The following is a 144,179-nucleotide window of genomic DNA, read 5'->3' on the forward strand; positions in this document are numbered from 1 at the left end:
TCCCTACATATATGCTTCATTCCCCAGGAAAAGTTTTATACATCCTGGAAAGACCAGTTTTTAAAAACTCCTCTGATTCCCTCTAAAAGATATCTCCCTGGGATAGCGCAGCACATGGTAATTTCTGCTTCAGATTTGTCAATGAGTGAGTGAGTTTTCTCAGACAAGCTCACATGAATGAATGCATCTTATCTGACTCTTAAACATAAAAGAAAATTTGGTCCTACTAGAGACTAAAAGAGACTTCATCTTAGTACTCAGGTTTATGTGGTAATACAGACTATATATTAGTTTAATGTCCTCTATGAAGGTGGTCTGGCTGTCCTCTGTCACCTGCAGTTGCTGAGTTGAACTGACGGCTCTGGCTAACTGAGCAAATATCTCTTTTATCCTGTCTAGCTCCATGTGTACACCCCTTAAAGCTCTTAATTCAGGCAAAGAGGCCAACCACCTAAGGCATAAAGCAGGACTTAAAGGATGACAAATGGGCTTTATTCTTGGGCCAACACTTTAATCAATTGGTAATGCCCTCCTAAAGTGCTAAGGAACATCCAGATTCTAAAACCGCATCCGGATTTAAAGAGTGGTGTGATTAATTAATTGAGGCTTCCATGGACCTGGAAAAATGAGTAACACTTACCAAGTACCCTTGATAATATTGCCGTCTTATCAAGGGTACCTCTATACCCTTGATAATATTGCCGTCTTATCAAGGGTACCTCTATACCCTTGATAAGATACTGTTGACCATTCAATAGTCACCAAATTAAGCTTTCATGGTTATACTTTCAATATGAAAATGAGTTTTTTGCCTAAAATTCTAGTGGTATTTACATGGTACTTTTGTTTATTAGAGATAGCTCTAATTAGAAAGTTTGAAGGAAAACAAGTTTTTGAGCATACAGTATTAGGCAAAGGAGCGTGACGTATAGTCTCTGCCTTCAAGGAAATCACTATCTGGATGGGAAGACAATCCACGAACTCATTAAAAGTTTTTTTTTTTTAATTATGTGGGTTAAAATAACATGAGTAATAATGCCAACTATATCATAGTCACTGCACGGTTAATTGCCAAATGAGTGCTTTGAATTAGGGTGGTGGAGATAGCATGAAGACATGACTTATGGCCTTAGTCATTTATGTCATTAGGGGAAAATGATGGGTGAGTTTGGATACTTTCTAGAAAACTTAAGATGTAAAATACATGGCACATATATGTGAGATGTAAACACATTACCTGTCAAGATTAGTAAGATAATAAGGAGATTTTAGTTTTAATAGATTACAATTTCCTGGTAGTGATGACTGATTTAGAAAAATCTTTTTCTAGTTCAGGATGGGAAACACATGTATACCTGTGGTGGATTCATTTTGATATATGGCAAAACCAATACAACATTGTAAAGTTAAAAAATAAAATTAAAAAAAATAATAAAATAAAGAGTTTCTGCTTGGTTACATCCTGGTAGACATTTGAAATATTTTGATTACCCAACATCACTATATTCCCCTCAATCTTCATACTGTGATATACACTGGGCTCCCCACTCCTTACTCCAGAGATAAACTTGTATCCTAGCACTGAGGCCTAAGTCAACTGCATTTAGTAGGCACAGAGTTTACTTTGAAATAGATATGTGACCCACACCAAATTAATCAAGTTTACTTGAAGTTCATTGAGGAACGTCACTTGTAAGACCAGGAAGAAAGAACCATTCACACTTCCCCCACCAGGCTTGAACTTGAAGGGCTGGACTTCCTTCAGCTCCCTTGTTATCACACAAAGCCTAAAAAGAAGACACTACACGAGACAGGGTCCTAAATCCAGCTGTGCCTAAAGCAAGTTCCAAATGTCGACTTTTTAGTACATACACCAATCAAATCCTTTTTCTTGATTAATATATTGTGAGTTGAGTTTCTATCATTTATAACCAAGAGTCTTTAGTGTTAGAGTCCTTAGCCTCCCTCCAATATAACATCTTGACTGTGACATCTAACATGCTTCACAAAGAACATTTCATACTATCCTCTTTTACTTGTTCTTCCTAAACCTGCCCATCCATTAACTTAGTCAATTCCTACTACAATTTTCTGAAGTAGAGTAGGGTAAGAATTATTGATCCCAGTAGACAGAAGCATTACTTTAACCCAAAGAAGCTGAATTACTGTCTCTCTCTATGGGAATCCCCAAATTAAAACAAAATCCCTGAACTAGAGCCCAGGCCATCTGATTCTTAGTTCAGATTCTTTTTTTAAATCTTCCCACAACTTTTCCCTCACATTTCATTTCTGCATCTGCCAGTTTTATCAGAGAAGGTAATAGCACCCCACTCCAGTACTCTTGCCTGGAAAATCCCATGGACGGAGGAGCCTGGTAGGCTGCATTCCATGAGGTCGCTAAGAGTTGGACACAACTGAGCGACTTCACTTTCACTTTTCACTTTCATGCATTGGAGAAGGAAATGGCAACCCACTCCAGTGTTCTTGCCTAGAGAATCCCAGGGACAGAGGAGCCTGGTAGGAGGCCATCTATGGGGTTGCACAGAGTCAGACACGACTGAAGCAACTTAGCAGCAGCAGCCAGTTTTATAGCACTGTTTTCAGAATTGTGATTTCCAGTTTGATTTTGGTGGCATAGAAGCACCTTCTTGGCTGACAAACATTTTGGAGGTTGTGGAAGGGCCAAGTAGATTTCATTGATTAGCAATTCTTCACCCAGAAAATTGCCCCTATTATGGGATAATTACAAACCTATCTGATGGGGTTTAATCTATAATGGTGATTGATGATAATGATAATGATGGTGGTGGTGGGTGATGATGATGATGATGATACAGTGTTGGAATGATAAACAATGCCAAATGTGTAGCAGACTCTAAAGAACCAAGATCCAAAGATTGACCACATGTGCAACTAGCAGTGACCACCACTAACAACTCTTTGCCCTTAGCAGCTTTCAGCCTTGGCAGTCACACTTTGTGCTAAATTAAGATGTTCTCAAGCTGAGTGATGGAGTGTAGCATCACTGGAAATCAGACCCCCAGGTGCTGGAAGCCACTGGAGCCTGGCACATAAGCAGAGCCACTTGGCAGTACAATGTCCCCCTCGGGAAGCATACTGGAAGCGAAATAAATGAACCTGACAGTGTGTGCTATTGCCAAGCATAAAAGTGTTTTCCATAAGCAATCACTTGCAAGACAGCAAGAGAATTCTGTCCTCTAGAGAAAAAGGTCCCCAATGAGATGGTTAGAACCTCCTGTGGATCTTTGGGTCTTCCCAAGTAGATCTTAGATGCCAGAATGTAGCATCCTTCACCTTCACCTTATTGACATCAGAGCTGACTCACCTCTAAGCCAATAGTAACCATCACATACCCCTTACCCCTGCATCATCCAAGCTTTTTCTTGGGGGTCTCCCACAGAGAGGTTAATCCAATTCCCTCTTCTGGCCCTCTTGAGAATTTTAATGCAGTACCTCTCATATCATTCAAGGACCTTCCACAGCTCTATCCATCCCAAATCTTCATGGAGTAGTATGTACTCCTCTAAAAAGACTGACATCCTATAATTCATAAAGGCAATCTAATTATTTGTAAGTCATTTTACCACAGTCAATTTCAAATTGGCTATGAACCCTCATTCATTTTTTCATCTTTTTAGCACAATTTATTCACTGTCTACCGTGCAGAGCTCCAACATGTCCGGAATTGAGAGTTCAAACTATATCAGGTTTACCAGCATAGCACACTACCAAATCCATGACGTGGCACACAGCAACATTCAACAAACACTTGCTGAATAGAGTAATAAGAGGGTTCAGAGAAATTTAGCATAAGACCTGTGCCTCCAGGAGCTTGCAAAAATTGTCCTGCTATGTAAAACTGTAGAAAGGGGTCACTCAGATCCCTCCCCACTCTAAACTTCTAGAATTCATAGCTCTAAGTCTTGGTTAGAAGTCAGGTAGGTAGGTAGGTAGATAGATGAGCCTATATATCAAAAAGATGACAGAGCAGATGTCATAAAGCATTCAATAATAAGGCCCATAGAAGAGATAAGGATTGAAAGTACTAGAAGTGACCAGAGGAGAGAGATCCTGATGGCCTGGGGAAGGAAGTTAGAGAAGGATTTAAGGAGGAGATGGAACTTGAATGAGACCTTGAGGCAAAAAAAAAAAGGCTAAAAGTAATCCAACTGTTCTATTTACTTATCACATATCTTTACAAACATTCAGCATTATTTATTGAGCACCTAGGCATCCCACTCCAGTACTCTGCCTGGAAAATCCCATGGATGGAGGAGCCTGGTAGGCTGCAGTCCATGGGGTCGCTAAGAGTCGGACACGACTGAGCGACTTCCCTTTCACTTTTCACTTTCATGCATTGGAGAAGGAAATGGCAATGCACTCCAGTGTTCTTGCTTGGAGAATCCCAGGGACAGGGGAGCCTGGTGGCTGCCGTCTGTGGGATCACACAGAGTTGGACACGACTGAAGTGACTTAGTAGTAGTAATATATCCCAGGCACTCTCTTCAGATGCTTGGGACACACAATAAATAAAATGGACAAACTCCATGTCCTCATGGAACTCCCACTCTTATGGGGAGAGCAGATAATGTACAAAGTATATTTAGTGGGCTGGATGGTGCCAAGTGCTATGGAAAAAAATAAAGCAGGGAGCAGGGATGGATGTTTAGAACAGAATAGAGGTGATTTTCTTAAATAAAGTGGTCAGGAGGGTCTTACTGAGAACACAATATTTGAGTAACTATCTGAAGAAAGTAAGGGAGTAAGACTTGCAGATGAAGAGCATTGCCAACAGAGAGAACAGTGAGTAAAAAGGCCTTGAGGTAGAATGTGCCTAGTATGTATGAGGGCCAGAAAAGAGGTCACTTGTCTGGAGCTGAGAAAGGGAAGGGGAGACTAGTCAAAGATAAGGTCCAAGTAGTAACATGGGCCAGATGAAGAGGGTCTTATAGTCTATCACGGAGACCCTTGAACCTCAGGATGACTCATTAGCTACCTGTTACCCATTCTCCTCTGCAAAGGAGAGAACTGAAGCTCAAGGAGCTGATGCAACCTGCCCAGGATTAAACAGAAACAGCTAGCAGAGCCTATCTCACCCCTTCTCCTTCAGCTGAGCCCACCGTTTCCTCTCTATGCGCCTGAATGTACATGATCTCACATGCCACATTCACAAACACACGCACACACAGAGTCACACCCACACCCACCCCACTGCTTTCAGTCCTCCAAAACACCAAGCTCTTCCCCACTCACAATTGCTGTTCCCTCTGAGAGGAATGCTCTTCTCCCTGCTCTGCATCTGACCAGTGCATCTCTAGGGCCTTGGTTCAAATGTAAGGACCTCAGAGAAGTCTTTCCTCACCCTCCAATGTAAATTGCCCCCATCCCATACCTTCTCTCTCAAAGCCCATAGTCCCACCTCCTTTTGTAATTGCATATTTATTTGTGGGTTGGTTTAAATTCTTCCCTTCTCCCAAGCTGAATTTCTACCCTTTGCCCAGCCCAGTGCCTGGTTCATAGGAGGTGCTCAATAAACATGTATTGAATCAATTAAAAGACCAAAAAGGTAAAGAAGACAAAGTAGGAAGAACCCAGAGAGGTTTCCAGGCATCTCTAGGGAAGAGAAACCAATGGCTTCAGTGAGAGAGGTTTGGGGATATCTCTGGACTGGATCCTTTCTCCTTGATTTTGGAGTGAAACACTACAGCCCTTCTCTGGCTGCTCCACAATCTAATACATTCATCACGTGACTTATCCCCCACCCCCCACCCCCCACCACCGCAGCAGCCTCTGGCATGAATGTTATTTGGAGTACTTAGAAAATGCTAAGGTTTATTTTTAAATGCGATTAGGACCTGTCTCTTGCTTTCTGGACAATCACATGAGCATCTCAGAGATACAAAATACAATCATTCAGCACTCTAAAACCAACTCTTTTTATCTTGTCTTTACAACAAACTTGCTAAGGTGATTTAGAGCAAATGATAACCATCCCTGCATGATTGATAGTAAAACTGAGACTTGGGGGTGATTAAATGCACCATCTGAGTCCCAATAGCTGTTTGGTTACAGAGTCAAGGGCTGATGCATTTAAACCATACAGCAGCTATGTCTACCCTACCATTCCACCTCCCACTATAAATTACAAATACCTCTCCCATGCAAATAATTCAGATAGTCCCCTAAACAGAAGACTATTCTAGAAAAAAGGAGCCACTGCTTTCTTGATCTAGTGTTTTATGTGGTAGCAGGGCAACCAATCGTTCTAACTAGGCCACAGGAAGCTTGTTTCTCTTTAAGAATCCATTAGCCAGCTGGCAAAATCTCATCCTATTACTATGTAAATAAAGAAGGATAAATTTCCCCACCTTAGCTTCCCAGGGTTGAACCGAAGCTCTCCCCCCTGCACATTTTTGATAACCTACTCATTCTGGAATACCTCACAATTAAAGACAGCATGCCCTGAAAGTCAATAATTCACCGAGGATGGAGAAAAAGGAATGAGATAATTAACATTCTCTGGCTGGCTTTGGCTGGGAAATAGCTTAGTAAGCACAAGGACATTTTTTGGGCTATTTCCATCACGAGGGTAGAATAAATAAGATGGATCCTTTTGCTCTCTGATCCTGAAGGATCCATGTCAGGCTGATTGGCCCCAGGGCTTGGTTGAGCTGGGTTCAGACTCTCCACCTATGGTAAAGGAAGATGACCAGCAAATGTAGCCCCAGGGGCAGGGGGTGGGGGTTATAGGAGGCAAGGAGGATGTTTGCAAGCTGATTTTCCTTAAGCCTCTAGTCCACACCCCAAGCTTCAACTTTTCAATGAACTGCTCTCTGATCTCCAATTTGTTTTTCTCCTCTGATCTCCTTTATCAAGTCTAGTCACTTCACAGAGCCTTCCTTAGTTTTCCCTTCTATGAAAGGGGTTGATAATGCATAGCAGACAGGGTTAATGAGAATTGAAACACCATTAGGAGCCCCTGGTGGCTCAGATGGTAAAGCGTCTGCCTGCAGTGCAGGAGACCTGGGTTCAATCCTTGGGTCAGGAAGATCCCCTGGAGAAGGAAATGGTAACCCACTCCAGTATTCTGGCCTGGAGAATCCCATGGATGGAGGAACCTGGCAGGTTACAGTCCATGGGGTCACAAAGAGTCGAACACAACTGAGCGACTTCACTTTATCTTTATCATTATCATCATCACTAACCTTTATGAATCATTTATAATGTGTCAGGTTTTATGATGTGCTAAATGTAGTTCATTTGCATTATTATATTTGATGCCATCCTTGAAACCCTAAGCAAAATAAGCTAGGAATAGATTTTTTTTTTTAAAGTTCTGTGTCACACAGTGGGAAATAAACTAATGAAACACATAACCCCCAGGGGGATGGTGCAGGCAGTTGGAGAGGGTTTGGGTGTATTTATGCATGACAGAGCCATAAATGGATGCTGGGATATACCTAACCTTTATGGTTGACGTCAGGACAGAAACGGTTTCTCTGTCTCTTAAACCAAGGTCAAGATCGAGTACATCACGACTGTGCCCTCTGGGTGCCATCCCATGGGACCTCTGTTGGCAGCAGAGTTTCAGTCTAAGTGGACCATGGGTCTGCCCCAGTATGGCAATTCCTATATTTTATGGTGTTATGACTCTTAAGATAAAAAAAAAAAATTTAGCCATTACTTTGGTTTCTATGATCCACTGACCACTAGCCCAGTCTGTTTGTTCCCTCTGAATTCTATTTTCTTGATCTGAGTAGTGGCATTTTGGTGGCAGTTCACTATAGCAAGTCAGAAAGGAATTGTCCTAAGATGTTGGCATGCTTTAACCAGCACATGGAAAACTGTCCCCTGTATGACCCTTACTTACATACCTTCACTCCCCTACCGCTGTCTTTGCCTCCTTCCCTGATGGAAGGATCATCCTCCTTCAATCTAAGGATAATCCCTCTGGCACTTTGGATCCCACACCCAGCACATACCTCCTGAGAGAACTGACTACTTCATAAACTCTCCCTCTGTCCTTCATCTTCAGCCACTCCCAGCTCCCTAGCTGGCTCCTTCCCAGAAGGAACTAAACTTACAGCTCTCTCTCACCTTAAAAAAAAATAAAGTCCTCTTTTGATCCCCCCTCCTTTTCTAGCTATTATCCTATCTCTTTCCCCATCAAAGCCAATGATCTAAGAAACCTGTCTCTGCTTATGTCTTCAATTCCTCACCCCCCACTATTTCTTCCTGCAGTCAGATGGGCTCCACTCCTGTTCTGCCTCTGAAACTGCTCTCACCAAGACTCTGCTCTTGATGATCGGATCTAGCAAGCTTGCTCTGTGATGATGCACAAGAAGGGTTTTCTTCCCGAAACTCTACTCTCAGGTTTCCCATCACTAGATTTCCTCACATTTCTCCAGGTCCTCTTTTTCACTTTCCTTCAAAGGCTTCCCCTGAATTGAGCTTTTTCCAGGCTGTCCTCACCTCTCACTCAATGCTGTCTTACTGGAAGATCCGATGCTATAGTCCAGTCCATTTGCCAGTGATTCTCCATTATGTTCAATTCCCCATCTCAGATTTTCTCTCCTCAGCTTCTATCCATTCCTATCTGGATATCCCACCAGCCTCTTGCATTGGTTTCCTATTGCTGCTGTAACAAATTTTCACAAACATAATAGTTTAAAGCACACAGGTTCACTATCAATATCTTAAAATTCTAGATGTCAGGAATCCAAAATCAGTCTCAGTGGGCTAAAATCAAGGTGTCTGCAGAGGTGTGTCCCTTCTGGAGGATCCAGGGGAGAATCTGTTTTCTTAGCTTTAATCTTCTATAGTGTCTGCACCTTGGCATATGACTCTGAATCACTTCAACTTCTGCTTCTCTGGTCATATCTCCTCCGACTCTGACCCTCCTGCCTTGCTCTTATAAGGACCTTGTGATTGCATTGAATCCACTCAGATATTCCAGGATAATCCATCTCAAAATCCTTAACTTACCAACTGACTGACCTGCAACTGATCACAAATTTGTTAAAATTTGTTTTTAATTGAAGGATAATTGCTTTACAATATCATGCTGGTGTCTACCACACAACATGAATCAACCACAAGTATACATACGTCTCCTCCCTCCTGAACCTCCCTCCAAACACAGATATTTGAACGAGCCCAATCAAGACCAGAAGAACCAACCAGCTAACTTCAAGACTCATAGGGTAAATGAATGCTTGTTGAAGCCACTGAGTTTGGGGTGATTTGTTATGCAGAATTATTTTGGTACTGACTAATACACCTAACCTCCAGATTAGGTTAGGTGCCTTTTCTCTGTGTTTACACATCAAACTTGCATACCCCATCATAGCTCAGCAGGTGTCCTACTCTATTGCAGTTGTCTGATGACTCTTTTTGCTGCTAGCACATATTGTCCATGAGATCAGGGTCTGTATCTAATTCATCCTCAACTTTGTATCTCAGTGCCTATCACAGTAGCTGGCACACAGAAGACCCTCCATAAATATCTGATAAAGAAATTGTAACAAAGCAACTATGACTATTTTTTTTTCATCTCACTATGGTTGAGTTGGCAGTTATAATTTACAAATGCTTTTATTTTTTATTCAGAATGAATAAGCCCTCCTCCCAACTCCTAACCCCCAAAGAGAAAGAGATCAAGGTGTTTAGTCTAGATGCAAGGAATAGTTTGTACAACAACAGGGGAAAGCATTCACAAAGATAAGAAGAGTTGGAGTGAGCCTGCCAGATAAATGTGTTTAACAAATACAGAGCTTCATGAGAATAGGCTGTTAGTACAACTGGGCTTTACTCCCAACTCAACTGCTTATTAGTGGATTTATCCTTGCAGGAATTAAATCACCTTTCCAAACCTCAGTTTCCTTCTCTTTAAAATGGAGAAAGTAGTACCAACTTTGTAAGGTTGTTGAATATATGGACATCCTGTAATGTTAGCCTGGCCAAGAAACAAGGAGGATAGGTAAAGAGGATGTAAGCAACAATTATAACAGTTTAACACATAAGCTCCCCTGATTCTGACAACCCTGGGGATTTTAATGATGAATTTTCAGGTAAAATGTTGACAGGGGTGGTGATGAATGAATACAGGGTAAATCCAATCGTCTGATGTCTTCGATTTGGACACAGGGATGATGGATCCCTAGTGTCCTCAAGGTCCCACAATGTGATCCTGCTTCAATTCTGGGTTCTAGATATATTCCTTTTTCTTTATTTGTTTAGGAGCACAGGCTCTAGGCACATGGGCTTCAGTAGTTGCAGCGATAGACTCAGCTTGTGGGCTCTAGAATGTAGGCTTAGTTGCTCCACGGCATGTGGAATCTTCCTAGACCAGGGATTGAACCCGTGTCTCCTGCACTGGCAGGTGGAATCTTAACCTCTGGACCATTAGGGAAGTCCCTCTAGCTGTCTTTCAATAAAAACTTATGAGGAAGTTGCCCCCATGGGCCTCAGTTTCCCTACATCAGTTTTATAAAAAATGAGGGTGCTTAATAGGAAGAGCCCTACTAGCTCTTCTAGTAAAATAACCCATAGTGAGTCCTGTAGATGGGCTCATTTGATGTCCTCTTCAACCTCACTCTAGTGTGCCAAAGCTGGAAAGCTAAAATTGATGCTTTTCAGACTCCCTTTTAGCTAAGATTCAGAGGTGTTTTAAGTTAGACCCATTAGATGTATGTGCATAATACTTTGATCTGGAAGTGAACGAAGGAGAGAGACAGAGTAAGAGATGTGCATTTTGCCAGTGATGGTAGCATACTTCCAGAGTCAGTGGCCGTGGTGGCAGTTCCTCATTTTGCAGCTCTGTTGGAGGCCCACTTCTATCCTATCGTTTGCAGAGCTGTGTTCTAGTCAGCCCACTCAATAATTATATGAACTATTTAATAATAATCCTCTAACAACAAGAATAGTAATAAACACTGTTGATCTATTTATTAATAAACCTCCTTCTATTTTTTTTAATTGGAGGATAATTGCTTTACAGTGTTGTGTTACTTTCTGCTATGAATCAGCATGAATCAGCTATGTGTATACACATATCGCCTCCTTCTTAAGCCTCCCTCCCACCACCCCATCCCACCCTCAACATCATTACAGGGCACTGAACTACTAAGCTCCTTGTGCTATACAGCAGCTAAACCTGCTTCTACTTAAACTTACTAGAGTGGGTTCTTTTGCCTACAACTAGGACCTCTCACCAGTATCAAGGAGGAGGAAGGGAAGAAACAGAAAGAGGAGGTGAGGAGGAAATTACCAAAAGAGGGACAGCAATCAAGAAGGCAGCTTATTTTTTTTTTTCTTTATAGATTTCCTAAAAGTATGGTAAACCATGGAAAGATGTCCATGGCAAATACTACATTTAAAAAAAATGTGTATAATATCCAATTTTTGCAAAGAAAAAATATATACACATACATCTGTGTATATGGATAGTAACCATTTTAAAGAACACAAGCCGAATGTTAGCATCTGTTATTTCTAGACAATATTAATAGAATGACAAGAGATTTTAAAAATTACTTTTAATTGTTCTATAATGAGCATGATAATAATAATAGATATGTCTCATTTCCTTTGGATCCCACTCTTATTCTATAATTCTGGCCAGTAACAAGTTTATCACACATATTAATACTTGCAAATGGGTACAAGGCTGAATATATACATTATCTCTGAAAATACTTTTACAGAAAACAAAACCAAGGCTGATTCAACTTAACTCCTTTTAATGTGTTCTTCTCCTGGGTAACAAATGCCAGTAAAGCAACTGGAAGTACTGGTTTCAGATCAGAGTTTGGTTTCCATGTCTGTTTGGTCATTTAACAGTTGTAGAGCTACAGACTCTTCTTCTGTGAGCTTCTGTTTCTTTCATCTGAAAATTGGATATAATAATTTTATAGTACCTACCTCCAGAGTTGGTACAAGGATCCAATGAGATACTACTTGTGAAGTTTAGAACATTGCTTGGCAAATTGTGCTCAATAAATATTCGCTACTATTATTTTATTACTATTAGCATCCTGCTGTAATAGGATTCTAGCACACATATTTCTTTAATTCTGAGAAAAATAAGGGCAAGGGTTTTTCTCCTGGGGCACCTCAAACCATGCTGATTCTGAATTCTGCAAGAGTTGAGATGCTAATTTGAATTAATGAGCAGGTAGATGGATGGAAAGAGGGACAGAGACAAATAAATGGGTGAGAGGTAAATAAATGAGTGCATTACTGGTGGTGAGTATGGAAAGGGAGGACCTTAGGTGATTAGCATGTCAAATGCCTAGGTGGGAAAGCAAATGGTTGAGTGGTGGAGCAGAAGGGTGGATAAGTGATGGAATGGGTGGATGGGTGGATGAATGAGTGGATGGATGGATGGATAGATGGGTGGGTAGGTAGGAGTAAGAGTCTTAGGTGACTAAGTGTGTAGGGAAGGCCCAGATGGATGGGAAGTGTGGTTGGGCCCATAACTGGACGGATGACTGACAGATGGACAGATGCACAGAAGGCTGCTTTTCTCCCCTTAGTCACTGTAGCCCATCCTTCCTCATTTCTGAGGCCTTGAAGTCCTACTAACCAACCCTGCCAAGGCACTCCCGAGGGGTGAGCATCCTTCATCAGTATCCCAGCTGCCCCGGAGCTTCAAGGACCCACGGGTAGGCTGTGCTGCTGTGACCTGCAGGGCAATGCAGAGTGGTGAGGGCTGGGGTCGCACCCCTACTCCCCGGCCCACCCCACACCCAGCGGCAGAGCACCTGCCCTTTGCCTACTCATCTACATTGACCTAGGCTGGGCAATGCAGCTGGCTCTCGGGGGTCCACGGTGAGTTATGATGCACATCCAGCGCCGCTTCTAAAGAAAAGGCCATGAGTCACCACAGAAACTTACATAGGCACCAGCGCAGGCTGTGCAGGGATGGGAGTGGAGGCCTGTGGCAGCACCCAGGGTGACAGGCTGCTGCGGCCAAAAGCACAGTGGCTAGGACCCCGGCAAGGGGTTGGGAGGGAGGGAGCCTGGAGTCCTCCGGGCCAGCAGCAACTCCTCTGCCTCAGTCTGGCTGCCCAGCCTGGGTTCCACCACTGTGAGCTCAGAGTCTGTCTTCATGAGATGAAGAACCACGTGTGGCAGGTTGCAAATGGCAGGTGGCTCACATTCCGCACTCCTGAGCACGCTCTTACTCTTAATTCACTTAATCCTTAAAACAGCCCTTAAAGGAGGTGACCTGATCATCTCTCCTTTGCAGATCAGGACACTAAGGCCAGAGAGAAAGGAACTTGCCAGATGTGACACCACTGGTACAACCAAGTCTCTCAGTTTGTTCAGTAAAACTGTAGTTTGACAGATACTGTGGAACCCCTGCTGTGTCCCCAGGCCTGTGCTGGTGACATTGAGATGGATAAGCATGGACCTTGCTGGGCAGACACACGAATGTTCTTTCTGTGCCATTTTGTGGGTGTTTACCTGGGGGAACTCAAATCCATCCCTTTCTATTCCATAGACATTTCTGAGCCCTACTCCACAGAGCACAGTGGCAGAGGGAACAGAATGAGGGTTACAGAGGTGACTATGGTAACTTAATTCCTTCACCAAGTAGTTATTAAGCACCCGCTCTGCTCCAGGTGAGCAAGGTAACCCTGACTGACTCCTGCCCTCGTGGAGCCCACACCACCTTGGGAAGATGGGTGAACAAAGTAGAAATGCCACGTCAAGTGCTCAAAGGACACAGCACTGAGAGGGAGCACCCAACCTGACCCAGGATCCCAGTGAAACGACCCTGATGCCAAGCTCTAGAGGGTAACTGGAAGTTAGGCAAATGGACAGGAGGTGGAAAAGAGTTTCAGTTGGAGAGCATGTGCCTAAGCCCAGAAACATGGGAGATCACCTGAGTTTGAAGAACTGACAAGCATTCAGTATACATATATGCAATGAGGACAAAGGAGCTACAGTGATGAGAAATAGGAAATAAGAGCCAGGGTGGGAAGGGAAACTTCCGAAGGACTTGGGACTCAGCCAGAGGATGGACAAACTAACAATCTGGCACACAGTCAGCTTCTTTTACAAAAAGCAGAGTGATATCAGTTCTCTTTGTGCCAAAGAGGGCAGAAAAAATGCCATGCTGATGCAAAAGGGACACCATGGAAGGCTTCATGGTGGAGAAGGCATTTAAGCTGTGCCTGGTTGATAGACTTTCTGTTGAAAGGGGAAGGGGAGAGAGAAAGAGGAACCATCTTGGAAAGAGGATGGATGATGTAGAACCTCATCCAGCTCTTTATAGACCCTCTGGAGAGGCCAGGGAAATATGCACAGGAGCAGGGCTAATGCAGCATGATCCTGCTAGGCTTAAATGTCTGTGCGAGGTCTAGGTTGTGAATGAAGTAGCCCACAATGACACCATGAAACCAGAAGCACAGACCTGTTCCTTAAAAGACTATCATTCATTGGTACCAGCAACTAGTAAACAAAATCATTTAAATCTTCAACAGTATGTATGGCATACCTACTATGTATGTGGCAGGTTCTGTATTAGGCACTAGAAATTCAGTGAGAACAAATAAGAATATGGGCTACCCTCATGGAGAGTAATTATGAAAGGGAAAATATTAATGCAACAAAAGAGACCTAAATAAATGAATTAGACCCATGAATGGGTATGTGGTACTATGAAAAGGCAGATTTCCCAGGTAGCATTAGTGGTAAAGAACCCACCTGTTAATGCAGGAGATGTAAGAGACATGAGTTCAATGCCTGTGTTGGGAAGATCCCTGGAAGAGGGCATGGCAACCCACTCCAGTATTCTTGCCTGGAGAATCCCCTGGACAGAGAAGCCTGGCGGGCTACAGTTCACAGGATTGCAAGAGTTGGACATGACTGAAGCGATTTATCACATGTGTACACACATACTATGAAAAAGAAGGAGAGAATTGCTGTCTCCTGGAGAGCCCAGGCAAAAATCTTAATGGTGTTACAATTGAGACAAGAGTCTGAAGGATAAATAGGTAACAAGACAGAGAAGGGAGGGAGAGTGTTCTAGGCAGAGGAACCAGTGTGTGCAAACCTCTCCAAGAGGAAGAAGATTAGGGTGACTGGGATGGAGAATCAGGGGAGCTTGAGACAAAATAAGAGGCTGGTCAGCAGGGTCTTATGAACCAACATAATGATGGTGGAGTGTATCCTAGCATCAGTGGAAGTCCTTGAAGTGTGTATAACATGGGCGAAATTGTAGCAACACACCCCAAGAGTTCTGGGTGTGCGGAGACCCAGAGAGGAAACAGAGACACACCACTCACTGACCTTGTTCTTTATTCACCTGACCTCATTTAACTTTGACAATGACTCTGAAAGTTTCTAGTCCAGTGTCTTGAAGAGAAACCTGAGGCTCAAAGAAGTTAAATGATTTGCCTGTGTCCAGAGGTTGTTAAGACAGTTGTTAAGACAGTCCAAATGACAGTCTCTATAATGGGAATGAGCGTAGTCTCCCAGAAGAATGGCCAGAAGTTAGTACAAAATAGGACATGGATAGCCAGAAGGGAAGTAAAAAGGCTCTGCCCTTGAGGGTAATCAGCAACATAGAAATGAAACTAAGAATGGCCTGAAAGAGAAGAAATGCAGGAACTTCCTGCATAGAATATAAAGGGGAAAAAAGACTAGAAGGAAATGTACAGAGTTTGCTCACAGAAGCTTACCTCTAAAGGTTATGGATAATTTCTATTGTTTAATTTTTGCTTGCTGTGTTTTCTTAATTTCCCATAATGAAAATTTGTTTCTTGCATAAACAGGGGAAGTACTAGCTGTTATATTTTCAGGGAATCATGTAAGTTCTCCCAGGAAGTTACTATATAATCTTTATTATTTCATCCTCCTATGGATGGAGGATGAAATACCTGGCACATAGTCAGTGCTCAATAGAATAAGTTAAAGGATAAAGTAGTGGAGATAGGATTAAGGATGGTAGAGGGCCAAGTCTGGTGTTTTGTTCTGAAACAATTTTCTGGTCCTCATGTCAAAAATCAATTAGCCTCGTAACAAACTGTTGATTTACCTGCAGTCAGGTAAATCTTCATAGCACAGACCGACCATACCATCAACATATGCCAGTCACAGCCAACAAATGCCTCAGCAAGTTTTAATTGAGCTCTTTCAATGTACCCAGCCCACATAGAGTCTATTGTAGAATAGATACAAGAGCCGTATAAACTGAGGCCGCTTGCCAGAGCAAATATTTTGGTGCTGAGTGATTTGGCTGCATCCAAGCAAGCGAGACCTAAGAACACTCGCTCACAAGGCTGTCTCTTCTAACCAAATGGCACCACGTACTATGATGGTATAATATTAGGTTCTTAATCATGGAAATGCTGGCACCTACTTCGGCGGAAGCTCCCTCCCAGATGGCGTGTCCCACTGTTTTTGTCGTCTGGAACAGTGTGAGGTTTCTTAAATGGTTTTAAGCTTCCAACTCATCTTCCACATAACGGCAGCCTGTTAATTAAGTGGTCCCTTTGTGATTGCATTTGATAAATATGAGATGAGAAGGGTTTATCAAGATGTGAAAAAGAAAGGAAGGCAAAGCAACAGGGAAGAGCTCTTGTGGGCAGAAAGGCCTTTGTGTGGGCATCTTCTGGTGGGCTTCAAGGGACTTGGGGATAGCTTAGGATATGCAGAAAGGAGAAGGTTGGGATTCATAAGCAGAGCTGTCGTCTCTACCCGGTGGACGTCCAGCCAGATGCAAATGGTGTGTGGGTTCATTGTGGCAGCCACACCAACCTGTCTCTTTCCACAGAGGCATGCAGGGAGGTGGAAGCTTTCCAGATCTTTGAGTCGAGTGATTCCAACCACTCGCCTGTGTGCAGTTGTCAGCTATGCTGCCAGGCGCCGTTTTGACTCTAGTTGTCAAGATTCGGGAAGTGCAGCTCCAAAAAAGGTATCTGCTTTGGAAGCAGTGTTCTGTATTCTTGGAGCAGCAGATGACTGGTGACAACACACAATTAAATATAAATGCTCGGCCCAAGAACTCAACTTGGAGAGTTCGTGAAGTTTCAGGTCTGACTTGTTCAACTTGGCCTATTCCAAAGACCGGGCAAGGTTCTCCAAAATCAGCAGTCCAGGGAATTGGGCCTAACGATAAGTGGAGGCTTCAGTTACACATAGATCTCCTTCAGCCACCCTCCTGCCTTCAGGCAGAAATACATCAGCTGCCAGCTAGAGAAAAGGATCTGTGATACCTAATGACTTCCTTGTCCTGTCTACTGGTTCAGTCTTAGTTCAGCTATTCATGCAGATTATCTATGAGGTGTCTTCTAGGAAGAAAACATATATCTGGGGATGTAATGACTGTGGGGCTGTGCTCCTGCCCTTAGCAACTTACAGTCAAGCAAGCTCATGATTCTGTGAGCACGTGAGGGCAGAGGCTTTCCCTATGTTTTTATACTCCCAACACCTACCCCTACCCTGCTTCCCTGGTGGCTCAGATAGTAAAGAATCTGCCTGCAGTGTGGGAAAACTGGGTCGGGAAGATCCCCTGGAGAAGGGGATGGGTACCCATTCCAGTGTTCTTGCCTGGAGAATCCCATGGATAGACGAGCCTGGCAGGGTACAGTCCCTGGGGTCACAAAGAGTCAGATATGACTGAGTTATTAACACTAACACCTACCCCAGTTCCCGTTGCATAGGAGGTGCTTAATAAGTGCTTGCTGAATGACTGCACAAATGAACACTATTTCCCACTCCCTCCTGTAGTTAATATTGTTTTATATCTTTCCTAACTTTCGCCTCCTGCATTCTGTAATACTTATTTTTTGGCTTTTGTGGTTACAGAGAACAGCTGTTTCTTAACTTCTGTACTGTAATGCCTGGAAATTGTTAATAACTCACCTTTTGGCCATCACCCCTCCAGTTCCCTCTGGTCTTTCCCTGGTGTCAGCATCTGCTCTTGGTCACCTGAAATAAGAAAAATAATTTGTTTTGGCATCTAGTGATCCTTTACAGTTTGCAAAGGTTTTCACTTGTTAAGTATGATTTCAAGAACTGTGAGAGAACCCCTAAAAAGCCCCAATATCCTGGCTGCACACACCCAAATACCACTCCTAACCCACCCCCCCTTAACCTTAAAGTCCAACATCAGCAGATTTAAACTCTCATTCCATGTTAAAATAAGATTTAGAGATTACCTCCCCTAAAACAAGCATCACATTGACAATCACATTTTTTTAGCACAGTAGTGTAAACTATACCAGATCCTGTGCTGAAGGTGGATTATAACACAGTGGAAAGAAAGCTAGAAAAGCACAGGCAAGTCCAGATAATTGACCCCATCCAGACCTGCCCAGCCACAAATCTCTGAACCATAGCAGAGATGTTCAGCAGTTACTGACATGTTTTTATTATTGCTATTATTATTACAGCAACAACTACTACTATTACCGTTAGTGTGTTTCTACTATCTAAACACGAGTCCAGTAAATTTCAGCTTCCTTGGTGACATATGAGCTCAACTGTCAATTATGTTTTTACAGCTTTTCACGACTGGGCTGCTCCTTTTGTTTTTATTCACTTTAAGTGTCAACAGATGTTCTCTTAAAATATTCACAAACTATCAAAGGGAAAGGTTTTGATGTCTAGTTAACTTAAATAGAACTGGAACTAAGGAGGAAGGATTTCTTTGCAGGTAATAAGCACAAGACAGAGTTGTGGTCTAAGAGAGACACTTATGTCTTTGTCTCTTAACCTGTCTCTTCTCCTTCCCAAGTTGTGGAGACCCTCCGTTCAGTGGCTGGTTTTGGAAGACTTTGTGATAACTGGTTACTCATTGTCACTTGTTCCAGTGGTGAGCCCATAACATCCTGCACTCTGAGCACTTCCCCCGCCTCCACAGGGAGATGCCTTACTTGTTCTTCAGTAAGAAGAACAGCCTCCACCACTCCCCTGGGTGGCCGTCTCCATTTCACACGGCTCCCCTGTAGAAAAAAGTTGATAAGAGGCTTTCCCACTGGTCAGCTGCTCTTGTCTCCTATCCATTACCCAATCTGTTTGCCTGGCTTCTGAGCTCCTGCCATCCAAATTCCATGTATTTCTTGACTCCTCATGTCTGGTCTGCTTGGATTTCTCTCTTCTTGATGTTCCTTTGATACATGCTACCCCTTTGCCTGATTCCCCCTAACTTCCCACCTAGTCTCTGTAAGCCATCATGACCATGTCTTCCCCAACAGAAGAAATACAGAGCTATACCTTCCCCAGCATCTCCTGGAAATGAGATGCTGGAGAAGATTCTTGAGAGTCCCTTGGACTGAAAGAAGATCAAACCAGTAATACTAAAGGAAATCAAACCTGAATATTCTTTGGAAGGACAGATGCTGAAGCTGATTTTCCAGTACTTTGGCCACCTGCTGCGAAGAGCCAACTCACTGGAAAAAACCATGATGCTGGAAAAGATTGAGGGCAGGAGAAGTGGGTGACAGAGGATGAGATGGTTGGATGGCATCTCCAGCTCAATAGGCATGAGTTTTAGCAAACTGTAGGAGATCGTGAAGGACAGGGAAGCCTGGCACACTGCAGTCCATGGACTTGCAAAGAGTCGGACACAACTTAGCAACTGAACAACAGCAACGACAACAAAGCAGTCTGGCTAAAACTGCTGGACAAGAAATAGGTCACAACTTTTCACAAACAGAGCCTTGTTCTTTCTTATTATCCAGTCCAGGGCCTAAGCCCTTCCTCACTGAGGCTTCTTTAGTCCTGACCAGACTTCCTGGTAAGATGGAAGACACTAAAAATGGCAAATCCATAGAAGAAGTGGAGTTTCGACTTCTCCCCTCTGCCTTTCTCAAAGGGACACAATTTTCTCCAGAAATATGAAAGAGAATTTTTTTTTAAAATAGACTTTGTTTTTAGAGCAGTTTTTGGTTCACAGCAAAGTTGAGCAGAAACACAGAGTTCCCATGTATACCCTACCCCAACACATGCACAGCCTCCTCAACTATATACATCCCACACTAGAGTGGAACATTTATTGCAGTTGATGAATTTGTATTAATACATCATTATCATCAAAGTCCATAGCCTACATTAGGGCTCATTCTTGGCGTTGTGCGTTCTATGAGTTTTAACAAATGTATACTAACACATCCTCCATTACTGTATCATGTGGAACAGTTTCATAGCCCTAAATATTCTCTATGCTTTACCTATTCATCCTTCCATCCCCTGGGACCCCTGGCAACCACTGATCCTTTCACCGTCTCTATTGTTTTCCCTTTTCCACCACATCATATAATTAGAACCATACAATAGGTAGCCTTTTCCTATTGGCCTCTTTCACTTAGTAACATGCATTTGAGTTACTCTGTGTATTTTCATGGATGGATAGTGATAGTCCATTGTCTGGATGTATCACAGTTTATTGATCCATTCACATGAAAGGCATCTTATTTCCACTTTTTGGCAAATATGAATAAAGTTGCTATAAACATTCATGGAGAATATTGTTTTTAATTGTATTTCTAATAGATGATTTTTAGATGAACGAGGATGAGTTACAACAAACATATGTGACTCAGTAAATAGGATACATAGCCACCAACCCAAAGCCTCCCAAGCACCTGTCCCCTCAAATTGTCTGTAGATAAATCTCTCAAGGAGCTTGTAGAAGTCAGATTTTTTTTTTCATTTTTTTCTTTTAAATTAAATTTATTTATTTATTTTACTTTACAATATTGTATTGGTTTTTCCATACATTGACTTGAATCCACCATGAGTGTACATGTGTTCTCCATCCTGAATCCCTCCTCCCACCTCCCTCCCCATCCCATCCCTATGGGTCATCCCAGTGCACCAGCCCCAAGCACCCTGTATCATGCATCAAACCTGGACTGGCAATTCGTTTCACATATGATATTTTACACGTTTTAATGCCATTCTTCCATATCATCCCACCCTCACCCTCTCCCACAGAGTCCAAAAACTGTTCAATACATCTGTGTCTCTTTTGCTGTCTTGCATACAGTGTTATCATTACCTTCTTTCTGAATTCCATATATATGCATTAGTATACTGTATTGGTGTTTTTCTTTCTGGCTTACTTCACTCTGTATGCTGCTAAGTCACTTCAGTCGTGTCCCACTCCGTGCAACCCCTTAGACGGCAGCCCACCAGGCTCCCCGTTCCTGGGATTCTCCAGGCAAGAACACTGGAGTGGGTTGCCATGTCCTTCTCCAGTGCATGAAAGTGAAGAGTGAAAGTGAAATCACTCAGTCGTGTCCAAGTCTTAGCAACCCCATGGACTGCAGCTTACCAGGCTCCTCCGCCCATGGGATTTTCCAGGCAGGAGTACTGGAGTAGGTCGCCATTGCCTTCTCCAGTATAATAGGCTCCAGTTTCATCCACCTCATTATAATTGCTTTACAATGCTGTTAGTTTCTGCTGTACAACAACATGGATCCACCATAAGTATCCATATATCCCCCCCTCTTCAGCCTGCCCCCCACACCCCACCCCTCTAGTACATCACAGAGCACTGAGCTGAGTTCCCTGTGCTACACAGCAGCTTCCTACTGGTTAGTTGTTCTACAGAGGGGACCATCTGTGTTGCTGGAACCGTCTATGTTGCTGGGAACAGGTATTCAATCCTGCTCTCCAGGTTTGTCTCTCCCTCCCTTTTCTCCTCTCCCCAGTGTCCACATGCCTTTCTCAATGGGAGACATAGACTCCCAAAGTCCGATTCAGTCAGCAGGGGAAATCACCAAGTAGAGAAAACATAGGATTCACCTCCAAAAGGAAAGAAACAATGGAAAGTTAAAATATCATTTGCACCAGAGAGGATTATTGTGTACATTGAGGAGTTTGGAAACTAATAACCAAAACTCATCTGATGGAGACATTTTGTTCTTCTCTGAACCTCTTAGGGGAAATGACATGGTGGCTAAAAGAATTGTTGATATGTACTATCCTCTTCCATTAAAAGGAGCTAAAAAAGCCCTGGGCACCAAGATGTGAACTATTTCCTTCAGGGTAGAATGGAGCCACTAAAAATAGCCTTGGAAAATAAGGAGTTGTAGAGGTTCAACAAGGAAAACAAATCAGAAATAAATTTGGCACCAAGAAAGAAAGGAGGAGAAGGAGACGAACTCTCACAAGAAATAAGGGAGAAAGAGGCTATTAGCTTGAGTACATAAAAACAGGTACATTTTTCCCACCCATAGCGCTGCTGGCTGGCATTCCTGCAGCATAAATCAGTCCTTCCAGAGGGGAGGAAGATGAGTCAGGATGAGCCAGGATAGGCTAGGTTAGTCCAGGGTAACAAACAACCCCTCAAATCTCAGGGCTTCAAAGCACAGTGGGTTTTTTTTTTTTTTTCACATTCATACCATCTGTCCAGTGTGGGTGGGTTTGGTGGGTTTACAGTCTCTCCCTGTAATCAGTGAGGGACCCAGGCTGATAAAGGCATTATCTCCCCGTGTGCGTCCAGGATCATTATAGAGGTCGGGGGTGTTGCGCTGTTGGGCACTGACAACTGAATGCACCAACCTGGAAATGACGCATAGCACCTTCACTGATGTTTCACTGGCCGGAGCGTCACATCGCCCTGCTTGTGTTGAAGTGGGATAAGGAAGTGAAGAGACATGTGTCCAGGAGGAAGAAAATGAGAAAAAGTGTAAACAACTCTGCTGGCCACTGACAGAGGAGCCTGGTGGGCTACAGTCCATGGGGTCACAAGGAGTCGGGAGTGGGCTTATCGAATGTCCTTGAGTGTGTACTGAGCCTCATTTCCTCCCTGCAAGAAAAAGGACAGTGTAGTGGTGAACAGCTGAGGCCCTGGAGTCAGGCCAACCCCTACCAGCTGTGTGACCTTGGGCAAATTATTAGTCTCTCTGGACCTCATTTTCCTCAGTTGTCTAAGGTAGATGACAATAGCACCTACCTCATGGGGTTATTGTGAGGATTAAATAAGAACATATGAGAAAAAAGCTTCAGGCCAGAGCTGCTTAAACTAGTCTGTGCCAGCAAACAACTCAGGGAGCTTGTTTACCTGCATTTCTGATCCAGAAGTCTTCCTTGAAGCCTGAGATCTTGCATTCCCAGCAAGCTCCCAGTGATGCCCATGTTGCTGGTTCATGGACCATCCCTGAGTAGCAAGGATTTTAGAGCAAACGGTGTTCAGACGTGGTAGATTATTCTTAAAACTGGATTGAGGGATTCCAAAGGTTCTGCTGCCTCTGCCCTTGATGAGTGGAAATTACAGCTGCTTGTTGGTGAAAGTTTCTGTGTCTGATGCTTCCAGAGACAAATGTTCCTTGAAGGCTGATGGAGCAGGTGTTAGAATCAGGAGGCCTGGGTTGGTATTCAAATTCTGCTACTCAGCAGTTCTGTGGTCTGCGTGAGTTATAGAAACTCTCTGAATATCTGTATCTACAGCTGTAAAGTGAGCATAATAATACAGATCCACCATTTGTCATCTGTGATTTCACAGTCCAGAGAGCTCTGGATTCTTCAAGTTCCTTCACTAAGTTTGGCATACTCTGACCTGCTGGCAAAAGCTGACCTATACTGACATGAGGCTGTTTATAAGTTTTATTTTATGCTTCTATGACTATTTCTGTGTTTCATTACAGAAATATTGAATGGGTTTGATAATTAAACACTGTTGCAAACCCTTGGGTTTAGAATAATGTATAGCAGGTGTACCATCTACTTTGCAAAAAAACTAAAGTCTCTGATTTGGTGACTTCCCTGGTGGTCCTGTGGTTAAGAATCCACCTGCCAATGCAGGGACATGGGTTCGATCCCTGCTCGGGGAACTAAGATCCCACATGCCACGGGGTAACTAAACCCTCACACTGAAGTGAAGAGCCTGCATGCTGCAACATAGACCCTACACAGCCAAAATTTTAAAAAGAAAGAAATAACTCTGATTTCTGAAACACACCTGGCCTCAAAAGTTTTAAAGCAGACACTGTAGACCTGATAGGAGAAAGGAAAATGTGCTTGTAAGATACTGAACCCCATACCTAACATAAAGTAAGTGCTCAACAAACAGGATTTACTACCGAAGTTATTGTTTATTCAGAGGGAAAGGGAATTTGGGAGGCAAGGTCTGTGGGTCCCCGAAAGACAGACAGGATGGGATCAAGTTTGTCCTTATGTTTTTAGCCCATGATTTGTCTTCTGTTTTCTCCTGGGGGGTGGGGAGAATTTACCATGAGGGTGCAGACAAGGAGATGGAACAAAAGCAAGACTCAGGAAGGTGGAAGGAGCTCTCACTGTGCCCGTGGAGGCAGTCGGCAGGAACTCAGCTTTGCAGGCAGCCAAGGATAGTCACTTTTCTTCAGGCCTCTTTGAATACACTGTTGAGGACTGTTGCCTGAGCAAAGGCCTTGAGTCTTTACCCTGCCACTTACCTGCTGGGGGCACTTGGGATATCTGTCTTCACAGGTCTCAGCTTTCTTAGGTGATAACGGGGCAATAATACAATCCCTGCTCCAGTTGCCTTATTGCAGAGGCCACGTTAAAAGTCACAAATGTGAATGCATTTTGAAAGGGAAACTCTGTGTTCACAGGTTGAGTATAATTATTCATTTGACTACAAGCAGGAGATCAGTGAGAGGACTGACATCACACAGGGAGCTCTGCTTAGCTCGTTCTTTAATCACACTTCTGCTGTCACCTCTAATGGCATTGTTATTTGCACTTGGCTCCCTTACCTTCATCACCACCATTTGTGCTTGTCAATTAAGGCCAGAGAGATTGAGTTTTCACAAGATTAACTGAGCTGCTCTGGCCCTGCCATTGCTTATAGACAACCGAAATCAAGGCTTTTGAATATTGTTATTTGGACTAACACAGGACAGTTATTTGAAAGAAAACAAGTATAAACTGGACCCAGATTTGAGATTTGTTCTTCTCACTTTTATTGTTAGCTGTGTCTTCAGACTTTTTGGCCAATGACTTTCTCACTGTCTTCATGTTACATGGTAAGAGCACTGGTTTGGGGTCAGACAGACCAGAGTGAGACCCAGTCCGGATTCTTCTGCTGCCTTGCTGTGTATGTTGTCTAGCAAATTGTGCAACTCTCTGAGCCTCAGTATCCTCATTTTAAAATGGAAATAATTAGAGCTAGCTGGCATGTGTTTTTGTAATGTTTAGGTACATAGATAGGATGTTAAACTTAAATTTCTTTTGTCTCTAAAATTCACTTAAATCTCCCACACTGAATAATGTAAGTTACTCCTGTCTGCTAAACAGGGGTGCTAGTTCCCTGTGGCAGAAACAATCCAGCAACAGTAACCCCATGAACCAGCAAGGGAAAAAAAGAATGGAAGTTTAAAAGGTGCTGAAAGAGTCTAGAAAGAGATTTCGTTCCATATTCCCTCCCCAGCTCAGGACTGACCCTTCATAACCCAAATGTCTTGGAGGGGAGAGTGCAGCCAAGAGAAATATTTGCAGAGGTTAGAGGTGCCTGGAAGAAACTAAGGCAGACACTTACACCTGACCATGTCTTCACAAAGGTGCAGAATCACAGAGTCCAGTGCTATCCTGGGGCTAGGGCCGATAACAGTGGGAGGACTCCTGGGGCAGCATGGCATCCTTTTGGTAGTATTCGTGGTCATGAGGCTGGTTTACAAAAGACGGGAGGTTAGTTGGAGACACACAGCACACTCAGGCTAGGAGACAGGACTTGGTAGACAACAGCCTGCCCATTGCTAAGGCAAGAATCCATGAGTGTCCCATGGGCCAAGGGAATGCTGCAGAAGCCAGCAGGGCCTGGGCCCTCAGTAAAAGGCTCTAGGGCAGACAACCAGGGCAAGAGCCAAGAATGTCGCAGGAGAGCAGCCTGAGTGCACAACCAGGGCCTCTGAGAATCTACAAGTGTGCCCATGAGAACACCTAGTAGGCACCTGCCAAAGGGCACTGATTCAAGCAGTCCTGTAAGGGGTCCCTTTTCCCTTCATCCCCACCTCTACTGTGACTCTGAGAAAGCCAACCAGTCACAGGGATAGGAAAGAAAGGTAAGGATATGGGAAAAAAGATAACACTGCCCCACAGTCCCCACTGCAGATCCCTATCGTTAGAGTTGTGGGGTGGAGAGGCAGTATTGAATGAAATGAGATATTGAGATATTGAGGGGTAAAATATTTATTTATTTTGGCTGCACGAGGCTTTGCAGCACATGGGATCTTTGCTGCCACACGTGGGATCTTTAGTTGCAGCCTGCAGTCTCTTAGTTGCGGCATGTAGGATCTAGTTCCCTGATCAGGGATGGAACCTGGGCCCCTGCACTGGGAGTCTTAATTCCTGGACCACCTGGGAAGTCCTGACATATTGAAGTTTTGACCTCATGTCGAGGGGACCATTTAACACCTGAATTGAGTGTAAACAAATAAAACAGAACTTGTTTTCATAACTTAAACTGATGAGAAAGCAACAGATGGAACTGTCCAAGATGTCATCAAGGGGCCTGCAGAGCATTGTGGGTGCAGCATTTGGAGGGCTAAAGAAATCCTCTTCTTGGTTGTGCCTCCTTTGAGTTCAGACCACTCAATAAATTGGGTACATACATCAAGTGCTTAACTGAGGCACTGCTACCTAGCTCAGCTCTCAGATGTCAGTGATTACTACTATTATCTTTATCTTAACATTCATTGCAAGCTGATTTATACCTTTTAGTCAATGTACAGAAACACAGTACACCTAGTAAGTAAGAGGATGGAGACATTTCTTACTCTGCTTTAACAAATTTAGAAAGCTCCTGTCTTCATGGGGAAAATCAGAACCACCTACAGAACCAGGCTGCTGTGTAGTCCACCGATATATTATGATTCAGAGCTGCAAAGGCGCTTCTCACAGCTCAGAACATCATGGTGATATTGTGTCTGTCACCAGCTTCAGCTACAGAGTTGGAGCAAGAGGTTACTGATGTGACTGGTTGTCTTCCCAACGTCTCCTTAAGGGGTAATGAAAGTCGGACACCGTGGGTCTCCCATCAGAACAGGGTCCCCAGCATGAGCCTTCCTTTCATTGTCTCTCCCTCATCAAAATCTTCCTGTCCTAGGGCTCATTTCTCCTGGCCCTGCTCTCTGCTTTCCTAGAATGTCTGATAAACCAAGCCATTTGTTGACAGAGCTTCAAGAGGCTGAGGGCTCAAATGTGAATTCCAGTTCTGCCATTTACTATCTAGGATCCCTGGGCAATTTTCCTTCTTTCACTTGGCTTCTGAATTTCCATCCGCAAAATGGATGTTGTAGTGCCTGCCCTGTTTATCTCACAGGGTTATGCTGGGGTCCAATTGCAACTGTCGATGAGAGGGTTAGGAAAACTTTAAAGCACCATATAAGTAACTTTGAGAAACTCAAGTGTGTAATGTCCTCATTCATTAAGTCCACATAACATTCTGCATGTAAATAGATTGGACTCCAGTAGACTTCAGAGGTGGAAATTCTAGCAATGTGATAGGGTCAGTATGCAAAGGATATTTGACAAACTTCAATCTGTCCCACAAACTACTTTAAGATCCATTGGTGTTTCTGGTACTAAAATCCCCTTAGACTCAGTGTTTATTTGGTCCACTCCAGGATCTGCCACAAATTTACAAGTTTAAAAAGAATATAAAATTACTGTCAAAATAAGAGGCTTCTCTAGAACCATTCCCTTCTTTCATGTATACATTGCCTGACTGGGCACTCAGCGCCTTCACAGCAGCCAACACCGTGGCTCAGACCAGCCCTCCTCCTACGTAAGGGACTGCATGTATTTGATGCCCCAATGCAGGTCCCCTCACTGGCAGAAGTGGTCAGGCTCACCTGTGCATCCCACTGGCCCAAAATTTCTGAGGAAAGGCATTTGTCCTCAGTGCTGACAAGCAGCACAAACTCTCCCAAGCCAAGAAAAACATTTCCATCGTCCCCCAAGAGGTAATGTCCAAGTCCAGAGTGGCTCCAGCCTGAATCGAGCAATGAAATTTGCGTCTGCCCCTACCAAACCTCAAAAATGCTAACATCTTGCACGTGTCAAGAGGGTTATTTATAAAACTATTTGCTTGTCAACCCCAGGAGGACATTCTGTACTTTTTTGCTGGAATACTGTATATTTATGAACCATGGCTTGAAAACTAACTTTGGCAAGAATATCTATGGGCAAAAAAATTCTATCAGCCCCTCGCACAGCGCAGCCTGAGTTCAGTCACTGCGGTGCAGTGGTGGCTGGGCAGGGTCCTGGTACAGAGCTAGTCCGTGGCTTGCTGCGGCAGAGAATGAGTTCCAGATGTGTGCTTCGTCAGGGGAAGGATTTCAATTTTAGATAAGAGGCTTATTTTCTTTCTCCCTCTCTGTCTTTTTTTTTTTTTTCACTCTAGCGCCGCATTCCCAATTTTGAATAATTAGTCTTAAACATGAAGAACATTTAGGCTGTTTGTTGCCTGCTGCACTTGATGCTCTAGCGCCCTGCTCCCTGACCTGGTGAAATCTCCCAGCTTGGAGAGCTAGCCTTCTGAACTCCTAGTTTCGGATCTACTTATCTGTTCCTAGCGTGTGACACACAGCCATTTGGTTAGAGAAGAGGGGACTAGTGTGATATGGGGTAGACTCTACTCTGGGACAGCAAAAGACCTGCAAGGGACTGCTCCCCACTCTTCCCCAAAGACTGCCCCCAGGGGGCACTTTCATCACATCCCCGCAGTCAGTTCCATCAGCCATAGGGTCTTCTGCTGACAGGGATGCTGAGCCTATCCAACATCACAGCAGATTTCTTGCTCTTTCTTGAGCTTGAGCAGTGAACTTATGATTCATTTCTCTTCTCTCTTCAAGATTGAAGGGCCCAAAGTGGGAGTGGCCTGTGAGCATATGCATATTGTGCAGTGACAGATAAAAGAACTCGTATCTGGGGACCTAGAGAGACCCAAAATCTGCACATGCATAGGATGATGTGTAATCGATCCTCATGCAGTCTCTGCAATATTTTCCATAACTGTAATGCCCATATTTTTTCTTAATATATTTATTTTATTGAAGTATAGTTGACTTACAGTGGTTCAGGTGCACAGCAAGGTGATTCAATTATACATGTACACATGTATTATTTTTCAGATTATTTTACATTATAGGTTATTACAAAATATTGACTATAGTTCCCTGTGCTTTACAGTAAAATTTTGTTGCTTGTTGCACATCTATTTTTTTAATTAGAAATCCAGCATTCTATTCATTCTAAGTCGTTGTTTTTATTCTTAGAAGCCTTTGAACCTTGATTCAAGGGCTTATTCCTAAAAGTCTTGAGCTTTAATGTCCTGCACATCTGGTAGGTATACTCGGAGATAAACTGAAACCCCTTTAGCTAATTTCCTTACTGCTGCTGCTACTGCTGCTAAGTCGCTTCAGTCATGTCCGACTTTGTGCGACCCCATAGACAGCAGCCCACCAGGCTCCGCTGTCCCTGGGATTCTCCAGGCAAGAACACTGGAGTGGGTCACCATTTCCTTCAATGCATGAAAGTGAAAAGTGAAAGTGAAGTCGCTGAGTTGTGTCTGACTCCTAGCGACCCCGTGGACTGCAGCCTACCAGGCTCCTCCATCTATGGGATTTTCCAGGCAAGAGTACTGGAGTGGGGTCCCATTGCCTTCTCCGAATTTCCTTACTACACTGTGTAATAGTAATACTAAGTTATTATCATTATTGCCATTTATCAAGTATTTGGTATTTAGCACACTCTATTTCTAATTCTTAGAAGTGTAAAAGATTTTGGCAACCTTACTTTTCAGGTTAAAAAAAGCTGAACCACAGAGAGGTTAAATAGTTTTCTAGTAGACACATGACTGATTATAAGTGGAACTGGTATCTGAACCCAGGATGTGTTGGCTCTGTGATGAGAGAGAAGAGATAAGAATTTAAGGAAGTGGGGAGGAGGGGGAGTTAAAGCATAAAACAAGACCATCAGCCCTTGGGAATTGGGTGTTGTTGACCACAGCTGTCCTTCCAGCCTCAGCTGGCCTCCAGGAGTGAGGCACACTCTCCCTGCATGGAGGGCCCAGGGCCCAGACCTCCTGTGGGATAGGAGGTCTCTGTGGGAGAGGACTTGCGTCATCCTTGGGCCTTTGGGCAATGGAGGCATCTGCAGATTCAGCAGGGTGTTATTCAGGGCCAAGTCAGGAATCTAAAATCCCTGAAAGTTCTGGGGCTGGTCACTGGGATTCAAACGCCCCCAAGCATCTCTCCATGCCAAGGTCAGGGTGCAGAATCAAGCTGTCTCTGCTCATTCCTTTCCTGCCCCAGTCTTAGTCCACCCCACCCACAGTTGGTACCTGGCCAACAGATAGCAGTGCCTTCTAGGGGAGCCAGGTCCTCAGGCCTCAGCCATAGTCCAGGCTCGGGAGGCTATGGGAGGGCCTCCAGGGGTGTGAGGGCAGTCCAAGGCCATAAATCCCTGGCCTGGGCGCGGGCACAGAGCCAGCGGGCTCACTTAGAGAGCTGTGGACAGGGAGGGCCAACTGCTTGAGGAAAGACCTCAGGCATCCTCCAGACCTTGGCGGGGAGGAGGCTGGGCCTGGAGGCTTCATCCAAATCCATTTCGTTTCAGGGAGTCACTGAATTTCTGAGTCTCCCCCTCTTTAGAAGACTGTGTGATTATGTCAGAAAAGCCCCATCCATAAAGTTAAGCCCCAGGCTGGATCGACTCCTTGTTCTGCTGATGTGTGAATTTAAACATGTCTCTTGACGCCTGAAAAATGGGAAGAACACTTTAAAATCTAATAAAGACCAGGAGTTGTGTATTTGAGCTCTTAATTCAGATTGTCTCCTTCACTTCTTGGGTATGTGACTTTGGATGAGTTACTTAATCTCAGTTTCCTAGTCTTTAAAATGGAAATAATGAAATGACTGTTATATAGAAGTGTTGTGAGGATAAACTAGAACATGAATGTAGACAAATTTGGCTCCTGGCATGTCAGTGCTCAGTAATTGTGAGCTTTTAAAAAGTACTATTAATTTAACTTCCTGGAAATAAAACCATAGGAATGATAATGTGCTTTGGGCACTATATATTACTGTGTGGAATTTTGAGTCCCTGTAAACAAGGAGGTAAATTAAATTCAGAAATGTACCAGATTTGGCCATGCTGCATAGCCAAGCATCACTGGTTTGGGAAATGAACTCATATTATAGATGATAATAAAATTGCTCCCAGGTTGACCTTAGTGAATGGAAGTTTATTTGCTGGGGAGGGAGGAGAGCAGGTGGACCAGTTCATGAAAGGGAGGGATGCTCTAGATGAGGCTGTTCAGTGACCATGTTTGTGCAGTTAGACCCTTTGAGGGGATGAGGCCTTTAGAATGTACCTTTCCCAATGGCCCACCTTTGCTCAAGGCCACCACATAAGGGAAGAAGGACTGCTAAAATTGGGAGGAATTTGTTTTTCAGATTTGGACTGTATCTCAGGCAGCAGAGGTTAGTGGGAAAAGCAACTGCATTGAAGGCAGAGAATCTTAAATTCACATCCTCTCCTAGCCAGTTCCTCACTGACCTTGGACAACTTACTTAATCTCTTTGAACCTCAGTTTCCCCAGGCTCTAAGTTGAAGACAATAAGTGCTTATCTCTAGTTTTCTGTAAGGATTAAAAGAATTAAGTAGAAGGTGCCTTACTTTTTCTTCCTGCTCACCTCAGTGAAATAAATAGTTGGACAAATATTACAAAATAAGAGAGCCCTCCACTATAATTGATGTCCTGATGGCTGAGTACTAGATACTGGTAGACACAGGATCAACTTCAGTCAAGATGGCAGAATGAACAGAGGCAAGGAGTCCTGCCCTCTCAACATTAGAAATACCAAACTAAATAATGTTTTTAATTTTTAACAAACTTTTTGGCTGAAAATCAGGAAAGAAAGCAGTTGCCAGGAATAAAGAAAGAAGACAAAATTATTTAGATGTAGCATGTCTTACAAGGGAAAGAAATCACAGGCTTGGGTCTGCCTAAGGAACTGTGGAAGTTATGGCTGCCCAGGACATGACGTCTGGACTGTGAAAGTTTTCAATTCACAGAGAGTCATTTTTTTCTGGTGTGCTAGCAGGAAAGTAGATAGACCATAGAAAGATTAATCCTGAAATATCCAGAAAATTCTGTTACCCAGAATTCCCCATTCTGCTGTTTTCATTTACTCGAGGTTTTACCATGTACACCAGGAAATGATTGTGCTGACTTTTCCTTTAACCCATAATCACTCAGCGTGTTTAGCTATTTCTCTTTTCTGTATTTCTCAGCTCCTTTGGAGGGAAATGAGAGACCCTCCCCAGGCAAGGATGCAATAATCTGACCATGGTTTTAAGGGACAGTGAGCTTCTTTCCAGTGCATTATTAAACACTATTTACAGAAGGAAGGATGAAGACAAAGGCTTTTAGGGTGGAGGGCATAAGTGAGAGTCCAAGAATGAAGGTGCAAAGCAGTAGACAGTAGTTTGGTGTGGAGGGAGGGTTGTTCAAAAGAAGGAAAGACCCAGGGTTCAGGTAAGTGGAAGACATTGCAAAGGGTTCCATTTGAACCACACTGGGTTTGCCAGTCCTCAAAGGATCTGAGGACAGAATGATGTGATCTGAGCCCTGAGGGGAAGAGAATTAGAGTTAGCAAAAAGCTTTGTACCTGCCAGTAAATGTATGATTATTAGGGCCGTGTGGATTTAAAATGCTAAAGAAAAACTCACTCAGAATATATTCCTACAGAGGAAGAGACTGCAAATGCTTACTTATAAAATATCATTGCTTTAGATTCTTAAAAATGCCCCCAATTTAAATCTCCAGCTGATAAAAAAAAAAAAATTCTAAGTCACTGATGTAGAGAGGGGAATAAAGAAAATAAAATACAGCTATATCATTTACTAGCGGCATGGCACAAGGATGTCACTTTTTTTTTCTGAACCTAAGTTTCTTCACGTATAAAGTGGGAATGATTAAAGTACCCACTTCATTAGGAACATTGTGAGAATTAAGTGAAATAATGCATTTAAATGTGTGTTAAATACAGTGATGGTTCATCATAAATGCTGTGAATGACCGTGGTTTGAACAGGGCTGTTTGCCCAAGATGCCCATTAGCTGTCCTAGGACCTTAGAGGACTTTACTTTGCAAATGTGATTGTCGATACAGTAGTCAAGTGTATAAGAGCTCTAGTTTAGACAGTTTGAAATTGTATCCCATGTGTGCCATTCTCCAGAGGAGTGAGTTGGGACATACTGTAACCTCACTGAGCTTCATTTTTTTACACACAAAATGGGGGTGATGACAATACCTACCTTAGCAAATCCTCAAAGAGTGGATACTATTATTAATACTATGAGAACAAGGTCCTTCATCTGTTTGGCTTTCCTTCAGTGACCTCTAAAGAGAATAATCACCATATTCACTGCAGGGATTTTACACTCAGGTCAGTGGCCAGCAGACCAACTACAAACAGTGACAAAAAGTGTGGAGTCTCTCATCTGTACAAACTTGATTCATCACAAATTTATCAGGTCAAGAATTCCAGATAATATTTTTTCAGCCTTCACCTGCAGACCATGAAAAATATGGTGGGGATCCATAGCACCTTCATAAAGTTCATATTGTTACCAGAATAAGAAGCAGGAAAGGACATCCGCTGGGGGAAAAGATTACAATAAAGATGTTTAGATTAGAAAAAACATCTACTCCTCCAGTTCACAAGAACATCCCTTCAGTGAATACACAACTGCAAGTGGTTAAACATTTAATAATAAGAATCAAAGCCCTGAAGTTGCCACAAGGACTTCCAGCAGAGGAGGACGTGTGTAATGCTTGCCTCAGGAACATGGGAGTTAGCAGTGCATGGCATTTATGGTCCAGGAAGCAGGTAAGTCCTAATGCTGGAGCACTTTCAGATTTAAAAGGCAAATCATCTTCATTTAAAGATGGTGAGAAAATGTTTCCATTAAAATATATTTTGAATAATACCCCCCAGAAAAGGCAAGTTCCAGATTGGTTTACCTTCCCTTTGCAGATTTGAGCTTTTGATGTACTCTAGATCAGACCCATGGTGCTGTCCTTTTCTTACTGTCCTTTTTGCCTTTCCTCCATCCATTATGAAAGAAAGCACGATGAGGATCATATATCCCCTACAGCCACATCCTGTACTAGGGACCCCATCTGAGCAACTTTCGGGTTCTGGTATTCAAATGACACTGCCATGGTCTCTGCCTCTGAATCACCACACGATTCCTCATCCTTACAGGGACAGCCCAAATATTGGCAGAAGAAATCAGAATTAATATTACTAGGGCAAACAAGAAGGAGGAGGCTTGAAATTACTTAAGCGTAAAGTCAGTTTGCAGTAAACAAGCCTAGTTACTTGTCCAGAAAGAGAAGATTCCATCTCCGCGCCTACTTCTCCCATCTCTTTTGAAATTTGTTACAGAAAGACGAAGGCAAAAATATAGATTTGAACTCAAATTAAGTGACAAGTAAGTCAAAGTATTGAATGGGAAGGAATCTCTGATTCATGTGCCTCTGATTGCAGTTTGTAATTTCTCCTTTCATGTTTAATGGGCTTTCCTGGGCAAGGCTGTGAAGCCATGCAGCAGCCATGTTCTGGGTTCCGGGTCTCCTCCCTCATGTCACGTGCCTGGGCTGTTCCAGGGTCCCACCTCATCGATGGGGCATCAGAGGCAGAAAAAGAAAGAAGTGTGAGCATGTTGGCAGGAATGTGTGGAGTGTTGGAATATTAAGGCCTGGGAACAGGGAAGTTCAGAACCCAAATGATAAGGGAGGACAGACCTGGTCAGCTTAGACAAATGGTTGACTTCTCGGAGTACAAGGCTCCCAACGTATGAAGTTTCATAGGGCTACTGATAACATTCGATTAGAGCGTGGATATAAACCATCTAGCACAGGGGCTGTAAGTGGTTTGTGACTTACTCATTCATTGTGTGTTCAGCCAACAGATAAATAGTGCCTGATAATTTGAATAGAAATCTCAGGCCCAGAAGAGGCAGGCACCTGGCTGAGGTTATTCACACAGTCATTAGAGTTCTGGGGTCCAGCTCTCAGGCCAGTGCTGTTTCCCTGACCTGGGCAGTAGCATCCTAATCATTCTGCCACTCCTGGCTACTCCCAGGGAATCAAGGCCTGCCCTGTTTTGGAGGCATTCACCAACAGAGCATGATTTGGGGATACTTTGAAACCCCCAAATGCCCCAGGAGGCATCCTCATAGATTTTCCTCCCTCCTAATCTGAAGTTCTCCATGCTATCTGGATTAGGCAACAGAGCAGAAGGGGACTAACAATTCCTCAGTTCCATTATGTGTCAAATACTATTCTTGGCAGGTTAAATATATCTTCTTGTTTATTCCTCATAAGACCACTTCGAGGTAAATATTTTTGTCCCCAGTCTGCAGGTAAAAAAACTGAGGCACAGAGATGTTAAGTGACTACTTGGGTTAAATGACATCTTCCCCCAAAACACACACATTGAAGTCCTAACTCCCAGTACCCTAGAATGTGACCTTATTTGGAAAGCGTCATTGGGAATGTAATTAGGTAAGTAAGATGAGGTCATTGGAGCGGGCCCTAATCCAATATGACTGGTATCCTTATAAAAAGGGGAAGTTTGGACATAGAGTCATGCCCAGAGGGAAAACACCACATAAAGATGAAGGCAGAGAGTGCGGTGAAGCGTCTAGAAGCCAAGGAACGCCAAAGATTGCCAGAAAACCACCAGAAGCTGGGGGGAAAGGCAGGGAACAGATTCTCACAGCCCTCAGAAGGAGCCAGCCAAGTCAACACCTTGATCTTAGACTTTTAGCCTCCAGAGCTGTGACATAATAGAGTTCTGTCGTTTAAGCCCCCTGGTTCGTGATGCATTGTTACAGCAGCTGTGACAAATTGATATAGTGACCACAGATCCACAAATGACCGCTTTGTTTGTCATGTCAGAAACTTGGGAGTCATTATTGATTCCTCATTCTCCTCTACCCTCCAGTCTGATCCATCACCAAATCCTACTGACATTTTCCTTCTTAATATTTCTAATTCATCACCTATTTTCATCTCTATTGACATCACTGCCATTCAGGCCACTGTCATCTCCAGCTGCATCACCACAATCTTTTTGCATCAGGTTTTCCTAACTCTTGCCCTACCCCAACACAAATCCATTTTCCTCAGAGTAGCCAGGATAATCTTCATTAAATAAATCATACTGCATCACTCTCCTGCTTGAAAATATTACATTGGCTCCCCAGTCCTCCTGAGGTGCAACCTGAACTCTTTCCTAGGCCAGCAGTTCTAGTCCCTGCTCCAGTCCTACCTCATCTCATCCTTGATCTCTGTGTTTCATCCAGGTTCACTTACTTTTAGTTATTCTTGTTCATCAGACTTCACCATTTCACTGTCTTTGCATATGCTGGTCCTTATGTTTGGAATGCTCCCACCCACCCAACATCTGCATTTTTAATCCTGCTAACTGAACTGTAGCCTTCAGCTCTCATCCTGTATTACTCCTCAGAGAGACTTTCCCTGACTACTGCTGCTGCTGCTGCTAAGTCGCTTCAGTCGTGTCTGACTCTGTGCGACCCCATAGACAGCAGCCCAACCAGGCTTCCCTGGGATTCTCCAGGCAAGAACAGTGGAGTGGGATGCCATTTCCTTCTCCAATGCATGAAAGCGAAGAGTGAAAGTGAAGTCGCTCAGTCGTGTCCGACTCTTAGCGACCCCATGGACTGTAGCCCACCAGGCTCCTCCATCCATGGGATTTTCCAGGCAAGAGTACTGGAGTAGGGTGCCATTGCCTTCTCCACCCTGACTACTAGCTCCCTCTAAATTATTTCTACCTTGTTATTTTCTGACTAGGCATCTTGTTCTTTTTCTTCTAAGATCTTACTATAATCTGTGTCTGTGTATTATTTAATGTATATACTTCCCAAGGAGGCTTTATAAGAATAGAGATTTTGTGTTTTGTACACCACTGTCTCTCTAGTTTCTAGTATGCAGTACCTGGAATATTGTTGGCACTCAATAATTATTTCTTGAATGAATGAATGAAAGTCAGCATTAGCATTTAAACTGGGTTTGATATGACTCAGAGGTTCTTCCACCAGAGCATGCAGGCAATTGCCTCTTGAAGGTTATAGTTAAAATTAACTCATTATATAATTTCTGCTTCCCGTTATGATAGAGCACCTTGATTTTGACCAACTATCCCATCACTTTTAATTAAAAAGAACTATGAAAGCTAGATTAAATTCAAAGACAGAAATAACAAAAAAAAAAGAGTCTGTTTGATGGCATCAGAGAACAACCATGGCAGCCAGGACTTGAGGGCATGAGATTCCAGGGAATAGAGACTCCAAGAGAAGTGAGCCTGGCATTTTGCTCTGCTTTTTACCTTAAGGAATTTGCTGCATCCTAAATTGGGTGGGAGTGAAAGGTCAGGAAACCAAGCAGAAGGCAGCCAGTCAGAAGCTAAAAACTAACTCTCACAGAGCTGGAGAGACAAAGGTGAAGTTCACAGACATTAGAATGAGGAGCCCTACGAAGCACTCTGGGCTTCCATTTAAGACCAGGAGTAAAGACAAACTAACAAACTGGAAGCAGACTAACCCCTGCTAACTCTCAGTTGAGACTCATCTCCATCCCTGATTGGGTAGGCAGGGTCCATTCTTCCTGTAACTGCTGGCCAGAAGAAAATAAAGTTTTCCCTGAAGGGGATGACAGCAGCTAAAAGCACCGCAGTTTCTCATACACCAAGCTCCACATTTTCGTCATTGCAGCTCTAAGAAGTCTGTTGCCTTCGAAGAAGACGTGAATTCCACGTAAGTCTGAATCCCCTTGGACAAGCCCAAACATATGCCAGGGGCAGAGCACAGGGTGACAAGAAGGATCTTGATTGGCAGACAAGGCTGACAACTGGAAATTAACTGAGAGCTCAGCTGCCTGGAATTTCACTTTGAAAACAGAAGATTTTTTTCTGTCTACTGTGCAGCTAGCACATGGACATATGGAGACCCAATACAAATAGCACATAAAGCAAATGTCAGCAAAGGAATGACTTCCCTTTCGACTAGTGATGAAAATGGCTTCAATTATTAGAATAATGTGATACTACAGATGGAAGGACTCTTAAAATTTGTCTAAGCCAAACCTTTTAACCATTTGCTTGTATTGACTGAGGCCCTGAGATGGGCAATGATCTTCCTCTGTCCACACAAAAAATTGAGTTGGTTCTTGAATATAGGCTGCTGGACTCCACATCCAGCTGGACTCCCTCCTTGGTTCACTGCTGCAGTGAAGCTCCAAGATCAGACGATTCCAGCCAGTGGCCCATCAGCACTGCAAACAACTTCAACAAGACTCTAAATGTCATGTTAGACGTCAGATGATTAATGTGACTTCTCCCCAGCAAAGAGCCCTAATAGGAGAAGACAATGGGATTCCCATGGAATTCTTCCTCTCCCTAAGGATACCACAACAATTTCCCATTTAGAGTGTTGTCCTAATAAATACACAGGAAGTCATAATTCACTGCTATTATTTAAAGTAGTAGTGTTGTTCTCACTTTCATAAAGTCACATTGGGCAGGATGTTTTCTATCAAGTAAGCAGCTGGGCCTTTAAAAAACACAGAGCTGGCACTTCCATCTGTGCTGTTACCTTGAAAATATGGATGGAGCCTCAGAGTTTGGGAAAAGGGCAGCAAATGAGGTGGCAAGAGGGCCAGGTTCTTATCCTTGTTTTCGTTTCTGGTCTGGATGCTTTGGGCAAATATCTTAAACTCAAAATAATATGAACTCCTACAGAGCTCTGTGCTAACAGCTGGTAAGTTTCATCTCCTGTCACCTTCATGACGAGCTTCTAAGGTAGCGGCCAAGGAAATGGAGGCTCAAAGGGCTTATTATGACTTGAGTATGACAACTGGGATTCTAACACAAATACAGGCTATTTGGCTCTAGAACCAGAATCTTCTTTGTTGTCTCGTTTTTACCAATGTCTTGTTGCCTTAGCTTCTTCAGTTGCATGCAGCCCCAGTGGCACTGAAACCAGCCATCTTTCAGACATCTAAATAACCTCAACTCAAACATCTCCCCATCCACTGTCTGTGGCAGACTGTAATTTCTCCAGATCCTCAAGGGTATCTCTTTTCATGGGCATTTTTGACTTTGGTTCTGCAAGTCCTCTCTCTGTCCATCCCACACCAACATTCCCAGATGAGAAATCCAGGTCTTATGCATCCATAAAAGAATAAAAGGAAATTGCACCTAGGAGTCCACAGGTTTAGTGAGTTGAAAAACAATCCTGAGGGGTCATGAGAGGAGTCACAGCTCACATTTCACCCTCTCCCTCATCCCACCCTATCTGGCTAATTGTCTCTCTCCTTCCCCCAGGGCCACAAAATGCAGCTTGGGTGTAGCTTGGGTGCAGCTTTTGGCCCTTTATCAAAAGCCTTGAGGTTGGCTAACATTTGTGGCCTGCAGGAACTCCCTGGCCAAGTAAGCATAGCCAACCAAGTATTGTGTCAATAACGCCAGAGTTTTCTCTAGATAGGAGTCTCGAGCATCTAAGAAAACAAGTCTTTTGCTATACATTATATGCAAAATTGGAGAAGGCAATGGCACCCCACTCCAGTACTCTTGCCTGGAAAATCCCATGGATGGAGGAGCCTGGTAGGCTGCAGTCCATGGGGTCGCTAAGAATCGGACACGACTGAGCGACTTCAGTTTTACTTTTCACTTTCATGCGTTGGAGAAGGAAATGGCAACCCACTCCAGTGTTCTTGCCTGGAGAATCCCAGGGATGGGGGAGCCTGGTGGGCTGCCGTCTATGGGGTTGCACAGAGTCAGACACAACTGAAGCGACTTAGCAGCAGCAGCATATGCAAAATTAAGGAGCTAAGAGAGATCAAAGATGGGTTGTCTGAACACCAATACCATGAACTCTTTTCAAAATTCAGATTAATACAATGCATTTATCTACAGTGAAGGTACATACTATATCAGGTGTCTTTGCTTTAAGCTTGAATTATATCAGCTCTTTGTGGTATCTGTGGTTTTCTCACCAAATTCTGATAACAACTATTTATGATTCTAGTTAATTAAAGAGCTCACATAAATCCTTTACTACGTAAAATTCGATCATTCAATAAACATTTATTGATCAATTAGTCTGTGCTAGGCTCAGGTAAAGAAGATGGTAAAGAAGATGAAGTTGCTGTCTTCAAGGTGGTGGCAGACAGTAAATAAATAAATGTGTCTATTCACAATTAATAGATAAGTTTGTATAACAGTGTTAGATAATGACTTGGGGATTTAGAATTCAAAGATCCATACCTGTATAAGTCTCCCTTTTAAATCCAGCCTGAAGAGTTCTGATTATTTTTACACATCTTCCTGGAATGGTTTTAAGCTGGAACACGCTCCAACCAAGAATGCAAGCCCTGGTGAGAATTGGTGTCAATCTTCATTGGATTATGAACATGGAAATGTTTCTTCGGGGGATATAGGACACTATTTTAATAGATGCTATAGTCTGCACAGTTATAAGCTAGCTTAGTATCTATTTTGCATATAATACAGCTTGGATCTTAATTTAGACCTTGGTGCCAAAGCTTTTCTCCACAGAAAGGGAAGAGGGCAGAGGAAGACGGCTCAGAGAGAGCAGAGTTCCTCCAAATCCCTCGCTTGTGCTTTAATCTCCACAGAGGTGCAATTAACCAGGCGGCCCCTTCCCACCGCTTTCATCACCCTCACTCAGAAAGGAGCTTTCTCCGGGCACAATCAAGTGCTTTCAAAGCTTGAAAGTCATGGCTTTTTGGCGAATGTAGCTTGTCTATTTCCGTATCATTCAGAACATGAAGGAAAGAGATTGCTCTTTGTCAAGTGGACAAGACACAGCGGGTAAACAGGAAGACAAAAGACCAAGAAGAATCTATATTCTGAGAGCATATAAGTTACTCTGTGGAGATGTTTAAATATACAGGACTATGAACAGCCTTTTAAGAATTCATAGACCTACAGAATGCAGAGTTGGAGAAAATTTTAGAGATCTATGAGTCCAAATCTATGCTTGACATGAGGGGAAACTGAGTCCTGAAAAGGAAAAGCAGTCTTTCTAAGACTATAACGTTAGCTGGTAGCTGAGTGAGGACTAGAACACTGACCCTCTGGTGCCCTTTCTGTCATTGGACTATTTCCACATTCCCTTTCTTTGCTTATTCTCTTTTAAGTTGTTTTTATAAAATTTGTTCCAGCACATAGAAATCCTCCCTTTTGTACTAACCCAAATACTCTCCAGTTTGCAAAGGGGCAGTCTATATTCCACATGCTTCAACAAGTTAACCTAGTTATTCTAGGAATAATTTCTGCTCCGTCCTCTGAAATCAGCCCATTTGTAATCTGAGTCACACATTTGTTTGTGTTGTAGCTTGCAAATGATGGTTTACAATTTAAACTGTCTTAAGTGAAAACAAAAATGGAAAACTTGTTAGCTTAAAACTGAAAAGTCCAGGGGTAAATTTACTTCAGTCATGACTGGATCCTGAGGCTCAGATGACAGGATCAGGACTCAGCAAGGTTTTCTCCATCTCCCGCTTCCTCTGGGTGAGCTCCTTTCTCAAACGCTTCACTTCACAATACAAAAAGGCTGCCAGCAGCTCCACATTGAATCTTGTCCTCTTAACAGTGACAGCAAGAAGCAGATTTCCTCTTTCCCAGCAGTTCCACAGAATTCCCATGTAGGAGTTTCATTGGGTCTGATTGGGTACATGCTTGCTGTTGGCCTGCTGTGTTCACCTCCTCTTAGACCCAGGAGATGACTGTCATCATTAGATAATTGTCATGCCAGCATAGGGACACTTGGTTATTATTATAAGACTTGTGCACAATGAAGCATGCTATGTGTTAGTGGCGAACTAAGAAATTGACAAGACTTGCTAAAGTCAATTTTTGCAACCACAATGCTCTGGTTTACAGTCTAATGCCTCATTGGGAACTTCATGAGACTATAAGGACCTTGTGCCTGATGGGCAAGTTTCATCACCACCAACCCAAGAGCATTGTCCATAGGAAACTAGGGCATCTCAAGAAGTTTAAGTCTCTAAACATCCTACAGCCTGTTGTGTTTTGGTATATTCTGCTGATAATATCCCTTGAGCTTATCAGAATAGTCTGTAACTTCTGTAAGAGTCAGTTCAGAGGGTACATTTTTTTAAAGCTTCAGATAACCTTCTGCCCATGTCTGAATCATTTGCTGTAGCCACAAGAATACGATACTCCTGTTAATCTGGCCTGAGTAACTCCACATGGTAGAAATGACTATAGTTTTGGCTTCTTTAATAGTATATATTTTCTGGAGAATGCTGTATAGTTCCTAATAGCGTGGAGTGTAGAGTGTCATTTCCAGCAAGGAAAATCAAGGTGCGTTACCAGGAAAAGAGGAAATGGATGTTGGACAGAGAAGAGAAATGAAGAGCTATCACAGGCTGTGTTCTCTCATTGTTTCATATGTTAATTTTAAGCTCCTTGAGGGTAAAAACAGAACTCAATATTTAATCAATAATCATTACATTGTTATTGAGTAGTCAAAAGCAAACATTGGGGGGGATACCCACAGAGAACAAGATACTATGATGTTCAACAGGACCTTATTGCTTCAAATTTGGGACTCCAGTTTAGTGTGACAAACATATCCTAAATATCTACCATATGCCAAGCATGGTGCCAGTGCTATGGATACAAAGTAGAACAAAATATAACCCCCACCCATAAAAGGCCTCATCTATTTGGAATAAGAACAGTAATACCACCATTTACTGAGTGTCTACAATATGCCTATATTCCACATTTTGTTGTTCACTCACCCAGTCATGTCTGACTCTGCGACTCCATGGACTGAAGCGTACCAGGCCTCCCTGTCCCTTACCATATCCCGGAGTTTATCCAAGTTCATATTCATTGAATTGGTGATGCCATCCAGCCATCTCATCCTCTGACACCCTCTTCTCCATCTGCTCTCAATCTTTTCCAGCATCAGGGACTATACATTAATCTTAAATCTTAGTAGAACCCCTGAAAAATATGACATATTATTTCAATATGATTTTACTGAGAACCAAAGAATGACACCTAAAATCTGACAGTCATTTGGAAGCCGAATAAAGTGTTGAGAATGCCCAAAATCATACTGTTCTTATGTAGTAGAGAATTCTGGTTGCAAGGTGGATCATAGTCATTTCTGATCATTTAGATATGTATATATCAAGACAGTGGGGTGAAAAACAGAAAAAGGAAAACCATTTCAAAAGCACTTTTAGCAAACCCTCTTTTCTAAAGAGTTCTGAAAAGCTCTTAAACCTTATTGCCTGCTGCTATCTTTAATTTTACTTTTGAACACTTTACATCTTCAGCCCTTTTCTGTGTGAATTACAAAGCCATTCAACCATTAGAGGAGCTCAGTGCCAGATAAATATAATGTATTATAGTTACCATTTTGGTCATAATTCTTTTTTTCTTTAATGGAGCATCTCTTTGTGGCCACTGAACACTACTTCTGGTTGATTAGGCTCTTAGTATTTAGTAAGTTTCAATAGGAAGTGAGCAGAATTAGTACAGTGTCTTGAATAATGAGCTATTAATGTATTTTTAATGACCAAGATGTTCTGACGAGAAACTTGTTGATTTTTGTCACTATAACATTATTGCAAAATGATCTGCATGTAGGCTTCATGGTGCTTTATTATGTGAAGTAAGATATGTTTTAGTACATTCAAAGCAGTACTCTTAGAAGCCAACTCAATTTAGGGAAGTTGTCACAACAAGAAGAAAGAGCTTAGAGGTCTAAATTGAACTGTAACATTTTTATGGTATTCTAACTATAAAAAGATATATTTCCTGTGGTAAATCCTGTTAGTGCCTGTTAACCCGTTTTACACGTGGGTAAAATGGAAAAGTTTGTTATCCTTTCTCCCCCTAAACTAGAAAGATCATTTCTGTCTGACTTTGAACCTCTAATCATAAAGCCAGCTCCCTGGTTTGTTCTGTTTCATTTTCTTTTAGTAGACGAGATTATGTAACCTCTCTAGGTCTTGGTTTCTTCATCTGTTAACTGGGGATAATGAAGCACTTGTACTCATAGGATGTTTATAAGAATTAAATGAGATAGTTCATGTAAACCACCAGTAGGTCTTCCTCTTGTTTATTCCCTAGGCCAAGTCAATTAATGTCCTCTGCTGGAATGGGTGAATTTAACTCAGATGACCATTATATCTACTACTCTGGGCAAGTATCCCTTAGAAGAAATGGAGTAGCCATCATAGTTAGCAAAAGAGTCTGAAATGCAGTACTTGAATGCAATCTCAAAAACAATAGAATGATCTCTGTTCATCTCCAAGGCAAACCATTCAATTTCATGGTAATCCAAGTCTATTCCCTGACCAGTAATGCTGAAGAAGCTGACATTGAACGGTTCTATGAAGACCTACAAGCCCTTCTAGAACTAACACCCAAAAAACAATGTCCTTTTCACTATAGGGGACTGGAATGCAAAAGTAGGAAGTCAAGAAACACCTAGAATAACAGGCAAATTTGGCCTTGGAGTGCAGAATGGAGCAGGGCAAAGCCTAATGGAGTTTTGCCAAGAGAATGCACTTGTCGTAGCAAACACCCTCTTCCAACAACACAAAAGAAGACTCTACACATGGAGATCACCAGATGGTCAGTAATGAAATCAGATTGATTATATTCTTTGCAGCCAAAGATGGAGAAATTCTATACAGTCAGCAAAAATAAGACTGGGAGCTGACTGTGGCTCAGATCATGAACTCCTTATTGCCAAATTCAGACTTAAATTGATGAAAGTAAGGAAAACCACTAGACCATTCAGGTATGACCTAAATCAAATCCCTTACAATTATTCAATAGAAGTGAGAAATAGATTCAAGGGATTAGATCTGATAGAGTGCCTGATGAACTATAGATGGAGGTTCGTGACATTGTACAGGAGACAGGGATCAAGACCATCCCCAAGAAAAAGAACTGTAAAAAAAGGAAAATGGCTGTCTGAGGAGGCCTTACAAATAGCTGTAAGAGAAGTGAAGAGCAAAGGAGAAAAGGAAAGATATACCCATTTGAATGCAGAGTTCCAAAGAATAGCAAGGAGAGATAAGAAAGCCTTCTTCAGTGATCAGTGCAAAGAAATAGAGGAAAACAATAGAATGGGAAAGACTATAGATCTCTTCAAGAAACTTAAAGGTATCAACGGACCATTTCATGCAAAGATGGGCTCAATAAAGGACAGAAATGGTATGGTCCTAAACAGAAAATATTAAGAAGAGGTGGCAAGAATACACAGAAGAAGAAAAAAAAAAAAAAGAATACACAGAAGAACTATACAAAAAAGATCTTCACAACCCAGATAATCACAATGCTGTGATCAGTTACCTAGACCCAGACATCCTGGAATGCAACATCAAGTGGGCCTTAGGAAGCATCACTATGAACAGAGCTAATGGAGGTGATAGAAGTCCAGTTGAGCTATCTCAAATCCTAGAAGATGATGCTGTGAAAGTGCTGCATTTAATATGCCAGCAAATTTGGAAAACTCAGCAGTGGCCACAGGGCTGGAAAAGGTCAGTTTTCATTCCAATCCCAAAGAAAGGCAATGCCAAAGAATGCTGAAACTACCACACAATTGCACTCATGTCACACGCTAGTAAAGTAATACTCAAAATTCTCCAAGTCAGGAGGCTTCAACAGTACATGAACCATGAACTTCCAGATGTTCAAGCAGGTTTTAGAAAAGGCAGAGGAACCAGAGATCAAATTGCCAACATCTGCTGGATCATTGAAAAAAACAAGAGAATTCCGGAGAAACATCTATTTCTGCTTTATTGACTATGCCAAGACTTTGACTGTGTGGATCACCACAAACTCTGAAAAATTCTGAAAGAGATGGGAATACCAGACCACCTGACCTGCCTCTTGAGAAATCTGTATGCAGGTCAGGAAGCAACAGTTAGAACTGGACATGGAACAACAGACTGGTTCCAAATAGGGAAAGGAGTGTGTCAAGGCTGTATATTGTCACCCCGCATATTTAACTTCTATGCAGAGTACATCATGAGAAATGCTGGGCTGGAAGAAGCACAAGCTGGAATCAAGATTGCTGGGAGAAATACCCATAACCTCAGGTATGCAGATGTACCACCCTTATGGCAGAAAGCGAAGAGGAACTCAAAAGCCTCTTGATGAAAGTGAAAGTGGAGAGTGAAAAAGTTGGCTTAAAACTCAACACTCAGAAAACTAAGATCATGGCATCTGGTCGCATACTTCATGGGAAATAGATGGGGAAACAGTGGAAACAGTGTCAGACTTTATTTTTCTGGGCTCCAAAATCACGGCAGATGGTGACTGCAGCTATGAAATTAAAAGATGCTTACTCCTTGGAAGAAAAGTTATGACAGCTTATTAAAAAGCAGAGACATTACTTTGCCAACAAAGGCCCGTCTAGTCAAGGTTATGGTTTTTCAAGTAGTCATGTATGGATGTGAGAGTTGGACTATAAAGAAAGCTGAACGCCAAAGAATTGATGCTTTTGAACTGTGGTGTTGGAGAAGACTCTTGAGAGTCCCCTGGACTGCAAGGAGATCCAACCAACCCATCGTAAAGGAAGTCAGTCCTGAATATTCATTGGAAGAATTGATGCTGAAGCTGAAACTCCAATACTTTGGCCACCTGATGCAAAGAACTGACTCATTTGAAAAGACCCTGATGCTTGAAAAGATTGAAGGCAGGAGGAAAAAGGGATGACAGAGGATGAGATAGTTGGATGGCATCACCAACTCTATGGACTTGAGTTTAAGTAAACTCTGGGAGTTGATGATGGACAGGGAGGCCTGGCATGCTGCTGTCCATGAGATTGTAAAGAGTCGGACATGACTGAGTGACTGAAGTGAAATGAAGTGAAGATATTACTCCTTGGGAAATTTTTCATTTTAGTACCCCTTAATATCCTGCCTGGGTTGTGAGCTTCCTGAGCTTAGGGACTGTACCTACAGATTTTCCTTTTTATGTCTTGCATTTAGCATAGTATTGCACACAGAGCAGGTGATCAATAAATATCCATCAAAAGATTGCCTCCAAAGTGCCTTTCGACATTTGCATGCTGTAACTGCTTCCAGCAGACCTCTCAAGTAGATACAGATGGCAAATTTATGCCTGGAATTGCCTACTCTTTTTGTAGAAAGAGGGTCTGAGAATCTCAAGGTTCATGTTAAGAAATATGAAACTGACTCATTCAATGATCCTTCACTATATCATCAAAACTTTTAATCCTATTGTAATAATGAATTTAGTTGTAATGAATATGTAGTTAAACACCATGTTTCTCACTAACTTTAACTGCAAATGCTTCCAATTATGAATAATAATATTAAGTTGACCCAAAAAGGATGAAAGAACCCCAAAATCTAGTATATTTATGTATCTTATGTGTAGTATAGATGGTGATTTGATGTAGAACTATGTTGGGGTATTTAAGATCAAGAGGAGAAAGGAGAGAAAAAATATTTGCCATCTAATAGAACATGGATGATGATGATGATGACAGTTACTGTTTTAAGAGCAATTGCTACATCCAGGTACTATGCCAGTTTACATAATTGTGATTTTTAAAAATTCTTATTTTATATGGTATATAGTTGATTAACAATGTTGTGTTAGATTCAGGTATACAGCAAAGTGATTCAGTTATACATATACATGTATGTTTCTTTTTAAAGGCTTCCCAGTTGCCTCAATTCTTTCTCCATTTAGGTTATTACAGAATATTGACCAGAGATCCCTGTGCTATACAGTAGGTCCTTGTTGGTTATCAGTTTTAAATATAGCAGTGTCAGTTCAGTTCAGTCGCTCAGTCATGTCCGACTCTTTGCGACCCCATGAATCGCAGTACACCAGTCCTCCCTGTCCATCACCAACTCTCGGAGTTCACTCAGACTCACATCCATCGATGTGAGTGATGCCATCCAGCCATCTCATTCTCTGTCGTCCCCTTCTCCTCCTGCCCCCAATCCCTCCCAGCATCAGAGTCTTTTCCAATGAGTCAGCTCTTCACGTGAGGTGCCCAAAGTACTGGAGTTTCAGCTTCAGCATCATTCCCTCCAAAGAAATCCCAGGGCTGATCTCCTTCAGAATGGACTGGTTGGATCTCCTTGCAGTCCAAGGGACTCTCAAGAGTCTTCTCCAACACCACAGTTCAAAAGCACCAATTCTTCAGCGCTCAGCCTTCTTCACAGTACAACTCTCACATCCATACATGACTACTAGAAAAACCATAGCCTTGACTAGATGGACCTTTGTTGGCAAAGTAATGTCTCTGCTTTTCAATATGCTATCTAAGTTGGTTATAACTTTCCTTCCAAGGAGTAAGCATCTTTTAATTTCATGGCTGCAATCACCATCTGCAGTGATTTTGGAACCCCAAAAAATAAAGTCTGACACTGTTTCCACTGTTTCCCCATCTATTTCCCATGAAGTGATGGAACCAGATGCCATGATCTTAGTTTTCTGAATGTTGAGCTTTAAGCCAACTTTTTCACTCTCCACTTTCACTTTCATCAAGAGGCTTTTGAGTTCCTCTTCACTTTCTGCCATAAGGGTGGTACATCTGCATACCTGAGGTTATGGGTATTTCTCCCAGCAATCTTAATTCCAGCTTGTGCTTCTTCCAGTCCAGCGTTTCTCATGATATACTCTGCATATACGTTAAATAAGCAGGGTGACAATATACAGCCTCGACGTACTCCTTTTCCTATTTGGAACCAGTCTGTTGTTCCATGTCCAGTTCTAACTGTTGCTTCCTACCTGCATACAGGTTTCTCAAGAGGCAGGTCAGGTGTTCTGGTATTCCCATCTCTTTCAGAATTTTCCACAGTTTATTGTGATCCACACAGTCAAAAGTTATGGCATAGTCAATAAAGCAGAAATAGATGTTTTTCTGGAACTCTCTTGCTTTTTCCATGATCCAGTGGATGTTGGCAATTTGATCTCTGGTTCCTCTGCCTTTTCTAAAACCAGCTTGAACATCAGGCAGTTCACTGTTCACATATTGCTGAAGCCTGGCTTGGAGAATTTTGAGCATTACTTTACTAGCATGTGAGATGAGTGCAATTGTGTGGTAGTTTGAGCGTTCTTTGGTATTGCCTTTGTTTGGGATTGGAATGAAAACGGACCTTTTCCAGTCCTGTGGCCACTGCTGAGTTTTCCAAATTTGCTGGCATATTGAGTGCAGCACTTTCACAGCCTCATCTTTCAAGATTTGAAAGAACTCAACTGGAATTCCATCACCTCCACTAGCTTTGTTCATAGTGATGCTTTCTAAGGCCCACTTGACTTCACATTCCAGGATGTCTGGCTCTAGGTCAGTTATCACACTATCGTGATTGTCTGGGTCATGAAGATCTTTTTTGTACAGTTCTTCTGTGTATTCTTGCCACCTCTTCTAAAAAAAAAAAAAAAGGTACAAATGAACTTATATACAAAACAGAAACAGACCCACAGATTTAGGAAAGAATGAATTTATGGTTACTGAGGGGAGGATGAGAAGGTGGGACAGATTGGGAGTTTAGGATTCATATATATATATATCTGTCCCTCCTTCTCATCCTCCCCTCAGTAACCATAAATTCATTCTTTCCTAAATCTGTGGGTCTGTTTCTGTTTTGTATATAAGTTCATTTGTACCTTTTTTTTTTAGATTCCACATGTAAGCAATATCATATGATATTTGTCTTTCTCTGACTCACTTCACTTAGTGTGATAATCTCCAGGTCCGTCCATGTTGCTATAAATGACATTACTTCATTCTTTTTAATAGCTGAGCAATGGTCCATAGTATGTATATGTGTGTATATATGCATACCACATCTTCTTTCTCCATTCATTAGTAAATGGATATGTAGGTTTGTTACATGTCTTGGCTATTCTGAATAGTGCTGCAGTGAACACTGGGATGCATGTATCCTTTTGAACCATGTTTTTCTCCAGATACATGCCCAGGAGTGGAATTGCTGTATCATATGGGAGCTCTGTTTTTGTTTTTTTAAGGAACTTCCATACTGTTTTCCATAGTGGCTATATGAATTTACATTCCCACCAAGACTGTGGGAGAGTTCCCTTTTCCTCACAACCTCTCCAGCCTTTATTGTTTGTAGACTTTTTTGATGATGGCCATTCTGACTGGTGCAGGGTAATGTCTCTTGGCGGTTTTGATTTGCATTTCTCTAATAATTAGCCATGTTGAGCATATTTTCATGTGCCTCTTGGCCTTCTGTATGTCTTCTTTGAAGAAATGTCTATTTAGATCTTCCATTCATTTTTCGATTGGATTGTTTGTTTCTTTGTTTTTTTTATATTGAGCCATATGAGCTATTTGTAAATTTTAGAGATTAATCCCTTGTCTTATTTTATCTTCACAACACTAAGAGGTAAGTGCTGTTGTTTCCATTTTATAGATAAAAGAAGTTAGATCCTTTAACTTAGTCATAGAGCCCATTATCTAGTAGAGGCAAATTTTTAACCCAGTTTTAATGACTTAAATTACTTTGCTTTTTTGAATTTCTTTTTCTTGGAGATGGTCTTGATTCCTGTCTCCTGTACAATGTCACAAACCTCCATCCATTGTTCATCAGGCACTCTGTCTGTCAGATCTAGTCCCTTAAATCTATTTGTCACGTCCACTGTATAGTCATAAGGGATTTGATTTAGGTTATAACTGAATGGTCTAGTGGTTTTCTCCACTTTCTTCAGTTTCAGTCTGAATTTGTTCATGGCATCACTGACTCAATGGACATGGGTTTGGGTGGACTCCGGGAGTTGGTGATGGACAGGGAGGCCTAGCATGCTGCAGTTCATGGGGTCACAAAGAGTCAGACACAACTGAGTGACTGAACTGAATGACTTAAAAATTGCATATTTAATCAATTTCCTAGCTCAGTCTCTATCTTCTCCCTTCTATTAATGCAAACAATAAATAGTAGTTTAACTAGAAAAAATTATTACTATATGTTTAGAGAATAAGTAAAACCCTATGTTGAATGGACAGATTTATCTAGCAATGTAATAGCAACTGCCAGCCACTTATTAAGAGTTAACTATGTATCAGACATTTTATACAGAGACATTGCATATTATCTCTCATCCACAACTCTGCATAGAAGATATAATAGCCCTGTTTTATAGATGGGGAAACTAAAGCCCATACCAGTAAAATAAACTACTCTAGTTCCCAAAGGTGGTAAATGGCAGGACACAGGTCTTTTTCCTTTTACCTCTCTGAAGCAGTATTATACCAGGAAAATCCTTTGATATATAGAATGAGTGGCTGGAGACAAGCTATGGAAAAGACATAATACTTCAGCTTTTCAAGTTCTAAGACTCAGAAGGGCTTGGGGAAGGGGGGATTGGCTTTGTTTTTCAAGGAAATTATTCAAAAGCATCTAACAAATGTTTGGGATTTAGGTAAGGAATGCTAAAATATGCTTGTTCCCTTGAGAATGTTTTTCTCTGTGTATTAAAGTCTTTGTGTAGTTTCAGGCAAAATTTATCCATATGTTTCTGATTCAGTGCCCTAAACTTATCACTGTGCTTTGCAAGGCCCATTTAAAGTCTGTGACTTTTGAAGTTGCTCTGAGCTACTTGTCTTTAAAGCAGGAAGTTACATTTCCCATGGGGGCACTGGACTTGAGTTTCAGAAGGAAGAGGGTGCATTCCAAGCTCCAAGGTGCACATGGATTCCGGCATGTGGCTGGGGTCTGCTTTTCTACCCTTCTCTTGGAAGTCTTAGTCCAGCCCAGAATCAGAATCTGTTTCATCTTCCTTTTCCTCCAATTCTCAGTTCAAAATTCAGTATACGGTTGGAACCTAATATTTCTCTCTCTGACTTATTTTTAACTGCATTGAAATTTATTTCAAGGGCAACAGAGATACCTTTTTTAAAAAAAATAAAGAATACATTAAAAATAAAACATTTTCTTTTTTTTCCCTACCACTTCTTTTTTACACATATTCACAAATTCTTACAAAGCTATAGTCAAAGTGGAGATCTGATTTTACATAATGAAAATTTCACTTAATCATAAATATGTTTCTTAGTTGTTACTTAATCTTAAGTCATTTTTATGTCTGTACAATATGCTATTAATTTGATATTCAATAATATAAGTTCAGAATTTTTAGATTCTTTCATGTAGTTTTAAACATATGTATAAAAAGTTAATACTCTGGAAAAAGTTCCAGTGTTCCATTTCAGTGTGGCAAATTAAACTCCTAACAGACTGACCATGCTTCAAACAACTATAAACTTTGGAGAACGTATTTAAAAACTACTCTCAGAAGGCTCCAGGAAATTAACAAAAGGAGGCCTATTCAGAAGAAAATCAAAACTTGGAAAAGAGAGGCTAGTACAGAATTTCCAGTTTTTATAGCTTTAGCCTCAAATGAGACCTAAGTAGCAGTACAACATGAAGCAGCTAAAACCCCCAAAGAAAACCTACCATCTTTCTAACTTGAAGAACCAGAGGACAGAGACTAGGTAAACACCGCTGCTAGACACAGAGATAAACTCAGAAAAGAGAGGAACAGAAAAGGGGGTGCCCCAAATTATATGTAAAAACTCTTCCCTAGTGTCTGGCTAACTCATACACCATGCATGAGTAAAGCAGACATATAGAATCTTTCAGCCAGACCTGAACCAAAATCTGAGTTGTCACTCATCACAGGCAAGAATTTGCCTAATTTTAGTCTAACCAAGTTAATTTCCAGTGAACAAAAGCATCTACACTCTTTCAGGGAATATAAGACAAGCCAGAACCATCACTATGTAGCATTTGTAATATCTAGGATTTAATTCAAAATTCCTCAGCAAATGAAGAACCAAGAAAACGTGTATCATTCTCTAAACATGATTAAACTCCAAGATAACCTAGATGTTGGAATTATACATGGACTATAGAGCAGCTAATATAACCATTTAAATGAGAAAAAAAATATATCAATACTTAATAATGAATTTTAAAAATAGGAAATGTAAGCTGCTGCTGCCGCCACTGCTGCGGCTAAGTCGCTTCAGTCGTGTCCAACTCTGTGCGACCCCAGAGACAGCAGCCCACCAGGCTCCCCTGTCCCTGGGATTCTCCAGGCAAGAACACTGGAGTGGGTTGCCATTTTCTTCTCCAATGCATGAAAGTGAAAAGTGAAAGTGAAGTCGCTCAGTCATGTCTGACTCTTAGCGACCCCATAGATTGCAGCCCACCAGGCTCCTCTGTCCATGGGATTTTCCAGGCAAGAGTGCTGGAGTGGGGTGCCATTGCCTCTCCAAGGAAAAGTAAGCAGGTAAATGGAAAATATTTTTAAACCCAATAAAAACTCTAGAACTAAAAAAGGTAATATTTGAATTTTTTAAAGCCATTGGATGAATTTAATACCAGGATGAACTTGACAAAAAAAAACATTTAGTAAACTTGAAAACAGAGGAATAAAAATGATGCAGCTAAAGAAAAGACAAAAAGATAAAAACTGACCATGGCCTCAGGAAACTATGGGTTAGACAAAAAGATCTAATGTATGTGTAACTAGATTCTCAGAAGGAAAAGGTGGGAAAATATGGAATAAAAAAATGTGAAGAAATAATGACTGAAAGCTTTCTAAATTTTGTTGAAAAACATAAATTTATAGATTCAAAATACTCAGGAAAATCCAAGCAGAAGAGGGGGGGAAATGCCTAGCAGATTATAATGAAGTTGCTAGAAAACAAATACAAAATCTTTAAGGAAGCTGGAAAAAAACAAAACATTATATATACACACACACATGCAAGGGACCAATGACTCAAAAGACCACAAACTTCTTATCAGAAATCACGATGGTTAGAAAACAGGGGAGCAGATGCTTTAAAATGCTGCAAGCAATAAGCAATCAATTTATATTGCTATATCCATAGACATAATTCTATACCCAACCTCTTAAAAAAGGAGATGAAAATGAAATTTTCAGGTAAAAGAAAATTAAGATAGTTTTTTGCCAGAGCACTGTATTACACAAAATGATAAAACATAAAAGCAAATGATGCCAGAGGAAAATTCAAAGTCAGGAAGGAATTAAGAGCATGAGAAATGGTAAATCTCTGAATAAATATTAATGCTATTTTTTACTCTTAATTTCTTTAAATTGCATGTGACAGTTTAAGGAAAAACTATAATAGTGTATTGCTGGGTTTATAACATAAGTAGATAGACTACACATGACAACTATAGCATAAAAGATGACAGATGACAGGGAGGTAAATGAAACTATCATTGCAAGTATTCTGCATTTTATATGCCATGGCACAGTATTAACTCTACCTAAACTTTGAAAAGTGAGAACTTTGTATTGTAGTCCTTTAGCCACTATGTAGTACAAACACATATAGCTAAAAATCCAATAGAGAAATGGAGAATTCTAAATTTAAAATAATTCAAAAGAAAACAAGAATAGAAAACAGAGGGGAAAGCAGAAATTAAACATTGAAATGGTAGATTGAAATCTAGTCAAGTCAATAATTCTATTAAAGGTAATGAGCTACTAACGTAGGATGTTACTAATGGGGAAACTACATATGTAGTTTATAGAAACTCTCTAAATTTTATTTGCAATTCTTCTGTAATTCTTAAACTGTTTTAAAATACAAACTTTATTTTTAGAACTATGATGGTCTAAATACTCCAACTAAATTATCAGAACAGATGTAAAATCAAAACTAGACTATATACTGTCTGCAACTCATACTTTAAATGTAAAAACATATATAGATTGAAAGTAGATGGACGTCCTATGCACATCCATGGAGCAAATCACTATACCATGCACACAGTAAGCATAAAAAGGCTGGAGTGGTTATATTAAATGAAAATTGAACCTATTGTGAGACAAAAAAGTGATACCAGAGATAAATAGGGGCCTTTCAAGATAACAGTGTCAATTCATCAAAATTACATGTAATCATAACTAGTTCAGTCACTCAGTCATATCTGACTGTGACCCCATGGACTGCAGCACACCAGGCTTTCCTGTCCGTCACCAACTCCTGGAGCTTGCTCAAACTCATGTTCATCAAGTCAGCGATGCCATCAAACCATCTCATCCTCTGTTGTCCCCTTCTCCTCCTGCCCTCAATCTTTCCCAGAATCAAGGTCTTTTCCATTGAGTCAGTTCTTCGCATCAGGTGGCCAAATAGTGGAGCTTCAGCTTCAGTATCAGTCCTTCCAATGAATATTCAGGACTGATTTTCTTTAAGATTGACTGGTTGAATCTCCTTGCAGTTCAAGGGACTCTCAAGAGTCTTCTGTAACACCACAGTTCAAAAGCATAATAAATAGGTAAATGCCTAATAAAAAACTTCAAAAGACATAAATATGAACAGAGTCAAAGAAATACATAAGCAAATCAATAATCATAATGGAAAAATTTAACTCCACTCTTTCATTAATTGACAGCTACTTTGATGTTACGATAGAGACTCCCAAATATCAGTTGCTTAAACAACAAAAAAAGATATTTATGTCTCTTCTTCCATCTTGTTGCTCCACTGTCCCCATGGCCCATGATGGCTCATCACCAGATCCTTACCCTCAGAGTCAGAATAGGAAATAGGAGGGAGCATATCCCTTCACTTTAAGAGCACAGCCAGAAGAAATTGCATGGGTGTTTCTGCTCACATCTCATTGGTCAGAAGTTAGTCACATGGCCACCTTCCACTGCAAAAGAAGATGGACAGTACAGTCTTTCTCCCCTGTAGCCAAACTCCCAGCTATAAATTAGAAGTTCTATTCCTAAAGGTGACTAAAGAAGAGATAGAGAATATGACCAGGAGTCTCAGACATACCCCATTTTCATGATGTTTTTACTTGTAGAAGGAAGGAGCCCTTTGAACTAGCAAAACCATAGGTTGTCATGTCATATGATCATAGGTCTCAAAGCTCAGGATACTTTAGGGTATCACCTAGTTTAAAAGGCAGAACCATGTTTTACAGGCCATCTCAAAGCTCTTGTGAGCCATGGCTTACTTGCTTGTTCTCACTTCCTCGGCACCTAAAACATTACCTGACATATACTAAAGACTCAATAAACTTGTTGACTAAGTGTACACATGTTTCTCAATTCTATCTCCTCATTGTTTAGGAATTTCTGGGTCTGTTCCATTAAAAACATGAGTTAGAAATCATTTGGGGCTCCATTTGACAAGGAATGTTAGGAATCTTCTGAAGCAGTTTAAGGAAGAACTTTTATGAAAGAGGGCAGAGTGAAAGAGAAGCTGCATCAATCTTCCAGTCAGAATGGACTTCATGTGAAACCCTGAGCAGAGTTGGCCCTCTGGCTTCAACAAGTTTCTTGTGCTGTGACTTCAGGCCCTCTCATTAAAAAATGTTTCCCCCTTGGCCTATGCATAGGCCTGAAATTCCACTACTAATCATTCTTTCGGGTTAACTGAAGCCCCCTATAAAAAAATTATGTGAGAGGGCACTGTGACCCATGAGGATCACAGTGTTAGTTAACAACCCCTTCTAGAAGACCATTCTGTTGGACTATAGCAAGCAGAGTCCTGAAAAACAGGAACAATGAGAATCCAGATTTTTTTTTAATTGTAGGAAGGAGCCCAGATCATAGGGAGCTGCCAGAAAGAGCAGGCCAGAGCAAGGGGAGAAGGGGAACAGAAATAGATTAGCCCAGTCAAGAAGCAGCCTAAGAGCACTGAATACAAGGTGAGTGGGGTGGGGTGGGAGATAGGCACAAGAGATCCAGGCTCACAGCTACAACCCCCCTCACTTTCCAGATGGTAGCAGGTACTAAAGAAATATTTGTTGAGGAGATCAGTGGTGTTCGATATTTATTTAACTAATTCATTTAATCAATGTTTATGGCATTACTGACTCGATGGACATGAGTTTGGGTAAACTCTGCGAATTGGTGACGGACAGGGAGGCCTGGCGTGCTGCGATTCATGGCGTTGCAAAGAGTCGGACACGACTGAGTGACTGAACTGAACTGAACTGATATCATGCTTACTATGTGCTAGGCACCATTCTATGTACTTAAACAATATTAACTTGAATTTAACCAAGGCAATGGCTTTGTTAAAAATCAGAGTTTGAGAGCCACCACCACCGGATTCTAGCTGTGTGACATCCGGCCAGTGACTCATGACTTCTGAGGCTCATTTCTATCACCTATAAAAGGACTACCATAGTGATTATACCTCAGAATCATTGTGAAGAGCTATCTAGCTAAGAGCCATAAGGGCATTTTATTGACTGTGAAATGTTTTGCAGATCCTGACTTATAAGTAAGCCTAGGACTGGCTCTAGAGTGAATAATAACAACAAAAAGTCATCCTCCTGGTAATCATGATTGCTGTCGTCTTCTACATACCTTGTAGACTCTGGAATTGGATGACTTCATTCAAGTCCACATTCCCAATCTATTAGCTGCATGACTTTAGGCAAATTGCTTTATCTCTCAATGATTCTGTGTTGTCCTCTAAAAAAACTAGGACTAACAGCAGTCTGTATGTCATAGAATCCTTGTGAGAACTTTAAAAAGATGATAAAAGTAAAACACCTGGGGCAACAGCCTGGCGTGAATGCACCAGGAATCGTATACACCTCTGCTCTTTTAAAACTCCCAGTCTTACGAAATAGGTGTTATTATTGTTAATGTCCTAATTTTCCAGAGAAGAAAGTGGAGGGACAGAGAATTTGAATCACTTGTCCAGTGCCACATACCTAGGGAGTGATAAAGCTGGGATTCCTAGACAGGCTTGTTGGAACTGGGCGTTTTTATGGTTGCCTAAGCAAATGTCCTCACTGTCCCTGATGACACACCAGAAATGCTTAGGAGAACTCTTGAGCAAAAGGAAGAGGATTTTAAAATTTAAAGAAAGACAGGTGACAAGTGCCTGATTTTTCCTTACATGCTAAGCTGTCACGAAAAGCAAACCTAAACCTTTCAACACAAACGCTGGGACTGGAAAGGCTCTGAGAAAAGATCCGTGCCCACCTTCTGCCCAGGCACAGCACAGCCTGATGGTTTATGAACCAAATTCATCCCCTCTCTCTTCTGGGCCATGACCCAAACCTTGCTCTTATCATATAAATTTAATGCATTTTTCATCTTAACTAAGCACTTATCACACACCGTGGCCATAACTTTTGCAGTTTGAGGTGTGCCAGTAAAACTAGCATGAATTTCTTTTCCTTTCTTCACATTTTCACGGATAGAAGATTCATTTTTAGCGTAAACCATAGCAACTTCAGCATGTGATTTTTTTTTCTTTCCTTATAAAGCAGAGAACCTTCACCTTTCCACTTAAAGGAAGTATTACGGCTTCACTTTGCCACGTCCAAATTGCCAGCCTCACCACGCTTGCACTTTGGGATTAGTAAGTAAAATAAGGGTGACATGTACCCAAGCACTGCAATACTATGATAGTCAGTCTTAGAACCAGGATGGCTGCTACGTGACTAATAGGCAGGATACACTGGACAAAGGGAGGATGAACATCCCAGGTGGCGCAAAGCCAGGCAGCGTGATATTCCATCACACTACTCAGAATGGCATGCAATTTAAAACTTGCAAATTGTTTACTTCTGGCATTTTCCATGTATTTTGGGGCCATAGTTGACAATAGAAATCTGAAACTGCGGAAAGTGAAACTACAGATATGGTGAGAACTACTGTATTGAAGATGATGGATCCACAAGATGGAATAGCCCTGAGTCCCTGAACCAGCCCCGAAAGAGGTTATGCCTACCCATCAAAAGTTTTGTCCAACTGAAACTTGACATAAAGCAAAAAGAATTCACTTAGATGGTTGAACCATTATATGGTTTGGGTCTGTTTGCCTCAGCAGCTAGTCTGACTAACCAGTAGAGGACTTTCTAGCATCCCTGGCTACTGACCACCCATCCTCTGCCTAAATCTTTCCAGTGGTGGGGAATTTATTTCTTCCTGAAGTGTGTGTTCACTCTTCATTCAGTCAATCACCTAATGGGTTTTGGTCTGGTTTTAATTGAGGCATGTGGTACAAAATATATGTATGTAAATTTCAAGTATACAACAGTGATTTCACAATTTTTAAAAGTTGTACTCCATTTATAGCTATTGTAAATGTGTTGTACAATATATCCTTGCACCTTATTTATTTTGTGCATGAGAGTTTGTACCTCTTAATCCTTTAACCCTATCATGTCCCTCCCATCTTCCATCTCCCTACTAGTAACCACTCCTTTGGTCTCTGTATCTGTGAGTCTTTTTGTTATATTTACTAGTTTTATTTTTTAGGTTCCACTTTTAAGTGATATCTGACTTATTTTGCTTAGCGTAATTATCTTCTAGGACCATCCATGTTGTTGCAAATGGCAAAATTTCATTCTTTGTATGGCTGAGTAGTATTCCACTATATATATATACATATATATACACACACACACACATATACCACATCTCTATCTGTTCATTTGTCGGTACATCCTTAAGTTGTTTCCATTGGCAATTGTAAATAATGCTATATGCATCATCATATTTATACATATGAGTGTATGTATCTTTTCGAATTAGTGGGGGTTTTTTTTCAGATATGTACCCAGAAGTGGAATTTCTGGGGTCATGTGATAGTTCTATTTTCAATTTTCTGAGGAACATCCATCCATAATCTTTTCCACAAAGGTGGCACCAATTTACATTCCCACCAACAGTCCCTTTTCTCCACGTCCTTTCTAACATTTATTCTTTGTGTTCTTTTTGCTAATAGTCATTCTGACAAGTGTGAGGTGATATTTCATATGGCTTTAATTTGCATTTCTCTGATGATTTACAATGTTGAGCATTTTTTCATATGTCTACTGGCCATCTGTATTTCTTCTTTGATAAAATGGCTATTCAATTCTTTTGCTCATTTTTTAATTGGGTTGATTTTTTTTTAATGTTGAGTTGGATGAGTTGTTTGAATATTAACCCCTTATTGGTCATATCATTTGGAAATATTTCCTCCCATTCAACAGATTTTTTTCGTTATGCCCTTGGTTCCCTCTGCTGGGCAAATGCTTTTAAGTTTAATTAGATCCTATTTGTTTATTTTTGCATTTATTTCCTTTGCTTTAGGAGACAAACCCCCCCAAAAATCACTATGATTTATGTCAAATAGTGTTCTGCCTATGGTCTCTTCTAGGAGTTTTATGGTTTTGGGTTTTACATTTAGGTTTTTAATCCATTTTGGGTTTATTTTAATGTATTTTTCATGATGTTAGACTATTTTAATTTCATTCTTTTACGTGTAGCTGCCCAATTTTCCAAGCATCACTTATTGAAGATGCCACTTTGTCTCCATTGTGTATTCTTGCCTCCTTTATCATGAATTAATTGACCATAAGTGCATGGGTTTATTTATGGGCTGTCTATCTTGTTCCATTGATCTATATTTCTGTTTTTGTGCCTGTACCATACTGTTTTGACTACTGTAGCTTTTTAGTATAGTCTAGAGTCAGGTTGCATGATTCCTCCAGCTGTGTTCTTTTTTTCTTAAGGTTGTTTTGGCCATTCAGAATCTAATGTTTCCACATAAATTTTAAAATGATTTGTCCTGGTTTTGTGAAGAATGCCATTGGTAATTTTGATAGGGATTGCATTGAATCTGTAGATTGCCTTGGGTAAAACTAATGTTTATTGAGTTCCTACTATGCACCAGGCCCCATGCTAGGCACTAGGGAAGAAAGGATGAATGAGGCACAAGATTTCTGCCCTCATAAAGCTTTTTTCCCAGACAGGTAGACAGAAATCAAACAAGTGAATAGGCAGTAGGCACAATGTTTATTAACTCTGATAAGTTACTTGAGGGAAATAGGCAGATTGATGGCACAGAATTACTGAGGGAGGGTCGAATGTAGTGGAGGAGGAGAGGGGGAGGAGGTCATGGAAATCTTCTCTGAGGAGGCGAGTGAGACCAGACACAACAACTGGCAGACATCCCTGATTCATTTTTTAAAAATCACAAGGTTTTTGTTGTTGTTGTTTTGCTTATATTAACAGAAAGATAAGTCTGCTTTACCCCACATCGGGTCCTAATTATGTAGTCTGGGGTCCCAGAGAAGTCTATTTTTTGCTGTTTCCAATTGACAGCTTCTCCAGCATCCAGCATTTGCAGACAGCTGTCACATCTCTCCAGCCCCACGAGGCCCTCCTCCCCCTGAACCCCTTCAAGCAGCCTCCCGAGGCTTAGGAGACCCAGACATGTCCTGTTGTTACTAAGAACAGACAGTTCCTAATAACAGTTCTTAGTAGAAAAATCCAGGTAAACAAGGGGTCCCAGAGACCCCCACTGTAAAGGCTACGTGGACTCTCCCAACATCTTAGGGATAATTGGTCCAGCTCCTATGACATTGCTTATTCATTTCTCTAGGGCTGTTGCTAACTGCTGGCTCTCATCAGGCATTAATTCTCTGACATTGGTAGGGAGCAGGCGAGGTTAGAAACCTTCAAGTGCTCCCGCTGGAAGCCCTCTCTCTCTCTTGAAAACAATTTATTTTTTTTGATGTTAAAATCTTGTCCCTCCCCCCTGGTTTGAACACCAAAACAAACCCAGCTGTCCTCAATGCTGGGTCCAAACCACAGACGTATGGCTGGAAAGCCAAAGAGGCAGCAGGAGGAGCTGCTCAGAGTCTGGCTTCTCCAGATTCCTGCTGGGCACTGCTCAAGAGGCAGGGAGTCTGTGTTCTGCAAAGGCCCAGCCTCCCCTTCTTCAAAATTAAGCAGGAAGACACCTCAAGGGCAACAGTTCTGCCCTGCCCCCAGGGAGCTCCTAGGAGGCAGAGGCCTATGCAAACTCCTGGGGCCTCTGGGTTAGCTGATACGCCCCTTCCCTTCCTGCCAGGAATGGTCTCCAGCAACTCCAGGGGCTCCCAGGGAGTTAGAAGGCTGAGGCCTGAGACCCCGGCAATGTGCACAACTGTTTTCTTTGCTTGATTTAGAGATAAAAACAACTGCTGCTTCTTGCTTTCTCACACTTTCCACTGAGGTCACTTGGGGCAAGACTGAGTCAAGGCTTCCAGAAGGTCTGGCAATAGCGTGGAAGCAAACAGTGGTGATGTTAGCATAGGACACACTCTACCCAGCCCCCTCCACAGCAGAGGAATCAGAGCTGCATCACACAGCTTGCAAAACTGGCCTTGAGTGGCCTTCCTGCCACTTTGTTCACTTCCTGGGGTCTTCACTCAGCCTCACCTATAGACATGATTCCCCTGACTCATATCACCTCTCTCCGCTATACTCCACCCTTGTCATGCTCAAGGCTGGAGGTAGGATGAGGTAAGTGAGGAACACAGGATACAAAATTAAAGATGACAGTCTTTCTTCAGGTCATGCAAGTTCAGTGCTTTTTGTACCTTGGGTGCCTCATTCTCCCCATTCTACTACAGGTCCTGCATGTGCCACCTAAACTTGCTCCCTGAGGATATATTTCATTTCTCTGACCTCTCCCAAACTAGAAAGAATCTATGCATGGCTTCTCCGTAAAAGATCAAGACTAGCTGGGAGAGGTCTTTTTGTTTGTTTTTTGGCCAGGTAGTACTTCAATTTTTTCTGTTGTTGTTGCCATTACTTAAAACTCAGAAGAGTTCCAATGGGAAAAAACATCCTTGTTTGTAGCTTCTTTTGGCAACACAGAAGATACAGCCTTTCTGGCTGGGGTGGAGCCACAGTTGCCTCTGTCCCACCAGTGCCAACTCACCATTCATATTACCTTCTTAGCCCCCATAGGCATTTGAGGTTGAACCTTTGACCTAAAGGCAGATCATGTCCAGACATGAAGTAGTAGAACTGTCTCTTATGGCATGATTCTGGCAGCAGTGACTAGCCAGGGTGGGAGACTGGGGCAGAAAGAAAACAAGGAAGATTTCCTGATGTCCTTGCATTCAGAACATGGAGGCAAGTCCCCATTTCATCTGCCAGGGTGCAAAAAAAGACTAAAACCTGCAATGTGGATGAAGAAATATGTTATGTGACAGTATCAAAAGAGCTGTGGAGACAAACGGACTAAACTTGAGTTGAAAACAGCCCAGGAGGCCTGCCTGTGCATCGCACATTTGCCCCTGACTTCTGTGTGATGTTGGACACAACCCCTCCGGAAGCCTCAGATTCCTCATCTCTTAATAAGGAGAGTCAGGCTGGATTATTTCTGAGATCCCTTCTGGCTCAACTCTCTTGAATGTAATACTTACTATTCTTCAGTGGAATTATTCTAGTAAAAAGAGAATCTCAGAACATTGTTCGAGCCAGCTTAAAGGAGCAATTGAGCAGGGACCAGAAACCACATTTCGTTGACAGCATGGAATTTTGCAAGTTTCTCAGTGCTCTACTTATCTTTTCATAAGTTCTCTGATTCTGCTGAGAATATACACTTAGAGGAGCTCAAACAATAGCTTGACTTAACAACTGCCTGTCTGCTTGAAAATTCACTGGATGTGAAATCTAGTCTGCTAAAGGCAGAGTCTCTACCTTGAAGATACTGAAGGAGGAAACTCCCTGTCCATACTGTGGAAGGCAGTCAAAGTGGAATTCAAGGTAACAGGCATTAACAAAGATCCAAGCAGCACTCTATGCAATGTGGACTGTGGGAGGAAACCAGGAACTATATCCAGGAGTAGAGCTCAGTCCTTGTCCTCGAAGAGATTGTGATAGGGCAAAAAGATCAACACAATACCTGCAGAATCCAAATGCACAACAGAGTAGAAAAGTTGATCAGATTATATCAAGTGCTAGGAGGAGTCAAAAAAGGAACGAGTTACATAGGCCTCAGAGGTAAAATTTAGACTAGTAGCGAAGGATGACTAGATGAGGATGAGAAGGAAAGAACAGAAGCTTCAATCACTCATCTACCAAGGCTGAAAGCTTCCTACTGCCTGCCATGACCCTAAGCACTAGGACGTAAGGGTTAACAAGACAGGAGTCCTGCTTTCATGGCACTAACTTTCTGGTGGGGGACTTAGGTTGTGGTTTAGTTGCTAAGTCATGTCCAGCTCTTTGCGACCCCATGGACTATAGCCCACTAGCCTCCTCTCTGTCCATGGGATTTCCCAGGTAAGAATACTGGAAAGGATTGTCGTTTCCTTCTCCATGGAAATCTTCCAGACGCAGGGATCAAACCTGGGTCTTCTGTGCTGCAGGCAGTCTCCTGTGCTCCAGGAGGATTCTTTACCAACTGAGCCACGAGGGACATGCTTAGACAAGTACACAAATACATAGGATAACTTCAGATATTGTTGAGTGCCATGTAGAATGTGAAATGAAGTGATTATCACAGATGGTGATTGTCTGATGGACAGGGAGGAACCCTCTGAGAAGGCTCCAATTATGCTCTGTCATGAGATGGTCTGGAAAAGAGGAACTGCAAATCCTGGATATGGCTAGAGTGTGGGTTCATGTGGGGCCCAAAAAGGGCCAGGCTGCAGAGGAAGATTGAAGCCAGCTCTTAAAGGGTCTTGAATTTTAAGTTCATCCTATAGCGCAGAGGTCATGAGGAGCCATAGGAGACTCAGAAGCAAAAAGTATCACTGACACCTATGCTGGGGAATAGGCAAGGAGTGAGGACTCACCCTCCTATTCAATACCCAAGGGACTAATACTCACCTTTATCAGAGCTGATCTTCTGGATCTTATCCCAACCCTATGTCTCCACCTTTTGGTATGGCTCAACATTGGAGGATGCAGGGGCAAGAGCCAAAAGCCCCGCTGGGAGCACAAGCTCTGTCCAGCAGTCACTCAGGATGGATTCCAGCTCCAAGTGTCAGGAGGCTTTGCCTCTGGAAGGACTGGGAGATGAAACTGCCTTCATGTGGCTCAGAAAACAGATCCAGCCTTGGCCACACTTGAGAGCAGTTTGGAAACTTCATACCAGGTTTTGCTTTGTTTTGTTCACAGGCTCTCAAAGTAAGCCACAGGAATAGACTTCTGCAGGCTTGCATACCCTGGCTCCCCAGCTCCCATGAGCAGCCGAGGGCCTTTCTTGGCTTGGAGACACACCCAACTCATCAGCATGGTCATCTTCTTTCCAAAACTGAGCCTACCTTCCACAAAGGGGCCAGCATTCACCAGGTTGGCTCCAGGCAGAGGTGCAGGATGACTAGAGGTGTTAATGACCACCACCACCAAAACACCCCTGATCTATCTAATGATTCCCACACAGTGGACACCAAGTTAAATACATGTACCCTGACATCTGATGGCCATAACAGTTTAGTGAAGTAGGTACAACTATTTTCTTCATTTATCAGATAAACTGAGGCACAGAGAGCAACTTGCAGCTAGTACTTGGCAGAACCTAGGTCCACAGCTGGTTCTGACTCCAAAGCTGGGTCTCTGTGGCCCCCCCAATCTCCTATTTCTCAGTGTGCTGCCCCTTCCTCTACCCACCAAGTACCCGTTGCCTTGTAGCTGCAGTTTCTCAGGTAAACATAGTTCCTCCCACATGCAGCTCTTTTTTCAGGAGAGTCTCAACTCTGCCATGAATTAGTTCTTTGACCCTGGAAAAAGTCCTTTTCATCATTTGTGCCTTGGTTTGCTGATCAATAAAATGGAGTTGCCCTACCTTTTATATAGTCAATGTAGGGATTTAATCCTCTGTTCCTAAAACTTCAGAAACCTGTTTGGGGCACATAACCAAAAGGTCTTATCACATTTATGCAGAACTGACTCACACAGTCAGAGGTTCAAGTCCTGCCTGGGGCAGTGAGTACACAGGAGGTCTCCACAAATGGACTGGAGTCACAGGTGTCTGCACTGCGGGCAGCTCTGTCTCTGCCAGCTCTGCTGGCAAAACTCACTCTTGGCTTCTTCCACAGAGACAAGTCACATTCCACAGCCCAGCAGCCCAGCACCAAGAAACAGCCCTGCCCAGACACAAGGAAAGTGAACATTAAAGGAACTCTGTTTGTTTATAAAAAGTTTGTGAGCCTCCGAGCTCTCATTTGGTGCCAAGGTGAGAAGACAGGGAAGGAGAGAGACTGGGTCCAAGGGAAACATGGAGGATTTCCTTGTTCTTAGCCATTAAATAGAAGCACTGTCTCCCACAGATTAAGGTCAGTAGATTTCCCTACAGGCTGACTATGCACTGCTGTGTTCCCTGCTCAGATCTGGGTCTGACAGACAGTAGCCTGAAAGCATCATTCTAGAGCTCATATCACATCTGCTGTATTCATTTCCTAGAGGTGTTGTAACACATACCCACAAACTAGGCAGCTTAGAGAAATAGAAGTGTATTACTTAACAGCTCTGGAGGCTAGAAGTCCAAAATCAAGGTGGTGGCAGTGCCATACTCCCTCTGAAATGTATAGGAGAAAGATCCTTCTGGCCTCTTTGAGCTGATAGTGTTACTGACTCTGGTCCTTGGACTCTCTAATCAATAGAAATTGGTAACAGGCCAGATGAGGAATTCAGGCATGGTTTTATTGCGAGCTGTGCTACATGATGAGAGACCAAAAACAAGTAGCAGTTTCCTTTATTCACTCCATGAAGAGGGGTGAGCTGGTTCCTTAAGTGGAAGGAAGGTAGGAGCAGATGGGTGAGTTGGGCCACAGGGGTGGCTTAGGTGGTCTGCCCATCCCTGTAATGGGGCTATGTGCAGATACCATGCGTCGTACCCTGCTTTTGCTCAGAAGTGGAGGTTGGTTTTGTAGCCTTTTTGTATCTTATTGTTCGTAATCACTCCAGCTGTGCATGCATGCAGTTTTTAGTCCCTTTCTTTGTACTGTGGTGCTCCAGGGAGATGTTTGTCCAGGAGCAAGGACTCTAGGAAAGGGTCCCAGGTCCCAGCCTGTCTCAGTAGCCCCAGGATTCCTTGGCTTGTGGCATCATAGATCCAGTCTCTGCCTCCTCCATGGCATTCTCCCTGTATCTTCACACCATCTTCTATCTATGAGCACCTATGTCCAAATTTCCTTTTCTTATAAGGACACAGGTCATTTAGATTTGGGCTCACTCTAATGACCTCATTTTTACTTGGTTGCCTCTATAAAAGCTCTTTTCAAAATTAGGTCACATTCTAAAGTATGGAGGTTAAATTTTAACATATCTTTTGGGGAACACAAGCCAACCCATAGTATCTGCCGTTCTCACACAGTAGGAAAAAAGTTGTCTCAAATGATCTGAATTTGAGTCTGGCTATACCCCTAACTGGAGCTTCCCCAGTGGCTCAATGGTACAGAATCTGCCTGCAGTGCAGGAGACGTGGGAGACACAGATTTGATTTGTGTCAAATCAGATTTGATCTGGGTCAGGAAGATCCCCTAGAGATGGAAACAGCAGCTCTCTCCAGTAGTTTTGCCAGGAAAATCCCCTGGACAGAGGAGCCTGGTGGGTCGCAAAGAGTTGGACACAGCTGAGCAACCGAGCACACATGCACATACCCCTAGCTGGCTTCCTAGTTTTGATAAGTGATTTTCAATATGCTTCCCCAACCTGCTGACTTGGGAGAAAGATGAAATGAGATCATAGACATCACTAACTTTATAGTTTGAAGTGACCTCTGAGATCATGCAACATTTCTCAAAGTGTAATATTCATGAGAGTATTAATCCCACAAAGTTCTCTAGGGAAACAGTGGGGACTGGTGTTATAAGTCCCTCTCAGAGATTCTCAGTAATTAGAAGGTCAAAGGCCCTAAGAAGTCCTGCAGTAAAAAAATACCTTTTTGTCCCAGCAGCTCCACACTCATTTCAGCATGGAGCCCTATTATTTAAATAATCTCTGTAACACTCAACATTCTCATCTAGATTAACACCTCTAGTTCATTAGAAAACCAGGACTTAGACACTGATCACCTCCTACATAAACTACCCCCAAATCCCAAACCCTCCTTTCAGGCTCAACTTTGAGGGGAACCTAAACTGAGACAGATCCTTGTTCCCCGGAGTAAAAAAAAATGGCTTTATAGCTATTTTTAAATTTTTTAAAATTATTTTTAATACTATTATATACTATAATACATTTGTATACTATAATATAAACTCAGTCCACTTTCAAAAACTTCAGAAAAGAATAAGGAAGATAAGTAAAGCTCACCTTAAAGATTCCAACCCCCAAATAACTGACTAATATGAGATGTTTATTACTTCTGCCACATTTTGATTGCAGAAAGAGGTGATGGGGCTTAGAAACTGGGATGGGAACTGGACCCAGAATCACTGATCTCAGAAACACATCCTAATGTGAGTTCTTGCTCAAATTTTATACAAGTCCCTTGGTTTCCTTATGCACCAGCTTCCTCTTACCACTTTGGGGGGAAATGTGTTTGGCTGGTACAGATTCTGAAGACTGGTAATATTAATGGCTATAATTTCTGGGTACCTACTGGGTATACACAATATTATATTATGTGTCATTTCATCCAGGAAATTAACTTAATTTCATATCTACCCAAAGATACAGGTGAGATTACTGAGGCTTTGAAAATTTAAGTGACTTTCTTAAGATCCTATAGCTGGTAGCAGCAATTTGATCCAGAATTAGAACCCAGATCTGCCTAACCCTGGAACATTCCATGTAGCCACAACTGTATGACATCTTACAACATGGGTTGCAAGCATCAGTTTTGTGTTCTGACTGACTTCTTAGCTCTTCTTAAATGTTTTTTGCTATGTTTGGGATCATTTCTTGCCTGTGCATCCTACTCCTCCAAAGCAGAACTTAGAAATCTCTAATCAAATTCCAGCCTTTCTTGCAACATGAATAAAGACGTGTCTCAGGTTCTGCCAATCAGATACACTCCTTTAAACTTTGATTCCAAAGAGAGGAACTTAAGGAAAGAGATTTCCAGGAGATCCATTTTGCTGGCAGAATGGTGGCAAGGAGCCTGAGTTTTGGGATGACAATGTTTACAAGGTTGGCATTCTGGAAGAGGGTCAGTGTGGTTTCCTTGAGGTCTTGGTGGTGCTTCCACCACAGCAGGGGCAGCGGTCCCTCTCAGTCCAGGTCTACGAAGTGATGTTTTCACTGCTCCTAGAAGCTTAGCTTCAAGCCTGGCTCTCCCTTTCTCCTAACAAATCTGACAGCTCCCAAGATCCTTTAAGTAAACAGCTTCTCTGGCAGAGTCACCTTCTGCTACTTGCCACCAGAGTGACACCTGTTCCCCAGTTGCTTTATGTATCTACATAGTAATGAACAGAGCCAGTCAATTTCTAGTCAATTTGGTCAAAGTAGGCAACAAATTCATTCTGATCCCAAAAAGAACTTTTGGCCAGAGTTGTATAAATTGGTTTAAACCATGCTGATCATACAACCCATCAGTGGCTAAATCTCCAGTTCACATTGAACTTTGTTCCTGGAGTCTAGGTGTCAGAAGCCAAAAAGAAACTAGGCTTTCCCGAATGAATCTTCTGAAAGAAGTTTAATTGAAAATTGCAGTTATCCTTTAACCCAGCAGTTCTCAAACATTATATCCTTAAAATGATTTTACACTCTTAAAAATACTGAGGACCTAAACTATGCTTGTCTGTGTAGGTTATATCTATCCACGCCTACTGTATTCAAAGTTAAAACTAAAAAAAAAATATTTATAAATTTATTTTCAAGAACATTAAAAGTACTATGTGTTCACATAAACATAAAATATTTTTAAAGAAATAATTGTATTTTCCAAACAACAACAAAAATAACTTGTAAGAAGAGTGGCATTGTTTGACATTTCTGCAAAGTTCTTTCCTATCTAGCTTAACAGAAGATAGCTAGATTCTCATATTTCCTTCTGCATTCTTTTTTGTTGAGTGTCACATGTCCTGTGGCCTCTGGAAACTCTACTGTGTACTTATGAGAGAATAAGAATAGAAGAGGAGCAAATATCATTTTAACATTATTATGAAAATAGTTTTGACATAAACCTCTTGAAAACATCTGAGGAACTCCCCAGGGTCCCCAGGCCAGTTTGAGAACCATTACTCTAATCTCCGAACCTTTTCATGCCTTACATCCTAGGTTTCAAGTTCGAAGTGCAGCTGGTTGATATGACTGATCACTTTTACATCCTACCTGTCAACCTAATAATGTGGCCCCATCCTTCAGAATTATTCTATTCACTGGTCCATAATCCCTCTGCCTTGAGATGTTATTGTATTAAAAGCTCTGTTCAGGAAGTCAGAAGCCCTGGTTCTACTCACCAGCTGTGTCATCTTGGATAGCTCAGTTGTTCACTGTAGGCCTTAGTTATCCACTTGACAAATAGACAGTTGTTTACTTCATAAGATGGCTTAAAGATTAAATTGAATAGTAGGCATAACAATGCTTTTAACACATGTATGTAATGGGATATTATACCATTATGTAAAATGCTTGTATTATTTAGGATGCTTTGGATTGCCGGTAATAGATAGTATGACTCAAACAAGCTTAAATTTATTGACTCAATTTACTGAAAAGTATAGAGGTGGCATGAGCCTTAGGCACGGTTTGATCCAGAGGATACTGTGGGCATCCAGGCTCTGGTTCATGTTTTCTGCTCTTCTTTCCATTCCGCTCTCTATAGATTCTGTCTCAGCTAGTTCACCCTCCTGTTAATGACAACAACCGCTGGACTTCTAATCCTACCTTCTTATGCCACACCACCCGAGGTAGGAGATAGAACCAGTTCCAGAAGTTTCCATGAAAGAGAGAGACACTTTCTAACCTAGAAATCCTTAGCAGATGTCCCTTCTTAGATCTAAACTGGATCAGGTGCCCATCCTTGAACCAGTCGCGAAGGTCTGGATAATAAGATAAGCTGACTCGCTTGATCTGATCAAAGTTTACCCTGGAACTGGGGGTAGAATGACTTATCCAAACCACGTGGCTTAGAAAGTCTTCAGTCTGTAAAGAAATGAGAAGATAGCAGTAGTTGTTTGGAAGATGATTAGTGAATGTCCAATAAACATCACAGATCTGATTTACTGACCAAGGAAAATGATTATAACATACTGACAGTAAAAATTAGGTATATTACAAAATACGTTTGTGTGTGTGTGTATAAAATTCACTCAGTCAAAATAAGTGAGGGATAGCATTACAGGTAACTACGCACTCTTATTTGTTCAGTAGTTTGTTTTGGTTCATCTAGCTTTTATAGAATATAAAGTATGGTACTTTATGTTAATTTTGGTACAGGAACAAGTCTGTTATAAAGATATGAAGCAGGTCACTGAATACCCCATTTACTAGTCCTATCTTAGTCTTGGGTTGTAGCACCCAGTAGCTTTCCATCCTAGGACCTAAGGCTGACTTCGACTGCCATCTCTCATGTCACCTGATGGAACCCTAGGCAAAGGGCTGAGCTAGCCTCAATAAACGTCTCCCATCTGTGTGCATTTTTCTTCAACACCCCTAAGGAATCACTAAGTCAGTGTTTCTTGCTCAGAATAGAAAGTAGTCTATTTTCATTCATATGCAATTCTAATTTTCACTGGTTCTCTTCCCCTTTCCTCCCCCTCTCCCCAAGCCCTCTATCAGCTCCCATGACCTCATCATGATATTTAGAATAATAGTCTTTTCCCACAGGTCATCAGCTTCTAAAATAAATATATTTCCATGAGCGGAAGCTGCAGAGTCACCAAAATTATTATACTTTGGTTCAGAGTCACAAGCTCATTAAAGACTGATTATTGTGCTTTTCCAAAAAGAATGGCAGCGGAAGAAGCAGGATGATTCTTTATTATTTAACTAGGGAAAGAGATGCATAGGCAGATTAAAAGGCAGCCTTTGGAGATGGTAGCTGAGACAGCTAGCAGGTGAGAAAATGAGGGAACAACAATCAAAAAGACCACTAAGTTCCTAATAAGTATTTCGTTAGACTCTGAATTTTTCTGATAGACACCAACAACATTGAGGCAGCTTGGGCAGAAGGAAGACTCCCGAAGCCAGGAATTCTAGGTCCCATACTGCACCTTGATCCACGTTCAAACTTGTCCACATTTCTAAACCCTTGAAGTTGGGTAAAATTCCCAGATGGCAAATGACTGACACCCCTCTACCATCCCCTCTTTCCTCTTCCTGGCAGCCTTCACTAATCCATTCCAGAATCCTTTCCCAGTGAGGCCCAGATGTGGCCTGGGAATCAGCATTGTGCTCCAAGCAACCACGCTCTACCTCCAATTATCAGTGAACATGTGAGGCTGTCTATTAACCCTGGGCTAACAATTTCTAAAATGCCCATAAACTGTGACACTTTCATTTCCTTTTGCTGACCCAGCCTTATTCATTTGTTAAATGCTCATATCTGGTATTTAACAATCATTTATAACATTATTAACATCATTCATAAAAACAGCTGACAGTTACTGAATGCTTACTTTTGAGAGGAGGTTGAAACAATGGCGACATGCCTGACTTTGAATGTTGGAGGAACTTTCATGTGGAAGAGACAATAAAATCTATGCAGCCCCAAGAGATAAAACTAGGGCCACTGAGTGCAAGTTACAGGGAGACAAATGGTGTCTACGAGGCAATGGGCTGACCCATACGAGAGCATTTCTCTGTTTCTGAAGCTATTTCAGACAAAGTGGGCTCCACCACTGCCCAGGGAGGCTGTAGAACATGACTCACAATGCTAAACACCTACAGGGACCAGGCAAACAATGTAATTACGTGAGGCAGACCCAGTGTACGCAATGCTGGGCGTGGTAAGGCCAATGATGACCAGAAAGCACATGTCAGGTCTAAACGGGACAGTCACCAAGGTGCTCCAAACACATAGAGCCCCCCTTTCATCTTCTCCATGCCTCCCAGCCCCCTGACTTACTCTGTGTCCTTCCAATCAAGCCTCCCTCTTGTTTATCCACTAGGCAGCTAGCAGTGTCTGCCATAGGTGCACATGGGTAAAAAATGAGAAGGTGGTATCCGTGGCATAAGCAAGGTGTCATGGAACACAGAGTGCAGGGAGATGGATATTGTATGATGGGGTTGATAGAGACCTGGCAATCAATGGCTCCGGACTCTGAAGTGGAATGGAGTCCAAAACGCAAGGTGAAAAGGAAAGGCCTTCCAGACAGAAAAGTAGCAGAAGTAAAGCCACTGGGGGGAATAAAATGTTGGAGCAGAGGGAATATAAAGAATGAAGAGGTAAAGCTGGAAATGTAGGTCCCATAAAGGTCACAAAGCTGCTCAGATGCTTTATCAAGGAACTTGGGCCTTATAATGTCGTTTTGTTATTGTTGTTATTTAGTTGCTTCATCATGTCCGACTCTTTGCAACCCCATGGACTGTACCCCTCCAGACTCCTTTGTCCATGCAATTTCCCAGGCAAGAATACTGGAGTGGATTGCTGTTTCCTACTCCAGGGCATCTTCCCAACCCAGGGATCAAACCCCGTGTCCCCTGCATTGGTAGGCGAATTCTTTACTGCTGAGCCACCAGGGCAGCCCATAATATACTTTAGAGTTTTATATTGTCCCTTATTCCTCAGCTTTCCCTGAGAAACCTTCCTGGCCACTTGACCCCACTCCTTACTGATGTCTCCCCTGCAGGAGGATGGGAAATAGGCACAAATCATCTGATCCGTGAGTTGGGTTTGTGAGGAAGAAATGAGTATGGGTGGCTTAGACCCCATGGGCCTGCCAGCCCACAGACCACCTGTGTTCTGGCGTGTTCTCTTCCATGGCATCGTAGGCCAAGATCTCTGTCCAGGAGGCACATGGCAGTCCTCTGCCTATAGGCAGAGATAAGTCTGTCTTTCCAGGAATGGAAGTGCTAGAAAGCCTATTGGTCAGTACAACTAAAAGCAGCGTTCTCCATCAGCCTCTTAAAGAAGAAAGGTGAATTTCTGTTCCTGGCTTGCCTGATTCTTGTGTTTCCTCATATGGTTCAGAATTCAGGCTCGCAATGGGGTTGGGGAAAGATATGATTGATCCCCTGAAGCCCAAACAACAAACCACTCCCCAGACCTGCTAAATCTCAGAGGTTGAAGCCCAAGCATATGTCCTTTGGAAAAGTTTCCAAAATGTTTCTGAAGCACAACCCTAGTTAAGAACTCTTAACTTCAGTTTTAGGGAGGCATAGAAGGTTTCCGGGCAAGAGACTATGGCAGAGACCAAGATTTGCCTACCCAAATATCTATATTCATCATTATCCTTATTAAGAAAACCTCCAAATTCTTTTAGAGCAAAAATGTGTCCTTAAAACATTTTACATTTCCCAGGCTCCTTTGCAGATAGATATAGCCATGTGAGTAAGTGCTGATCAGTGAAATGGGAGCAGAAATGTGTGGTGGCAGCTTCTGGGGAACTTTCTTAAAAGACAAGTGGCATGGGCTCTCTTTTTCTATCATATGTTTCACCTTTTCCTGTAAACTTCTCCCTGGAATATGGATGTGATGGCTGGAGCTCTAGCTGTCATCTTGACCTTGAGTACAATGGCCATACCCATAGCCTGACAGCTGAAAACTGAAAAGAATCTGAGCTCCTGATTGCCTAGGAGCCACCATACCAGAGAAAGAAATAAGGTCCTATATTGTTTAAGCCTCTGCTTTTTTTAGATTTCTGTCACCTGCCACTGAACCTAATCCTAACTGGAACAGAAGGAGTAGGAACCAAAATGTATTTTAATCACACCACTCCCTGTGTTAGGGTTACTCAAATTAGTCAATCAACAAGTTGAGAACCCATAATGTGCCAGTCACTGGGGAAAAAATGAGGGAAAAAGCAGACACTCCCTGCCCTCTTATTGCTTACAGTCTATTAGAGGATATGATCAAGTAATGATCAAGTAAATAAATAATAACTACAGAAGGTAACAAGAACAATAAATGAAACAAATATGGTGCCAAGAAAAGGAATGAGGGAGGTAGCAGTGGTCAGAAGCCCTGCAGTAGACACGGTAATCAGGGAAGCTCCTTGGGGAGACGAGTTTAAACAGAGGGCGGAAGAATGACAAAGAACCAGCCCTGAGAAATGGGAATGCAGGGAGGAGATTTGCAATATCGGTGGTGACACATGCAAAGTCCCTGGGACAGGAAAGAGCCTTGACTGGAAAAGAAACTTGAAACTTAAAGCATATCAGGGGAGCTGGGCCATTAGTAGAACAAAGACGACGATTCTCATAGCAACTGGCGTTGACCCACTGACAAGAGGAACAAATCTATTTGAGCATGTATCCTGCTACTTTCTGAGTATAATGGATATCTCTGTGAAGCCAAATGCCTTGTGTTCATGGCCAAAGGGAAGAGGTTAACACTCTTTCATATATTGTGGAGCTGAGGGTCGTGGTGGAAAAACAGATGATTTTCCTGTTAGGAAATAAACTTTCAAGGAAAGTAGAATATGTCCTTTGAGTTTATTCATGAGTCCACAAAGCTTGGCTTTCTTAGCCAAACACGGCACATCCCAGGAACCTCCAGATACCAAATATTAACATCTTTCAGGAATTTCTACTGTCAGGGCAGTGGTCAGTGATAGCTTTTCAGGAGGGAAGGAAAATCAAAATTTTAAAAAAAAAAAAAGGAGGGCGGTGTTGGGGTGTTTGTTTTTGAGTGCTGATTAGAAGGAAGAATCAAAATTTCCTGGCAATTTCTCCAAACCAAGCAGCTGCTTTGACCTAGAACACAAAATTAAGTGGAGGTTCCTTTTAGAAGCAAGTTGCTACTCTAGAGGCATTAGTTCTCAACCCCAGTGAGACTGGGAGTACTGGGGCCCTTGCTTCATGATAGATGCTAGGCCCATCTCCAAAGATTTAGATTCAGTAAGTTGGCAACACATGGCCCACATATCCCAAAAGAAAGACAGAGGTACAGAGACTCCTCAGGAGGTTCACACAGCTGTGTTCATACTGGGCTGGGATAATGCTTGGCTCAACACCTGCAGCTCCTTACCTCCCTCCTTCCCCTCCCTGTGATCTGTGTTGTCACCCCCTGCACACACCCTCAGCTCCTCACCACACACCCACTCTGTCCGAACCTCCTGGCAGAACCCCATCCCTGAATAAATCCAATTTCCTTCCACCCTAAGCAGCATACTGTGGCCAGAAAAGAAGGCTTAACAGGGCTGTCAGTTCTTACTTTAACTTCTGGGCTGCAGATCTTAGATTCCACTGATCATCCTACTAAGGCCAACACCTCCATCTGTGCATTTCTTCTTTCCTCCTCAGGGCCTTTGCTGACATCTTTCTCCCCATGTGCTCCTTTGTGAACAAGCTTTCCTTCTTCACTGGCTGATTCCCTAAGCCTACGGGCTGACTGTAATATCTCCCCATCACCTTGGCATCCACATCTGCCTCCAGTGGCCACCCTCTTTCCTCTGACTTCCCAGAGCAAACCTCCTTTAAAAATTGCCTCTACCTACCACCTTCAATCCCTACCCATGCATTGTCTTTGTCATCCTCTTCAGCCAGGCTTCCAAACCTCTGCTGTACAGAAACGTTCCCCTCTAAGGTCACTCAGTTCAGTTCAGTTCAGTCGCTCAGTCGTGTCCGACTCTTTGCAACCCCATGAATCGAAGCATGCCAAGCCTCCCTGTCCATCACCAACTCCCGGATTTCACTCAAACTCACGTCCATCAAGTCGGTGATGCCATCCAGCCATCTCATCCTCTGTCATCCCCTTCTCCTCCGGCCCCCAATCCCTCCCAGCATCAGAGACTTTTCCAATGAGTCAACTCTTCGCATGAGGTGGCCAAAGTATTGGAGTTTCAGCTTTAGCATCAGTCCTTCCAGTGAACACCCAGGACTGATCTCCTTCAGAATGGACTGGTTGGATCTCCTTGCAGTCCAAGGGACTCTCAGGAGTCTTCTCCAACACCACAGTTCAAAAGCATCAATTCTTCAGCGCTCAGCTTTCTTCACAGTCCAACTCTCGCATCCGTACATGACCACAGGAAAAACCATAGCCTTGACTAGACGGACCTTTCTAGCCACCTCAATAATGCCAACCCAATGGGTTGCTGATCCTTAGCCCCTGCTAGCAATTCTTATTTAAACTACCGGGGGCATTTGACATAGTCGATCACCCCTCCTTTTTCTCCACAGATATCTGGGACCCCATCCTCTCCCAGCTTTTCTACCAACTCTCTGGACCTCCTTCTCTATTTCTTTTACTGCCACATACTCTTGATCTCTCAATGTTGAAGGAGTCCTGAGGCTCTGCCCTGGGTGCTCTTATCTCCAGCTTTTATCTTTACTCTCATGATGATCTCATCCAGTCCTGCCTGTGACTTTGAATATTACCCATATGTGCTCAGTCACTCAGTCGTGTCTGACTCTTTGTGACCCCAAGGACTGTAGCCCACCAGGCTTCTCTGTCCATGGGGATTCTCCAGGCAAGAATACCTGAGTGAGTTGCCAGTCTCTCCTCCAGGGGATCTTCCCAACTCAGGGATTGAACCCAGGTCTCCCACATTACAGGTGGATTCTTTACTGTCTAAGCCACCAGGGAAGCCCAAGAATACTGGAGTAGGTAGCCTATCCCTTCTCCAGGGAAATGTCCTGACCCAGGAATCAGGAGGACCGTCTGGGAAAGGAAATGGCACCCCACTCCAGTACTCTTGCCTGGAAAATCCTATGGACGGAGGAGCCTGGTAGGCTACAGTACATGGGGTCGCAAAGAGTTGGACATGACTGAGCGACTTCATTCACTTCACTTCACTTCACTTCAGGAATTGAACGGGGGTCTCCTGCCTTGCAGGAGGTTTCTTGACCAGCTGAGCTAACTATCCATATGCTAACTCCCAAACATGCATCTTCTGCTCAGCATTCCTCTGAACTCCACACTCAGATTATCTAACTTCTCACTCTTAATGTCTTTTAGGCATTTCAAACTTAATATGTCCAAAGCAGAATTCCTGATTTCCCTCCCTGAATTCCACTTTAAAAAATTCTTCTCTCCCCCAGTGCTTTATAGCTTAAATGGCACCTCAGTCACTTGGGTTCTCAGGCTAAAAATGTGTCATCCTTGGCACATCTTTTCCCCTCACACTCTACATTAATCTGTTAATATTAGCAAGTCCTGTCAGTTCTCACATTAAAAAAGAAAAGAAGAAAGATAGCCCTAAGTTGTGTCGACTCTTGGGATCCTACGAACTGTAGCCCACCAGGCTCCTCTGTCCATGGGATTCTCCAGGCAAGAATATTGGAATGGGTTGCCATTTCCTTCTCCAGGGGATCTTCCCAACCCAGAAATTAAACCCAGTTCTCTCGCATTGCAGGCAGATGCTTTACTGACTAAGCTACACAGGAAGCCCTCTCACATTAAAGCACATCCCTAATCTGACCACTTTTCATGACTTCCACCTAACACCAGAGCCCACACCCTAATTCCTCTCCAGAACAACTACAGAAGCCTCTCTGCTTAGCTCTCTGCTTTCATCCCTTCCCTGGCCCCCATGATCCATTCATACAACAGCCAGAGGAGTCTTTGCCATCATTAAATCAGACCTCATCATTTTCTTTGCCAAAACTTTTCAACTCTTTCTTTATCACATTTGGAATAAAATCTAAACTCTTAGCAGGAACAATGAAGCTCCACACAGGACCCAGCCTGTCTTGTCAACCTCAACTGGAGAAGATGTATCCAGAAATATTTGAGGATTTGGCTCTAGCTCTGTGCCCAGGAGTGCCCCGCTGCTTGCATTGTATTTCTTGCTTATGAGTCTTATGATGGCATTTATCTCCTGCACTGATACATCTGAGAGATGGATGGGTGAATAACATTGTAATTCTCCTCGTGAAGAATCTTAGGCAATAACCTCATGGGATATACTATAACTATCAAGGACTCTTGTTTGTGAGTTATAAAAAAACCCTACTCAGGCTGTCTTCCTACAAAACGGGCTGTGTTGGCTCATGTAACAGATAGATCCTGAAGGATTGCTGCTAAATTCGTGGTTTGACGGTCATCCGGACCCGGTCTGTCTCCATCTCTTGGTGGCTCTGCTCCCATTCATGATTTTTCCATTCTCAAGCTTCCTATGGTGTCAAGTGGGCTATCTTCTCCTGACTTTATTCTTTCTGCTTCAAACCCAGTTAAAACATGGATATGCTTCATGCTCACCAATTCTCTTTGGCCAAAGGTAGGTCACATGCCCATTCCTAACCATTCAGTACGGCCAGAGGATGAGTTGCCAGACCTGAATCTACAGGCCCATGCCTGATGCCAAGTTAAAATTACTTCACTCAAAACATGTTAGGAGTTTCTAGAGGAAAATCAGCTATGATAACCAAAAGAAGGGGAGATGGATGCTTGCTGGCTAACAAAAGCCTCCTGTGAATGAACATCTCAGAGACATGGTCCTTCAGCTCCTTCTTGGTTCCCTTAAGGGACAGGAAGCGCACTACCTTGTGAAAGTTATCTACTCCTCTTTTTGTGCTAAATTGTTATCAGAATTGTCAGGTGCTAAATTGATAGAATACACTGGGTCATATATGACTCCCACAAACTGTCTCTGATTGTGGTTCCACAGCAATACAGAAGGAGCAAATTCAGGCACGTTACAGTCCTTCAGATAATCAAAGATAGTTTTCATAATCCTCTCCAGCTTCCATTCTACAGGCAAAACATCCCACTTCCCTCAACAGTTCTTCGAATGCGATTTCACTTTCCCCCTTGGGAACCATGACCTGTCAGTGTTACTCTCAAACTAGAGCAGAGCCGTCACACCCGTCCATCCTGCACCACGTGAGCCATAGCTTACACACAAAGTGGGCTGTGCTTCCTAAATTACCCTGGAACACAGAGGCCATATTGGACACATTGTCACCGCTCAAGAAATCTAACACCTTCAGTTTTCCACCAATGTTAGAACGAATCATTGCTCTTTGTTTGATCACATGATCATTTGTTCCATTCAGGGAACACTTGCATTTAAATACATGGTATTGTAATATGTACCTATAGGGAGTACAATCAGACTCAACACAAGGAAGTACTCATGCTTAGAGATACACAAATGAAATGAAACTAGCGCATCTCAGCTCTTATTCTGAAGCATACACACTCACTGAGTAGCAAGGTAAGCAAAGCCCCTGCACTATTTTACTCTCTCTGTCTCAGTCTCTCTCTCTCTCTCATTCTCTAATCCTGCTGCCCATGCAGGTCTATAGACTTGAAACCATACTTAACTATACTTCTAGTAATGAAATCTATAATCAGCCTCATCATATTTTTATCAGTCATTTTATATTAGCTAATATTAAACTCATTCTCAACCAAACTTCCAGGATTTATAATCTTTCCACAGAAGAACAATTATCAAGTTGCATCTCCCTGATATTCTTTCTATATATTTGATTATTGGAATCTAAATACTGTACCTTCATATTTACTTCTGTTCAACTTAATTCTGCTGATTTTACCCATGATTCTTACTTGATGATTTGCTTAGAGTTCCCAATTCCATCATACTGTGTATTCTTTACCTTTCCTGGGCTGGTATCAGGGATAGATGTGATCAACCATGGTTCAACCCAAATGCTGCTATAAGTATGGACCCAGTGGGGGGAGCCTGAGTGTAGAGCCTTGAGGCAAACCTCAACCTTCTCATTCTTACTTGCCAGATACAGTTGCTCCCTCAGCAAAAAAACAAATAAATAAACCATTCTAGTCCCATGCCTCATCTCATCCAAAAGAGATGCTCCCGAAGTTCTGCTGAAACCCAGCCTCACCATGTCTACATTCCCCAGAGCCACCAGTCTCACAATTCTCTAAAACCAGATATGATATATGTGATATGAGTTTTAGAGGACCAGGCTGAAGGACAGCAACTACTCCTTAATCCAATTGCTCATCACTGTCTGTGGGAAAAACATTTTGCTGCCAACTGCCAACAAGTGGTGGGGAAGGCAATGGCACCCCACTCCAGTACTCTTGCCTGGAAAATCCCGTGGATGGAGGAGCCTGGTGGGCTGCAGTCCATGGGGTCGCTAAGAGTCAGACACGGCTGAGCAACTTCACTTGCACTTTTCACTTTCACACATTGGAGAAGGAAATAGCAACCCACTCCAGTGTTCTTGCCTGGAGAACCCCAGGGACGGGGGAGCCTGCTGGGCTGCTGTCTCTGGGGTCGCACAGAGTCGGACACAACTGAAGCGACTTAGCAGCAGCAGCAGCAGCAGCAGCAGCCAACAAGTGGAGACTTTTTGTCTCTTTTTCATTAAGTTCCATTAGAAACCAGTTTTTCAGAGTTTTCTGTTCTAGGGGAAAAAATAGGGATACTAAAGCTTGGATTTATTCTAGGAGGCTCGGAATACTAAAGCTACAACTGAAGAAGCTTGAATATCATCTTGTCTGTGGCAGGCTCTATAAAGGTTTCCAATGATCCCCAGTAAAAGGATTAGGCAGTTTCACTATTGTCCTATAACTTTTTAAAACTGAAGTATAGTTGCTTGACAATTTTGTGTTAGTATTAGGTATGCAGCATAGTGATTCAGTATTTTCTGAGGATTATATTCCATTATAGGCTATTTTAAGATAATGGGTTTAATACCCTGTTTATATATGCAAAGTGCTTTTTTTAAAGGTAGATTGTTGTTGTTTAGTTGCTCAGTCATATCCAACTCTTTGTGACTCCATAGACTCTGTACATGGGATTTCCCAGGCAAAAAATATTGAAATGGGTTGCCGTTTCCTTCTCTGGGAGATCTTCCTGACCCAGGGATCGAACCCACATCCCCTGCATTGGCAGGCAGATTCTTTGCCAAAGATTGATACATGGTGTATTATTTTGCTCCTCCTCAAGCATGCATGATGAAGTCATCTTGACAATCTCTAAGTCCTATGGTAGAAAAACTTGCCCTACCTTATTTAAGCCAGTGAGTCCCCAACTTACTTGACCATGGAATCCCCATTTTGAATAACACCTATTTGCATCCTGCAAACTTGTGTTCCAAGGTATAGCCTTATGAAAACAATGCTCCCACCCTGTTCCAATGCTGCTCACACCCTCACCCCAGTCTTGGGGGATGGAGGGTTTCTCCCAAGATTCCCCTTTTCAAGGCTGGCTAGGCCTTCAGTCCTCCCTTCCCCTCATCATCCCCTTCTTTCATTTCTGCCAGTATAATTACTTCATCTGGGCTCATGGGATCCTGGAGGGGAATAACTGAATGTAGATCCAGCACAGTCCTTGGGTATTGAATTTCAAGCTCACCAGGAATGAGCTTCCTGGAGTGGGCCAGGAGGTGGGGCTATTTTGGTCCTAGCAAGTGTAAATCTCAGCGCCAAGGCAGCTGCCCACTCCTCACGCTGTCAGGCTGTCCTGTGAGATGTTCTCACTCTCCACTGTCCTGCTGTTGCTCTTCTAGAATGTCATTCTGGCTCTGCGCTGCTGAAACAGAGCTGGGGTGAGCAAGCTGCCTGCATAATGTGACCTGCTTCCCCTTGTTCTTTCCACCTGGAGTTAAAAGAATCCAGTAGCAGAAGGAATTCATGTCTAGAGCTTATCTGGACTAACAGCCTCATTTTACAGATGAGAACACTGAGGTACAGAGAAGCTAAATGACATGACTAAAGCTAGGAATGGGAGGAGGAGTTGAAGCTCGTGGATCCCAAGTCCAGAGTGTTTTCCAGTCAACAACGAAGTGTTAGTAATAGAAAAGGCCTGAAAACAAGTTAGGCTAGCACAAACATCTATGCTGTGAATATATGCACATATATGTGCAGAATATATATGTACAAAGACATGTGTGTTTTTTAAAAGACAAATAGAATCATATGTATGTTTCTGCAGCTTGCTTTCATTTTATTTTTCATTTACTAATGTTTTGACCATCTTCCCCATGATTACAGCTAAATCTACCTCCTTATAAAATCCTGCTCTCTCTGCTTTGGCTCTTACTTTCTCATCATCCTTGCTGAATACAGCAGTCAGAATAATCTTTTTAAAATGTAAATCAGGTCTTATTACCTCCAAGCTTAAAAACCTTCAGTGGCCTCCCATTACACTTAAGACAAAGGCCAAACTGCCCAATCTGATCTCTTAAGGCCTTAGGTAACCTTGCTCCTCACTCCCTCCCTGGACTCACCTCTGGCAGCCACATCGGCTGCTCTCATTCCTTAAAGGCACCAGGCTCCTTCCTGTACCTTAGAGCCTTCCAAAGTGCTCTGCCCTCTCATTGAGATGCCCCCGCATACATGCACACACATCTACATACATATAGCACACATATGCACTCATTCTTAGTTACACATGCATTCATACACATACACCACACTAGTCTTAAAAGTTCAGCTCAAACATCACAACATGTTTCTCCTACCCCGCCCCCCACCATAACTTCCAACACCACTCCAGACTGTAACAGATCTATTGCTTGCTAGATTGTTAGTCGCTCAGTCATGTTTGACTCTGCGACACCATGGACTCTAGCCTGCCAGGCTCCTCTGTCCATGGGAAATTCTGCAGGCAAGAGTACTGGAATGGGTTACCATGCCCTCCTCCAGGGGATCTTACCAACCCAGGGATCAAACCCAGGTGTCCTTCATTGTAGGTGGATTCTTTACTGTCTGAGCCACCAGGGAAGCCCAAATCTATTGCTACTCACCCTTATAGCAGCATCTATTTATCTTTATGTCTTTATCCAGATGAATATATATATGTACATATATACATACATACATATATATACGTATATATTTGTAAAGTATTTGATGAATAAATGTCTCTCCGGTAAGACTTGTAAGACCCAGGGTGATAGAGGGGTAGCAGGGCAGGAGCCAGTTTTGTGTATCATTATAACTCTCTGCATTTAACCCAGTACTTAACAAATAGTAGACTCTCAGTTAAATTTATGGAATGAATGAATAAATGGAAATGCCAAAAGAACAGAGGGTATGTGCAAGTTGTGATGGAAATCATGTCAAAGGAAAAGATCCTCTTTCCCTGGATAAGTCTATAGCCTCAAATCCAAGTTTGAAAGGAATATTGCTGTCTTTATTTTTTTAAATGCTTATTTCCTATTCTGAACCGACAATCTGCCATACTGGAGATTGAGGGGTAGTCTTTTTTTTAATTTTGATTAAAGTATAATTGATTTACAATATTGTGTAAATTTCTGCTGTACAGCAAAGTGATTCAGTTATATATACATATATATATATTCTTTTTCATACTCTTTTCCATTGTGGTTTACCTCAGGATACTGAATATAGTTCCCTGTGCTATAAATAGGACCTTATTGTTTATCCATCCTATATATAATAGTCTGCATCTGCTAGTCCCAAACTCCAATCCTTCCCTCCTCCACCCCCCTCCTTGGCAACCACAAATTTATTCTTTATATCTGTGAGTCTGTTTCTATTTTATAGATATGTTCGCTTGGGTCATATTCCACACATAAGTGATAGCATATGGTATTTGTCTTTGTCTTTCTGACTTACTTTGCTTTGTATGATGATTTCTAGGTCCATCCATGTTGCTGAAAATGGCATTATTTCATTCTTTTTATGACTGAGTAATATTCCATTGTGTATGTATATGCATATATATATACACACACCACGTCTCCTTTATTAGTTCATCTATTGTTGCACATTTAGGTTGTTTCCATGTCTTGGCTATTGTAAATAGTGCTGCCGTGAACATAGGAATACCTGTATCTTTCTGAATCATAGTTTTGTCTGGATATACACCCAGAAGTGAGATTGCTGGATCACATGGCAACTCTGAGGAGCCTCCGCACTGTTTTCCATTGTGGCTGCATCAATTTATATTCCTACCAACAGTGTGCAAGCGTTCTCTTTGCTCCACAACTTGGAGAAGTCAAGTCTTCTTTGCAGCACCTTATCCCGTCCCAGCATAAGAACACAGCATAATCAGTATAATCATGTGACACCATGGAAACAGAAAAATGGTCTGCATTCTCCAGCCTATCATGGAAATCACAGGAAGTGTCAAGGTCCACCTCCTACAGTGGTCCTAAAAGCCCAGCAGCCCTGCTCCCTGCGCCGTGCCCTGCTGTGACCCAGCTCTCATGTTCCAGGGTCTTATCTTCCTGGAGTTCCAAGCTGCCATCCCCACAAAGTCTCCTTATGCCCTTAGGGAGTTGCCACCGTAAGTGCCCCAGTCCACATGGCCTGAAGGACCTCCACACACAGCAGAAAGCACCACTCTTTTGGTGTGTGTATTTTAGTAATTTTATTATTATTATTTTTTGCTCAGCAGCATGTCCTTAAGCTTAATCCATGCCGTAATCAGTTTTCACTGTGTAGACTATGTGACAATTTATTTATTCATATGAATGAGTGGCCGTTTGGGTTGTGTTCAGTGTTTTACTACTTCAGACAGTATCACAGTGGACTCTTGTTCACAGCCCTTGGAGTTCACGTGCAAAAGTTTCTCTAGGGTACGAACCCGGGAGCGAATTGCTGCAGCACAGTGTATTTGCGTCCTTGTTTCATCATGTAGGTAGTACCTAATTAGTAGCTGAGGTGTTACTTAACAGCTGGTATTTTAAACAGCAGCATATAAATGTTTCCTTGCTCCCAGCTGCTTGTGAACCCTTGATTTATCAGTTTTCTCTATCTGATGAATATGAATTATCATCCATAGTGATATTGTTTTTCCACAATTATATAATATGAAAGCTTTAAGAAATATATTTACTGACCACTTTTTTTCCTTTTCTGTGATAATATATGTTTTAAATATTTTGCTCAAATTTTTAATCTTCTTGTTTAAGGAATCCTTTATATATTAGGAACACTAATCTTTTGTTGTGTGTTAGTCACTCAGTCATGTCTGACTCTTTGTGACTCCATGGACTGCAGCCTACCAGGCTCCTCTGTCCATAGAATTCTCTAGGCAAGAATACTAGAGTTGGTTGCCATTCCCTTCTCCAGAGGATCTTCCTGACCCAGGGATCGAACCCAGGTCTTCTACATTGCAGGCAGATTCTTTACTGCCTGAGCCATCAGGGAAGCCCTGATCTTTTGTTAGTTGTATATGTTAGAAATGTCTTCTTCCATTTATAATTTGTTGGCTTTTTTTCCCTTTAACTTTTAAAATGATGTCTTTTGGAGAACAGATGTTTTTTATTTAAAATATTCAAGCCTATCAATTTTTCCTTTATAGTTTACCTTGTAATCTTTGTTTGTAACCCTCTTTCTAATACTAGTCTGAAAAATATTCTCTGTATTTTGTTCTAAAAGTGTAGCCATCTTGCCTTTTGTATTTAAATCTGTTTGGTGTTGAATTTTGAGTACAGGCTGAGATACAATTTTGTTTTTCATACGGTGTCTAATTGTGACTTGATGGACGTGAGTCTGAGTGAACTCCGGGAGTTGGTGATGGACAGGGAGGCCTGGCGTTCTGCAATTCATGGGGTCGCAAAGAGTCGGACACGACTGAGCGACTGAACTGAATTGTCTTCATGACTCTGAAAAGGCCATTTACCTCCCTGCTAATCTACACTTCTCTCTGCCAAAAATCAAGTAAGCTAATACGTGTGGGTCTGTCAGAAAGCACCACTCTTGAAGAATGTGCTGGATGCATCACCTGCTTCCTACCCCAGCCTGCCCCTGCCCCAGACCTCTCTTCCCTTTCCATACCAGGACCAACTTGCTCACTGCCTCCTCTTTCTGCACCATCGCCACCCCCCGCAAGGACACCCAGCAATATTTCTTCACAAGTTACAGATGAGCTATAGGCTGCTTCTGCTTCTGCTTCTGAGCAAGAAGCCCTGAAGGGCCAAACTACCTGCTTAAAATGGGAAGGAAGAAAAGAATTGAGGAAGTTCAAAAACAAATTACTGTTCCAATAAATCATCTTGCCTCACAAGTCACTCTCATGCCTCACATCCCCCTGCTTCCTGCCTGCACCTGAGCCTGAGCCAACTGTCATTTGCAAGAAGGTTCTTTGTAACTTTTGCTCAGCCCCATGGGAGAGGTTGGGGCTCAGAGAAAAGAGAGGGACTTGAAAAGGGATGGGGGGCTACTAAAAAGACTGAGAGTCAGGAGGTGGGGCATCCGTAGCACATTGCCCAAAGGCCTACCTAGAAGACTCTCCACTCACCCCTCACCCCCTCCCCAGTTATGACCCCTTCCTCCCTGTATTGCAATAAGGCACACTTCTGAGACCTGAATAGGGATTCAGCTGCGTTTAGTTTAGGAAGACAAGAATGGCAGGACTCAAGAACAGGACTTTTCCAGAGTGATGGGTAGTGGGTGGTGGGTAGAACAAGCCCACCCAGTACTGACTTCTGGACAGAATGGACCACAGGCCAGCTCCTTCACAATGAATCAACCAGAGGGTCTTCTCACTGCATGGCCCCTACCCCTCCAAATTACCTACATGCACCCTTTGAGGGCTTTCTTTTGAGGAAGTTGTGGCTTCTCAGCAGTTAGAAGACAACCAAGAGATGGACTGTGAGACTGTGCTCTAAAGATGGAAGAGTTAGTCACATACCCTTGAGTCTGGATGGCCGCACCCAGAAATCTTTCATCTGAGCTCTGCTGTTATCTCTAGTAGCTCTCAGCCCTCCAAGGAAGATGTGCCCAGCTTCCACTCTGGTGCCAGCTCTTGGGTGAACCACAAGTGGCTGAAATAACTTATTCTGTTAGCTAATCTGTAGCAGCCAGTCAGTTGGCTTATGACTCGAAGGCATAAATTCCTCCTGTAGTTCATCAACACTGGTTTCTGCCAAGAAGCTGGCTAGGGCACAGGCTATGACCCGCTGTGGGCCCCTGCTGGTACACAGGCTCAGATTCAGGCCGTGGTAAATGGAGCCACTAGACCTCAGGACCTCAAGCTGTGTCCAAGATGTCATCTGAGGTAGAGTATCTTCTTACCTTGGCTGGAAATCTCCAACAGGATCCTGGTGGTGATAAACACAGTGATTACAAATGCCTCACCATGCCTTCTGCTAGCCAGCGATAAGAACCCCAAAGAACTAAATACCAATGCCTGTCTCAGCCGTCAGTGAATGCTTGTTGAGTGAAGGAATAACTGAGAGGAACATGACTCCATGTCAATAAATATTAATGATCCACATGGGTCTAGAGCTATTTTACATACTTCCAGGGATACAGATGTAGTTTCGGATTCTCTCCATATATGATTTTTCTAGGTGAAGAAACCAAACTCATGCAGTGAGCTGTGTTCACTTATTACACAGGTACTGAGCACCTACTCTGTGCTGGTCACTGTGGTGTAACAACAGCTGTGGCCAGCCCCTGCCTGCACAGACCTCACACTCTCATGAGAGTGACAAGAAATTAAATGAATAATTTATAATAAAGTGTGATGGAAATTTCTGAGTGTTGTAAAATGCAAAAAGAAGGAAGCTTCACTGGAATAGGCCATTCAAGAGAAGTCTTGCTGGAAAGGCAAAAGGAAGAGGAGGGAAGACAGGAACCTGTGCTACTAAGACTTGAAGAGCAGACCATGGGGGGACATACCAGCTCAAAAGCTAGTACAGAAACTGAGGCCTGAACAGCTTCTCACATTCAAATCCCACCTAGCAAACAAGCAGTTGTTTGATCGTGGACAACTTCCTCACTTGGAGCCTCAGTTTCATCATCTGTGATTAGATGGTGATAATATTATCATCTCATAGAGTGGCTGGGAGAGTTAGACAAGTTAATTAATACAAGGAAAGATCTGAGCAGAATGTCTCAATATGTGATAACAAATATTGCTATCATTACAAGAGCTTAGCTGAGGCTAGAGCCAGAAATCACAATGATAGTCTGAATCCAAGTCATCCTGGTGGAACAAAGTCACAGCACTTGGTGACAGGCTATGTAGGTAACTAAGATGGAGGAAGAATCAGCAATGATTCACTCATTGCTGATGAACAGTGTGAAAACTGCAATGCCCTAAATTAGGACATCAAAAGACTTGGGCTTACTCCTGACTCTGACATTTGGTAGGCAGGGAAATTCTGAAAAATCACTTAGGGCTCTAAGCCTCAGTTTTCACATCTGTAAAATGGAAATTGGCTGCTCTGCATACCAAACCGGGTGGTACTGCAAAGCAAGCAATAGTGGGTGGGCTTGTTCCACCCACCACCCACTATCTACCACCCATCCTCTGCAAGATTCCTGTTCTTGAGTCCTGACATTCTTTAGTCAAATTGGAAAGGACTACCAATATGTGAAGTATTATCATCCTAAAGGTTCTAGCTTAGAAAACCAAAAGTACGTGCTTTGGACAGAATCTCTAACAAAGAGAAGAGTTGAGATTTTTATCTTCTTCTTTTATTTGTTTTTAAAATCTCTAAAGCTTTGCTTCTCATACTTGATTGTGTCTACAAATCACATGGGGTCTCACCAAGTGTTGAGTATGATTCAGTAGGTCTAGGGTAGGACATGCATTTCAAACAACTCATGGGTGATCCTGCTGCTGCTGGTCCATGGAGCACGCTTTGAGTAGCGAGATTCTCTAGAGGACCATGTAGGCAAAGTGGTTACATTCCTTGGGGTAAGCTGACAGCAAAGTCTAAGGGAAAATGTAGGAAACTGAGAGTATTCAAGATCCACAGCTTTTAGGGTCCTACCAGCCACTCTTCCTTTTTAAAAAAATATACATATATATTTATTTTTTTGGCTGTGCTAAGTGTTAGTGAAGCAACAGTTAGAACCAGACATGGAACAATGGACTGGTTCCAAATTGGGAAAGGAGTGCATCAAGGCTGTATACTGTCACCCTCTTATTTAACTTATATTCAGAGTACATCATGTGAAATGCCAGGCTGGATGAAGCACAAGCTGGAATCAAGATTGTCAGGAGAAATATCAATAACCTCAGATACACAGGTGACACCACCCATATAACAGAAAGTGAAGAAGAACTAAAGAGCCTCTTGATGAAAGTGAAAGAGGAGAGTGAAAAAGTTGGCTTAAAACTCAACATTCAGAAAACTAAGATCATGGCATCTGGTCCCATCACTTCATGGCAAATAGATGGGGAAACAATGGAAACAGTGAGAGACTTTATTTTGGGGGGCTCCAAAGTCACTGCATATGTTGACTGCAGTCATTAAATTAAAAGACTCTTTCTCCTTGGAAGAAAAGCTATGACCCCCCTGGACAGCATTTTAAAAAGCAGAGACATTACTTTGCCAACAAAAGTCCATCTAGTCGAAGCTATGGTTTTTCCAGTAGTTATGTATGGATATGAGAGTTGAAGTATAAAGAAAGCTGAGCACAAAAGAATTGATGATTTTGAACTGTGGTATTGGAGAAGACTCTTGCAAGTCCCTTAGACTGCAAGGAGATCCAACCAGTCAATCTTAAAGGAAATCAGTCTTGAATATTCATCAGAAGGACTGATGCTGAAGCTGAAACTCCAGTAAAACTTTGGCCACCTGATTCGAAGAACTGACTCATTGGAAAAGACCCTGATGCTGGGAAAGATTGAAGGCGGGAGGAGAATGGGACGACAGAGGATGAAACAGTTGGATGGCATCACCGACTCAATGGACATGAGTTTGAGCAAGCTCCAGGAATTGGTGATGGACAGGGAAGCCTGGCGTGCTGCAGTCCATGTGGTTGCAGAGAGTCAGAAAGGACTGAACTGACTGAAGTGTTAGTTGTGGCACTAAGGATATTTGATCTTCATTGCAGCATGCAGGATCTTTATTTGCTGCATGCAGAGTCCTAGTTGCAGCATGTGGGATCCAGTTCCCCAACCAGGGATTGAACCTGGACCCACTGCATTGGGAGCTCAGAATCTTAGCTACTGGGCCACCAAGGAAGTCCCCACTCTTCCTTTATTGACAGTTACTCTTGCTGAGTGCCAAGCACTATCTAAGCACCTGGCAAATATTTACTCATTTCATCCCCCAAATATCCCTATGTGATTGGTACTATTTTTGCCCCTGTTTTACAGATACAAATACTAAGGCCCAGAGAGGTTAAATTGTCTGCCCAAGGTCACACAGCAGATAGTCCTTATACCTCCAATTTCAGAGCTTATCCCAGAGCAGAGATTAATAAAAACACAACACATTCTGTGATCAGCTGCCCCTCCAAACTACAGAGCAGAAAAGTAACTGCTGATATATCATCCAATGCTAAAGCCCGGCTAGATCTGAGTCACTCAATGGCAGTGACCTAAGCAAACATTTTCAGATACATCTGTGAGAACATCTCCTTCCATTCTGTGAGTCCCCTAGGAGCTGCCCAATAATGTATATCACAGATTAAGAAGGCTTTGGATCTGGGACTTCCCAGGCTTCCCTGGTGGCTCAGAAGGTAAACAACTTGCCTGCAATGCAGGAGACCTGAGTTCGATCCCCGGGTTGGGAAGATCCCCTGGAGAAAGGAATGGCTACCCACTCCAGTATTCTTGCCTGGAGAATTCCATGGACAGAGGAATCTGGTGGGCTACAGTCCAGGGGTCATAAAGAGTCAGACACAACTGAACAGCTAACACACTGGGACTTCCCTTCCTTGGTGATCCAGTGTTTAAGACTACGCTTCCAATGCCGGGGCACATGGGTTTAATTCCTGGCTGTGAAACTAAGATCCCACACGCTGAACAGTACAACTGAAAAAAAAAAAAAAATAGCTCTGGCTCTGAAGGCAGGCTACCTGGCTTCAAACCTTGGCTTCACCACTTGTTAGTTACTTCACTGACCTCCAGAGCTCAGTTTTCTCATTGGTAGCATAGGAATAATAATAGTACTACCCCACAGAGTTGTTGTGAGGTCTGAATGTGATAATGCACGCTGATCACTTAGCCCAATATTGATATACACCACAGGCTCCATTACTGTTTTTGCTATGGTCATTAAGGTACAAATAAGAACAGACCTGCAACCCCTGTGCTATGAAGTCACTCTGCCACACTCCAGCCACTGGACCCCCTCCTCAGACGCTGTGAGAAAGACCAGAGTGTGCTGGCTTAGACAGTATCAATGACTTGTACTTCTGGCAGAAAGTTCAGGCCACTACACCTGCCAGCAGTGCCTGCCACTGCTTCTTTTAGAAGATGGGGAATGTGTCACATTTATGGGGGCCCTTTAGCGCACATCAGAGAGCACTTTGCACAAATGTTCGGATCAACTTCTCATGACTCTGGCCCCAGGCCTGCTATGAGTCAGTCTTTCAGGCCCGACTCATCTCCACACTCCTCCAGAGATGGTCCTGCCCCATGGTCCCTCCACCTCTACCTTCTGTTGCCAGCCACCACCGTGAATCCCCCAGGAATCCGGGATGGAAAAGAGAGATGTTGAGTGATGTGAATGACAATTGCCAAAGAGCCACACTCGCCCTCCAGGATTTGTTAACTGCTATTAAAAGATATTCCAAGTCATTATTGCAATATTATGGGGACATCATTATTGCAATTATTATGGGGATTAGCTGATTGCAGCTAATCTCAGAGTCCCTTTGTGTTCCTAATGGAGGGGAGCGGCCTTGTGTGAAAAATCCCATTTTGTGCCTTTCTTCTAAAATCTCATTTAAGAAAAACAACTAGGGGCCAAATGTGATATTCACCCATTGAAAATGAGTAAGATAAGGGTTTAGGTACAGAGCAAGTGAATCACAGAAGAGTCAGGTAGACAGTAGGGATGGCAAACACACAGGATGAGTTAAGGAGTAGAGGATATTGAATCACTTGGTGAGCAAATTGTCCTCCTTCAATTCTCTTTAATGCCTTCCAATTTCATCACTGAGAAACTCTCCTTTAGATATGCCTTTAGCATTCTACAGCACTAGCTGATGTCCTTTTTTAACAGAAACAGCTGGCCCGCACCGACAGGCAACATGGGACAGCTTGCTTGGATTAGAATCCCAGCTAAGACACACTGACCTTGAGACTTGGGCGAGTTAATCAACTTCCCTGTGGCTCAATTTATTCATCTGTAAAATGGAGTAATAGTCCCTTTTTCACAGAGTTACTGTGAGGATCAAATGAGCAATTTCACAAGAAGCAGACTTGGCTCAGGACACTCAGCCAATGGGAACTACTATTATTTGGCAGCCAAGAGTATTCTGACTGGAAAATAATAGCTTTGTTCTCACTGTGCTTATTTTTAAGGTTCTCTTCTACTTGGGGGACATGATACAGTTTTCCATTTTTAGTAGCAATATGAAATGAGTTATAAAAGAGATGTACTTAAATGTCAGTCAAAAATAGTATACTAACAATAAAACGGGCAATACTGAGCTGTGACAAAAATCACTGGAACTGGGTCTTGAACAACTGAATTTTGGGAAGGCTGATCCAGTCCAGCCCATTCATTCTACAAATGAAGACCTGAAGCCCAGAGAAGGAAAATGACTTTTCTGAGATCACACAGCAAGTTTCAGGCAGCACACATCTAAAATCCAGATCCCTAACTCTCAGCCAAGTATTTTGCTCAGCACACTGTACTCAAGTCACTAAGTTGATAGTGTCTTAAGGAAGGGCAAATTAAAAGGCACCTTTGAAGTGAGTAGCCACTCCCTTTGAAGCCCTAGAATTGGCGCTGTTATAATGGAAAGCCTCAGCTACAATGAGACACACTTTGCTCACGCACACAAAAATGGAACTAATATCATTTTCGGAGTTTTTAGAGAATTCAAGCAGGGCACAAATTGCTTGAATTTTGAATGGTAATGGCAACTCAGAACCCTAGATACTGTTTTCTTTGGAGCATGTGCAAGATATGTCTTTGGGTTCCTTTTTTTTATATATATATAAAAGCATATTCAGACTAAAGTAGAAAATACTGTAATGATTGTTTTTATAAAAGCAAAAAAAGCAGGCAAGAGGGTGTTTGTCTCATTGGAGAACAAGGATGAACTTACATGGTCCAGTGTAATTGCAGCATAACAAGATTACATCGCAGGGGGAAAATCAGTCCAGTGGCAATTGGAGAGCAAAAAACAAATTGGTATCTAGCCATGGTCTGAGTGCTTACTGGCTCTGAAACTGAACATTGAACTCCCAACCCTCTTTATCTTTTCTCTCTATTTGGTAGGACTGGGGTGAGGGTGGGGGAGTCTTTTAATTTTCACCATTCTTGGCATTGATTATTGATGAATGCTCTGGAGTGCAGGGTATGAGCTTCATTCTATTAGTAGGAAAAACCACCTCCACCCATACCCACTGCAATAAGCAGCATACTGAACTTCACCTCTGAGGAGGTCCTTCCTTCCCTTTAGGAAGCTTGAATTTATGTTTTGTGAATAGAACCTAGAGCAAAGAGAAAGAGCTTGAGGTGAAAGTAGAAAAAAGAGAACAACCTAGGAGTACATTACCCGAGGAGCATGAGTATTCCCCAGCTGTACGTCCCACCCATTGCTCTATGAGGATCACAAACTCAAAAGTCTTCAGGGTAATGGCAAGTAATGGAAATGAGAAGGCCAGGCCCTCTGGGGACAGTGGGGACCTGGAAAATGTGGAACCCTCTAAAGGAGCCTCAGCACCCCAGCTCCACCCACCTGTTGCCTTAGGATGTAGACCCAGTACTGCCACATCTTACCCAGATGGCTCATCAGTAAAGTATCTACCTGAAATGCAGGAGACACAGGAGATTCGAGTTTGATCCCTGGGTCGGGAAGATCCCCTGAAGAAGGGAATGGCAACCCACTCCAGCACTCTTGCCTGGAGAATTCCATGGACAGAGGTGCCTGGTAGGCTACAGTCCATGTGGTCACAAATCTAACCTAGATTTTTATGTACTTTTTTTTTTTTTTTTTAATAATCGGCTTCCCTGGCGGCTCAGCTGGTAAAGAATCCACCTTCAATACAAGAGACCTATGTTCAATCCCTGGGGTGGGAAAATCCCCTGTAGAAGGGAATGTCTACCCACTCCAGTATTCTGGCCTGGAGAATTCCATGGACTGTATAGTCTATGGGGTTGCAAAGAGTTGGACACAACTGAGCGACTTTCACAGTCACAGAGCACAGCACACACTCCTTCCATCATTAAAGAGAAGCCAGAAACCTAGGTTTTTATGTACTTTTTTTATTTTTAAATGTCAGTGACTAATTCAATTTTTTCTAAAACTCAGTGTAGGCCTCACACAAGCATCTGAGCCCCAGATCCAGCCTGCAGGCACCTCTGCTCTTTGGCCTCTCCCTAAGTAGTCTCATTCCTTTCAGAGCTTAGAGCACAAAGTATGAGCAGTGACCCCCCCCCCAACCCCACCCCCAGGCTATACTTCAGCTTCACCCTCAGCAGTACTCTAGATAAGCATTTCTCAGCTCAGGCTCTCCTCCTGTGCTTTTCTGTTTGTTTTGGATCAACATCAAAGGCGTGGATGAAGGAGAAGGAGGCAAGAAGGAAAGAGAAGAACCTAATCAATGGCATCCAACATGGTGGAGCTCAGAATGGCCTCTTGTTTTCCTGGTAACCCCAACCCTGAACCCAGTGCCTGGTGCATAGTAGATATGTAGTGAATGTTTGTGAATGGATGATAAAAAGATGACCTCCCTGGTAGCTCAGATGGTAAAGCGTCTGCCTGCAATAGCGGAGACCCGGGTTCAATCCCCGGGTTGGGAAGATCCCCTGGAGAAGGAAATGGCAACCCATTCCAGTACTCTTGCCTGGAAAATTCCATGGATGGAGGAGCCTGATAAAATGAAGGATCAAACTGAAAAACAAATGAAGTCACTATGTTGTCCATAAGGAATAATAACCAGGATCCAATATTATCAGCCACTGTAATGGGATCATGAATGGAGAGACTGAAGCTTATGAAGTCAGAGGTCAAACTAGGGAAGAAAAAAAAGAGAGACTTTTAAATTCCATAGACTACATCAAAGTTAGGACATATCATTTGGAGACCAAAAGCCTGGATTTGAGTCATTGTTCTGCAAATTATTAGCCACATGATTTGGGTCGATTCATGGAACCCCACTGGATCTTGGTTTCTTCGTCTGGAAACTGGGGCTAGAATTATCTAGCTCCTAGTGGTGACTTGGGAATAAAATGAGATAATGGAATTCACAATGCTTTGAAAACTGAAAAACACCCCAGAAGTGGGTGAGGGGAACAGGAGAGTCAAGTCACACAGAGGATGATGAGTCAGAAGGACAGTGCAGAGCCAACACGTTTCTTGGGCTGTCTGCATCATTTAACGTATCAAGACAGCTGTTGGCTTAGCTCTTGGCTTAAGTCATCCTGATTAACAGGTGCCTGGCCAGCCAGGAGTTGGACTCCAAGCTGATTGGATGACTAAATGAGGAGGAGCTCCTGAACTTGGACAGTGACAGGAGATGGCTAAGGCAGCAGCCAAGAGAGAAAGCAGCCTTTCCTGTCCAGTTCAAGGACAACTGGGTTGTCTATGAAACATCCTACAGTCTGTCTGCAAGAGTACACGGATCACAGTTCTTTTGGAGGTCTCACTGTTGATGAAGAGGGTGCGCCAATGAACGAGCTCATTCAAGGTGTGAATTATTTGTGTCCATAACATGCAAGTTTACACAGATCCATTAACAAAAATTACATCTGGCGACTACTTCTAAGCAATTACAATTACTGGTTTTAAGCAGTGAGCAAGATAATAAAATAGAGCAGCCATCTTCAAGCCTGTAGCATATCCCCTTGACCTCAGCAGCTGGAAGCTGGATAAATGGTTAAGAACATGAGCTCTGGAGACAGACAGACCAGTTCAAATCCTAACTCTGTAACCTGAGACCACTTAGTCAACCTCTCTAAGTCTCAGTTTCCTCAAATGTAAAATGGGAATAATAATAGTAGCACTTTTGAGTGAGATTGTTAGGATTAAATGAGCTGGCATTTGCAAGACACTAAGCACGGTGTTTCCTTCAGAGAAAGCAGTCCAAAAATGGTAGATAAGATGTTTTCTTCAACAGCCCCTTTGGAATTCCATCTTATATCTATTCCCTTTCTCACTGGGATCCAGAAGATTTCTAAACTGTTAAGGGCAGATGTATCATTTAATTGAGACTAGCGAGGGCTTCCCTGGGGGCTCAGATGGTAAAGAATCTGCCTGCAACGCAGAAGACCTGGGTTTGATCCCTGAGTCAGGAATATCCCCTGGAGAAGGGCATGGCAACCCTTCTCCAGTATTCTTGCCTGGAGAATCCCGTGGACAGAGGAGTCTGGCGGGCTACAGTCTGTGGATTCACAAAGAGTGGGACACAACTGAAGTGACTAACACTTTCATTCATTGAGGACAGAGGGCTTTTTTCCTTGGTGCCAGAGAGTATCTTAAAAGTCCATAAGAAGTTTTTTAGGGTGACAAAGAGTATCCCAAGTTAGAAAAACTCTAGACAAGGCATGGGCTCTTCACCCAGAAAGGCTCCACTTCAACCTTTTTTTTTTTTTTTTTTATTGGAGTTCAGTGTAGGATTTTTGCTTGATGAAAATTGTTCAGTAGTAAAAGATTCAACCTCTTTGTTGTACAAAGAGCACATCTGAGACCCAGGGTGAAGAGACTTGTCCAAGGATACCTTGTGAATATAAAACAGACACAGGACTGGCCTTTATTGTCCCCAAACCTCCAAACTTTTGTTAAATGTAAATAACAATTAGTCTAAATGATTAGTTATTGGATAATTACTATCCCCAGTGCAACTATTCTGTCTTTAATCAGATCAAAGTTACATCAGCCCAATATGCTTCTACTTTGAGACATGGGCTAAGAAAATACTATCTCACATCCAGGGATATAGAGAATCTCACTTAAATATTAATATGCATTATGTACCTTGTGCCTGGGATCTACACCTTATATTCCTGTACTTTGGCTTCTATTTTCAAAATAATGGAAGAGCAAACCAAGCCAAATTAAAGGAGATAGGGAGGAAGTGAGGAGAAAAGAAAAAAAAAGAAGGCATGAAGTCCCAAATTAGAAGGATTCTGGGCATGTACAGTGTCTAACCCCCTGAAGCACCATTAAAGTATCACTAGCTTATCATCACGTGCATTCTCAAACCTGCAGTTATTGAGTGTTTGGGGGTTTTTTTGGTTTTTTTTAGTCACCCACGTTCTATGCACTCTATACACATTTTCTCATTTGAATCTCTCAAGGACCGTATAAGGTAAGTATTTATTATTCCCATTTTACATATAAGGAAAGAAATAGAGAATTAAGTACACAGCACCAGATGACAAGACAGAGGTGTACAGTGGACTCACTCTGCTCCCACATGAAAATTACACAGTTCAGCTAATGTTCAAACAATCAAAACAAATAGATAATACAATAGTATAGGTGGTCCCACCTGTCCTTCCCACTGACTTTGGACCCCAGGGAGATCATCAAACAGACTATGTTGTTGTAGCCACATGCCCTTCGTAGCATCATTACTATAGCATGTAGAGAGTAATTATAAACATGATTTTTCATTTAACCTGACCGTAAGCCAGCTATATCATTTGAGAAGCAGCAGCAGTCAGGTCCAATATTGGGAGAAAAATGACTGTGTTTTGACTTCATCAGTCTCCAACCAAGGCAAGTCCTTCAAAGAGATGGTCAAGAAAAATTTTGACCACACACAACTTTTTTTCTTACGTGCTCACTTTAGACCCTAGTTTCCTTAGATGTTATGCCTCCTTCTCTGGATCAGCTGAGAGCCTGATGGGAAGGCAGGAGAGCCAGCTTTTGGTCCTGACCACACCGCCAGTGTGGAGAGCCAGTGCCTCCTCGCTGTCTACCAAATGAGGGACTGGACTAAGCTGGTCACTGAGGAGCCAAATGATGAAGAAGCATGGGCCTGGTATTTGGGCCTAGTCTCTGAAGGCTGAGGGAACTGTTAAGCCAAGCTGAGCTCTACAAGGGGTTCATCCAAATCCTCAGGAGATTCTGGGCCTCACACAGCAGGCACCCACCAGCACCCCTGCCCCCTTGGCGGGAGCTCTGAGTTGTTTAGCAACTGAGCCAGCCTCTTCCTGGATCTACTGGGAAATAAAAGGAACAGCTTCCTGGCCTGGAGGCACAGCCTCAGCTCGGCTGGGACTTGGAATTTGAGCTGAGGAAACAGGCTTCGAAGCCTCTCTCCAACCAAACCAGCCACCCATCTTCTGCCCCAGCCACCAGCCACATGATAATTCATAATCTTGATGACAGGAGAGAGGTGGGGGAGCCAAGAAAAGAAAAGAGATCCTTCCCAGCCAACTGGGATCTGAGCTGTTGAATCCAGAAGTTGTTTTATTCAAAATAAAAAGGAAAAAAAAATTGACCAAGTATAATTATAGAGTGTCTGAGATTGCACGTGGCTGGGCCGCCTGTGAAGGATGAGGACTTCTCCGTCAGCCAGTGGTTTTGTCTACATCATGCCACACAACCTGCCTCATCCTTTGTTTTCTTTAAATGAATTGACCCGTTTTATTTGCACTAACAAACAGACCGATTGTTTGAGTGCCAGGCAACAAACCTTCATACTCTCCTGCAGCTTAGCAAAGTTTCTCACAAAATAGCTTGCCTGCCTTTCTGAGCTGATGAAACATACAACTTAATCACCTAAGGCCATGAGCCAAGGTGATTGCAGAGAAGACAGTCAAATACAGCACCCTGTGTGTAATGAAGGTCCAAGGCTCTTTGGAACTCAGTGGAAAAAAATGCTCTTTGGAGCCTCACCCTATTAAGTCAATAGGTCTTCGCCCAGTGGAATTTAACTGGTAAATACTGAAAGAACTAAGAAGCAAATAGTTCTAGACTGAACCATTCTGCTGCTGACACTGAACTTTGTAGTGCAATACCCCCTGACTTCTCAGTTCAGTTCAGTCGCTCAGTCGTGTCCGACTCTTTGCAACCCCATGAATCGTGGCACGCCAGGCCTCCCTGTCCATCACCAACTCCCGGATTTCACTCAAACTCATGTCCATCGAGTCGGTGATGCCATCAAGCCATCTCGTCCTCTGTCATCCCCTTCTCCTCCTGCCCCCAATCCCTCCCAGCATCAGGGTCTTCTCCAATGAGTCAACCCTTTGCATGAGGTGGCCAAAGTATTGGAGTTTCAACTTCAACATCAGTCCTTCCAATGAACACCCAGGGCTGATCTCCTTTAGGATGGACTGGTTGGATCTCCTTGCAGTCCAAGGGACTCTCAAGAGTCTTCTCCAACACCACAGTTCAAAAGCATCAATTCTTTGGCACTCAGATTTCTTCACAGTCCAACTCTCACATCCATACATGACTACTGGAAAAACCATAGCCTTGACGAGACGGACCTTTGTTGGCAAAGTAATGTCTCTGCTTTTGAATATGCTATCTAGGTTGGTCATAACTTTCCTTCCAAGGAGTAAGCGTCTTTTAATTTCATGGCTGCAATCACCATCTGCAGTGATTTTGGAGCCCAGAAAAATAGAGTCAGCCACTGTTTCCCCATCTATTTCCCATGAAGTGATGGGACCAGATGCCATGATCTTCGTTTTCTGAATGTTGAGCTTTAGGCCAACTTTTTCACTCTCTTCTTTCACTTTCATCAGGAGACTTTTTAGTTCCTCTTCACTTTCTTCCATAAGGGTGGTATCATCTGCATATCTGAGGTTATTGATATTTCTCCTGGCAATCTTGATTCCAGCTTGTGCTTCTTCCAGCCCAGCATTTCTCATGATGTATTCTGCATAGAAGTTAAATAAGCAGGGTGACAATATACAGCCTTGACGTACTCCTTTTCCTATTTGGAACCAGTCTGTTGTTCCATGTCCAGTTCTAACTGTTGCTTCCTGACCTGCATATAGGTTTCTCAAGAGGCAGGTCAGGTGTTCTGGTATTCCTATCTCTTTCAGAATTTTCCACAGTTTATTGTGATCCACACAGTCAAAGGCTTTGGCATAGTCAATAAAGCAGAAATAGATGTTTTTCTGGAACTCTCTTACTTTTTCCATGATCCAGCGGACATTGGCAATTTGATCTCTGCTTCCTCTGCCTTTTCTAAAACCAGCTTGAACATCTGGAATTTCACAGTTCATGTACTGTTGAAGCCTCCTGGCTTGGAGAATTTTGAGCACTAATTTACTAGTGTGTGAGATGACTGCAATTGTGCGGTAGTTTGAGCATTCTTTGGCATTGCCTTTCTTTGGGATTGGAATGAAAACTGACCTTTTCCAGTCCTGTGGCACTGCTGAGTTTTCCAAATTTGCTGGCATATTAAATGCAGCACTTTCACAGCATCATCTTTCAGGATTTGGAATAGCTCAACTGAAATTCCATCACCTCCACTAGCTTTGTTCATAGTGATGCTTTCTAAGGCCCACTTGACTTCACATTCCAAGATATCTGGCTCTAGGTGAGTGATCACACCATTGTGATTATCTGGGTCATGAAGATCTTTTTTGTATAGTTCTTCTGTGTATTCTTGCCACCTCTTTTTAATATCTTCTGCTTCTATTAGGTCCATACCACTTCTGTCCTTTGTCGAGCCCATCTTTGCATGAAATGTTCCTTTGGTATCTCTAATTTTCTTTAAGAGCTCTCTAGTCTTTCCCATTCTATTGTTTTCCTCTATTTCTTTGCATTGATCACTGAGGAAGGCTTTCTTATCTAAGGCTTTCTTATCTCTCCTTGCTATTCTTTGGAACTCTGCATTCAGATGCTTATATCTTTTCTTTTCTCCTTTGCTTTTCACTTCTCTTCTTTTCACAGCTATTTGTAAGGCCTCCCTCAGACAGCCATTTTGCTTTTTTGCATTTCTTTTCCATGGGGATGGTCTTGATCCCTATCTCCTGTACAATGTCATGAACCTCCGTCCATAGTTCATGAGGCATTCTATCTATCAGATCTAGTCCCTTAAATCTATTTCTCACTTCCACTGTATAATCATGAGGAATTTGATTTAGGTCATACCTGAATGGTCTACTGGTTTTCCCTAGTTTCTTCAATTTAAGTCTGAATTTGGCAATAAGGAGTTCATGATCTGAGCCACAGTCAGCTCCAGTCTTGTTTTTGCTGACTGTATAGAGCTTCTCCATCTTTGGCTGCAAAGACTTCTAGGTCTGCGCTTTAGAGAGTGTCACTCTGCCCCTAATCAGATGTGCTCTGCAGACCAGCCTGCTTAAGGAACCAAGCCTCTCTGTCTCCAAAGTCTAAGACAGGTACTCATTTGCTACCAGTGCACTTATTCTCCAGTTTTAGGAGGTAGTGTGTGTGTATATATACACAGATGTGGGTGTAATTAATATTGTTTAATATGTTTTCTTGTACCTGTGAACTGTAATACAACCCAAAAAAACTTTATCTCTTGTTGCCACTCTTTTATTCTCAAACTTGGCCATGAGTAAGTCTTTCCTTTTCTTACCAGACTATGAATATCTCTCATATTTCTAAATCAAGAGAATTACAGTGGATCTTAAAGGGAAGATATTAAAGGTGCAATTCCACATCCAGCACTTGGCTCCCTGTCTCCTGGTCCCAGAGCCCAGTGCAAGACCATCTTATACTTGACACTCAGTCAATAGTTAGCAGTTCAATCAGAAGTGAAAGTATTAGTCGCTCAGTCGTGTTCAATTTTATGCAACTCCAGGGACTGTCGCCCACCAGACTCCTCTTTCCATGGGATTCTCCAGCAAGAATACTGGAGTGGATAGCCATTCTCTTCTCCAGGGAATCTTCTTGATCCAGGAATTGAACTCAGGTCTCCTGAATTGCAGGCAGACTCTTTTACCATCTGAGCCTCCAGGGAAACCTGCAATCAGAAGGTTGGTTAAAAGGCTGACTGGGGCTCACCCCAGTCAAAGGCAGATTCAGGTCTTGGCTCTGTATCCTTGACTAGACTCGAACTACAGGGTCCTCTGCCACTATCTAATAAACATGATGCACACATACAGTTGTGAGCTTCACAAGGACAGGTTGGGATCCCCTTTTCCCAGGGCAGCCTCTGGGTCAAGGACACAAGGGCAAGTGCTTCATTTGGGAGGTGATTCAAAGCAGCACCCATAGGGTGCTTACTTCCCTAATCAGTGAAGTAAGATGGAAAGGAAGGCAGCCAAGGCGAGGTGTGTAAGTGAGCAACTGAGTCATATTCCCCATGGAGACCTCTGGGACAACATGGAAAGCATGCCTCAGTTTGCTCCGCACCAAAGGGTATCTTCTACCAATTCCCATCTGTGAATTAAAGGCTACTTCTGCAGATATCAGAACCCAGACTACCTTGCTTGTAGACTGAGCATGCAGCCTGAGAGAGCATCCAGGCAAAGTCACAGGTGCAAGCAGTAAGAAGCTGGTGAGCAAGAGGAATCTGAGGGTAGGAGTGGGGCACTTACTGATACTGATAGTGGCCGATTAGCTGGATTCCCCAGTGCCTACAGCAGTGCCTGGCATATAGCTGGTGCTCAAAACAAAATTACACAAATGCATTTATTCTGTTGGTTTTATGAAGAAAATTTTAAGGAGGACATTTTCTTCAAAGGAAATTTTATAAGCAAAGTTCAGAGTGTAAATGAGATTAAAATGAAGTTGTCTGATTTAAGGACTGAAGCTCCATCACCTCCTCTCACAACACACAGACAGCTGTGAGGAACATCCAGTGTGCCTCAGCGTCCACGGTGAGAAGCCCTAATTTAATTCCTTCCATTTTACTCATGAGACAGTTGAGGTGCCCTGTCTCTGCTGACCTTAGTGCTAGGAGCCACAGTCCCAGAGTCTTTGGGTCGATACGGGTAGGCACAACCCTGAGCATTGGCTCAGTGTCAGTGGGATCCTCCCTGGAAGCACCTGGGAAGCCCTTGCCGAGAGCTGGGATGCTCTTCCCCCAAGACTGGCAGAGGAAGAGAAAACCGTCTGTCACTAAGTCATGACACCTCATCAGTCTCCAAGAACACAAGTGATTAAATCTGTTGTCATTCTCGTCCCATCACTTCAGAACCAAACGTTAGCAGCCAAGGGGGATGTTAGCAGCCAAGGGGGATGTCAGCACCTTCGGTTGTTGCCATCACCTGAATCTGCTTTCCACATCTGCCAGAAAGACTGTCATCTTGGACATCCAGACTCTAAACCCCCATGTAGAATTGGATCTTCTCATTCCTAGGAAGGTGTATTGAGCAAAAAATCCTGAAGAACTTTCAAACACAAGTTCCTGCTAGAAGGCCAAGTCTGAGGCCACTAAACTGGAATGAACTCGCAGTTTGGACAGAGAGAAAGAGATTGAGATGTGGGAAGGGAAGATTTCAGCCTTGACTTCCAGGAGTTCTTGGATTTCCTGTGGCAACATTTGGATCTGTGCGTGGCGCCCACTCCTCTGGCACCCACTCAGCTAGGTTTCTTGCTGCCAGCACTGAAAACTCCCGGTTCAACTGCTTTCCTTCCAGTCTTGATATCAGTCTGAAAACCAGGTGAGGCAGCCAGGGCTACCTACCAGTTTTATCAGTGCAAGAGGGAAATCCCTCCACCTTAGTCTCGCTGCAGCACCCTAACTGGAACTTCCCTCTGCTGACAAGAAAGAGAAAAGAAATAATAAGGAATGGTTTAGTGTGAACCCCAGAGGAAATTAGCTCTTCATCTCTGTCTATTCTCCTAAGAGGAGAGCTCAATGGATCATTCCAACTGAGGCAACTTGCCAAACTCCTCATTTTCACTGATGAAAATTTGAGTCCCAAAGAAGGAGAAGCGACTTGCCTAAAATCTCACAGTTATTTATAGAATATCTGTGACCAAAATAGCAGTATTTCCTAATTCGTTGTCTAGTGCCTTTTTTCTATACTAATTTTAGATAAAATCTTTTTTTCCTTTAGCTGTGCTTTTTCTTTTCATTCTTTCTTTATGTCTGTTTGTTTGTTTAGTTCTGTCTCTGGCATATAAACTCTCATCAGATATTTGTTGAAGGAAAGACTATATGAATATATGAATGAATCTCCCCTCTAAGGGAAAAACTGGGACTTTTTTTAAAAGATGATTTTTTTTTTTTTTTTGGACATCTAGGTTGTTTCCATGTCCTGGCTATTATAAACAGTGCTGCGATGAACATTGGGGTACACGTGTCTCTTTCCCTTCTGGTTTCCTCAGTGTGTATGCCCAGCAGTGGGATTGCTGGATCATAAGGCAGTTCTATTTCCAGTTTTTTAAGGAATCTCCACACTGTTCTCCATAGTGGCTGTACTAGTTTGCATTCCCACCAACAGTGTAAGAGGGTTCCCTTTTCTCCACACCCTCTCCAGCATTTATTATTTGTAGACTTTTGGATTGCAGCCATTCTGACTGGTGTGAAATGGTATCTCATAGTGGTTTTGATTTGCATTTCTCTGATAATGAGTGATGTTGAGCATTAAAAGATGATTTTTTGACCTTCAGAGATCTTCCAAATGGTACAAACATAAGCATGCTGGACAAACTACATTCTTTTTTTTTTAATTGAAATATTGTTGACATACGATTTTGTTAGTTTCAAGTATACTACATGTTAATTTGACATTTGCATACATTATGAAATGATCACAAGTCTAACTATCTGCCCCATTCAAATTTATTACCATATTTTTGACCATATGCTTTATTCTTTATGCATATTACATCCCTGTGGCTTTTTTATTTTAAAACTAGAGGTTTGTACCTCTTAGTCCCCTTCACCTATTTCTCCCCTCCCACATCCCTCTCCTCTGCAACACCACCCATTTTTTCTCTGTTTCTGAGTCTGTTTTCATTTTGTATTGTTTGTTTTGTTTTTTATAGTCCACATATAAGTGAGATCACTTAGTATTTGTCTTTCTCTAACTTTTTTTCACTTAGCATAATACCCTCTAGATTTATCCATTAGTAGTGAATAGCGAGATTTCTTTTTGATGGTCAAATAACATTCCATTGTGTGCATACATATATATATATATGTGGGTATATATCCATTCATCTATGATGAACACAAAGGTTACTTGCATATCTTGGCTATTGTAAATAATTCTGCTATGAACATTGACATGCATATATCTTTTTAAATTAGTGTTTGTGTTTTCATCAGGTAAATACCCAGAAGTGAAACTGCTGGATCATATGATAGTTCAGTATTTTTAATTTTTTGAGGAACCTTCATACTGTTTTCCATAGTGATTGCACCAATCAACAATACCACACAAAGTTTCTCTTTTCTCCACATCCTCACCCACTCTTGTTATTTATGATCTTTTCAATGATAACCATTCTAACAGATGTAAAATTATATCTCATTGTGGTTTTGATTTGCATTTCCCTTATGATTAGTGATGCTAAGCATCTTTTCATGAATCTGTTGGCCATCAGTATCTCTTCTTTGAAATAATGTATGTTGTGTTGCTCTGCCCGTTTTTAAATCAGGTTGTTTGTTTTGGTATTCAGTTGCATGCTGCTGCTGCTGCTGCTGCTGCTAAGTTGCTTCAGTCGTGTCCAACTCTGTGCGACCCCAGGGACGGCAGCCCACCAGGTTTCTTCGTCCCTGGGATTCTCCAGGCAAGAACACTGGAGTGGGTTGCCATTTCCTTCTCCAATGCGTGAAAGTGAAGTCGCTCAGTCATGTCCGACCCTTAGTGACCCCATGGACTGCAGCCCACCAGGCTCCTCCGTCCATGGGATTTTCCAGGCAACAGTACTGGAGTGGGGTGCCACTGCCTTCTCCAATTCAGTTGCATAAGCTGTTTATATATTTTGGATATTAACCCCTTATCAGAGATATCTTTTGCAAATATCTTTTCCCATTCAGTAAGCTGCCTTTTTATTTTGTTGACCATTTCCTTCACTGTGCAAAAGCTTTTTAGTTTGATGTAGTCCCATTTGCTTATTTTTGTTTTCATTTCCCTTGCCTGAGGAGACAGATCCAAAACAATATTGCTATGACTGATATCAAAGAACAGCCTGCTTATGTTTTCTTTTAGAAATTTTATGGTTTGGGGTCTTTTGTTTAAGTCTTTAATTCATTTTGAGGTTATTTTTTTTTGTGGCGTGAGAAAGTAGCTCAGTTTGCTTCTTCTGCATGTAGCGGTCCAGTTTTCTCAGCACCACTTATTAAAGAGGTTGTATTTTCCCCACTGTTTATTTTTATCACCTTTGTTGTGAATTAACTGCCCATATAAGCATGGGTTTATTTCTGGGCTCTCTATTCTGTTCCATTGATCACTGCGTCTGTTTTTGTGCCAGTACCATTATATTTTGATTATTGTAGCTTTGTTGCATAGTTTGAAATCAGGGAGCATGATACCTCTAGCTATGTTCTTTCTCAAGATTGCTTTGGCATGCAGGGTCTTTTGTGTTTCTATACAGATTTTTTAATTACTTGGCATAGTTCTGTGCAAAATATTTTTGGTATTTTGATAAGGATTGCACTGAATTTGTAGATTTCCCTGGATGGTATGGCCACTGTAACAATATTAATTCCTCCAATCCATGAGCATGATGTATCTTTCCATTTGTTTGTATAATCTTCAGTTTCTTTCATCAGTGTCTTACAGTGTTTAGAATATAAGTCTTTTACATTTTTGGTCAGGTTTTTTCCTAGGTGCTTTGTTCTTTTTGGTGCAATTGTAAATGGGATTTTAAAAAAATTTCTCTTCCAGATAATTCACAATTAGTGTATAGAAATGCAATACACTATTCTCTAATAATTTCTGTATAATATTTTTCCATCCTGCAAAATTGAATTCATTTCTTTGTTCTAAACAAACTGCATCTTTGAGAGAAGGTGATGTTACTGGAATGAGGGTGATGCAGTTCAGAGTTCAAAATTAAAATGAGTGATGGAGATTAAGCATCATTTGGCAGCAATACCACTGCAGCAGCCTCCTCAGAGGGTTCTTAGACCCCTCTTAAGGCCTAGGACAGGGAGAAAGTCATCAAAAACTTGCCTCTTGGCAAGGTTGAAATTATTTCCAGTTCTAAAATTCTGCAGTTCAGTACACAAATTGACTAAAAGTCAGGATCTCTCTGCTACTGTCTATGATCATGTCTACAACCTCTAAATACTTAACTTGATAAGGTGATTTGGGAAAAAAAAAAAAAAAAGAGGCTATTTTGATCCAAAACAGCTACAGTGGTTTCCACCTAAGAGAGGACTCTCTAGACATAAGCCTATATCTGTTGCAGCCTAAACTTATCTTTCTTTGGCTTTATCTACTTCATATTAGCACTAGAACATTGTAAAGCAAGCAGTAGCTTTTAGTTTTGTTGATTTGAAGTTTTCTATTTACTAGCCATTCTTTTCTTTTTCAATAAAACAGGCTAACTGTAAACACAATTTTTTTAAAGTAGCACAGATGCTAACAAAGAAGAAAATAAAAATCACTGTCAACATTTTTATGAGCATGCTTCCTTTCATTTCTCTGCCTCTGTCACCTGACATTTTAACTTCATCCTGCTGCTTCCAGTTCCCTAGAACTACCTTTCTTTGAATCCACTGGGCTGAGCCACTTATCTTACCTCACCTGATTTTTACAACATCCCCACAATGTGGCAAATTATTATCCCCATTTTATAGGTTGGAAACTGAGGCTCAGAGAATTTGTGCCTTGCCCAAGAGCACACAGCTAACAAGTGACAGAGCTAGGTTTCAACTCCAGGTTTATTTTATTTCAAAAAACATGTCTTAAAAATACATAGCAACCATTTTTTATACTTTTACTATGTGCCAGACACAGTGCTATGTGTCTTACACACATTATCTTAGAACAGCAAATTGATAAAGTAGGTTTTATTCTATTGTTGGGAAAACTAAGGCATAGAGGGGCTAAGTGACTTGCCCTGAACCATACAGCTGATAATAGGCAGAGTTAAAAAGCAGATCAGGATTTTCAACTCATAAATCCATGCTCTTAACCAGGAAAATATATGTATGGTACCCTCCATTCCACTGGTCTAGACAGATTTATGTATATGTGGAGTCATAGTCCACCCACTGTTCTGTCTTTGACTTTAAACTTTTTATGATTCAATCCTACTCCCATAAGTCAATGGTTGGCCTTTGTCCCACCTGGTGGCCCCAGTACTCCATCATAGCCCACACTCTGACCACTCATTTCAACTGTCTTGCCCTCTCTCATACCTTAGCTCCTCACATTGGTCTCAACTGCAGGTGATCATCTTACACCTACCCCTGAAATCGGATACTGTATAGAGACCTACTGACCAGACCTCAGGTTTCAAACAAGCTCTCATCCCCATGATCTGGCCACTTCTGTCCACTCTGGTGAGCCATCCCACCCCACCCAGCCTGCTACCCAACCCTCAACACAAGCCTTTTCACCTTCCCTAGTCTCACTCTGGCTTCACAAGCTAGTCAGCAACAGGGATTCCAAATTCCCTGTAGTTTAAAAGTAATATCCAATGTTACAGCTTGAATAAGGAGATAAGAGTTTTTGGTCAATATGCACAGACCACACTACCCTGAGGTTGAATTACACCATCTCTCTGCTTGAGCTCCTCTCACTGTGTGGCCTCAGGTAAGTCACTTCAGCTCTCTTGTCATCAGTTTCTTTATCTGTCACATAACAGGTAGAAATAGATGGTCCCAGTCCCCTGCAAACTCTGAAATTCTATTAGCTCAAAATTAAGGAAGTGACAAGCCAGGTAGATATTATTCCCATCAGTGTTTTTGTCGAATCATCAACCAACCTAATGAGGCTTTTTATACAGTCCAACTTCTAAGTTCACTTTGGGGAAGAAAGGGAGGAATGGAGGCAAATGGACATTACAGGACAGTGCTGGGAACCAAACATAAAATTGATGGTAGTGTGCTGGTCACAGTGAGAGGAAATCGGTGGGGGGATCCTTGCATAAATAGGGTGCACTTTGAAATGAGCAAGCACTTTCAGTGAGTAAAAAATGTTATCTGACTGAAGCCAAGAGGAAATCTACTTTTTAAAAAAATTCTTTTTATAAAGTTTGGCTCAATCTCTTGTTTTTCTCTCTCTTTATGTAATCTTGTGGGATGCGGCATTAGAATATCATAAATCATTCATGGTGCTCCAGGAAAAAAAAAAAATCACTTGTGCAAAACAGTCACAGTTTGAAATGTGAGAAGTTTTTTTGTATGAAACCCAAAGAAAAAACGTAATTTGTATGGTTCACAGCCCATGATGATCGCTAATTCCCACAGTCACTATGTGGCTTGGTCATTTGTTTGGGGCTTCTTTTGCTTCATTTTAAATGGAGAGTGAGTTAAAGACATAGCCTGTCACAACTGTACTGCATTTTTCCAGGAGTCTTAGAAAAGATGCTATAGTAATGGCATTTGTGGAGACAATTGGAGCTGGCAGATTTTATTTCCTGTTTGAAGAAACCAAGAAAGCCTGCTCCTTGTCCAAAAATCTCTTTTTCCATATGCCCATCACTGCTGTCCCTAATTACTGAGTTAATTAAATTCCTTTCCTAAAATATACTTTTCCCCTAAATCCACATGCATAGACACAAGTAGCCCCCCAGCAGAGGTAACCCATAAAGCTAACTTTCAAATATTATTGCCTTAAATAAAATGGTTTAACTTTAGTATTTCAAATGTGGCAGCTATCTGTTATGAGATTTCTAATAAACAAGCAAGTAATGGGGTTCTTTAAAACTTCTTTCATATTCATTAGCTCACTCAAGCGTCACTGAAGTAGCAAGGACTTATGTGCTCATTCATTAATTCATTTCTACAACAAATATTACTGACCATCAAGCACTATATATAAGGTGGGCTAAAGATACAGACAAGATAACGCTGCTCGCATACCCTCACAGTGTATGGGGTGACAGATAGGTAAAAATCATTATAGAGAGACGAGTTAAAGTGAATACAACTCCCCAGAGTGAAATGCTTTGCCCTGAGTCAAACAGCTAGAAAGCTCTGGGGCAGAGATTTTGTCATAGGTCCCCCAAGTCTAAGCTTAGAACACTCTCAAAGAAGTCCTTTAGCTTCTAAAGGACACATTTTGATGGGGAAAAGTGAGGGACAGAAAGCTCCCAGACTGAGGTCCTTTCTCTTAGAAGAATAATCTGGGTTAATTATCTTAGGAACCAATGAGTAACCAGCAGAACTGAGAGAGAATTCTCAGCAGAACAACTGAGGGAAGCACTCCCAGAGGTCAATTTTACAATTTCTTCCTGTTAGTCCACAGAAGATGTCCAGTCTGGCACAGTGCCTGGTTAGTCCTTGAAAACTGTCTGTTTACTCTTTGTCCAATTGAATTCAAATTAGTCATGTGACCACTTGTGGCTACATTACCAAATGACAGACGCTTGACCCAAAAACTTTTGAGATCTCAGTGACATTGCCTTGAACTCCCAGTTCCTCAGCCTTAAACCATCCTCGAGATCTTGGCTGTTTCCTGATGCTGAGAATCTTATTGTTTGATTCACTGCTACCATTCTACTCTCATGTCCCAAGGCACAGTCTTTCCCCCATTTTCCAAGAGAAAACTGTACAAATCATTTGCTAGCTTCCAAGAATTGACTAGACATCACACAGTTATGGAGCATAGTTATATCATGCCCAACCCAGCACAGCTGATTCACTATCTTGCTGGTTCTACTACCCCTTCTCTGTCTCTGTCTCGTATGTCCTACTCCCTTCCCAGAGCAACAAATATGCCCTTCCTCTTTGTTCAGGCACAGTTATACTATATATCCAGCTTCTATTGTAAGAGGACTTGTCAAGGTTACTTTTTTTTTCCTTACCAAGGTGAATCTCTTCTTAGAAAGGATTTTTGGACTAACTAGTAAGATAGTCAGAATAGTAAGATAGTAAGATAGTAAGAATTTTCTGCCTTTTATTCCACCCAAGACTGAAATCAAAACTGTAGACTACTGCCCTTTATTTTCAGTGTCTCCTGTGGTCACGTGTTGAAAAGTAGCAGAGAGTTCCTATCATAATATCTCAGTGCAAATGTCAGGATTGATTTCACCTCATCCAATGCCTTACATATCCACCTGGCTTTGATTCTGTGGTACCACATGCTGTGATGGTTTCTGGGTCTGTGCAATAAGCAACAGAAAGAAAAGTCATTAAACACCTACTGTATACAAAACACTATGCTGGGGACTGGGAGGAATAAAGAATCATAACTCTGTTCCTGTCCTTTAAGAACTCAAAAACTAATCTCTAGCATAAACTTACTATGAAATCTTAGGAAAATGACAGTGTCCAAACTTCAGTTTCCTCATCTATAATATCATGGTGTCCTAAACATTTATCTCATAGGGTCACTGCAAGGAGTAAATGAAATAAAGGGAAAAAAGGCAGGACAACTAATGTTCTTGGCTTGGCACATGGCTAACAATAATAATAAATGGAGGGCAAAAATAAAACTCAATACTGATTGCTGAATGAAACAGGAAAACATACACAATATAAGGCAGACTTGGATACCTTTCATTGGAGTGATACAAAGACTAGGGTGGTACATGGGAGAGAAAGTTTCACTCTAGTTCAGAGGATTGAGAAAGACTAGTCAGAGCAGATAGAAGTTGAGGGAGGCATGAAAAATGAGTAGGATTTGGACAAATGGTCTTGGGAAGTTCCCACAAGGAGTTGGTAATCAGTGTTGAAAGTTGTATGTTTCCAGCAGTGTTTCAGTCTTGAAAGTAAAGATCTTGGATCCTACTGAAGCAGTATTGCTATACTCAGAAATGATTTGGTTGGTAGAACTCTTCAAAGTTTTATGGCTGAAATTCTATCTGATGCCTATGCAGTCTGTGGGTGACACAGAAGTATAAGCCTAGACATTACATTGCCTGAGGAAACATTTAGACTAATATTCAGTAGATGTCACAACTGTGTGGGCACAACATCCCTGTGCCAAATTCCTCTAATTATCAGTTCCCACAGCTCCAGTTAAAGGACGTTCATCGCCAATACAATTTTGACCATAATTAACATGTTGAAAAGAACCAAAAGAGGGGAAATACACCAGGTTTATGAAAGATCATGATAAGAAGGACAAAGCTTCCAAAAAGTATAATTTTAAAAGGAATCTTAATTTCATTACTAGCTTGACATTAGGTAAGCCACTCATTCTCTTTCGACCTCAGAGTACCTCTCACACTCTTTGTAGCACTAATATCCTTAAACCTTTGATTCAAAATAAAACAGAAATAAAGTATCACATTGCAGAGAAAATCAACTGAAATTGAACATATAAAACTGTTTGGTAATTTTTCAACTATAAAATAAAGAGATTTTTATTACTGCTATGAAATCACCCAATTTCAGTTCAACAAGCAACACACCAATCCCCAGGAATACAAAAGATGAATAATCCCACCCTGCACTTGGCATGCACTGGAAGCCTTGTGTCCATACATGAACACCACAGTTTAATAGAGATACCAGTACTGAATACCCTATGGTTTGGGGAGAAGCTGGAGCTATTTCTGGGTCAGAAGCTGTCATCTAATTCAAAATTCCTATCCGAGCTATGTGGGAGGGACTAAAACTCTTTTAAATTACTTAGGGCGGAACAAATATCCACAGGTAGAAGTTCCACAGAAGTGAATCTCAGCTTTGTGTAAGGAAGAACATCCCAATAGTTAGAGTTGCCCCACTGGAAAAGTTAGTGAGTCCCCAGTACCAGAAGCATTTCAGAAGGATCTGGAGAACTACTTCTCAGAGTTGCTGTAGGAGACATTTCCACAGGGTCAGGCCAGAAAATGTATAAATGTTCTCCCAGTTCTGAATCCCAAAGTCCCACCATATATAGGAATATTTATCATGGTTCATTCATTTACCCAATAAATATTTAGTGACTGGTTCTGACTTTGGGACCAGCATGGCTGGGTTTAAATCTCAATTCTGCCACTTCCTAGCTATGAGACTCTGGGGAGGTTAGCTTTGCTGTATCGTAGTTTCCTCATATATAAATGGGAATAGTAATAGTTTCTGCTCATAGAGTTGCTATGAAGATGAAAGGAGATGATTTGTGTAAAGCACTTTTGAACAGTGTCTGACACACAATACACAGTCAATCAATAGCAAACATTGTTAACCATAGTAGTATATGTTAGGCATTGAGCTAGACACTAAATCACTAGGGTTAGGAAAACAGACATGAATCCTACCTTTCTTGAGTGTAATGTCATCCAGTAGGGTACAAAAGATATTAGACAAAAAGTCAAAAAATACAAATACAGTTTCAAACTATGACAATTGCTATGAAGAAAAAAAAAAAAAGAGGATGCTATGATAGCATACAAGAGAGGAGATGGGAACTCATTTAGACTGGGAGGTGCAGGGAAGAGTTCTTTGAGAACCTGTTATAATAAAGACATATCCAAGCACCAGTAATTTAAAGGGGTGCCAAATGCCTGGCCTTATTTTAAGTCAGCTAAGAAAACCAGCTATATGCTAGGGTATGAAGTTACTTGTCCATCTGAGTCGAATTTGTGTATCAAGCTTCACCTTAGTGTAAACAGGTTCTCTTTGCTTTGGCTATTCCCATTTGATTTTTCTCTGAATCTATAAATTCATCAGTCTATCCATCCATCATACATACATCTATTCATCCATCTCTATCGAAGGATTCAAAGATATGTAGATTCCAATCCTAAGGAGCTCCTGTAAGGGAGCCTGAAAAGTGAAAGTGAAACTCACACAGTTGTGTGAGTCACACAGTCTGACTCTTCGCTACCCCATGGACTATATAGTCCATGGAATTCTCCAGGCCAGAATACTGGAGTGGGTAGCCTTTCCCTTCTCCCAGGGGATCTTCCCAACCCAAGGAAAAAACCCAGGTCTCCTGCATTGCGAGCAGATTCTTTACCAGCTGAGCCACAAGGGAGCCTGATATGAGCACAAATTCCTGTAAGTGAAGATACATCAGGGAGATGGAGGGAAATGTTATGCAAATTTTAAGAAACTAGAAATTCAGCACAGATGAGGGATAAGGGAGAATTGTTTGGAAAAAGTGGTATGTTGAAAGCAAAAGCGAAAGTCACTCAGTTGTGTCTAACTCTTTGCAACTCCATGGACTATATAGTCCATGGAATTCTCTAGACCAGAATACAGGAGAGGGTAGCCTTTTCCTTCTCCAGGGGATCTTCCCAACCCAGGAATTGAACCCATCTCCCAAATTGCAGGTGGATTCTTTACCAGCCGAGCCACTGTTGAAGCATGCCAGAAAATTCTAAGCAAAGTGAATTTAAAGGAATCAAATCTTACTCAACATTTGGGTTCTAAAATCAGTGCATAAAGCATGATTAGATGAAAAAATCACAACTAGATGATAGTCAACATTCCTTGAAAATCCCTTCAGCAGGAACCCTTCTGGAGAATGACATACCATCTCTCAAGAAATCCAGTAGAGCCAGTGTTTCCTCTAGTCTTGAAGTCATTTACTGTTGGCTTCAGTTGAACATCCGATGAATCTGTGAGCTTCCTTTACAGTGCTATGTTGGAAAATTAGCAAGGAAACACAAACTTTAAATGATACAATGGACCAGTTAGACGTAATTGATATCTATATGACATTTCACCCCAAAACAATGAATTACACCTTTTTCTCAAGTGCTCATGGAACCTTCTCCAGGATAGATCACATCCTGGGCCATAAATCTAGCCTTGGTAAATTCCAAAAATTTGAAATCGTTTCAAGCCTCTTTTCTGATTACAATGCAGTAAAATTAGATGTCAACTACAGGGAAAAAAAAAACTATTAAAAATACAAACATATGGAGGCTAAACAACACACTTCTGAACAATCAACAAATCACAGAATAAATCAAAAGAGAAATCAAAATATGCATAGAAATGAACGAAAATGAAAACACAACAACCCAAAACCTATGAGATTCAGTAAAAGCAGTGCTAAAGGGAAGGCTCCAGAGAAGTCGATGGCACCCCACTTCAGTACTCTTGCCTGGAAAATCCCATAGATAGAGTAGCCTGGTAGGTTGCAGTCCATGGGGTCGCAAAGAGTCGGACACGACTGAGCGACTTCCTTTTCACTTTTCACTTTCACGCACTGGAGAAGGAAATGGCAACCCACTCCAGTGTTCGTGCCTGGAGAATCCCAGGGACAGCGGAGCCTGGTGGGCTGCCGTCTATGGGGTCACACAGAGTCAGACACGACTGAAGCGACTTAGCAGCAGCAGCAGCAGCAAGGGGAAAGTTCATAGCAATACAAGCTTACCTCAAGAAACAAGAGAAAAATCAAATAAATAACCTAACTCTACACCTAAAGCAACTAGAAAAAGGAGAAATGAAGAACACCAGTGTTAGTAGAAGGAAAGAAATCATAAAAATTAGTGCAGAAGTAAATGAAAAAGAAACAAAGGAGACCATAGCAAAAATCAACAAAGCCAAAAGCTGGTTCTTTGAGAACATAAATAAAATAGACAAACCATTAGCCAAACTCATCAAGAAAAAAAGGGAGAAGAATCAAATCAACAAAATTAGAAATGAAAATGGAGAAATCACAACAGACAACACAGAAATACAAAGGATCATAAGAGACTACTATCAGCAACCACATGCCAATAAAATGGACAACTTCGAAGAAATGGACAAATTCTTAGAAAAGTACAACTTTCCAAAATTGAACCAGGAAGAAATAGAAAATCTTAACAGACTGATCACAAGCATGGAAATCAAAACTGTAATCAGAAATCTTCCAGCAAACAAAAGCCCAGGTCCAGACGGCTTCACAGCTGAATTCTACCAAAAATTTAGAGAAGAGCTAACACCTGTCCTACTCAAACTCTTCCAGAAAATTGCAGAGGAAGGTAAACTTCCAAACTCATTCTATGAGGCCACCATCACCCTAATACCAAAACCTAACAAAGGTGCCACAATAAAGAAAAACTACAGGCCAATATCACTGATGAACATAGATGCAAAAATCCTTAACAAAATCCTAGCAGACAGAATCTAACAACATATTAAAAAGATCATACATCATGACCAAGTGGGCTTTATCCCAGGGATGCAAGGATTCTTCAGTATTTGCAAATCAATCAATGTGATACATGACATTAACAAATTGAAATATAAAAACCATATGATTATCTCAATAGATACAGAGAAAGCCTTTGACAAAATTTAACATCATTTATGATAAAAAAAAAAAAAAAAAAAACCCTGCAGAAAGCAGGCATAGAAGGAACATACCTCAACATCATAAAAGCCATATATGATAAACCCACAGCAAACATTATCCTCAATGGTGAAAAATTGAAAGCATTTCCCTAAAGTCAGGAACAAGACAAGGGGGCCCACTCTCACCACTACTATTCAACACAGTTTTGGAAGTTTTAGCCACAGCAATCAGAGAAGAAAAAGAAATAAAAGGAATCTAGATTGGTAAAGAAGAAGTAAAACTCATTGTTTGCAGATGACATGATCCTCTACAAAGAAAACCCCCAAGACTCCACCAGAAAATTACTAGATCTAATCAATGAATATAGTAAAGTTGCAGGATATAAAATTAACACACAGAAACCCCTTGCATTCCTATACACTAACAATGAAAACACAGAAAGAGAAATTAAGGAAACAATTCCATTCACCATTGCAATGAAAAGAATAAAATACTTAGGAATAAATCTACCTAAGGAAACACTCATCTCACACGCTAGTAAAGTAATGCTCAAAATTCTCCAAGCCAGGCTTCAGCAATATGTGAACCATGAACTTCCTGATGTTCAAGCTGGTTTTAGAAAAGGAAGAGGAACCAGAGATCAAATTGCCAACATCCGCTGGATCATGGAAAAAGCAAGAGAGTTCCAGAAAAACATCTATTTCTGCTTTATTGACTATGCCAAAGCCTTTGACTGTTTGGATCACAATAAACTGTGGAAAATTCTGAAAGACATGGGAATACCAGACCACCTGATCTGCCTCTTGAGAAATTTGTATGCAGGTCAGGAAGCAACAGTTAAAACTGGACATGGAACGACAGACTGGTTCCAAATAGGAAAAGGAGTACGTCAAGGCTGTATATTGTCACCCTGCTTATTTAAATTATATGCAGAGTACATCATGAGAAACGCTGGACTGGAAGGAACACAAGCTGGAATCAAGATTGCCGGGAGAAATATCAATAACCTCAGATATGCAGATGATACCACCCTTATGGCAGAAAGTGAAGAGGAACTCAAAAGCCTCTTGATGAAAGTGAAAGTGGAAAGTGAAAAGTTGGCTTAAAGCTCAACATTCAGAAAACGAAGATCATGGCATCTGGTCCCATCACTTCATGGGAAATAGATGGGGAAACAGTGGAAACAGTGTCAGACTTTATTTTTCTGGGATCCAAAATCACCGCAGATGGTGACTGCAGCCATGAAATTAAAAGACGCTTACTCCTTGGAAGGAAAGTTATGACCAACCTAGATAGCATATTCAAAAGCAGAGACATTACTCTGCCAACAAAGGTCTGTCTAGTCAAGGCTGTGGCTTTTCCAGTGGTCATGTATGGATGTGAGAGTTGGACTATGAAGAAAGCTGAGTGCCGAAGAATTGATGCTTTTGAACTGTGGTGTTGGAGAAGACTCTTGAGAGTCCCTTGGGCTGCAAGGAGATCCAACCAGTCCATTCTAAAGGAGATCAGCCCTGGGTGTTCTTTGGAAGGACTGATGCTAAAGCTGAAACTCCAGTACTTTGGCCACCTCATGTGAAGAGAAAAGACTCTGATGCTGGGAGGGATTGGAGGCAGGAGGAGAAGGGGACGACAGAGGATGAGATGGCTGGATGGCATCACTGACTCAATGGACATGAGTCTGAATGAACTCCGGGAGTTGGTGATGGACAGGGAGGCCTGGCGTGCTGCAATTCACGGGATCGCAAAGAGTCAGACATGACTGAGCGACTGATCTGATCTGATCTGAAGGAAACAAAAGACCTATATATAGAAAACTATAAAACACTGATGAAAGAAACCAAAGATGACACAAATAGATGGAGAAATATACCATGTTCATGGATCGGAAGAATCAATATAGTGAAAATGAGTATACTACCTCAAGCAATCTATAAATTCAATGCAATCCGTATCAAGCTACCAATGGTATTTTTCAGAGAACTAGAGCAAATAATTTCACAATTTATATGGAAATACAAAAAACCTTGAAAAGCCAAAGCAATATTGAGAAAGAAGAATGGAACTGGAGGAATCAATCTGCCTGACTTTAGACTATACTACAAAGCTACAGTCACCAAGACAGTATGGTAATGGCACAAAGACAGAAATATAGATCAATGAAACAAAATAGAAAACCCAGATAAATCCACACACCTATGGACAATTTATCTTTGACAAAGGAGGCAAGAATATACAATGGAGAAAAGACTACCTCCTTAACAAGTGGTGCTGGGAAAACTGGTCAACCACTTGTAAAAGAATGAAACTAGAACACTTTCTAACACCATACACAAAAATAAACTCAAAACAGATTAAAGATCTAAAAGTAAGACCAGAAACTATAAAACTCCTAGAGGAAAACATAAGCAAAACACTCTCTGACATAAATCACAGCAGAATCCTCTATGACCCACCTCCTAGAGCAATGGAAATAAAAGCAAAAATAAACAAATGGGACCTAATTAAACTTAAAAGCTTTTGCACAACGAAAGATACTATAAGCAAGGTGAAAAGACAGCCTTCAGAATGGGAGAAAATAATAGCAAATGAAGCAACTGACAAACAACTAATCTCAAAAATATACAAGCAGCTCCTGCAGCTCAATTCCAGAATAATAAACGACCCAATAAAAAAATGGGCCAAAGAACTAAACAGACATTTCTCCAAAGAAAACATACAGATGGCTAACAAACACATGAAAAGATGCTCAACATCACTCATTATCAGAGAAATGCAAATCAAAACCACTATGAGATACCACCTTATGCCAGTCAGAGTGGCTGCTATCAAAAAATACACAAACAATAAATGCTGGAGAGGGTGTGGAGAAAAGAGAACCCTCTTACATTGTTGGTGGGAATGCAAACTAGTACAGCCACTATGGAGAACAGTGTGGAGATTCCTTAAAAAACTGGAAATAGAACTGCCATATGACCCAGCAATACCACTGCTGAGCATACACACTGAGGAAACCAGAATTGAAAGAGACACATGTACCCCAATGTTCATCGCAGCACTGTTTATAATAGCCAGGACAAGGAAGCAACCTAGATGTCCATCAGCAGATGAATGGATAAGAAAGCTGTGGTACATATACACAATGGAATATTACTCAACTATTAAAAAGAATGCATTTGAATCAGCTCTAATGAGGTGGATGAAACTGGAGCCTATTATACAGAGTGAAGTAAGCCAGAAAGAAAAATACTAATACAGTATATTAACATATATATATGGAATTTAGAAACATGGTAATGAGAACCCTATATACGAGACAGCAAAAGAGACACAGATGTAAAGAACAGACTTTTGGACTCTGTAGAAGGTGAGGGTGGGATGATTTGAGAGAATAGCAAATGAAACATGTATATTCAGTTCAGTTCAGTTCAGTCGCTCAGTCGTGTCCGACTCTTTGCGACCCCATGAATGTGGCCCTGACCCACACCAGGCCTCCCTGTCCATCACCAACTCCCGGAGTTCACTCAAACTCATGTCCATCGAGTCGGTGATGCCATCCAGCCATCTCATCCTCTGTCGTCCCCTTCTCCTCCTGCCCCCAATCCCTCCCAGCATCAGAGCCTTTTCTCTTCACATGAGGTGGCCAAAGTACTGGAGTTTCAGCTTTAGCATCATTCCTTCCAAAGAACACCCAGGGCTGATCTCCTTTAGAATGGACTGGTTGGATCTCCTTGCAGTCCAAGGGGCTCTCAAGAGTCTTCTCCAACACCACAGTTCAAAAGCATCAATTCTTCGGCACTCAGCTTTCTTCACAGTCCAACTCTCACATCCATACATGACCACTGGAAAAGCCACAGCCTTGACTAGACAGACCTTTGCTGGCAGAGTAATGTCTCTGCTTTTGAATATGCTATCTAGGTTGGTCATAACTTTCCTTCCAAGGAGTAAGCGTCTTTTAATTTCATGGCTGCAGTCACCATCTGCAGTGATTTTGGAGCCCAGAAAAATAAAGTCTGACACTGTTTCCACTGTTTCCCCATCTATTCCCCATGAAATGATGGGACCAGATGCCCTCACCATTGGCCAAACCCAGCTAGAAGCTAGCTGCCACAGAAGCATGGAAACAACAGCTTGCAGAAATCAGTTCCTGAGACATAGAACAGGGGAGGGAGGAAAAGGCATGGATGTGAGGACACACAGGCCCAGGACCAACATGTATTATTATCCCCATTTTATAGAGCAGGTCATGGAACTCAGCAAAAGTTGTTAGTTGCCCAGAGTCACATAGCTAGTAAGTATTAGTATGGATTTTGAGTCCAAGTCTATCTGAATCCAAATCCTGAGTTCTTGCCATGGTCTGATCTCTCTACCATCATGGGCATTTCAGTTGTTTTGTCCAATTTCCTTGCTCCAGAGGCAGGTTGGGGGCTTCCCTTGTAGCTCAGCTGGTAAAGAATCCACCAGCAATGCGGGAGACCCAAGTTCAATTCCTGGGTTGGGAAAATCACCTGGAGAAGGGATAGGCTACCCCCTCCAGTATTCTTGGGCTTCCCTGGTGGTTCAGATGGTAAAGAATCTGCCTGCAATGTGAAAGACCTGGGTTTGATCCCTGGGTTGTAAAGATCCCCTGAAGGTGGGCATGGCGACCCACTTCAGTGGGTTCTTATCTGGAGAATCCGCATGGACAGAGGAGCCTGGTGGGCTACAGTCCATGGGGTTACAAAAAGTTGTATACGACTGAGCAACTAAGCACAGAGGCAGCTTAGGGTTCTGAGAGGCTGTTTTAAGATGACCTTCTCTGGATTCGAGATTTTAATTTTTTGAAGGACACAGAAATATACTGCTTCATTTCTCACTTCATGGAAGTACTTGCCATGCCCACTGCTGTGAATGCTATCAGCTCAAGCAGGACTGTCTCAGCTACAGAGAGCCACCTTGCCCAAAGTTGTGCCCTTCCCTGGCAGCCCATGTCCAGTAACTGATAAAGGCTGGGTTTTTTTGGACACACTGCAGCAGAACAACACAAATGAACATCAGAGTTCTACCTCTCCCACTGCCCAATCCCGAGGTGTTGGTCCATCTCCTTTCCACAGGTGTTGGTCCCTTACACCAACCCTGTCTCTGTACCAGCTTTTACAGAACTCAACCTGTGATGATTTCTGTTGTTATTGTTCTCACCTTGGCCCATAACCCCTCAATCTACACATACTAGTTGATGGTGCAGAAACATCCATTATAGTGGAAGCAATAGGGGTAATGTCACCTACTTTCCTCTTAGACTGTCTACAGGCTTCTAAATCTGCCCTCACTGAGATTGTTCTGATTGAGACTGACAAGCAATTGAAACAACTCTCAGATGGGGAGGCACTTGGCCATTTTCTTCGTGTTCATCCTTTGCTGGTCCTTCCAGAATGAATCACCAGGAAAGCATTTGATCAGAACTTCTATAGAAGCACAACCCCCAGCTCTTTAACCTCACGGCTTTTTTCTTATGCAGAGGGTAGGAAGTGCCTTCAGAATCCCTTACTGTCTTGATGGCAGGGACTGAAACCCACTCTAGCATCCCTTAGCACTTCTGCATGTTAGAGTCTGCCTGGAAGTGGCCAAGATTGGACTTTGCCTTTCTGCAAAATGCTTGAAGGTGTGCTTAAATTCATTGGTTTCTGACTGCCAGCCCTCTCAGCCATGATGAAGGGAATTCTAGAAGACATCAAGTCCGCCTCTCTGACCTTTAAGAAGGAGCCCTCTCTCCAAAACACCCATATTTTTCCTTTAAAATGAAAGAAATTTCCTTTTTTCTTGGCTCTCCAATCAAATGGTAGTGAGCTGCAGAAGCTCTGTAGGACTCTAGCTAACCTCCCACACACACTGTTTTCTTCCCTGCCAACTAATTCCTGCCCTTAACTTTCTTAGGTGTCAGTACAGCACCTATTATTCATGGCTTCATTGACATTTCTTCTCAATCCCCAAAGCTGGTGGTGACTCATCCTCTCCTGTCACCGAAGGGCATCATTGGGCTGTGTACAATGCACCACATGAAATCCATGCTAGCTCTTTTCTGATGCCTTTCGACAGAGGCACCCTGGAAAATTTTTAATTTGATGACCTAAAGAAAAACACAAAGATTTCCAATTTTATAGCCTGTAGACTTAAATTAAGCCACCTTCCTGGGTCATGCAAGACTTGCATGACCAGACCCAAGAACTCTGGACTTGCCTTGGGGGAGGAGAGTCCCCAGGTTAGTTTAGCAAGGGTCTAAAATGTCCATAACTTTTGCTTGGAGGATGTGTTTGAACACATCCACCCACCCCCAAAATGCTCTTAGCATGGAAGAGGAATGATACTTCAATGCAAGCCTCTTTCTGCAGACAATGTCTTTGGATTTTCCATGGGATATGTTTTTCCTAAAAAGAACTGAGAACTTACTAGGCTAAGTGGGACTGAGGAGGCTTACTCCCAGATAAAATTTGTGTCTCCACAGCACTAATGATATCATATAGGATGGCAACTTCCTAGGAGGTTGCATCCAACTCCCTAACCTTATTAGCCTCTTGACTGTTTGGTAGGACAGATTCTCCTCACTCCCATCCTTACAGCCTGAACCATAGTGGTGTGTGGATAAGAGAAGGGGGTCTCTGGTAATGGGGCTTAGTAGAGAGAATGACAGTGACCCTTTTAGTAAATCACAAGTGGTATAAAAAGAGGAAGTTCATCCTGCAGGGCGAAGGTTTGCGGTCTTGTAAATGTAATGTGTTGATGGCAGACAACAGTTATGGCATTTGCTGTCACTTCCCCCATCCTCTATCTCCCATCTCTGTATCTTTCAAGCCACAAACACAACCCCATCCAACAGCAAAATCAGAAAGCAGTCACTCACAACCCACACTTGAGATCAAACCAAGGAAGAGATATAATCTGGGGGCCAAAGCCAAGACACAATGTGAGACCTCTAGACTAGTTCTCAGATGTGTTGGTTTAGTCCATGCAGTATCTTTCTTTAAAATTTAAATGTACATATAAAATGGTGAAGTTACACATAAAAATATAGTTTTCTGATTTCTCTTGAAAAATAAAATTATCTTACCACATCATGCTAGAATTGCTGATGGCCACTACCAGCTAGAGCTGGTTAACTGACCCCAGCCACTTTACAAGAAATCCTCACTCTCCAATTTGCTTCTCTTACACAGGGCCTGTTTCACTTTTCTATATGGCTCCTACAGGCAACCAAGTCTGAGTCTCTTGGGTTAAGGCAGGGAACAGAGAGGAAAGAGAGAAGGTCAAATGAGAAGAGGTACTATTTATACAATATATATATATACTATATATATATATATCCATGATGTATGTATGTTAAAATGCTTTGGGATACATATACATATATAACAACATACTGACTAAAAGTTGCTTAAACAGTAAAGACTTTTAATGCTTTAACAGAAATTGGCAAGTTGGCAGATGCAGGGTTAGATCAGTTGCTCAACAATTTCAAGGCTCTGGGACAGGTTGTCTGAAGTGTTTGTTGCTCTCTCCTCATGGTGACAAGATGGTTGCCACAGCTCCAAATACCACATCCTCACTGAATGACATAGAAAGGAAAGAAAAGAGAGACTAGAGTTTCTCATGTCTCTCATCAAAGAAAAAACTCTTTCCAGAAGATTGTAGAAGACTTTGCCACAGGTCTCATTGGTGGGAGCAAGACCACATGACCACTGCTAAGCTAATGGTTAGCAAATGAGAATGGGATTATCATGTTTGAATGAGCCCAAACATGGTTCATCCCTATATCTAGTAGAAGGGTCCACTTTGTACATCATTACCCACCCAGTTCTGCGAAAAAGAAGGGAAGAATGTAGGTGTTTGTAAAACCTACCACCTGTGAAAGATGTGGCCATACAGGACATCCCAAGATTCTACTAAGATGGCTCCATGTCAGCTGGGATGCTGGGAAAGACCTAAAATATGGCTGAGCAGAATCAGCCCCTGTGGCGTCTGTAGGAGTTGTAAGATAAGGATGGAATACAAAGTGAAGGACCATTGCCCCTTCTCATTTGCCTAGCTGACAGTAAGATCATCTTGTTATGAATTCTATCACCCCTTTCCACAGTTAGGGGCCTGGCATTTTTGTTTCAGATATTCTTCTTGCCATTGGGAGGGTTGATTCCCATCCTGACCTCATCTAGAATTTGCTCTCCAGGTTTTCTTTCCCCTAGTTCTACTTTATTGACTATGCCAAAGCCTTTGACTGTGTGGATCACAATAAACTGTGGAAAATTCTGAAAGAGATGGGAATACCAGACCACCTGACCTGCCTCTTGAGAAACCTATATGCAGGTCAGGAAGCAACAGTTAGAACTGGACATGGAACAACAGACTGGTTCCAAATAGGAAAAGGAGTACGTCAAGGCTGTATATTGTCACCCTGCTTATTTAACTTCTATGCAGAGGACATCATGAGAAACACTGGGCTGGAAGAAGCACAAGCTGGAATCAAGATTGCCGGGAGAAATATCACCTCAGATATGCAGATGATACCACCCTTATGGAAGAAAGTGAAGAGGAACTAAAAAACCTCTTGATGAAAGTGAAAGAGGAGAGTGAAAAAGTTGGCTTAAAGCTCAACATTCAGAAAACGAAGATCATGGCATCTGGTCCCATCACTTCATGGGAAATAGATGGGGAAACAGTGGAAACAGTGTCAGACTTTATTTTTGGGGGCTCCAAAAATCACTGCAGATGGTGACTGTAGCCATGAAATTAAAAGATGCTTACTCCTTGGAAGGAAAGTTATGACCAACCTAGATAGCATATTCAAAAGCAGAGACATTACTTTGCCAACAAAGGTCCGTCTAGTCAAGACTATGGTTTTTCCAGTGGTCATGTATGGATGTGAGAGTTGGACTGTAAAGAAAGCTGAGTGCCAAAGAATTGATGCTTTTGAACTGTGGTGTTGGAGAAGACTCTTGAGAGTCCCTTGGACTGCAAGGAGATCCAACCAGTCCATTCTAAAGGAGATTGGCCCTGGGTGTTCTTTGGAAGGAATGATGCTGAAGCTGAAACTCCAGTACTTTGGCCACCTCGTGCAAAGAGTTGAGTTCATTGGAAAAGACTGTGATGCTGGGAGGGATTGGGGGCAGGAGGAGAAGGGGATGACAGAGGATGAGATGGCTGGATGGCATCACCGACTCGATGGACATGAGTTTGAGTGAACTCCGGGAGTTGGTGATGGACAGGGAGGCCTGGTGTGCTGCAACTCATGGGGTCACAAAGAGTCGGACACGACTGAGTGACTGAACTGAACTGAACTGAACTGAAGGGTGTGTAAAACCCCATTGCCCTTGGGAGCAGGCCTGGGACTTAGTCCTGCAGCTGGAAGGACAGTTCATCTGGCTAAAGCTCTTTCCCAAAGGAACTGATGATGTGGCTTCTGGAATTAGAGCCTCAGGTCATAAATCAGGGCTTGTTGCCTGGTCCCTTGTCACCTCTTCCTTGGCTCACTCAGTTCCAGGCATCCTCAGAGTCCCAGGCTCTGGGAAATGGTTAGCAAGTAAAACTTCAGCTCCTGGTCCTATGTACCCTCTCCTCTTATAACCTACTCTGTTAAACTGGAAGGACTGAGCAATGTTGATGGTCCTAGAAGGCCCCAGGACAATAGGAAGACCCTGTCAAAGTCCTTTCCATCCCACTGCATATTAAAATATCAGACTAGGAGCCTAGTCGTGGGAGTCCTTCATGCACTATTTGCCAGATGCCCAATCCATGTCCAATAGCACATCAGTTAGCAAATTTCAAAAACTGAGAAATAAAATAATTATTTCTATACTTTATATTGACATCATGCTCTCCAGGCTTCTGAATACCTTCAAACCCACTGCCTCATCAGATACTGCTGATGACCCTGAGCAGCCACCAGTGATGGGATCAAAAAACAAGTCTCTCATCACAGCCACCATCTTATTGACTGCCTGCTGCATGCCAGGCAGTGTGCTAAGAACTTTACATCCATTGTCTCATTTAATGCTCTCAACAGCCCTAAGAGGCAGGTATCATTACTGACCCCATTTTACAAGTGAGAGATCCCAAACTCAGAAAGATGGTGCAACTTGCCCAAGGTAGCAAGCGACAGAGCCAGGTTTCAAGCTCAGGTCTGTCTGGTTCCAAAGCCTGGGCTTTTAGTAATCACTATGTTATTCTTTCAGTGGTTTTTTAATGGTGGCTGGAGTGACTACTCTTCATCTCATGGATAAGCTTGGGCACTATACCATTAATGTGACTCCCTTCCACTTCCTGCTTCTTCCTTCTCTCCCTGGACTCACTTCCTGCTCTCTGTTGCCCTCTGACCTTCCCTGGGAAAATCTTCAAGGCTCAAATTCTGGATTGGGTTCTCTATATTCTGGAAGAACAGGTCCAGGGCTCTTCAACTTTGTCCCATCAGGACTACAAGACTGAACTAGGCCTGAGAATCAAAGATGGAAACTGGCAGGACCAAACACCAGGCTAGTCTCAGGCAATCCTGACATGTTGGGGAGGTCAGGACCAGCAGGCCCAGAAGGACCCACTTGAATCAAGAGTTCATAGGTGAGCAACAGCTCTTACTTATGCCACATTCAGGAACAGGAGCCAATGTGAGGGTAAGGGACGAAGAAGAAGAGCATATGAGGGAAGAACATAGGGTCTGCACTTGGACAACAGGTATCTAGTCCAAGGGATTGCCCACTTCAGCTAGGAGCAAAGGCTTAGGCTCACACGTAAGCCAACTGAGAGCCATGGGAGCTAAGAGGGGAACCCACACTCAAAGCAGGACTCTGGGCCATACAGAGGGCTCAGAAGTAAGGGTCCCATAGAACAAACAGTCCCAGACAACTTTGGCGGTCCCTGTTCTGCCAGGTACAATCTGACCAATTAGTTCAACTAAAGTACTATTGACTGCTTCATATTCAAATTCATCTCTCTCAGGGGGCACATAAGTAACATACTTGTACCATCTCTAATCCTTAGCATAGCCCCCAAACATAGTCAATATCAGTGAGTTACCATTTTACAGATGAGAAAACTGAAGACTGAAGAGCTTAAGTGACCTGCCCCAGGTCCTCTAGGAGAAGAGACAGGATTGGAGCCCTGGTCTTCCTGACTCCCTAGAAAATATTCTTTCCTTTCTAGCATATTTCTTACCCAAGAACCATAACTGGCATCCTCATACACCAGGAAACTGAAGAGATCCTGCATGTATCCAGTTGTCAGCTAAGATCTTCTAGATAAAATCTTCTAGATACTGCCCCTGTCAGGAGTGTTCTGGGTGCTTCAAGTGCAACAGGAGATGAGACACAGAGTCTGCACTCAAAGAACTCCCTGCCCACCTCTCCCATTGGACTTTGCCAGTGTCCCTCAAAGCCCAGCAAAAAGCCAGCTGCCTCTCCTTATCCTTCCCTGGCCCTTGGGAGGGCAGGTTGAGTCTGGTGTTGCATTTGCCCCCATGAACTTGCTCTGCCCATTATGAAACCACAGTGTTGACAGGTGCAGGACCATTGGGTGAGTGGATTAGGCTGTATCATTTTGAATCTAAACTGCATCCTCTGTGATCAGAGGCTTCTACAGGCTCAGAGAGGCTTCTGTTTGTTTGGAGCTGGGAGGATTTGCTCAGATTAGCATAGAGATTGTCTGTGCACCAGGAAAAAGGGCCCAGTGACTGCCTATGGCCCAGCTAGAACACAGTCAGCTCAACTCCTCCCGGTGGACAACAAGCCTTTGAGTGACACAGCACTTCTGTGGGCTCCAGCAGCAACAGGCACCTGCCTCTAAGAGAGTACAGTGGTGGGAATGACATCTCTTGGTTATCTTATCGCTCTCCATCACTGAAGCTCCTTAGGAATGATTTCAGCCCCCTCTCCAGAAGCCAGGGCTATAAATAAAGATTCCCCAGGGATGCTGAATCCTGCCCTTTATCCCAATCGCCTCTGTGACTCATTCCACAGGCAGATTCTTCTTCCATCTTCTTGATTATAGGGAGGGGGAAGTGAAAGTCTGTGCCTGACTGTGTGAGTGAGTGTGCATGGCCATGCTTGTCTGCATGCTGTATGCATTTGTTTAGGTGCAGTCTGGGTGCATGCATGCATATCTGTGCATGGAATTCTGTGTGTATACTATATCTATTTGTGACTTGGTATTTAATTTTAAAGGATAAAAAAGAACATGAATTCTCACATAAATTTTGCCATAAGGACTGTTAGCTAAGCCTCCGTATTAAGTCACATCTACTAGTATTTATTAAGGCCCTTCTTTGTGCACAGCCCTATGCTAAGCAAGGAGAACAAGACATAGCTATATCATCTTAACTATAGCTGCTTAAAACAAATAAGATCCCTGAATTGGCAGTGACAGTTGAGAAAGTATTTCAAGAAAAAACCTCACCTGTGGCAGAGGAGAATCAAGAAAACAATTACCAAGTTCCTTCTCAGTACTAGATCTTTACCAAGTGCCACATCATTTATTTCTCACAACAGCAACATCACAAAAATGAGAAAACAACCTCAAAGAAGTTAGATAACTTACCTGAAATCATGCAAACCATAAAGGTCCAAGGTAAAATAAGAACCTGGAACTTTGGGGCCGAATCTTAGAGGTCCTCTCATCTAAACTTTCCGGAGAAGGCAATGGCACCCCACTCCAGTACTCTTGCCTGGGAAATCCCATGGACGGAGGAGCCTGGTAGGCTGCAGTCCTTGGGGTCGCTAAGAGTCAGACACGACTGAGCGACTTCACTTTCTCTTTTCACTTTCATGCATTGGAGAAGGAAATGGCAACCCACTCCAGTGTTCTTGCCTGGAGAATCCCAGGAAGTGGGGAGCCTAGTGGGCTGCCATCTATGGGGTCGCACAGAGTCGGACACGACTGAAGTGACTTAGCAGCAGCAGCAGCATCTAAACTTTCATCTAATATTTGCATCAACCCTATAAAATTCCTTAAAACTGGCGCCATTTGGCCCCTTGGTAGAGAACTCAACTTTCTAGATGAACTGTTCTATCTATAGACAGTGCCAAACTGCTGGAAAGTTCTCTCCTGTATTGAATCCCCATCAACCTTCATCTCATTTCTGCCTGTCAACTCTTTTGCCCTCTGGGCCAACAAAGTCTAATTCTTCTTCCTATCACTTCCCTTCAAACAAAGGATGACCACTGTCAAACTGTTTCCTCACCAGTGTTTCCTTCAATCATTCCACACTTGAGATAATTTTGAATCTCTAAATATTTGTTCATCACTGTATCCATCATGCTGGTATGCACAGTACTGACACAATTTGGTTAAGTAAATATCAGTTGAGTAAATAAAACAAGCCCTTTCAGGGTAGATGGTACCATGACTTTTTTCATTAAGATTTTTATCTTAATTAAGGATTTTCCATTGCCAGTGTGCCTATTCTGACTAGTTCAACTGAAAATTCAGGTTTAAAGGAAGCATCCAAAGGACTCTAAAGTAAGCTAAATATGAAAGTATTAAAGGGACTTGTGGAATGAAAACAATATCAGAGAGCACCTACCACCCCCTCTCTCTGCTTCCTCATGTTCTCTAATCTGTACTTTCACTTTTTGTATCTACTATGTTCTCTTCTTGGCATGCTGGTTTCCACTATTGCTCATGGTCCAGCATGATGACTGTCCCATAGCCATATTCCCATATAGCTCCATGTCCATCAGCATAAGTAACAGGGAGTCTGTGTCTCAGTAGAGAAGAACTGATTGGTCATACTTGAGTCAGGTGACTAATTCTAGGCCAGTCAGCAAAGGCTAGTAGGCAACAGGGAGAGATCATCAAGTACAAACATGCATCCTTTAGTACCTCTTTAGCAAAACTTCCAAGAGTATGTTTAAAAGGAAGGGGAGATTCTTTGAAAAAGGAATGTGGGTAAATAGAAATGATGGTACCTCTTGTACACCTTTAAGTATCAGATTATACATCTATCTGTATGGCACATGATGCTCTCAGAGAAGCAGTTTATCCTTAGGATGTCTAAACATGGGCTCTAGGGACTAGGGACTTTCAGAACTTCTAGTGTTTCTGTAATTCCACTTCAGGGCCATGAGGCCCTGAAAAGCCTGACCAGTGGCCATAGGTGGCCTGGAGAGGGCTCAAGCTTTGCACCTGCAAGGAGGAGGTTCTACTAGAGTTACTGTGACTCTTTAAGTCTTATCAGTAATCTTGGCTATCTAATACAGAAGATTCACTCAGCAAATAAACACATAAACAGCCCATTTTCTTCTTCCCTGTATGCAGAGAGAAGGTATGTGCACATGGAGTGATGAAGGTTATGGTTAGGGAAGTGCTAGAGAAAAGGAGAATGTGGCTGTTTTGTAAAAAGAAATTAAAATTGATTGAATTCTAGACTGGAAAGTCCCTTAGAGATCACCTAGCCCTGTAGTTATCAGACCTCTAGGATTCCTTAAAAACCAAAGGAAGCGGTAACAGAAGCAGTTGAGTAGGCAGATTTCCACCCACCACCACCACCCAGCTCACCTGCATTTTCCCAGTAGCGCAGCAATTCTGCTGTTCTTAATACTATATGTTGAGACAAAGAAGGTCACTACATAATAACCAAAGGATCAATCCAAGAAGAAGATATAACAATTATAAATATATATGCACCCAACATAGGAGCTCCGCAATATGTAAGACAAATGCTAACAAGTATGAAAGGAGAAATTAACAACAACACAATAATAGTGGGAGACTTTAATACCCCACTCACACCTATGGATAGATCAACTAAACAGAAAATTAACAAGGAAACACAAACTTTAAATGATACAATAGACCAGTTAGACCTAACTGATATCTATAGGACATTTTATCTCAAAACAATGAATTTCACCTTTTTCTCAAGCGCACACAGAACCTTTTCCAGGATAGATCACATCCTAGGCCATAAATCTAGCCTTGGTAAATTCAAAAAAATTGAAATCATTCCAAGCATCTTTTCTGACCACAATGCAGTAAGATTAGATCTCAATTGCAGGAGAAATACTATTGAAAATTCCAACATATGGAGGCTGAACAACACGCTGCTGAATAACCAACAAATCACAGAAGAAATCAAGAAAGAAATCAAAATTTGCATAGAAACGAAAGAAAATGAAAACACAACAACCCCAAACCTGTGGGACACTGTAAAAGCAGTCCTAAGGGGAAAGTTCATAGCAATACAGGCATACCTCAAGAAACAAGAAAAAAGTCAAATAAATAATCTAACTCTACACCTAAAGCAACTAGAAAAGGAAGAAATGAAGAACCCCAGGGTTAGTAGAAGGAAAGAAATCTTAAAAATTAAGGCAGAAATAAATGCAAAAGAAACAAAAGAGACCATAGCAAAAATCAACAAAGCCAAAAGCTGGTTTTTTGAAAGGATAAATAAAATTGACAAACCATTAGCCAGACTCATCAAGAAACAAAGGGAGAAAAATTAAATCAATAAAATTAGAAATGAAAATGGAGAGATCACAGCAGACAACACAGAAATACAAAGGATCATAAGAGACTACTATCAGCAATTATATGCCAATAAAATGGACAACGTGGAAGAAATGGACAAATTCTTAGAAAAGTACAACTTTCCAAAACTGGACCAGGAAGAAATAGAAAATCTTAACAGACCCATCACAAGGACAGAAATCGAAACTGTAATCAGAAATCTTCCAGCAAACAAAAGCCCAGGTCCAGATGGCTTCACAGCTGAATTCTACCAAAAATTTAGAGAAGAGCTAACACCTATCCTACTCAAACTCTTCCAGAAAATTGCAGAGGAAGGTAAACTTCCAAACTCATTCTATGAGGCCACCATCACCCTAATACCAAAACCTGACAAAGATCCCACAAAAAAAGAAAACTACAGGCCAATATCACTGATGAACATAGATGCAAAAATCCTTAACAAAATTCTAGCAATCAGAATCCAACAACACATTAAAAAGATCGTACACCATGACCAAGTGGGCTTTATCCCAGGGATGCAACGATTCTTCAATATCCGCATATCAATCAATGTAATACACCACATTAACAAATTGAAAAATAAAAACAATATGATTATCTCAATAGATGCATAGAAAGCCTTTGACAAAATTCAACATCCATTTATGATAAAAACTCTCCAGAAAGCAGGAATAGAAGGAACATACCTTAACATAATAAAAGCTATATATGACAAACCCACAGCAAACATTATCCTCAATGGTGAAAAATTGAAAGCATTTCCTCTAAAGTCAGGAACAAGACAAGGGTGCCCACTCTCACCATTACTATTCAACATAGTTTTGGAAGTTTTGGCCACAGCAATCAGAGCAGAAAAAGAAATAAAAGGAATCCAAATTGGAAAAGAAGAAGTAAAACTCTCACTGTTTGTAGATGACATAATCCTCTACATAGAAAACCCTAAAGACTCCACCAGAAAATTACTAGAACTAATCAATGAATACAGTAAAGTTGCAGGATATAAAATCAACACACAGAAATCCCTTGCATTCCTATACACTAATAATGAGAAAACAGAAAGAGAAATTAAGGAAACAATTCCATTCACCATTGCAACGAAAAGAATAAAATACTTAGGAATATATCTACCTAAAGAAACTAAAGACCTATATATAGAAAACTATAAAACACTGGTGAAAGAAATCAAAGAGGACACTAATAGATGGAGAAATATACCATGCTCATGGATTGGAAGAATCAATATAGTGAAAATGAGTATACTACCCAAAACAATTTATAGATTCAATGCAATCCCTATCAAGTTACCAACGGTATTCTTCACAGAGCTAGAACAAATAATTTCACAATTTGTATGGAAATACAAAAAACCTCGAATAGCCAAAGCAATCTTGAGAAAGAAAAATGGAACTGGAGGAATCAAGCTGCCTGACTTCAGGCTCTACTACAAAGCCACAGTCATCAAGACAATATGGTACTGGCACAAAGACAGAAATATAGATCAATGGAACAAAATAGAAAGCCCAGAGATAAATCCACGCACATATGGACACCTTATCTTTGACAAAGGAGGCAAGAATATACAATGGATTAAAGACAATCTCTTTAACAAGTGGTGCTGGGAAAACTGGTCAACCACTTGTAAAAGAATGAAACTAGAACACTTTCTAACACCATACACAAGAATAAACTCAAAATGGATTAAAGATCTAAACGTAAGACCAGAAACTATAAAACTCCTAGAGGAGAACATAGGCAAAACACTCTCCGACATACATCATGGCAGGATCCTCTATGACCCACCTCCCAGAATATTGGAAATAAAAGCAAAAATAAACAAATGGGACCTAATTAAACTTAAAAGCTTCTGCACAACAAAGGAAACTATAAGCAAGGTGAAAAGACAGCCTTCAGAATGGGAGAAAATAATAGCAAATGAAGCAACTGACAAACAACTAATCTCAAAAATATACAAGCAACTCCTACAGCTCAATTCCAGAAAAATAAATGACCCAATAAAAAAATGGGCCAAAGAACTTAATAGACAATTCTCCAAAGAAGACATACAGATGGCTAACAAACATATGAAAAGATGCTCAACATCACTCATTATCAGAGAAATGCAAATCAAAACCACTATGAGGTACCATTTCACACCAGTCAGAATGGCTGCAATCCAAAAGTCTACAAGCAATAAATGCTGGAGAGGGTGTGGAGAAAAGGGAACTCTCTTACACTGTTGGTGGGAATGCAAACTAGTATAGCCACTATGGAGAACAGTGTGGAGATTCCTTTAAAAATTGGAAATAGAACTGCCTTATGACCCAGCAATCCCACTGCTGGGCATACACACTGAGGAAACCAGAAGGGAAAGAGACACGTGTACCCCAATGTTCATCGCAGCACTGTTTATAATAGCCAGGACATGGAAGCAACCTAGATGTCCATCAGCAGATGAATGGATAAGAAAGCAGTGGTACATATACACAATGGAGTATTACTCAGCCATTAAAAAGAATACATTTGAATCAGTTCTAATGAGGTGGATGAACCTGAAGCCTATTATACAGAGTGAAGTAAGGCAGAAAGAAAAACACCAATACAGTATAATAATGCATATATATGGAATTTAGAAAGATGGTAAAATAACCCTGTATATGAGACAGCAAAAGAGACACTGATGTACAGAACAGTCTTTTGGACTCTGTGGGAGAGGGCGAGGGTGGGATGATTTGGGAGAATGGCATTGAAACATATATAATGTCATATATGAAACGAGTCGCCAGTCCAGGTTCGATGCACGATACTGGATGCTTGGGGCTGGTGCACTGGGACGACCCAGAGGGATGGTATGGGGAGGGAGGAGGGAGGAGGGTTCAGGATGGGGAACACATGTATACCTGTGGTGGATTCATTTTGATGTATGGCAAAACCAATACAATATTGTAAAGTTAAAAAATAAAATAAAAAAATATATTATATGTTGCATTTCTGTGTGCTATTTCACTCTTTTATAGGTGAGTAAACTGACTGCCGAGAGGGGAATGACTTGCTCATGGTCACACAGATAGCCAGAGTCCAAGCAGAGCTGGTTCCAGCTATGCTGACTCCCAGAGCCCTCTCTCTCTGTTGGAACAGGTCATACTGAGACAAGAAAGGGAACAATGATTTTTGACAGGGATAAATATCATGACAGCTAACCATCTGTGTTTTCTTCCTATAGCAAAGTGTCAGGCGTTCACTCCTGACACTTTTCCATCACCCAGTAGCCCAGACATACAGCTGTGCTTGGCAATGTTCAAGCGGTAGGACAGTGATGAACTGGTAGCTTCAGGGCTCAAGCCCCCTAAAGGGCCAAAATTACTCCTTAGGTGTCTATTTTGCAATTACCTAATTCATAAAGGGACCTTATAGCAGTTAGGGTAATTTAATTGTAATCAACATAGCCTAACTCTAACTAGCACGAAAGAGAGATTGAGAGAGAATATTGAAGAGCCTTCCAAACTGACAATGTCAAGTCACCATGGATGGAATGAATGAAGGTCAATCAATTTTCCCAAGATTGCAAGGTCATGGGAGGAGACAGATGGATGAACATAGGTCACATGACCACCTCCTTAGTATCCACTGGCATTCTTTTGTACAACTGCTTGTTCCAGGCTCTCCAGGTCACCATATTTACTGCTTCCCTTGAGCCAAGTCTTGGGTCACATAGCTCAAGAGGTTACAGGCTACCTGTTTCACAAGTGCCCCTTGCTCCTTCTCACCTCTCCCACCTTGACCTGCCTTTTGTCAGGCTTCCATCACTAAGAATCATAACACCAAACTATTGTCAGACTCCCCCCCAAGTAGAGTTTTCTTGCTGTCTCAGTATCTTGGAACCTTGTGTTACGATTCCTTCGACTCACACATACAATTTCTTACTGTGCCCTTTCTTCTGGGAATCTGGGGATGGTTACTTTGGGGCCAGAATACAGGGCAAGATGCAAAAAAGCATAGCATTCAGAATTATCCCCCTTCTTTGACAGACCATCTAAGAACTGGACTCAAATTTAGAGTTGGTTCAATTCAAGAGTTAAGGGTCAACTCTTGCTCCCCATCTCCGTCCATGAATTTTAGCCTAGAGCAAACAGTCAGCTCCAATATATTTCCTCACTAGTTCTCCAAGAAGATCTATGGGAACTTCATATAGACTGAATCCCTACATCAGAGTCCCTGCAGCAGACACAATTAGGTTCACCCCATGGATTTTGCTGCAGAAACATTTAAACACATAACCTTCAAAGTCACTTCTAGCTCTAAGTGTTTGTGATTCTCTGAGGAAACAAAGGGAATTTATTTCTAAGAAGAGGGTGATGAATGTCTTACTCAATGAGCCATAATTCACTCTGCCAGATGCTGGAGACTTCCTGGCTGATCATTGAGAACACTACCATAATGCTGAATTTCTGCCATTTGCTTGGGAGTTTATGACATCAGACAGCAGAGTCTGACCTGACCCTTGGAGGAAAAATGTTATCTAAACCATGAGGTGATAGATCCTGTCTGCCCTTGGAACCAAAAACATCACTTTCTGGTTGAGTCAGGCCAATTGACCAGTGGCTGAGCAGTTGCTGATAGCTGATTGAACAGACAGGAAAAATGGTCTATGCCATCTGCTCAGCAAGCAGCCTTCATTGTGGCCAAAAGCCAAGCGTAAATTAAAAAGAAGAAAAATCAATTTAATTATGCATGTGACTAAGCTGTGTTTCATGATGAGAGAACTAAAAAGAAATTTGTTGTCCCACATAACTGAAGAATATTTTCCCAATCCCCAAATGGCATGCCAGTATATTTTGAGTTGTTTCTCCAAAATGGGAATGGTTTTTTCATCAACCATCCACACTGATTCTTCTTTTTAAAAAAAGTGTTAGCCATACAATATGTGACCACAACACACAGAAGCACTAGAAATGTTCAAATGTACCACCTTTCAACCCAAAACACTATTTGAGGTGGGCTTGCCATCTTGGGTAGAGGAAGGATTCCCAGGTATGTTTCTGAAGTAGAAAAAGGCAGACACTTTGGCACTTAGTCAACTGTATCATCAGCTCAGTTACACAACTCGCTGTTGTAACTGACAGTTGCTGGGATCTTGAAATCAATTTCCGTTGGCTGGTTCTGAGTAACTCTGCACACCTGGAGTGTTTGGCTTGACGTATTTCTGAGAAGGAAATAAAAGTTGGAAATAGAAATGGTACATTTCAGTTGCCCTCTCGTTAGAAGAGGCAGGGATCAAACAGCCCAGCATACACTGAGAATGCTGAGTAAGACCAGAATCATGACTCTCAGAACAGAAAAGAGACAGAGAACAAACAGTCCAAAGCAAAAGCTGATGATTAAAAAAAGTAATAATAGAAACAGTAATAGTGAAAATTATGGATGGTAGAGATTTTAGTCAAATGCCTAGCCAGCATCCATATGTCCCTTCTTCTTTCCCAACAGAACTTCAGTTTTCTTCGGACACCCAACCTCCCTCCATGTAGCTTCAGGCAAAGCTGACTGTACCCCTCAGACCCCACCAGGTGAGTTCCACTGGTTAAATGCTTCTTACAAGTAATTGGTCAAAATGGGCATGTGACTCAATTCTTAACAATAAGATATATACAAAAGCTTGTTGGTGAGATTTTAAAAAAATAAAATTTCTTGGCTTCAGATAGAGTCATAGGACAGACATCCTTCTTCCTCAGGACGTTTGATGTATTTAGATATGGTGCCTGAAAGTAAGGCAGCCATCCTGATAACCAGCCTAAGAGTTGAACCAACACTCAGGATCACAAATAGAAATATGGAAAGAGCCAGGTTCTTGATGATGTCCCTGAGGAACTAGTTTAACTAACCCTGCAGATATCCTCTCCCTAAACTTTCAGTTATATGAGCTATTACACTTCCTTCTTTAAACAGCTCTTGGATGGAGTTTCAATTACTTGCATCCAAACACATCCAAAGTTAGAGAATGTTTACTATGTTCCAGTCACCGGGCCTGGTACCCTATAAGCAAAAGGGAAATAATTTTCCCTTGTTTACCTTGTGGTGCCCTATAAGCCAAAGGGAAATAATTTTCTCTTATTTACCTTGTAGCAATCCTGTGAGATGAATATTATTGTTATGTGATTCTACAGTTGAGGAAACTAAATCTTGGGGAGATTAAATAATTGGTCAGAATCAGCTGGTAAGTGGTAGATTCAGAATTTAAGCACTTGATTCCAGGGCCTACACTTTTAGCCTTTATACTCTATAACAGAGAAGGAAAAGATTTGCTCCAATTGCACCAGAAGTCAATATCATCCCAGGGTTGAAACAGAGGTCCAGTGCTCTTTCAGTGCCCCTGTGGATGGTGAGGATTTCAGAGATCAGGAGACAGTGTGGTCTCTCCTTTAACCAAGATATCCTTTTCCATGGGACCCATACTCTGGCTTAAATGTCTGGCCCTTCTCTTTAATCGTTGGCCACATTACCTGGTTCTCAATGCCCTTCCACTTTCTTTTTCATTTCTGCCTTTTCAGCTCATTAAGTGACTATTTTGCAGCCACAGAAGAGAGACATGATAATCCTGGAACACTCCCCATGGCAGGGGTAACATCATTGCCAGTGGGGAGTTCTCACCACCAGGGAAATTAGGCTGTCAGCTGGGGACTTGGAGGGTGAGTTGGCAGGTTTCCCCTGCTAATTGATTTCAGTTTTGATTCAGTGGGTCTCCCAAGTCAGGTGACAGCTCTGTAGTGGCCAGAAGTCACAGACATGGAAAAAAGGCAGACAACTGGAAACTGCTTCAAGCTGAGAATGGGTCACCAGGGTTCCCCCATTGTCCATGAGTAAGAAGACAGACTGACAATGGCTTGACAGACTGATATCACCATGCTAATAGGACAAACAGAAACAAGGAGCCCCTCCTTACACCATGGGGTTCTAGAAGTAAATAAGCAGTAGGATATCATGATTTTGAGCATAGTTTCATAATTAAGTCCATATGGATTTGACTGCCAGTACAGTTACTTGTTAACTAGTGAATGCAAAAAAGTGAGTAATGGAACTTCCCTGAAACTCAGTCTCCTCTTCCGGGAAAATAAGGGTAGGATGAATGTGGGGATTAGACATGATGAGAGTTATGCCTGGCACATAGTAAATGCTCAATGCCTTTGAAGATAATGAAACTGGCTACAATGATGATGGCAATAAAGATGAAGCAAGGACATGTGCAGACTAATTTGAGCAATGTGTGGGCATCATATTTAATTGGATCACCTACTTGTGCCTATATGTGTAAAGCTGAAATACATAGAAGAGATGATCTAGTGCAGAGTTATAACTTTGCTCCATGGAGCCCTAGAGGAATGGTGAAAGTGCTATCAAGGGTTTGGGGCTAGAGGAAGAACAGAGTTCATAGAACTCCAGAATGCCCACCCCTGACTTCCACTAGATCATCTATTTCTGGTTTCCATGTCAGGCTTTCATGTAATATTACTCAAAAAAATTTTTTTACAGTTTGGAAATCACTCTCCTGATTGAACCTACTCATTTTTCAGGAGAGGAAAATACAGCCTAGAGAAGTCATCTGACTTCCAAGTTTGCACAGTAGCTACTAATGGAATCGGGACTAGAATTCCAGACTCAGAGATCAGCACACTTGCCTAAGTAAGGCTACTGAAGCATTCTCTTACAAATATACATTTCTAATCTACATAACTATCACTAAGAATATCAACAAATACCATTGTCATGTACCTCCCTATAAGTGTGTGGTACTGTAGGGCTTAGAGGGGCAGAATGCAGGGGTAATATCAGGAAGGCTTCTGGAGAACTAATGTCTGAACAAAGTTTTGAACAGTACGTACGAGTTAACCAGTTGGAAAGGGGAAGAAATGGGAGTAATTACAAGCATTAAACCTCTTTGAAATAGAGAACTATGTTATAAATATAAGGCCTATTGCTCTGACCAAATTACCAAGTGTATCAATCCAAGACCAGTTAGGAAACACCAAGCATATTAATATTTCAAATCAGAGGATTTAATCCAATGAAGTACTTAAAAAGCATTGGAAATGCTAGAAGAATAAATAGGAAAAGTTGAGGTAAGCTGGAGACTAGGAAAAAGCAGAAAGCAGCTACTACTCCAAAGGTTCAGACAGAGACAACAGCATGTTATTATCCAAGTGCAGGAATGTACTTATGACTGCATTTCTAGGGGTGCCAGAAAGGGCAATAGAATCATGAAGGAGGGACCTCTGGGTCTGTCGTAGGACCACCAGGGAGGGTTCTTCCAAGCTGGTACTGAACTGTTGTGGCTGAGGTTAGAATCTTCAGAAACGCAGTCACTCCCAAAAATTGCACAAAGAACATATCTTCTCACTTCCTCCCACCTTCCAACATCCAACCACTGCTTCCCCTTGGCTGAAGCTACACAGGGGATATGGAAATTGTGGTTTGCAGAAGTCTAGGCCCTGTAATGAAGATTAAGGTCTGGAAAGGTAAGAATAGTGCTGAGAATAAGCAGGAAATAATCAGCACACCACATTTTCTGAATGTTACCTTTTTCCCAGGAATTTTGCCAGGGTCTGTGCTCTCCCTATAAACACATAATGACAAAGTAATATACCCACAATAGCAACCCAGTAGTAAACACTGCAGTTTGTTTTAATCTGTCCAGTACCTGAAGTATCTTCCTTTTTTAGGAGGGGGAATCCCCCACTATACAAGATGAAACTTTAGATCTTGAATTTCCCAGCTTCCCTTGTAACTAGGAGGCAACATATGACCAAGGCTCCACCAATCAAATACATCTATTCTTAGACTTGGAACCAGGAGCTAGTGACACAAAGAATTAGAGACAGGGAGCTTCCATCCTGATGGACAAGTAGCTATATCCAGATTTTCCAGTGCTGTGGCAACTATGTCCTAACCAAACTGGTTAGACATGATCTAGAGGCCCAGGGATTTTGAAAACTATTTAAATCTTTCTAATAATTTCATTTTCTGCTTAAATCCTCTAGAATAATTATCTGTTGCTTGCAACCACGAACCTCTACTAGCATAAACTCCTTCCTTGTTTTGTAACCAGAGATCTTATGTCTTCAGTCTAGCATGTAAGATTGCCCATGAGTTTTAGGGAGTTTCATCTCCTATAATATCCAAGAGAAATAGGTAATGGCAAATAAGCATACTGGCCTAGAATCCTCTAGAAGTCCTCAGAGGCTGAAGTGTGCTACCAGCTTCCAACATCCAGAGGTGTAGAAGCAAGCCATCTCCAGCCATGACTTTGAAGAAAAGTCACTGTCCTTGAAGGTTAAGTTCGAAACCCACAAGATTCACCCCATCCAGGAAGCTCTTGGCTTTATCACATCTCCCCCTCTCCCAGACCAAGCACTATCATATATTACTAAACTCTACCCCGTTGCAATGTCAGAACCTCTAGCCTCCTTGTAATGTTAGCAAAGGATCTCTAAGGAGTAGGACACTCACCCCACTCCTCTTATTCTAAATTGTCATCTATTAAATTAGTCATCTAATGTTGCACGATAAGTCACTTCAAAACTTAGTGGCTTAAAACAAGAGTGGTTTATTACCTTTCATGGATTTTGAGGGTCAGGAATTCAGTCAGGGCACAATAGGTATGGCTCATCTCTGCTCCACAATGTTTGAGGGTCTCAGCTAGAAAACTCAAATGTTGGAGGGTCCATACATCTAAGGGTTCATGCACTCATATATCTAGAGGTGATGCTGTCTGCTGGCTGAGGACCTAGCTGGGGTGACCAGCTGAAACACTTCCTACCCATGCATGCCCTCTCCACAACTTGGGCTTCCTTACAATATAGCACTGCATTCCAAGAGCCGGATGGAAGCAGTATTACATTCTAACCTCAGAAGTCATGTGGCATCACTTCTACCACATTCTATCAGTCAAGGCAGTTACAAAGATCCACCTTATTTCAAGGGAAGAAAACAAAGACCTCCACTTCTCAATGGAGAAATGTCACATTGTAAGACAAGCCTGTGGAATGGGAAATACATTTACATGGTTTCCTTGAAAATACTTTCTGCCCAGTCACCTTAAGTAGTTCTCAGGTTAAAAGGGCCCCTTTGGATTCGTTCTCCTTTGGTCATGTAGCAGCTCACTCTGCACCTGACCTTCTAAGTATCCCATCCTCAGTGAGTCCATCCACCTTCTAGGAAGGGGACTACACTCAGTGAATCCCAGGTGTTCTTGTGGATCCTTCTGAGAAGAAGCAATAAATGCAAATGTCATCTCAATAGAGCTCTCGGCTACACACACGAACCTGAAGATACTGATTTCAGTAACGCCTTGGAGCTGTGCCCTGCTTTATGGCTCACTGCACTTTTACTTGCACAGCTTATTTAATCAATAAACTCCAAGATGATTTTTATAATAAATAAATAAAACCACACAGTATTAAGGACGAACGTGGCTTGAAAATTGCTCACCCTACACTTTCTCCACTCAACTTCTGCCACCTTGAATTATATTCATGAAGACCTAGCACCTCGAGGGCTGACACCTCAGCATAAAATACATTCCACATCAGCAAACTTGTTGAGGTGGGAAAGGAAACCAGGTAGGATGGTGGCTTCCACAACAGAAAAAGGAGGCCCTAAACTTGAATTAACGTCCCCAAGAAAAGGATCCTGCAGGAGGTGGATGATTTGGAAGTGAAAAGACACCAAATAAATTGACTGCTTTTAGCTCTTAGGCAAAGCATCAGTGATTCATTGCTGAGGATTTTCACAACACTCTCCCACAACCTTGCTCCCTCAGTCCTTTGCTTTAGGCTAGGTTTGACTCCCTGTGAGATGAGATAAAATAATTAAATAAGACAATGAGCTTAAATATAGTCCCTGGTCCACAAGAAGTGCTCATGCAATGCTTAACAAAGATGAAGATGAGGATGAAGATGCAGCATAGAAGAAGGGTCTCCAAGTGACAGTCACAGCCTGGAAACCAAGAATGAGAGTTGAACATATTGTAAAACAAAATGGGGAACAAGATATGCATGTCAGCACCTCAAAGGTAAAGATTTGGGAGTTGCACCAAGCTAGGAAGAAGGGAAAAGGTCAAATGTCAAGAAAGATACAATTCACTATTTCTTTCATTCATTCATCCATTCAGTAGTCATATTTCCCCAGCCCTTGCTACATGTAAGGTGCTCTGTACTGCCAAGGAACTGGTACTGTCTGAGAAAGCTGAGCAGAGAGGCAGTCAAGAGCAATATATCATCAAAAGTCTTTTGGAAATACCAGTCCAGTGATGTGGGGCTATGCTGGTGGGTCAGGAAACAGAGTGGGGACTTGCAGCCTTCTGCTGTAGTTCAGATAGCCTCACAGGCATTGAATCTGCCACCAGGTTCTGGGAATTGAAAATGCTATGGGAGTCTAGATTGGAAAGGCTTGTCCCATTTGGACCATCCCAAGTAAACCAAGTATCTCTTAGAGCCAAGCTCTGAGGCAGACCTGGTTTCAGTGGTCTCAGGCTCACCCCTCACATGGCCAAAAGAGGCAGCTACCTATTTCCACAAGGGGCCAGCCAGCCCAAAGCCATCCTTGTTGAACTGCCAGATACTCCTTCACCAGAGCCAGGCTCATAGGGAGACATCTATTCAGTGTCTCGGTCCATGCACATATACCAAGAGCTTACTATTTGCCAGTCTCTGGTTTAGGCCCGGAGATACAGTATTAAATAAAACAAATGAGGTCTCTGTCCCTTGGGGTATATGTTCAGGTTGGGGAAACAAACAACTAGAGAGCCACAATCCCTTATCTGAAACAGTCACCACCAGATGTTTTCTGGGGGGATAGAAAATTTTTCACATTTTAGAGAGGTCATGCTGTTCAAATTTCATA

The 144,179-nt window shown here is 42.1% G+C and overlaps 1 long non-coding RNA gene across 1 annotated transcript; it reads right to left on the reverse strand.

Moving 5' to 3' along the window:
• Positions 1–17,894: 17,894 nt before the first annotated feature.
• LOC133251574 (uncharacterized) lies at positions 17,895–115,452 on the reverse strand. Its single transcript, XR_009737689.1, has 2 exons — positions 115,059–115,452; positions 17,895–17,964 (listed from the first exon to the last, which is right to left on the reverse strand). It is a non-coding gene; the product is annotated as an uncharacterized LOC133251574 (long non-coding RNA).
• Positions 115,453–144,179: the final 28,727 nt, after the last annotated feature.

Source organism: Bos javanicus, chromosome 7 (genome assembly GCF_032452875.1).
Source record: "Bos javanicus breed banteng chromosome 7, ARS-OSU_banteng_1.0, whole genome shotgun sequence".
NCBI classification, from domain to species: domain Eukaryota; kingdom Metazoa; phylum Chordata; class Mammalia; order Artiodactyla; family Bovidae; genus Bos; species Bos javanicus.